Raw genomic sequence first — 144,179 nt, forward strand, 5'->3', positions numbered from 1 at the left:
TGCTCTCCTAGTTGTTGTCGCGTGATTCTCTTCTCACATAATCGTTAAAATCTGCAAGGGATCATGGACGATATTCATAAATCCAGATTTCGAACCGGTGCCTGACGCTGGCATAACTGGAACTTCTGGCCTCTCAGGAATGCGGAGCCGAGCGCTTCGAGAAAGTGATGCGCAAGTCATCCTTATCCGTGAGCTCACAGAAAGGAAAACATGGAAACTGATAGCACTCCTGAGAACGGGAGTAAATTCGCTGAGTAATATGTTTTTCTTCTTGGCTATCGCTGATTGTTTTTGCAGAAGGGCCAACATTTTTTCAACGTGGCTGATGTTATTTATTTAGTTGGCTTTAGTTAAAATGAATAGGTGTTTTAAAAATAGTTGCACGTTGTGTTTGGCTTTCACTTGTTCTCAACAATAGTTTGTGTGGGGTAAACTTCATTTAATGCATGTTTAATCGTTCTTTATTATTGGAGCCGAAATCAACACTATCCCTGTTTTTCTCAGAAAAAAATCTGTAGCAGATATCTGCCATTACATCAATGTTTCACAAAGTAAACCTATAAAAATTGTCCTTGCCCTTTCAGTGGCTCCACTTTCACTCTTTCAACTATTTACTGATGGATTTTAAAGGTACAGTAGAATTTATAATGACTAAAACAGCACCATTTGCACACCATGGTCATCGATTCCAGATGAGATTGTTGACAGGCCGACAATAAAAATTTAAGGGAGGTGTTATTTTTGAGGTTTTATGTCATTGTGATACCAATAATGACCTGTCACGTCAAGCATTTATGGGTTGACCTTATTAAAATATTGCCTCATATACACATAAGAGAGAATTTATGAAGAATAAATGATGGTTAGCCTAATTTACAGAATATGGAAAGAAGCTGAATTGCACTGAAAAAAGGAGAATGACTTTATTTAAATACTCGTCGTGTAACTACTTTAGTACAATCACTCCATAGTGTTTCAATGTTACCTGTTTGTAGATGAGTTTTGAAAAACAAGATCAACCAGATTGTGAATATCACCCAGAAATGAAAATTCCTTTGACTACCATTTCAGTTTTCCTGCTATGGTACTCAATGATGTCACAGAACTGAAAATTGCAAAATATTTTCCTTTATGTTCAGCGGAACAAAGTAATTTATACAGATTTGAAAAAACTTTAGGATGAGTAATTGATGACAAAATTTTAGTTTTGGGGTTAACTATCCCTTTAACACGAGATGTAAATATGTATAAAAACAGACAAAAGGTTGTTTTTTCACAGCTCAGGAATCTTTATTTAGTTCTCAGTTGCTTCTTTTAAACTTCATTAGAACAAAGTGTGAAAATACATAAACAGACAAAAAAGTCAATTGTTTATACACATAAGCATATGAAACACAGCCCTGACAATTTGGTCTGGGAAGAATTTGATGAGAATTGTTAATGGAGTTAATATTGATAGTGTTATGAGTCTCAAAGTGTTGTGACATTATTGAGATCCCAAAATAGTAAAAATATAAGAACAGCCAAAGTCAAAAGTGTCTCTCTCAGACATTGCCTATTTGTCTGGTATGTTGATCAGACTCATAATGAGAACATCTATATTTGGTCAAGAGAGATAAAATTACAAAACTAAGTTTAAAATGTTACAAGATTAAGAAATACAGAGTACCACGTTTTCCAAAAAAAGTAGGAAATGGTCACCGTGATTCATCTGTCCTTTGTCCCCTGACTGATTGATTGCAGCATTCTGGGACTGACGTCAGATTTGGCAGCTTTGCACTGTCTGGGTTTCATTCACATTTACTACTATCTAGGGTGACACTGGGCGACCTGCTCCGAATAAATAACACAGCGTAGGTTTAGTGGAGACGAGTAAACTTCACTTAAGGCCTAAAATTATACGCCACATAAACTGCACACACGCACTGCCTGTCTGCTTTTCAGGAAATAATACCCAGCCCAGTGTTTACCTGACCTGAAAAGTCACTCACTGATTGATTGACTTACTAACATAATAACTGCCTTCAGTTTCTGTAATTACAATCAATAGGGTGAAAGTGCTATGTGGCACATTTCAGAGGAAAAAAACATTGTTATTTCTCTATGCAAATGATAAATGCTTTTATAATCACTTTTTTTAGCCTCTTTATGAGAGGTTTGTGAGAATAAAGGAGGTATTGGTCTTTCATTCTAACCTCTCCATACCTGTCCATTTCAAACCTCTCCTCTGCAACCTCTTTAATAATAATAATTTAATTGATGTTTTGACAAACACAGTCCTTTTCACTGTGTTCACACAAAAACGGTTAATATAAACATTGATGTATTGCTGTGCCAATACTGTACATCTCTATAATGAAGAGGGCATGTGCAGCTGTTGGCCTTTTTTCCACAACTGGGAAAAAATGTGGTGAAGTCATAAGCACATTACTTTTCCAGAAAGTGTGACATCACTAAACATTTCAGTGACTGTAGCTTTTCAAGCTGCATGACTTTTCTGTAGATATCTCACAAAAAATATTTAAAAGTTGTCTGTGTACAAAATCAAAGAATTTAAAGCTGCAATCTGTAACTTTTAGTTTTTGAATAAGTATATCATATAGTACATGGCTGCTGTCCTTCACTGTTAAAAGAAATCCATAAAAAAAATCTGTCAGCTGGAAAGACATACATATTCTGTAAAATAACAGTTGTTTTCTTGTAAAATTACAGGATATAAGGATAATACTTATTTTTGATGTCTTTTTCTGTAATTTTATTAGTGAAGCTTTAAAAAGAAATTGACAGTTTTTGGAGAACGGCATAGTGGAGGAAATGTGTACTCCAAAAAGTGCCCAGTCAGCCAGCATGAATTCAACCAATCAGATTTTTGTTTTGATGGACGGTCACAATGGCAGCATTGAATGTCTTCTACCAATCTTCTCAAATGCTCCCATACAACAGTGTTGTTTATGTCTGCCGATGGGTGTGTGTCTAGTTTGTGTAAAATCTAGTTTTGGTTAGTTTTGTGTGTATGAATTGGGTGCGTGCACATGCAAATAGTGGAAATGGAATTATTTGACATTTCAGTTTTGAACAACTTAAAAAAATACTCTGACAGCTGCAGCGGTCTGCAAACATCAGAGTTAAAAAACAACCAGGCAGTTCCCTCAAACTGCACAGCACTGAATTTCAAATTCCATTATGGATTTTCCATACCATAATGCCATAAATCTTGAAATGGTTAATAAAATATATTAAACGTCAAGAGACCTAGGCAGAACCTGGAACAGAAGAAAACCACAGTCACAGTTTTGTTCAAGCGACGTGTGAGGTATTTCAAGTTTTCAGTTTAATATTAGTAATGACTCACCCAGTGACCACATCAGTTTGAGTCTGAACATTTAAAGAGGACTAAAACATTTTAAAATACCATTTTACAACTCTATGATGTCAAAGTTGAAGACACCGCCATAATCATTTATTGTGCTGTTTTCATGAATGTTCTTCCTGAAAAAAGCCTTAAAAGATTTTACATAAAGAGTTGACAAAGTAATGAGAAAAATGTCTGCAATGATTTTGATTGTGAAGAGAGACAGTCGATAAGCAGTCGCTTGGCGTATTACTGACCTTTATCAGAGTTTTGGCAATTCTAATACCTGCAAAATTTAAACTAACGGATAAAAAACAAATTGAAAGCATCTGGATACTCTGCGGTCCTGTAGCATGATAACACTTAGACTACCTTACATTGTTTTGTTAACTTAATGAGAAGGTTTCTTGCCAACTGACTAAGAACTGATATTGTAGCCTTCATTGTGGTACCCTCCACCAAACAAGAGGCATGTGATATTCAATCCATTTCAATCTAGATTAGTTTAGAATTTGTGAAATCAAACCAGGGACATAACAGCAGCTGGCAGGTGCTTTGATAGCAAGCTAACTCATCAGTTCCACAGGAAAAACAAAAAAGACCAATACAATCTGAATAATACCTTATTTGTTTCTCCAAGAAAGCAATGAGAGTACCTACGGATCAGAGAAATCTCATTGCTAAATGTCTTTCCTATAATTGATTAGAGACTCAAGGAAAATCCTTAAGTGATGTCATTCATTTATTTTTATTCTATAAAATATGCTATGTTTATTAAATGACATCCTAAAAACCACCTAGTTACACCTCAGTTACCGCATAGCTGTTATCTTAGCATCAGCATAGCATTGTAGCGGCGACTTTTAAACAGGCATCAGTCGCTTTCTCATCAGTGTTAAAATGTTAAAACATTTGTTTTTAGCCATTAGAGCACAATGGTACAATCCCAGTTAACACAGTTACGTTGTGACGACGTATCGAGGGTAGCAAAATTCTATGGGTAGCATAAATTGACAGAACACCACCGTCGTTGCATCGACATACCAAATAACGTTCCAGCTGCATTACTTTGTTATTCCCATATTCGTCGTGACGACGTAACATTGGACATTGCTGGGGTGGTGATTACCTCCTGAAGACATACCTGGAACGTACCATATTCGTTGCAACGACGTTTCTGGGACGTGATTAGCAGCACGTCCTAACGACCAAACAGGCACATGGTTAAAATCATTTTTCTAATGTAATTTAAACACGTATCACCCCTCACATGGAGGATTAAACTAATTTGTGATTTAATCTGTGCGTTAAAGATTCAATTTTATGCATAATTGGAGTAATTCTCTATTCAAATATGTATAAAATACAGTATAAAGATTAATAAAACTCAACATCAATTTAATAAATTAATGTACATTAATAAAACTGTACATCAGATATTTTATTTAGATACTTAAGTAAATTACATAAATAACCAAAGACTTCAACTCAGTATAGAGGATTGAAAGATATTTATTGACAGATATGAATAAACATGATCTTTAAGCTTAACATTAACGTTATATTCTTGTCTTACCACATAAATTTAGCAGGATGTCCGTTTTTTAGATACAACAATCAAAAGCCTCTTCAGTTACACTCACAACATAAGGGTCCATTCATTTAAACGCGCCAAATCGATCGAAAATCATTAAAATATTTGTAACTCTCACAACCCAGCTAACACAGTTACGTTGTGACGATGTACCTGGACCGGACCATATTCGTTGCCACGACGTACCATAATAACGTTCCAGCGACGTAACTTTGTGATTCCCATATTCGTCCTGACCACGTAACATTGGACGTTACCGCCTAGCCGATTCGTCCTGACCACGTAACATTGGACGTAACCCTAAAGTGTCGTAGCAAACGCCACTAGTAATTGCATTCTAAGTGAACACTTTGTTCCCAGCGTTTTTATTAACCATCATGAACCTATTATATCCTTTACAAGGCCATGACCCAATAATCCCAAACCCCCCCCCCCCATAGGGCTCTCACTAAATCCTTGGTGTTTCGAGTCTGACGTCATCACCCAAACGTGTTTTTTCGTCAATTTTAACAATCATAGGTAGTTTAGATGGTTAGAGTAAGGTTAGGGTTAGGGTAAAGGTTTCGAAAGACTTGAAACACCAAAGATTTAGTCAAAACCAACAAGCCACGCCCACGGATCTGACTCAAAACACCAAGGATTTAGTGAGAGCCCATAGGCTGGAACGTACCATATTCGTTGCAGCGACGTACCAAATAACGTTTCTGGGATGTGATGAGCACGTCCTAACGACCAAACAGTCACGTTGTTAAAATCTTTTTATTTTATTTAATTTAAACAATTATCACCCCTCAAATGGATTATTAAATTAATTTGTGATTTAATGCGTGCCTTAAAGATTAAATGTTATGCATAATTGGAGTAATTCTCTATTCAAATATGTATAAAGCACAGTATAACGATTATAAAACTCAACACATCACAATCAGATATTTTATTTATACTGTATAGCCTACATGACATAAATAATCAAAGACTTCAACACAATATAGAGGATTTAAAGCATATATTTATTGACAGAGATGAATAAACAATATGTTTAGGCTTAACATTATATTCTTGTCTTACCACATAAGTTTAGCAGGTTGTCCGTTTTTAATCAAAAGCTTCTTTAGTCACACTCACAAACATCAGGGTCCGTTCATTTAAACGCGCCAAATCGATCGAAAATCACTAAAATAGCTGTTTACTCTCACATCTGTAAGGTATAAAGTAAAGAAAGAATATTAATAAACCGCTAAAGTAAAATCAGGCTGTGAGGTAAAAAGAAATGACCGTTAACGTTTAAATGATGAGAGCGCGCGGATCTTTGCAGAACGAAGAAGGCGCGTGCGTGCCGTAGACAGGAAGGCACAAAATAAATAGTTGTAATTGTGGTATCGAATTAAACTCCAGTTTAATAGCTGTCAGAAGTCAGATTAATAGCATTCGTCTTGACATTATAACAGATTTTACTCTGATCATAAATTTTCCATACAATAACATAATAAACAGAAATGACCAGATTCGTTCATCTGAAGACGAGTACATCACATCGCTACAACGTTCTCAACGGGATCAATTCACGACGTTATTTGAGGACGTGGCTCAGACGTTTCTGGAACGTAAGCAAAAGTGACCGTGTCCAGGTTATCTGAAGACCAGTACATCACGTCGCTACAACGTTCTCCGTGGGATTAATTCACGACGTTATTTGAGGACGTGGCTAGGACGTTTCTGGTACGTTAGCAAAAATGACCAGATTCATTAATCAAATGACCAGTGTCCCTGTTATCTGAGGACCAGTACATCAGGTCGCTACAACGTTATCCATGGGATTAATTCATGACGTTATTTGAGGACGTGGCTAGGACGTTTCTGGAACGTAAGCAAAACTTATAAGAAATGGAACGTTGCCAAGACGTCCTCAGAACGTGGTCACAACCCAGATAGCACAATCCATCTGGTTTACGTCTATTTGACGTCTGCATTTACATCTGCAAGACATCTGCAATACATAGTTTGCTCATCTGCAATACGTCTCGGAGACGTCTGAACGTCTGTAATACATCTGCTAAAGATCTGGAGATCTGCTGCTTAAAAACATCTGCTAAACATCTTAGAAAGAGCTGTTGTACATCCATTCTAAATCATAAACATCTTACAGACATCTTCTAGATGTCTATATGACATCTGACAGCAGACATCTCCGAGACGTATTGCAGATGAGCAAACTATGTATTGTAGATGTCTTGCAGATGTAAATGCAGACGTCAAATAGACGTAAACCAGATGTATGTGTGCTATCAGGGAAAGTAATGTCACGGTGACCAAATGAAGACGAACTGGCGACGTTGTCAGAACGTACTGTGTTAGCTGGGAATATATCAGGCAGTGAGGTAAAATTCAATTACCGTTAATGTTTAAATGATGCGAGCCCGCGGCTCTTTGCAGAACAGAGAACGCGCCTGCACGCACATACAGTATCAGATGCCCGCACTGAATAAATACAAATTGTTTTAATTGTTGTATCTAATTAAACTCATGTTTATTAGTTGTGAGAAGTCGGATTCCTAGCATTCCCTAGCGGACCCTGCGCCATGGGATTCATTCACAACGTTATTTGAGTTATATGAACGTCCTCAGAACATCGTCAAAACGTGCTGTGTTTGCTGTGATGTTAAAAATAACTGTTATTTTTTATGAGAGGGCAATGTTTCCTTTTGTGCTAAATGTAAGAAATTAGATGCAACCAACCACATAATCATGAACAGTTAGGCTAGCAAAAAGTTTCGAAGGGTTGGTAAAAACAACCTCTTCTTATCACAACATCTCTAGCAAACCCATCACCAATCAAGACCAATCAATTTGTAGGTAACGCCAGCTCAGCATGTTCCTTCTGGCTGCACCTCACAGCACATTTAGACTTAAAACTGCTGATTATGTTACTAGCAGTGTTCCACACCTGTTTATCACAGGTGCACACTGGTAAAGTACCTGTGAAAGTGACATGTCCCCAAAGTGGCCAAAAGTTTCAGTTGTTCACAAAAGTTGGAAAGTTGCCTTTTTGCACAAAGAGGCTGGAACACTTCTCTGTATGAAAAAACAAACCGTAACAACAGAACCGGCTGCTAATAAATACATGCGGGCGGCCTTGCCGCTCACAATTCCTGTCAGCTCGAAGCCAGGGCACAGACGCTCTGATAAGACTTGGCCAAAGTGCACAAGCTACTTGTGGTTGGTCGGAGGCACGGGATGTGTTGGAGTCCCAGCCAACTATTGAAAGTGGATTGGCAGCGGTCGACAGGTTTTGGCCTGACCGTAGAGGCTAACAGCAGTTTTCTTGGGTCGAGCGTGGCCAGGCATTTCTCAAGTTCCTATAATTGCTCCGGGCTCAAAAGAACCAAAAGGGGGTCATTTTGGAGGCTAGCCTTGAACCCAGCAAACTCCCCGAATGGACATGTTTTTATGTTATTCGGCTTTGATTGAAGATTAAAACTAGCTAAATTTCGCTTTACTTTTCTTGTTTCAAAGGGCCTGATTTCATAATGAAATCAGTTTCACTCCACATCTCAGCCAATGCTGTGTTTGTTATAGCAGGACCACCGCATAAAGGCGAGATTGTATTTCTTCACTGCTCCACAAGTGATTCAATTGTCAGTTCTTAATCAACTGGTATTGCAGGGAAGGCTTTCTAATTATGTAACCATAGTTTCTGACTTGTAAACAATAGATGCACATTTTGTTATGGGGTGGAATTATGTTTGAGAGCTATAGGGGGTGACATATACTGAGCAGCCCTTATGATTATTGGGTCATGGCCTTGTAAAGGATATAATAGGTTCATGATGGTTAATAAAAACGCTGGGAACAAAGTGTTCACTTAGAATGCAATTACTAGTGGCGTTTGCTACGACACTTTAGGGTTATGGAATTGAATAAAGCCACCCTGTTGAAAAAAACAGCATATGCTGGGTTAGGTATGTTTTGATGCTGGTTTGCTGGTTTGTGCTGGTTTAAGCTGGTCATGTGCTGGTTCCTCGCCAGCTTAAACCAGCTAAGGACCAGCACAAACCAGCAAACCAGCATCAAAATATACCTATCCCAGCATATGCTGTTTTTTTCAACAGGGGCATAACCCTAAATAAACATATCCCACTACAAATTAAACACCATAGCAACCGCCTAGTAATGCCTTAACAACCTATACAATAACACATTACAAATCATTACATAAATCTGCTCAGAGACTTTCTGTTTACTGCTTACATCCTAAACCATCTAGTTACACCTCTGTTACCGCCTAGCCGCTAGCTTGGCATTAGCATAGCATTGTGGTGGCAGCTTGTATACAGGCACAGCTCACTTTCTCCTCAGTGTTAAAATGTTAACAGATACAGGAACTCTTTTCTTCTTTTCTAAATAATCTTTCGGTTAAAGCTTCATAAAAGAACAATTTCACAGAAATACAGCATAACTATATTATGGGGACATTTCAAATGATATTGAATCATACAAAAATGAATCATACAAAAACGTACAATTATTCAAAAATAAGGCTCCAATTTAACCCTACACTGTAAAAAAACAGTAATTTTATTGTTTTACTTTACAGAATTTTCCCCATAAACTTAACTGTCAGTGGGGCGAAAGCAGATCGTACTGAACTGTAAGAATGAGATTATATGAATTCGTACGAATAACTACTTTGTAAAATTACAAATTGCCACAAGATTGTGTTGTTCTTTCTTACCTTTTTATAGTATGAAAAACCTTTTTCATTACAAAGAACCTTTTTTCAACAGAAAAGTTCTCTGGATGTTAAAGGTTATTTATAACCATACTTCCCAACAAAGTAGCAACCTTTTTTTAAGTGTGTAGGTCATCTATTTTCTCCTCAGGGAAAATGTCAGTTAGTACACGGTTAGGTGAACGACAATTTACATAATGAAATATGTATCTGTGTTGTAAAGAAACTGTTCCCTGTTTGAAATCTGTCGCTGGGAAATTTAATTTTAAAGAAGCGGCTGTTAATATTTAAACCGTCGCAATGCAGGGCAACATCTTTCCACATGTAAGGTTTTCTCTCGCCTTGTAATGCTATTCACGTGGAGTTTTCAGAGACGGCGTCTCGTGCTTCATCATTATAGTGTTACAGACACATGTGCTCGCTCACACACACACACACGCACGCACACACGCACACACACGCACACACACACACACACAAACAAACACACAGGTTGCCTGCAGTGTGGCTCTGATAGCTAAAAGGAGTCTAAACGGCTTCAAGGAAGCGGTCATAGTCCTTAGTCATCTGTTCTAGACAGTAAAAGGCAAACTGCCGTGGGTCTCAAACAGACTGCTGAATTACAGGGACAAAAGCTGATTCATCTTAAAGGAATAATGTTTACTCGCCTAAAACTCCACATGACAATTTTTTTCAAATGATGCATTAACTATGGCTTTCCTAGGGCTCAGTGGTTAGAGCATGGCAGTAGCAATGCCAAGGTCATGGGTTCGATCCCAGGGGATTGCGCATAGTCAGAAACAAATGTATAATGTAAGTCGCTTTAAGCGTCTGATCAATGTAAATGTAAGTACATTCTTAAAATTATATATACGTACATTCAAAAACATTGACTGATGATTGATGTCTGGATTGCTAGCAACCCTCATTATGTCACAAGACTTCAGTCTTGTGTTGCTATACCTCTATCCTACTTTTAACTCGAAATATGATTTAAAATCTGTATGACTTTCTTCCTTGTGTGGAACACAAAAGAAGATATTTTTAAGAATGTTAATAACCAAACAACCATTGACTTCCATTGCATGAACACAACACACTGAGACATTTGTGTTACACAGCGTGAAGAGTCATTTACAGGTTTTAAACCACATGAGTGCGAATAAATGATGACCACATTTCCATTTTTGTTTGAACCAACTATGCTCCTGAAATTAACAGTGTTTTATAAATCCCAATGTTAAAATGTGTTTGACTTAATCTGGATGATTTTTTAGCTGAACCCTAGCATGCACAGCTGTCGAGCATTCGCTCCCATGTCAGTCACTCAATGTTTGGTCACATTTTTAGTACTTCCACGTACTGTAGTTGGAACACATTCACCCAGTGCAGAAAACATGCTAAAAGCATCAAGGAATTTCATCTACTAAATTATTTACAGAGCACGTCAGCAAAAAACACAAGCACGCTTACACATGACTGAAACGTTTGATAAAATGGTTTTTATTGATATTAAAAATGAATGTACATGAATTGTGCATTTCGGACTTTCTAGCGTGCAGAGGTTAAATCAATTAAAACACACACAGGCTGCGTGAGCTACTGATATCAAACTGTTGCAGATGAAAAGGATCCCTTCATTTTTGCGCAAAAGGTCATATTCCCTCGTGCCGTTCACACTGGAAGTAACCGGTTCGAAAGGAAACGACAGAGAATGCAGTCCTTGCAGTTATAATGTGATAACAAAATGTCTCCAGAAATATGGGATGTACGAGTAATAACAACAATGATAATGATAACTACAATAATTGCACTGCTTTTCACGACCAATATGAAAAATTGGATAAATATTCGATTATCAAGGCAGACGGGTAGACTGCAGGCACTGCATAGCAATGCTATGGGTTCATTGTCATCATCTTGTAATGGGGCACATACAACACATCGGCTTGTTGCTGAGAATCTACAAAAACGGCCTTGTTTTAGTTTGCAATGGTCCCAGACCCGCAATACGTGAAGCAACTGTTGAAGCAAACGCTTTATCCGCTTATATTTCCTGAGTATTGGGGTAACAATTTGAAGTATGGTTTACTACGGTAGCCCTTCATCAGTTGTGATGGAGATACATTGAGGACTTGAAAAGACACCCACTGAACGGAAATAAGAGGATTTCGAGCATTGTAAGATGGTGGGTCATAAAGAAAGTATAGAGATATTTCCTCTTTGATAAACAGTTTTCTTTGACAACAGTCCTTCATGACATCATAGTGGATTGTTTCTCAATCTGCAGTATGGATGCAGTTTAATTTCTCAGTGACAAGAGGAAAAGTTGAACCAGGGACAACACCTCCTGCAGGCTCCTCATCTCCTCTTAACCCCCAAAAGCCCAGTGCTATACTTCAGAGAAGCAACATTTATGATATAAAACAAATAAGTGGCTTTAAACTGTAGTGGCTTGTGTATAACCGTCGTATATAAGACCACGTGTATGCGAATACTTGCGATAAAATAAAACCTCAAAAAGTCAAATCCATTTGGCAGATTAAAAAGCCATGCTGGAGGGAGAAAAAACCTTCCGAGAATGTGCCTATTTTTGTGTTACGACATGCCTAAGCGATCCAGGCTACAGCTGCTGTTAAAATATTGATTTGAAAATAGCCCCGTGGTGAACCAAAAAAAGCAAATATTTTTTGGTACAAAGCATCTACAAAAGCATTAACATGTAAAATGGGTATAAAGAGAGAGCGTACAACAGTCAGTTGAGCATCAGTGCTAAGTGTATTACTGTATTTGGACCGATTTTAATATATAATTTTATAACAAAATAAATAATGCCTTTATACAGTGCCCATATTTGTACTTAAACAAATAAAAGAGAAGCTTGGCGGCTCATTATGCAAGATACAGCTCAGACTAAAAGAATATTACATGATGTCCCTGGAAACTAATTATAATATATTCATATTTATTATATATATATATACATATATATTTATATATATATTCAAGTATTTGTTTTCAGGCAAAAGCATGTGAATACTACTGTACGGATAAACGTTAAAAATATATGTTAGTTGACATTATTGCGTTTTTTCCCTTTGAATTGATATTTGTGCCTTTCTTCAGAACTGTAAATAACGTTACAAAAACACAAAGCCTATTTTGCAACAACGAGAATTTCACGTTACCAGACACCCAAGGCCGGCCTTTTTTCATTTTTCCTCGAAGCGAAAAAGAACATAGAAAATACAAACATCCCACTTTTTCAGAATCATAATGTCCCGCTTCCTGCAGTGCAACGCAGGGGTTCTGTGCAGCCACGCTAGAGAGGAGAGAACGTCTCCGTGCGTTTCAACATGTTCTCGTTAAAGTCCCTATGCCGCTCCTTCCTTCAATTGCGACAGCAGCGATGGGACCAAAGGCCATACCTCATGTCATGTCTTCTGTAACAACAGACACAGCTGCATGCAGCGATATCCTCTGCAGCCAAAATGTTCTTGTGTTCACCTTCAAAAGTCACACTTTCCTTAAAACGGAAAGTTGAATAATTTTTTAAAGAAAAGAAAACGTGCTTTTCCCCCCTTCTCCTCTGAGTCCGTTCCCAAAGCTAGCACCATGACATTTTTTTAAGCTACACGTTCATAGTCCATAAAAAAATAGTGCCTTTTTTATTTACTTATCAAGAACTTTGACGTAATCCGTGGCGATGTGCAATTCGCAGACTCTCCTCTGCATTTCATCTGTGATTACAAGGTGCTGGAACAGGAATCTAATTTAACAACAATTCCTTACAGTGTGGATGTCCCTTTATAGTTAGAGGTGCAAACTAATGTGTAAAATGACTAAAAGAGAGATACTTTCATCTCAGGGGAATGCAGTGGAATGGGTTCTTTCATGCTAGCTGTTCCTCAAGTTCCGATGTCCTCCGAACTGTCGGCAACGGCAAAACGTCCGCGTCTTTCTTTCGCTTCTTCGCCTGAATAGCATTCAGCATTTTTCCTCTGCTTTTCGACGTGTCTTTTCGTTGGTGAATGAAACAGCAAGAATAGAAACTGGAAGAGCATGTGAGCATGTCTGGTTGGGAAGGAAGGTGGGTTGTAGAGGACTGCCACAGAAATGACGTCAGAGACAAAAAGCTTTGATCCCCTAGTCTTTTTTTATCAACTCTGTGCAAAAGCTCCTGGTTTCACTTGTGGCTGACATAGTTTTCTGTGGGAAGCAGGATGGGTGGCAGCTTGCTGGGAAGCGTGATGAGAGGCCTGTGGTGGTGGAGTTGCTCCTGGGCCCTGATCCTCTCCGCTTGTCGCCTGAACTTCTTGGCTCGCAGGATGGCCGGGATGCCCCGCCGTAGCCTCTGGGCGGCCTTCCGTTGCCATACATCGTATTTGGAATATTTGACGGTCACATGCTTTCTTGGGACCTCCTGTTGAAAGAAAACGAACAACAAGGTTAGAAAATATCTCAAGACTGTGAACTCTCAAAGATACATCTTCAAATAGACTGGCACTTGCTCATCTTGCTCACCTTCCTTGGAAGTTGCAAGTTCAACAAGGCTCAATGTGATCCAACAATTCCAATAATTAAGTAGCTATGCAAGGTCATATATTTGAAAAGAAAAGACTTCAAAATAGAGAACAACCAAACAGAAGATAAAGACCCAAGTGTCCAATTACATAATCAACATCCAGGTCTTTCTGGAAGACCTTTCTGATTTTGTAACCCAACCGCATGCTGTAAACCTACAGTAAAACTTGAAACCAACAGATGACCTGATAATTTTCCACTTGATCAGCAGTTTTGGAGCGATACTTGCTTACTACATCCAACATCTTTACGTCTGTTTTCGTTAAACCCGCATACTGGGATGCGTGTGTTCAGCAGAAACTGTACAAGATGTTCAAGATGGTGAGCTTGATACAGTTTTTTTGTTTCTCACAGCCGACATACCTGTTTTAATGCCGGCATCACTGAGATGACCTGTGGAGATGATGCTGAAACGTCCCTCTCCGACTTGGCGGGTTTGGCGCAGTACTGTTGTAGCAGAGCAAGGTTGCAGCTGCTAAAACAACACTCCTCCACAATCCCACGACGTGGTGCATGGCGGTTGTTCGACCTGCTTGGTTGACCTGCAGGCACAATAATGAATGTCATGAGTAGTCTATGGGCGACATGGCTTTAATTACCTTCCGGATAATGGGGCACTCTGTTGTAATACAACAAACACTGCTTATTTGACATGTTAAACAAACCAAGACGTACGGGTTAAAGATGTTTGTGCTCTAGCTTGTGTGTTTATCCCACTTGTATACTAAACGTGGTGTTGTAAACTTGGTTTATTAATGGCTTGTACAACTTGTACGAATAGCAGGTGATATTTTCTTGTTTGTAAATCGTTTTGGATGTAAACTTAAAGAGATTTTGCATTTTCATGCAGACCTGCTAGGAAATCTACCCAAAGCTGAAACCTGGTAGCTGATTGTTGGTGGTCCAAGTTGGCAGACCATCATGGACCAACAACAAACCAAGTGGTCGACCAGCAACTGACCAGCTTTGAGTATCTAATAACTCCTTTAGACAAGCCAGAAATCATCTAGAATGCTATATCCTAAACTGGGTTTTCCAGCAGGGAGTTGCCATCGACCAAGCAAACCTATTTAACAAAACCAACAAACAAGTCAATGTAAATCAAGCTACACTGCCTTGATTCCATTGTCAAAGCGAGATTTGATTATCAATTCATTGTTTTTGGACCGGAGTACATCTGCAGAGTGAAATTATGCCAAAATCGGTGGCACCAAATGGAGTCTGTTTATTTGATTTCTCATCTAAGCTGACATTGTTATGCCGTCTAATAGAGCCGTCCGTAAGTTAGTTTCGAAGAATTCACCAGGAACTCGGGGGAACAGAAGATCAGAATAGAACTGAGGGCTAAACTCTTTGCGTTTGTTTGTTTGTTTGTTTGTTTGTTTGTTTGTTTGTTTGTTTGTTTGTTTGTTTGTTTGTTTGGATGAGTGAGTGATAAAACGGTGCATATCCTTTGACCTTGTCCTTTGCCAGCTCAGCAAAGATGGGATGGAAGATATCGGACACACACTGAAAAAAGGAAGGAACGATTGATTTTCAGTCAAATATTATGTGGGCGGTTCAAACTTTTCACAGCTGTGTTGATCTGAAAAGAAGGTTCCTGATTGTAGGATGGTTAACATTAAACCGGAGTAGATCTTGTGGATGGAGGGAGGAAAATCTGTGTTGGCCCAAATTGGATAATGATAGTTCTGGGCAGTTAGGCTTCTGCGGCCAAAAGAGCACAAAGGACCTGTCTGTTTGTCCGTGCTGGCTTGACGAAGACCACAAATATTTTAAAACTTGTGTTTTTGACCCCTCAATGCATCCAGTAGGTTCACATCCAACAGTCGTATCTAGTGCAATACTACAATCAAGCATACACAACCTCTGCATTGAAATATTGGTTACGCTTAACTGGTAATGAAGCTGTCTCAATCCATCCAGTCGTGTAAACAACTTTTTTCAATTGAGTATAGCCTGGGAACATTTCTGGGGAGGTGAATGGAATGCCACTTGGGTACTATTAATTTCACTGGAGGAATGTGCAAGTAAACAACCAGGCCATTGTGGCTCGGCTAGCATCCTTTTCAAATGCAATCGCAGATATAGCGACTGGATGCGCACAGTCAGCACAATTTGCCGAGACGTGGTAATGTGTGACCTCACCACGCACATCAACATCCTCAAAGCAATACGTAGCTGAACAGGTGGGCATGCCAAAGCAAATAAAATACAGAGATATGGAAATGTACATACTGAAATAGAAGCCTCTGTCTTCGCAGACAAACTGTAAGGCATCCACCAGCTCTCCACCACATAATGTTTCGGCTGAAGCCACATCGAAGGCAGACAGGGTTAAAAACAAGATGCATATGGGCATCCGTATGGACCAGTACATCTTTATGACCTGAGGAGATGAGAACGTGCATTTTAGCGCATAATAGATAGCATACGATAAGGCTGTTTAAATTATTATTTTCAAATTATGCTTTATGCTCTTAAGAGATATTGATCAATAAGCCCATGAGTGACACACCTTCGGTTTAAACGTATATTGTAAATGTACTGCAAATTGCTTTCGATCAAAAGATCTGCCAAAGTCAAACATGTACATCTAAACTTTTTACTTTGGAAGTATTAAACCTTACTTTCTAAAATGTATTAAATTCACAGTATCTAGAACACAAGTGCATTATAGGCAGCCACATATATCTGTTTAATAACATGTCAAACTATATAGTATGTACAGTACATCGTTACTGGCGAGAACGTACATTTTAAATAAATGTATTAATTAAATAATACTTTTCGGGTCTTCAAATGACCAATGCCAAAATAAAAATGAAAACATATTTTGTTTACGCATTTTGTTTTTGCAAGACATCATTACTAAATCTAAATATCTGTTTAACAACAATACATTTCAAAAGCTGTGCATTCACCAGTGAAGTATCTGTTATTGTGTTGCATGCATCGACTTTTTAATTATACGCTTAAAGTAAGGCGGACTTGCTTATCCATGACGAAAAAAGCTTTTATCTGCTGTGTCCCACTCTTACACAACGTTCAACAAGTTGCAAGACTCCGCTATCTCATTTCTCTTAACTCAGCATATAATTTTCCTTAAATCCCACTCGTTTAAAGTGCTGTCGCCCCCTTGCGCAAATTCTCTCCTGTGCGCTTCAACCAAAAGCGAAATGTCAAAAAACATCTCACTTGCGTTATCACAACTGGACGTGCAAGACCGCATGATGTGTTATCTAAAAATCTCTATCCATTTTCCATCCGCGTCTAATTTTCCTAGTCTACATTGGTAAAACATTTCCCCATGCATGCCTTAACAAATGCATTCTGTTCAAGTCTGACAAAAAAACATCCCAGAAAGCATTTTACCTTATTCATGAAACTGTCTGTTCTCAAGCAGGTGTGGCAAAAAGATTGTTTTAGTTTGTCCTCCATGACAGTTGCTGTAATGTTTAGAAAATAATACTGTGCTGTTGTATTTGGTTGAGAATTTGTAGCTTGGATTAGTTTCTCTAGTCGGTGTTAGGATGTTGTGTGGAGCTGTCCCAAAAATCAGGCGACAGGCAAAAGTTCTCTGAGAGAAGTATTATATACCCAAACCCGCCCCTTGACACCCCCCACCCCCACCCCCCTCAGCCACCCCCCTGCTGGCCCCTAGTGCGCATGTCTGTGTGGAGAGGTAACTCGACCTGTGCTACATTTATTCTAAACACAGCAGAATTGCAGAGCAAACACATCAAAATGACAGTTTACGTCACATTTAAGTTTTTATATGCAACATTCGAGATGTCTGAAATACATTTTGGGAAAAAATCTTGGAGGATTTTTTTAATGAATACACTACTAATAATAATAAATCTAAAAAAATCAAATGTGCATCAGATTTGTACAAAAATATTTCTTAATATTTTTCTAATATATAGGCTAACAATGTCCTTTAAATAACAATAACAGTAAAAATTATACATTGTATTATTTGCTTATTAAATAATTATTATTTATTAACGATTGTTTTATTATAGATTAGTATATTATTTTAATATCAAACCAGACAATAAATGAATGCATGCATGCATACATGCATGAACCGGTGTTTATCGTTACAGAAAAGGCTGACGTCATCAATATCACAATATTTCGCTACTGGGGTCCACAGGAGGATAGGCAATGTGTAAAAGTTTACGATGGAAAGTGCCCGGGTGACGAGGGGTGAACATGAAACGCTTTATGGCGGCATTTCCTCCTCTATGCACCTGCCTTATCGATCCTCACGCGCATAGTGGCTGTAATGATGATAATTCACTTTGCAGGCTGAGCCATTCAGAGCACTGAGAGGATATTGAACAATTAGCTGCACTTGAATTGAACTTAAATTGGTTTGATTGAATTACTTGGAAATGTCATCCATCACCTGGCAAGCAATACGGGCCATTATTTGATGCAGATGTTATTTTTCACGGGCACCAGTCTCCACCACATCTGACATACAGGGCCAAAAAGTCTGCTCGTCTCTTATTAAAACACCTTTTAAAATGCTTCGATAACAATTTAGAATAAGGAACACGCACGTGCATCTCTATATGACAAATAATTCTGGTTTTCCTTACAATTACATAAATTTTTTTAATTGACATTAAAATGATGTAGGGAAATCTTCAAAGAAAATCAAGTTACTAGGTTTTATTTTTAAGGTATTGTACGTTACCTTAACTTTCCCAAACTGGATGAAAAAAGTCCTTGTTTTATACCGCTGTGAAATGGCGCCCCTGCTGATGTAAAAAGGAATGACGCTAAATGAAAAAAGGGCCTACTGGCATGAATTATCAATGCACTCTGTTACTGGAAGCACCATTATAAAGACATTAAACCTCTCTTCCTCTGTCTCCTATTATCCATCAGATGAGGGAAGCAGGAAACCCAAAAGATCTGTTGGGCGCTGCAATAAATCACTCCTCCATGCAGTAAGGACCATTTTCATCCAGTCACAGCCATGCAGAATAATGGACAGAACTGTTTGTGATATAGGACCAGCCTGTCCAGCACAAATCATTATCCACTTCCAGAGGCACCGTGCAGGTCAGTCTCTGCCTGTGGCATCATAAAGGGGTCAGGTGAGGTTAATATGCCAAGATAAGTGTTAGGTCGATACGGACAATCAACAATATCTTGCTCCACTAAAACGTTGTCCAATCAACTACAAATGCAATAAGCAAATACACCGATAGCTTTTGCTTTGCATTTAAACACCTGAATTTGTTATTATTGTGGTTTAAATGCGTCACTACAATGATATTTTAGACACCTACTGATTTAGTGTATGATAGAGTCTATCCTTGTGGGATTAAATCTCCACTTTTGTCAGATCTGTTTCGTGGTTTCTTGAGTATTCAGATGGAAGTTTTTTTCTTCTAAAAATTCTAACCACATGACATCATCACAGCAAAAGACCAGTCATTGTGCTGTCTATGGCTATTATATTATATGTGCTTACTCAATAAACGTTTGTGCATTTAACTTGCATACAGTATACTACTGTATGCTTATACTACCATCTGGTGGTCAATTTATTAAAGGCTCATTTCAGACGACTTGGTCTGGTCAAGAGTCCAGCTATTCATTTAACACTTCCAGATTTGTTTTATTTTTTTCTTCTTACAGAAAGAGTCAAACTCGTAGATCTTGATGTCTTTATAATAACATATAATATGCAGTGTCCAATACACAGTCTTCTCTCTTTGAGCTTTATTTAGGATTATAGAAATGATATTTCCACAATTATGTCACTGTTTGCTAAGATTTGGCCTATTCAGACATTCATATTTTATATTTCATGTTTTCTAAAGAAACATGAATGTAAACAGGCACCGATCAGTAAGGCCTGTGTTTACAAATGATGCAACGACGTTCAGAAGTAATAAATTATAATAAAATATTTCAAATCTGTAGGAGAATATTATTTATCACATTATATCACCATATTTTACGAATATATTTGAGATTCTAATACATTCTGAATTTGTACTGATTATATATTCAATGATATTCCGTACATATACAGGGTATATGTAATTCAGTGAACTACTTCATCTGGCTATATCTCATTCATAACTTTTGGCTTTAATAACTTGAATCACTTTACACTATCGTAAAAATTGTATATTGACAGACTTTCTGGTGAGTGATTCATTATGGTTTTGCAGTTACGATCCATCGTGAGGTTTTGAGGTTGGCACATGACTTCTGTAGCAGCAGATGCAAACACAGAGGCACAGCATGAGACCGTCACATACGTAGCACAGAGAAACAGAAGAAAGTTGACTGGTTCATCGTGACTGAATCAAGCCAACACATTCAGGGCGTCCGTGAGGACCTTCAGCTCATCTTTGATGGTCTCCAGCCCCAGCTTGACCTTCAGGGGGTTATCCAGCACCTCTATACTGTTGGTGTACGGGTCAAACCGCACAGAAAACGGCCTCTTGATGCGAGTCACATATGTTCTGTTTAACACACAAGTGTTATTTTCGTTTAGAATTATTGTAATACAAATGAAGGTTTTTATAGTTTACTAAAACTATTAAAATATGTGTGTTAACTGAAATCACATAAAATATCAGCCTAAATATTATTTGAAAAACAACCTGAATGAAAAGTATTTATTAGTATATAAAGTAAAATAGTATTTAAAACAACCTAAATTAAAATTTAAAATAACTTTAATGAATAAGTTTAAATTATGCTAAATTATTTATTAAAATCATTTACTCAATAATACAATTATTATTTGTTTCAAAATTATTAACTAATTAACTAACTATTAAATAAATAAAAACTAAACTAAAATTGAAATAAATATACATAGCAAACAACAAAGATATAATAAAGACAAAATTAATAAAATAATAAAATTAATAAGAATAAAATGATAAAAATTAAACAAAAACTATACATAAAAAAAGCTAATTCAAAATAGTAATTACTAATTAGTACTTAGCTACAATAAAACTACAATAGCTCTTATTATTTAACAGAAAACAGTTTACATTGACATTTTAGTTTAAATAAACTTTATTTAAATAAACTTTAAATATATATATATTTTTACGTATTGATTTCGTCATTTGTTTGTTTGTTTACTTAACTATTATATTTACTTACACATAACCATTGGTCAAACCTACTAGCAACTAACCTCAGTTTCTCTGTGGCGTCAGAGAAGCTCTCAGACACAAAATATATGGGTTGGTAATTTTGGTCTTGGTATGGCTGAACAGCTACAATGTCCGGATCGAACTCTCGTCTCTCTGGCTCGTCTGAGAGGGAATGCTAGGGCAACAGATCGCATTAAAATCATTTTCATAATCAAAACTTTATTACAGACTCGAGGTCAAATTTAAAGCAGCGGATATAGGCTGAAATCCACTTAAATAAACAACAGGCACCTACCACCAGCTCCCCGTAAGAAGAGAGCAAGCCTGCTCCGTACGCTTTGATTGTTCCTCCCTGCTTACACAGTCCAAACTCCACCGTGAACCAATACATCTTAAAAAAACACACAGAGAGAAAGACTTTCAGTGTTATTTAGCTCGGCTGCAGAATTAGTATGAAAAGCATGAGATGCTTGTACTTACTGTTGACAGTTTTTCAATATCTTCATCAGAGGCTCCAAGTGATGCCAGACCAATATTCTGAGACGCAACAGGAAGATTTCAAGACTTAAAGTGTGGAATAAAATATGGAGGAAATATGCTAAATAAACACACAGTATCTTTTACCTGGGAAAACTGTGCAAATGTTTTATTAGCCAGTATGGGTACATGGCCAAGAAGTTCATGGACACAATCTCTGTTAAGAGAAACATTATGAATCATAATAAAATGTGATGTGTTATTTGTTTGCAACAATGGTTTCTGCTGGTCTAAAGGATTGCACATGATAATGAATAAATGTAACTTTTGCACAACATTACATTTACTGTAGTATTTTTAATAAGCTAAAAAAGGCAACAATTAAACCTGGTTTTGAATACTATAAAAATGTCTCTACAGACTGACAGAAGTCACTGAAATAGGTGTCTCGACATCACACATTTGTTTGTGATAGTGTAAACAGCAATAAAGGAGGAGTGGTTTGCTCTATTTCTGCCAATCGAGTTAGAAGTTTCTTACGGTTCAGGCGAGTGCATGGGCGAGGAGGCGTGCCGTATGTACTGCGTACACTGAAACACACGGAAGGCCAGACTAGCCAGAAAGTCTCGTGCAGAGAGAAGACCTGCCACCGGTCTCAGCTGAAATCCAGTGCGCTCTGCATGAATGAGAGAGAGAGAGAGAGTAAAAGTGATGTATATAAGACACCGTTCAGCTTTATTAGAGAGTTTTTGTACTGTAATATGTGACTCGGATGGTCAGTCGTGGCATTCAGCGATCAAATGTGTCTAAATAATGACCCTTGTCGATGTCAATGCTGTATAACTGACCGCTTATTTGGGACACCTGTTTTATTTCCTCATATGTGCTTAATGAATTTATCTCTATTGATTGATTGATTCATTTGATTGATTGAGTAGACATGCTGTACACAGGATAATGCAACAGCAGATACAATTTTACATGTCCTAAAAATGTCTTCTTATTGGATTTGTAAACTGCCCTCCAGTGGATTACACTGAAACTTCAAAATAATCATCCAGCTGTGTCAGGTTGCTCAGGACAGAATTTTTCGTCTGTTGTTTTATAATAATAAATGTATATAATTTATATATATAATATAATTTTACTTTACTTTGTGTCGTTTGCCAGTGCTAGTTGCTAATGGGTTCTAAATGATTGTTAGCATTCTAACAACGCTGGTCCTGTCATGGATCTTTGTTTAAATAAATATCCCGTTTGTTAACCCCTTCATCACTCCCTGCCTGCAACTGGGTTCTTCAGCCACACATTCGTGACAGAATGAACGAGCCAGCCCGAACCCAGCAGGCAGCTCCAAAGGACGGTACAGGCGTCGTCCTCACGGGCCGCCCAAGCCCACTTGCTGCTAGGGTTCCGGCAGGGGAGTTACGGGAACCGGGAGTTCGCCGGGGCATTCTCGACGGTGGCGAGGTCGTCTGAGTTTGGCGAGGCGGAGTTGAAGGCGATCTTCAACTGCTGCCTCACTCAGTGCCTCGCCCCGTCGGAAAAGAGGCTGCTGGCTCCCCTTGGGTTTGCGGACATGGACATGGTTCGTGGCCAACCGGGACGGTCCCGAGGGTGAGGTTCCACTCGGAGCTTTCACCCCACGGTCGACCGCTCCAGAGGGCCTTGTCCTGGCTGCCGCTGCCCGAGGGGACTCGTGGCTTGAGCTCCATGGTCCCCGGTTCTCCTGGCGGCGCCTGTGGCGAGTGGGGGACGACGTCTGCGAACTTCTCTGACCCAGAACTCCCTCTGTCCTCCACGGACCCGACTAACTCGGCCACAGGTCCGATGAACGGGAGGAAGAGGGAGAAGCATCGCGGTGGAGCGTCCACTCCGGTGCAGCCGGTTTCCAGTCCGGTGCATCCGGTGATCCAGCCGGCGTTGCAGCCGGCGTCCAGTCCGGTGATCCAGCCGGCGTTGCAGCCGGCGTCCAGTCCGGTGATCCAGCCGGCATCCCAGCCGGTGCAGCCAGCATCCCAGCCGGTGCAGCCGGCGTCCCAGCCGGTGCAGCCGGTGTCCCAGCCAGTGATCAAGCCGGCGTCCAGTCCGGTGCAGCCGGAATCCAGTCCGGTGCAGCCGGCGTCCCAGCCGGTGATCCAGCCGGCATCCAGTCCGGTGCAGCCGGCGTCCAGTCCAGTTTCCAGCCCGGTGCAGCCGGCGTCCAGTCCGGCGTCCAGTCTGGCATCCAGTCCGGTGCAGCCGGCATTCCAGCCGGCGTTCCAGCCGGCCGTTCAGCCGGCCTCCCTGCCGGCCTTCCAGCCGGCATTCCAGCCGGCGCCCAGCCTTGTCCCCTCCTTGTCCCCTCCAGGGACTAAGACTGTTCCCCCTAGGGCTTCCCCCATCAAGCCCCCTGGGGCTTCGCACTTTCAAGCGCCACCCCGGACTAAGACTGTTCCCCCTTCTCCCTACCCTCATGGACTGCCCCCCATGAGCCCTTGTTTGGCCCCTCCCCCCCTCCCATGTTTGTTATTTTTATTGTCCCATCCCAATCCTGTTATTATTTTGTCACGTCTGCCCTTGATTTTGTTTTCTTTGTTTTGCCTTGTTTTGTCTGTCACCCAGTCTGTCTTGTCTCGTCCGTCTACCCCTTGGTGAGCACCTGGAGGTGCTCATTAAAGGGGGGGCTTCTGTCATGGCTCTGCCTCACTTAGTCATGTTTTTCTTGGTCCTGAGGCAGAGTCATGGCAAAGCCTTTGGTTATGTGTGGAGAGAAACATATTATTGTCCTTTTGACAATAATATGCGTTCTCTCCAGTGTCTCGTCATTAGCCCCGCCCCTCTCATTTCCTGTATTGTTTCCCGGCCGTGTCTAATGTCTTCCACCTGCCCTGTGTTGTTATCCCTCGTTTGTGTTTCCCTTTAAATGCCCTCGTATTTCATTGTCCTCTGCTCGTTCATTGTGTATTCACTGTTTGCTTGTCTGCAGTCATGCGCTATGTCTTTGAAAACACCACGTCTTGTTCCTGTATGTGAGTTACCCCAGTTTAAGTCTAGTGTAGTTCTTGTCTAGTTTTGTTCTAGTTTAGTTTAATTAGTCTATGTCCTGTTTCGCCAATTGTCCTGTTATATGGTTTATACCCCATCATGGGTCTTTGTTTTTGTTTCTTTGTTTAAATAAATATCCCGTTTGTTAACCCCTTCATCACTGCCTGCCTGCAACTGGGTTCTTCAGCCACACGTTCGTGACAGGTCCCGAACAACTTCCTGTTCATTTTTTTAACTACACAAACATTTGAACAAAATACAACCATCAGAACATTTATAACCGAATCGAAATGTTCAACGAATATCTTTAAAATTGTAATATATGTGACCCTGGACCACAAAACCAGTTTTAAGAGAGATTTAGATTTTTACATCATCTGAAAGCCGAATAAATAAGCTTTACATTGATGTATGGTTTGTTAGTACAGCATTGTATTTGGACATATGTGTAAGATGGTTCTGGACCAGTGGTCTATAAGTAGTCTCATGCAGAAGGTCTGGATTCCACAGTCGCTTTCATTGGCCAAGGACAGCCCTAGAGGCCATCGGACTGACGTAAAAAGCAACCAATCACAGTTCGCCTTTATTTCCAGGCAGACCGTTAAAGAAATCACATGTTGAATAAGATACATTTACTGTACACAGTACATCTATTCATCTAGCCATCCAAAGTGATTTACAACATCTTCAATCTATACATTTTATCTGCATATGTGTTCCCTGAATCAACACCATCATCTTTTGCACTCCTCGCATAATGTTCTATCAGTATCAGCTACACGTTTAAGGTTCTGCTGATGATATAATCTGATTCATACCTTTTAAGAAGCGGGACACATCCTCAAGCTGAGGGATGTTTTCGGGGCTGTAGCCACAGTGTTTCTCTAGTAAATGGAAAGCCTCTAAATGTTCACTACATGCGTGGGTCGTGTACAGATCTCTGAGGGTAAAGTAAACCTCACGCCTGTATGGACACACATTTCGGCACAGTTGAGGACTGATAACATTATAGTAATGTATACGTTATATATATTAGAACTAAACTCACCATGTCCCGATTTCTTCTTCTGTGTATTCAACTCTAGGAATCGGCTCTCGGCTGGGAAGAGACAGGTGTCAATCAAAAATCTACAGGATATCCAATGTCCATGAAAAGCAAAGGCAAATTGTACGGTTGTAAACATACTGTTTGTATTTGAAGGCAATGTCTCCAATCATCTTCCGCCGCTTTCTGTAAACGGGGTCAGTGAACCCCTGCAAAAAAATATTTGAAAGAATTATAAACCTTGTTGATCCTTTGCTAGTATAATATTATTTTGATTGCATGTTTGGTATCTTAAACGAGATCTGAGCCTCTGAGTCTATACGTTTTTTTGGTTTGGGACTAAATAATAAGTACTGTACATGCCTTTACGACAGAATGCAATTTTAGCAAGAATAATTAAGATATTTTTGTATTCTTACAAGGAGCAGCTGATCCGCTTACCGGATGATCCTGATCCAAATCAGGGTCAAATTTGGTGACAAGGTGATGGCATCTATCCAGTTCAGCAATTTTTCTGGGAAACCAGTGAACTGAAGAAAGAAAAAGATATGAAACACAGCACACTGTAAGTTACTCTTAAAACAGAATAGGATACTTATATAGTAGTCCAATGGTTCCACGGATGTACATTTAACTTCTTTGGTGGTTTTGACGTCCTCTGCGCTTCTCTTTAGGGAGCTGACCAGCGTACTGACATCTGACAGATGGACTTCACATTGAACATAATATTCCAGCTCTTCTATTCCATCCTTTGGCTTTCGACTGGGTCTTGTCTCAAGATGGTGGATCTTGGCTTCAAAGGTCTGTGGTGAACAAAAATAAAATCTTAAAAAGTCTGGTTGAAAAAAATGAAATATTATGTATGTTTAATATATTATGTTGTTATAGTAATATATTGTTGTTCATTGTTCATTCTTATTAGTTCATTGTGCGTAAATTAATGTTAACAGATACAACATTAGATTTTAAATTGAAAATTACCATGAACTAATAAATCGTGTAGATGTATTGTTATCTGTTAGTTCATTTTAGTTCGAACTACTTTATTGCAAGAGTTGATATGTGTCACGATCACGTTGGTGAACTTTTCTGTTACTTCCTGTTCTGTGCCATGTTTTGTAGTCCTTTGTAGTTTTTAGTGTTAATTAGTTCCTCCAGGTGTGTCTTGTTATCTTGTTAGTTTCTATGTATTTAAACCCCAGTGTTTCCTTTGTCTGGTGGGGGTCCATGTATTGGGTTAATCTGGTTCAATCTGGTTCTTGTCCTGTTAGAGGTTTTGTTATGGTTCTTGTTCTTAGTTTGCCATGTGGATTACGAGTTTCTTTGTTTTGATCTTTATGTTGTCATCATTTAATAAACTTCATCATTTACTGCAAATGGAGGGCAACCCTTAATTGGATAATCTGTCAAACCCTCCACGTTACAGATTTAAATACATAGAAACTAACAAGATAACAAGACACACCTGAAGGAACTAATTAACACTAAAATCTACAAAGGACTACAAAACATGGCACAGAACAGGAAGTGACAGAAAAGTTCACCAACACAGGGGAAACACGGACTGGGATCGTGACAATATGATATGTAAAGTAAAAGTAAGTGCTTCTATCATATTTTTTGTGAACGTTCATATAAACGTTCATTTAACTTTCAGCTACATAAATAATTCAAAACATAAGTATTTTAAATTAAATGCATAGCATACAAATTAAAACGATGTGTAACTCATTCAACAACTTGCAATGCTTTTTTACTTCAAAAAAAGAATGAAAACAGTATATGAATATAATTGTTAATGCATGACATATTGGAGTAATATGTAACAATTCTAAAAGAAATAAAGTGTATTTTTTCATGAAAAAACCCATCTGGCTTACCTCAAAAACCTTCAGAGTGCGGGACAGCGCTGGACTCTTTGAGCCCCTCAAAGAAAAGAAGAGACTGAGCAAAGCCTTTCCATCGCTCTCTTCAAACACGATCTGCTCGCTGAGTCCCGCCGTCTCCGCCGCTGCGGCCGCCGCCTCACGCTCTTTACGCGCATCCTCTATCAAACTCTGTCGCCTTCCCACAAACTTTAGTGACTGCAGAAGTATAAAACAAGAGCACACGTAGATTGACTAGGTGTGCTGTCTTCTATTGTACGATGTAATAACTTAGCCCTGCTTACCTTTTGGACATCGGATGGATGTGATTTACATCTCCAAAGGCGCATAAGAACGTCAATGCATTCTATGTAAACCTGTCGTATAACTTAGACTCAATCATATGAACTGTTGTGCAGCCGTTTTCTAAGTGCTTTTTATTGCGTTTGGATTCTAAGCAGTGCGCAATGCTGTGCGTAAAACGGGGACTACGTGTTCTGCGGCTTGCTGGCGACATAATATGCTAAACAATTCTGGTATAAATATTTAATTAGAAACATTATTCCCTCAAATTACACTGAGGATGATATACTATATGGATTAATACATTTGTAATGGTGTCGTGCATGCGCCTATCCATTAATCGTTTCCTGTTTCCTGTATTTTTCCCTCGCCCAAACTTGTGACTTCAAGGGCTATTATCTTAAATGAATACATGTGTATATTATTTATGTTTCTCACATCAAGTGGCATCAGCAAAGAAGTTAAGGACCTTAGAACTAACTTTTGACTGTTTCAAGGTGATTTGAGTTGAGGGTTTAAGTTACCCTTGAGTTTAAGATCTCCTGTACATGTATTATTTATCAAATCACTATATGGATCTTTAAGATTGACAAAGTGTCCAATGTTTAGTAGTAGTAGCCTACGTATCAATTGCATTAATGTTTTAAACCTAACTAAGCTTATGTCTATTAAACTGCTCTTAGTGTCTTTTATAAAACAAATCCAATGCATTCAATTATTTTAAAATATTCAATATAAAAAATAAAGAGTCGGCGAAGTTTCCAAAAACAATATCTGACCACTGTTTTTGCGCATTTGTATGGATTAGTTGATGGTATCCAAGCTCCAAATTAAGCTCAATGCGAACAAAATCATTAAATCATTTCTTATCATAACATGTTTTCAAATTGCCACGGATGCTATTTTAAATGATTTTCTCTTCTCATAGACATGAGAAGAAAAATCTTACCGTGATGGAGTCGGAGCGCTCGAGTTCAGACGCGGCTCTTCTGATGCTCTTTGTGGATGATGTGGAGCTGCTTGAGTTCTGCATATTCAGATGATAATCGCAGTCTAAAATCTCTTGTGGTCTCTTGGGATTCCGAGCCAATTTCTTACATCTCCTTCTTTCTCTGTTATTTATACAGACACTTTCTCTTTACTGACGTCAAACCGATCCCCTCCTTTTCCACCGTCAAACGTCTTGAAGCCGCTCGCGCCGCATTCGTTCATAATTTGATTCGTTTCTTGCCGCGTAACTGTCTGTTCACATTTAAAATGCGTGCGTCTCGCCACTTACCTCCTGTTTGTTTATGAATTTTACACAGTTTGCTTCAGCCACACAATTGATTTGCTTTAGCACAAATGACACGTCCCTGGCAAAAATAACTTTTAAAAAGTAGGCCTAATAAAGAAATAAAAGGTTCATTGTTGTTAGTGTAATGCTTCGTTAGATTTCTTTATCTAAAAAAGAGGAAATCTCAAGGATACCCAAAAATAAAACATTTTGCAGATTTTTGCAGTTAACTATAGTAAAAGTGATAGATAGTTGTGTTACCATAGTTGTAATATCATAGGTAGATTACATTGAGAAAATGTGTGATTTAAGTAGTAAAACCATAGTTAATTTATAATATGCCCTTATGAGATTGTTGCTTCATTTTCCTTTTTCAGGAGAATGTCGCTCTAACATTCAGTCGAAGTTGTTTAATCCAAAGTGATTTATAGTACAGTAACCAAACGTGTCTCTATTGTGCCCTGTGGTCATGATGAAAGAGCAGAATTATGAGTCATCCCATTTGAACCTCTGACTTTTGTTTTAGCAACCCCCTAAACATCACCTGACCACCCTGAGGGTCTTACATGTTATGTGACAGCAACCAGAGGTGAGTTGGAGATAGTTCACCCAAAAAGGAAATCTCTAGTTGTTCCAAACCTGTATAAATTTCTTTGTTTGGTTGAGCACAGAGAAAGATATTTGGACGAATAGTTCTTCGACCCCATTGACGACCATAGTAGGAAAAATTACAATGGCATTCAAAGTGTCCTGCAGAACTGTTTGCTGTCCTACATTCTTCAAAATATCTTCTTTTGTGTTCAACAGAAAAAAAAACTAGTCAATGGGGTCCAAGAACTGTCTGGTTATAAGCGTTCTTCCAAATATCGTTCATTAGAACAAAGAAATTTAGGCTATAGGGATTTGGAACAACTCGAAGGTAAATGATGACAGAATTTTTATTTTGGGGTGAACCTTTAAAGTTGGATACAATTTATTTGGCAATGAATACAGTTGTGTGAGTTGACTTCATGAATGTCTATCAAAAATAAACTCACAATCCAAACATTAATTCCTTCTCAAAGATTCTCAATATTTCTCTAACATTTGATCAATTTTATATGTTTTTGAACACCTAACCTGTTTTTTTTTTAAATAATTATCACATTATAAGTACAGATCAGGTTCCTAAATGTTCTTTCATTGCTTATTGATTTCTTCATTGAGATCATTGATTTTTTTAGTTGTTAAACTGACAGGCAAGGACACAGATGGCCTCTATGAGTAGTGATATATACAGTAGGTGGGTGAACAGCTGTTTCACATCATAGCTTTTTCCATTGATCATTTTGAATGCTGTATTGACCAATCAGCATTTAGAACTGGTACTATTCATCCTCGTAACACTGCAAACAACATTATGAGCATTTCACATTTCCACATCATTATTAGTTTATTAATTCATATTAATTTGAATAAAAGATTAATTATTAAATGCAGTCCAATTTTTCAATTCTATATGTCTCGTAATACACAGATATAAATCACAACATTGGCATAAGACTGCGCGGTTGGTCTATTATGACGCCAAAATTTCCATCCGAACTGAAGACATTTCAAAAGGTAACATCTGCATGGCCAAAATGATGCAATATGCTCAGAGCTTAATAAAATGTGTTTATTTCAAACAACAGAAAACAAAAGTCAGCTGTGAAAAATCTCTTCATCGGCTTGCACAGGAACCCCTTATCATTTTGTTTAGAACTGAATTGCTGTCAAATCCCTACCTGAGCATCAAATGTTCCCTCCAGCCGTAAACAGTTTGATGTTTAAGACAATTCAAGTCATAATGCAAGATGCCTGAGGGGTCATGAATGTTAAAAAAAAGATTACCAGCAATCTTGGCGTGTACAACTGGTCGGGCACAGAGGGGTTGCGTCTCCAGTAGGCTTGGTGGAAATGCTAAAGAGTGCTTGCGTACCCTCAGGGCTGTGCACTGAAATAGTGTCTGTGACAGGGAGGGGCAGACGACAGCAAAAGATAAAACAAACTGACAATAAAGAAAAGCTTTTTTTTAGAATGCAGATGAAATCTGACTGAACCTGTGATCTCTAATGGTTTCTCCATGGCACTTGTAAGTGGATTACACATTTTACATGCGTTTAAAGGGATAATTCACCCAAAAATGATTTTTGTTTTCATTATTTATTCACCCTCATGTCTTTCAAAACGTGTATGACTTTCTTACTTCTGCAAGACACAAAAGATGATATTTTAAAGAACGATGGTAACCAACCAACATTGACCCCCATTGACCTTGTAACACCACTGACACTTTTCTCAAAATGGGTTTTAAAACCAATTGTATGTTTTTTTTCTTTTCAAGTTAAGGTGATTCAATGATTCGGATATATTCTAAAACAGTTTTTAGTGCTGAGGTACAATCAAAGCAGAGGTTTATAGGTTGTGGACTGCTAAATACACCTCAAAGAACACAATTGGACATGAATGATAATTATTTCCATGTAATATCAAGCTAAAATGTCAGAATCAACGGTTGCTCATGAACCACCTGATGCTCTGACTCATCATGCACCGCCTGTTTCTCCACGTTCTCCACACCACAAATTGATCTTTTTGTTTTAAATGTCGTCCCGAACTAGATGGCATTGTTCGGTTATTCATTGCACTCTGTTTGTACGTTTCTCTCCCTTTTCTGTAAGTTACCGAGAAACCCACACCGGTACGAGGACAACAATTATCACAATTACGTATTGATTGGACGGTAGCCTCCTCCCGTATGGACCCGTGGCATAATTGTTAGACTTCAGACAGAGTAATTGCGGCACGCTCACAGCTGGCCGATTATTCTTCGTCCCCCACAATTCTTTATTCTTTCCTGCTTTCGCTCGTTTTCTTCATTGAATATTACCTTTCATCTCGACGGGGGTCATTAGATGCACAAATTGAGAGCAACAGCAAATAAATATTGCATTAAATGTAATCAACTATATTGCTTAATAACCATGACAATGAATGTTTTTAATCTAATGCTGAGACAATGGTGTACGAATGTGACACGTTTAGGGTAGTATATCAGCTCGGTGAGACCCAGAGGCGACATATGGTGTGGTGGTTTTGTCTTGTTCACTGAGGAAGCAGAAATGTACAAATGTGAAAACTATCAATTTGATGGTTGTTGTTGGTATTCATTCGTTCTTCTATACTCTGCAGATGAAGATGTCTTTTGCAAACTGATCCGTCGTACAGTATCATTCATTTTGCCTTTACTGATTTATGGTAAAGCTGAACCTAAAACCAGGAATATGCAAATGTCAACCTTAAAATGAAAAATTCTCCGTTTTTTGTATGCTGATAGGTCAGATTTCTATATTAGGTGGATTAAATACCCATGTGAAGTTTTTGTTTGTTTGTTGTTTTTGTTTTAAAGCAAAGTTTTCCATGTTCAGGTATAAGTGAATTGTCACATCCATACAGAATTGTCACATCTATAACCATCCATATTCCTCTTAAATAAGCACATTAAATTAAAATATATATTTAGTGGTATGTGAAAAGCAATCCCTTCTCCATTTGTTGGATTTTTTTGCTGCTGGATTGCACATTTTAATTCACTGAAATCCTAAATGTCGTCTCTCAAAAACGTGCATCCTTTTTGTCACCTCCGTAACGCATTTTTCTCTATCTTTTAAAATAGAAAACTCGTGCAAAGACTGATATCTTATGACACCTGGACTCTATCATTAGGGGTTTATTGAAATATAATCTGATTATTCAATATACTGGTAATAAATACATTCTGTGAGAATTTATATTTTTAATGTTGACTGAAAATGTCACATCCATAACTCTGGAGTTGCCCAGAAGCCGCACCGTAGAAACTGGGATCATTAAGTCATGGCAACATATATTTTTCTCATCAAAAAAATAGTTAATAAATTGAATATTATTATTATAAATTACAGCAACTTGTTGTATATTTTTGTTGTATATTTTAAGTTGAAATCACTTGTACAGCCAATGATTATACTACAAATTTTAATCAACCAAGAATAACAAAAAAATATATGTTCAAGAATGTTATTGAGCATGTACAGTTTGGCTATTGTACTGTATATTATAAATATTAAGAGATGAATACAGAGAGTGGCTTTTACACTTTGATCGAAAGTCTCACAATGAGAAAAAAGTGAAGATGTAATTCCCAGATCCCAGTAACTCTATACAACATGTATGGGTGATGTTGTTGCATATTTCAGCATATTTGGTGTGTGCATATTAATATAAATATCAATTTGTAAAATACTTTCCATTTGATTTACTAGTAGTATGACACTCTTAAAACAATGGCATCTCTTGTTTCCCACATCTGATGACAAAAGCCGTATCTGTACCTTGTGTTCCGCTAATCCCTATTGCCCGTTGTAGTGTGCATGTAATTACGCGTTGGCATAATTGCGCTTTGGTGTGTCAAAATACAGCTGGCAAGCAAAATGGCAAATCATTTAAAGTGCACCTCCGTCGCTTTTTGCACGTGTCATTTCTCAAAGATAGTTTGAGCCGTGAATGTGCTTGTGTCGTGACCATCTAAATCTGCAGAGGGACCTTGAGGTCCACATTTGCTGCTCATATCTCGTGACATCGAATGCTCTGTTTATACTGTTGAGTTCATTGAGTAATGAATCACTCCTCATGCTGTGGCAAACATGTAAGACATTCTTATAGTTTGTGGAACACAAAAGGAAAAGGTTTCTGCTTCCAGTTTTATACAAGCAATTGGTCTGAATGTTTTGGTCACAAAATGATTGGGTCTGGATTGATTCGGTTTTGAGATTCAGTTCATTGTTTCACAAATCAATAAAGGTCAATGAAGTTTCAGCAGTTGCCAGCTCACTAAAGCTGCAGGTTATCAGTAAATGACAACTTTAATTTAAGAAAAAAGCAACAAGTGTCATGGAGGAAAGAAATTAGTTTTGTACAGTTTTGTTATAAAGTTTTTATCACCAAATCGAAGTAGAAACTCAATCATTCTAAAAACGTGGTATATAGTAATCTGTATTGTGTAATTCTCCGAAACCTATCAATTTAAACCTCAGTTACAGTTGTACATGTTTCTATTTTTGTGAGTCAATTGCTGCCCATTTTGTTCACAGACAGTTTAGAAGATTATATTTGAGAAGACTTGAGAAGGGGGGGTTAAAACATTTGAAAATAAATGTACCATCCACCAGTTGAGATTCATAGGTCTACCAGAAAAGTAACAGCATGTCCATAGCCTCATTAAAGAGATAGTTCACGCATATATGAAAATTGGGTCATGAATTGCTTACACTGTAGTTGTTCCAAGCCTGTATACATTTCTTTGTTCGGTTAAACACAAAGAAGGATATTTGTATGAATGTTAGCAACTGACAGTTCTGAGGCACCAATGACTAGTAGGAAAAAATGAAATGGTAGTCCGAGGTGTCCCAGAACTGTTTGCTTTCCTAAATTCGACAAAATATATTTTTTTGTGTTCAACAAAACAAAACAATTACACAACGATTTTTCCTTCTATGATAGTCAAAGGTGGCCTCAGAACAGTCAGTTGCTAACATTCGTCCAAATATCTTTCTTTGTGTTCATCCGAACAAAAGAATTTATACAGATTTGCAACAACTAGGTGGTGAGTAATTCATGACAGATTTTCATTTTTGGGTGAACTATACCTTAAACACATTAAAATATGCTAAGTCAAACTAATAGAAATATGAAACCAATTCGATTGGTTACCTTTCAGAGATCATGTTTTTGATTGTCACCACATGCTTTTAGTAAACAAAACAAAAAACATTTGTACATCATGTGTGATGTAAATTTCTTTTGAAGGATGTACGGTGCATGTGTCCTGAAAAGATACAGCAATATGTGTTCCTGATCACATATGACATTGGGCTTCCAAACACGCAGCCATGAAGACACCAGACAGATCAGCAGTGACAAATACAGAAAACACTGCAGGCAAAAAGGAAATCCCTTTAAATAAATCTCATGATATAAAAAGATAAACTGAACAATATACTCCCTTCTGTCTATAAGGAAAACAATAGAGAGGTTATTTATTGAGCAAAATACACCTACTATTTTTATAACTTTGTACAATGATGGAGGGATGTTATTGAAAAAAAAATGTTATCTTAATATTTTCTAATGGTTTGACATCACTCCATGAAATCATTTAACCTTTTTGAAGAACAAAAAAAAAATTAGTTTTCATTACTCAATCAAAGCTGTGACTTGCCTAAACTCATTCAGTGTATAAACCTTGTTTTGCTCTTAGTAGTAGTCTAGTACATTCATGTTGTAACCAAAGCTCTCACCTGAGGGCATTTTTTGGTACAGCAGCTCTATCCCCCCATCAGTCCAGAACCTTCTCAGAGTTTGAGCCTATTATTGAATTTACCTTTCGTAATGGCACCATGTGTAGCCCCTGCTGCAGGCTACGACAAAACTAGATGTGATAATTACGAAAGCTCTAACAGACGCACCTCCTAATTAAACTCTGACATTTGCTTGCCAGCGTTTTCCTGTGCTTTATCTCCATCCTTTTGCTCCTGGTACTCGAAATCGTAATACCCTTTCTACATTTTCACGAGCCGTATTAATGTTTGATCATTCACAGACACAAGACAGAATCAATTTTACGGTCGAGTTTCACCCTCGAGTCATGAATTGACAGGCATTAGCTGAAACTACACATTTTTACCCTTCAAACAATGTTTGTTTTCCAGCTGAAGATTAAGGGACTGCGAAAACCTAATTTTGTAGTATGTGCACATCTGAGACACCACAAAATAGATCGTCAGGTGTGCATCTCTTCACAACAAACAATCAATGATAATGCAAGTGTTTGCTAGAATATGGACGTGAGTTATAGTTAAATGAAATACTACATGACTAAATCAAGTCTCACACCAGAATGACTGATCTTATAATTGAACTGTCCTGTCTGTAATCAGTTAGTGGTCTAAAGTCATGCATTGTGTACAAAACACATGCTGAAATCAATTAGCATGAGTTGGTGGTTGCTACGGTGTTGCCAGAGCTTTCCATGTTGCTAGGTCACTGCATATTTGCTCACACTGTAAAAAACTGTAATTTACATAGTTTTACTATTTCATTTTAGAATGAATGTCAAATAACAGAAACAGACAGAAATTTTGCAAGTCGGATGTAAAATAATGTGAAAAAACGTGTAATTTTACTTTACGAAAATAAATTGCGTTGTTTTTCTGGCGCCCCAGCTGGCAGAATATTACCCTTTTTTAAAAATGAGTTGATCTGTTATGATTTAGCTGGTAATGTCTGTTTTGATGAGAACCAACCTGTAAAAAAATATTTGCAGCCTAAAATTTTACAGTTTTTACTGTAGGTCAGTTAAGCCCACCCTCATATACAGTATAGTTATGATAAGCATTAAAGTTGCATTGGATACGTTTTGCGTCTATATCACCATCCCTGTTTAAACATGAAATTACATGTTACTTTCGTATTTTTTTACTGTAAAAATTATTTTCTGCCTTAAATTTTCAAGCATAATACATTTGCCTTTGCAAGTCATCTCTACTTACTTGCTTTTGGTCAGTGGTGAGTTGCTATAACTTAATAGTTGAATAGTTGAAATGAATGTAATTTGAGAACTTAATTTGATGAGTTAAGGTAATGTAGGAACAGTAAAAAAATTGTTAGGACAAGTTGACTGTAAAAAATTCAGTTGGCAAAGAATTGTTTACGGTTTTTAACACCAAAACGGACATTATCAGCAAAATCATGACAGTTGAAGTGAAAGCTTATCTTTGCGAATGAGTATCAGGTGAGAGTTTTGAAAAACTATTTTTATGTAGCCTACTTCCTAAAAAACTATTTTTGTTCGTTTTTAACCCAAAAAGTTATGAACCGCAAAAAGAGTCTTCAGCATGAATCACTAACAAGTTACATATCAGAAATGTTGATCAGACTTCAGCTCATACCTACTAAAAGGACACTAGGTCTTCAGGGTAACATGGGCTCTGCCCTTTTTTGCATTCGTGCATTTTTGAGTGATTGAGAAATTGTGAGAAATGACAAGGTAAGAGAGATCAATTCCACGGCTGAGGGCAGAGTGGTGTTTACATGTGCTGATAAAAGGCTTTTCTGTCATGGAATGTGTGAAACAAAGCAACACAAATAAGACGTTATGTCTGAAATTGCTTAGCGGAGCAGATGCGAGTAAATTGCCTTTGAAACGTTGCGTGACCGGGGAGCTGACGGCATCATAAGGCCGGATCGATCCCATTTCGGTAAACATAGGAGGCCGCGGCTGTGACGCGGGAGCGATGTGCGTCGTCGCGCTCATTGGCGACGTCCACTTCCTCTTGATAATGAGCGCAGCTGTGGCACAAGTCAACGACAGCCCCTCAAACTCACACAAGTGGCTTGGCCGCTCATCAAGTCTCCTGGGCAAGCCATTACGGCAGAGTTAGGGTAAAGAGGACCTAATGGAGACCAGGGGATGCGCGGACAGACGGTCTGTGTGTGTCAATAATACGGCCTCTCATGTTGGACCACTTCAGTCCGACTCAATTCCACCATTAGATGTACAAACAGTGAATTTACAGGGCAGGGGACAATTGTCAGACTGCTTCGATTTTCACATCCATCAATTTCAGTTGAGTAAACATAAATTGAGCAGACAGTCACTGCCCCCCTCCCATTTGTTTATGCACAGAGAATTGGAGGATAGTGGGTATGTTAGGACATACGTGTGCCCGGCGCTATCTCAGTCTCATCTCTGACCAATGAAGTGGAGGGTCACGCAGACATCAGTGCTGCAGGGCGTTTGCAGCCTTTATCACATCAAGGAGTCAATGGAGCCAAATGTATTTATGTGATCTGAGAGCCGTTCTTACTGCGAACCTGACCTGACCCTTGTAACTTGCCATTTCAAAGAACGTCCTGCATGTTATACACTCTTAATTGTACCCACGTGAATTAACATACAGACTAGTTTTGTTTCACGTGTACAGTTTTATAAATGGTTAGATACATGGCGATAGACTATCCGTTAGCGTTAAACTGAGTAATAGTTGCTTCTTTGGTTCAGGAAGCCTTTACCATGCTGGTTTAGTGTGCATGAATTTTAACAAGAATTACTTTGAATTACTACATTGGGTGTAGTTGGTTGGTTAATTATTCTTCCCAATAAACACAATAACCAGCTAACGAGTTGAGTTGACGTGTTTTATATAAGGAGACAACTAAAACAGTGGTTCTCAACAGGGGACCGTGGCCCACAAGGGGTCCCAGCTGACTTCCAGGGTGGTGTCAGGATGACTAATAATTTAAAATGAGACAAAATGAGCTTTGAAATACATTTAAAAATTATTATTATTTTATTTTTGAGTTTTTGTGAGCAGGGTGGTCATTGAATATTGTTGAATACAGTGAGGGGCCTCACACAATGAATTTAAGAACATAATGAATGTTTCTGTTACATTAGAATGAGCTATTTCTATCTACATACACTGCGGGTCCCCTTACATGGAAGTCACCATGTTGTTTCTACAGTAGCCCTAAACGGACAAACTGCTCTACGGAACGCGTTTCGTAAATACATGATCTCCTTTGGCAAAGAAGCGAAAACACGACAACATCTTTGTCCTTTGCAGCCACCGTAGTGATTCGAAAGGGAGGGGGGGAGTGAGCCGTTGGTTACAATTCGCAACCTCACCCCTAGATGCTGCTAAAAATGAACAAATAGGCATGTTATATTTAGTTTCGTAACTTACTAGTTCAGTGGTGGAGTGATACAAACCGTGAAGCGGTTTTCATGGTGATAATACTGCATGGCTCTTAGCCAATCAGATTTGAGAACCAGAGAGAACTGTTGTTTAATTGAATTAAGCACTTGGTTTGGTTTCTGTTTAATGCTCAAAATACTGTATGAACTGCTTTCTCACACACACACATGCACAGACACACACACCTATCGCTTCAGAAGAAATTTATCATCACTGGAGTAGTTTGGATTAGATGGATGTTGTGAGCTTTAACATTTTTGAAACAATATGCATATTTATTTAAAAAAATGTATTTGCATTCAGCTGAAGTAAGAAGTCATGGACATCTGATACGACATGAGGGTTAGTAAATTATGAGAAAAATTATGAGAACTATTTCTTTAAATTGTCTGAATGTTTATCATCAAAACATGACCGATAACAACAGCACTGTCGTAATATTTACGTACCGCATTGTAATTGGTCTCTCTTGCATTTATTTGTTCTGCAACCAGTCAAAGGCTTAACCGTAAAAGCTGATACCGGCTGCTCAACCTCCTGCTGGGGGACAAATTAAGATGCTAAGTGCTGTTATCAACCATCGCCACATGTTTCGGGCAAAAATCTAAAATGTGTCTTTTCACACAAATGATGCGTTTTGCTAATGTCTGATCAAGCAGATGTTTGCGACATGGCATGCTCGTGTGATGCACGGGGCACAGGAAAGACACACAGAGTGATGTGGGCTCCGCCACCGCCTGCCTTACTAAAGGGCCCATTGCCTGTTGCAGGTGTCTTCTATTGTATGACTGCCAAACACCCCGCAAATCATGCCATCTTGCTTGGAAATTACAGCCTTCGGAGCAAACAGGCTTGTTTCTGTGGGAATGGATCCTCTGTCAGCGATGAGCTGCTAGGAGGACATGTACCACTGGAGCTTTTATAGATCGTCATGTCAAAAAAGAGTTTGAAATGTGACATTATCGTTTGAATCATCTGCGTTTTAATGCAATAGTTCTTGATGTAAATGGTAGCTCTTTTATTGTGACGTTGATGAGGCAAAAATGATAACGGTGATGGCTCATGTGTGCCATTCTGTAGGAAATGCAGTTTATCACTTCAGACACACACACAACATGCAAATGAAATGATGCTGCTATAGAAAACTGGAAAAACACAAAACATGGAAAACAACAAATATTAGTATATACATTTCTATTACTTTACTTTATATACCTGTATATATAACATTTGATTTCAGACACAGACTTTTTCAATCACATTCTATGATTTGCTTTGTATTCTAACACAGGTCCTGTGTTAGAAAATGGGGAAAATTGAAAAGCTGAGAATTAAGTCATCTAGAAAATGTATTGTTTGTTGTATACTAAATCAACGGACATCACCAAATTATCAAAAACGTTGTTTTAATATAACAATAACTGTATATAAGCTTATGTGTAGATGTAGATGTTTATCAACAAAACACTGGTTATCATTTCTTCTATAAAAAATGTTCTATATTATGTAAACCCCAAACACCAAAACATGTCACAGTTGTCCCACAGGTAAGAAAAATTACAAATGGTGGCTGTCAGGATTGGAACAGAACAGAATAGAATCTTTACTGTCACTGTTGAGAAAAAAACTATGAAAAAAGTTTAGCAGCTCTTCAGCAGGTATTCAAAAATAAAAATGTAAAGTGTTTAATTGAACAACTGAAAATGCGAATAATTCTCTTGCATAAAAGAGAAACCTCTGTCTTGTGGGTGATAAACATTACTTATACACAATCATGTTTGATTTAACATGTAACCACACTGTAAAAAATCCAACTTGCAGAATGTTCTCCCTACAAAGATAAATAAGTAACTTGAAAATAGCATTTTTAGTTAAAGGAGTCAAATGATTGTTTTGCAAATACTGAACAAAATTAGCCTAAACAAAGATTATTTTGTTGACTGGACGTAGATTCTCAGGTTTTTGGCCCAAAATGCGTAAGAAAGTTTGCCCAACTTACACAACAGTGTATTCTGAACAAGCAATATTGCAAGAGTTTGAAAGTTCCCAAGATGTATTGCAGCATGTTCAATTCTGTGTTTCTTATTTGTTTTTCTTTTAAAGATGAGTGTTTTAGTTAATTTATGCTTTAATATCGTTGTTACTGTTAGTTATCTGTTGAGTTTGGAGTTCTTTTAATGAATGATGGTATCTCTTAAAAAAATAATAATAAAATTGATTGATTGATTCTTGATTCTCTTAAAATAATAAATATTTGATTGTTACCATGGTTGAGATTTGTGTGTTCAATTTTGAGGTGTAAGTGCATGACACAATGGCAAAGCTTGTATGTAAACACTCAACACAAACTGTTTAAACAGTTATTTGATCAAAGTTTGGGTCTGTTTGAGGCAGAAAACATTTACAATTGTAGTAAAAGACAAATATATTTGTTTATTTTTAAATAACCAATTTATATTCTCTATTTATTTTCAGCCAACAAAAAATATTTTGTTCCGTTATTTGTTAGGTAAACATGAATATTTATGTTTTGACTTGTTCTATTAACAAAATATTTTGAGTTGTGGGGACTTAAGACCACATTAGTTGAGAAAACTCATAAATTTGCTTGTGGTCGGTTGCCTTATTATTTTAAGTTTTGTCAACTTTTTTTTACAGTTCATGTAAATGTCACTGTGTGGCTGATACCAGCAGCCAGAGATGCCACATTCTACCCATCAGACTATAGAGCGTGTCACTTCCTGTCCACGGCTGGGCGGAGCTTCTGTCTGACCAGCAACAGAAAGAAAGACCACAACAGCTTAGTTTTACTGTACATTCATAATCATCATCATCATTCTGAACAGAACGGAACAAAATTTTTATTGTCATTGTTGAGAAAAAAATTCATGAAAAACGTTTAGCAGCTCTTCAGCAGGTATTCAAAAATAAAAATGATATATAGAATTATAGGAAGGCAATATTAAGAGATTTTAGAAATTATATACAATATATAAATACATACAGTATATATATAAATACTGTTTACTGTATATTCAAGACATAAATACAATATTTAACACATTGTAAGAACAGGTTTTCTGCTCCTCAGATTTTTCTCGTCTACACTGTATTTTTTATTTTCTGCCAGTACATTATCCGTTACGGACATTTCTGTTCATGCTAAAACACAACTCAATGCAGTGCAAAAGGCAAAATACAGGTGAAACAGCTTTACAGAAATAATATATTTATATATTACTGTTTTTCTCGATTGCTTAAACACATTTCTTGGAATTATGCCTCGTATTCTCAAAACAGTAAACACAAATCTCACCTAATTCCCCAAACATCATATTTTCAGGTCAAAATGAAGCTCTCTTCTCAAAACCATTCAAACTTGCTGAAAAACCAAGCTTTTCCCCCAGATATGACACACGAGCCCTCAAAAACACCCACACTACAACATAGTTTTACACATGGTGAGAACAATTCAAAACACTTACTAAAACCTCTTATTGGGATTCAAGAATAATTTGACAGCTTAGTGTTTATTAGAATATATAACATAAAAGAGTGCAGATAGAGCAAAGTGCAAGAATGAGCTTTAGGAAAAAATAAAAATAAAACATTACACTGTAAAGTAGATGAAGATGATCTTACAAGACAAGGAAAGTTCAAAAACCAAAGAACAATATAAACTGGTCATGCAACACAATACAGTACACAACTGCACAAATAACATTTACATTCAGACATTTAGCAGATGCTTTTATCCAAAGCGACTTAAAGAGAAGTCAATAGGAGGCCATGTAAAAAAAATTCAGCCTCTGCACCTTTGGCCCAATTTCGTAAAGTATACTATTTTCTGCAAAAATATAGAACAGGTAAAAAAGGCTATAAATACACATTTGTAAACTTGACAATCACAAATTTGAGGGTGTACACGTGCTACAGTTTACTGGATATAGAATAGAGAAATTTCTCTCATATAAAGTGTGTAGCGTAAGTAAGCCCAGTAGATGATTCTAGAATGCACAATTACCTGTGGTCCTATTGATATTATCCTGAGATTCTGATTGGTGTGTCATCAGTTTTGCTACTGAATGTTTACTGATGGATAAATGTGTGCGATGTGAGTTTACATCTTGACACTTCAGTTCATTATATTATGTGTTTGTGTTTTCTGAATGAGAAACCTTTGCAAAATGAGGACGTTTTTGTGAGGGGTTTGTGTTTATTGTTCCGAAATTGTGTTTATAGTTGTCAGCAAATGGTGAATTGTTTCATGAATTGTGTTAGCAATCGAGAAACACTGTAATACAGTATGTTGTTCCTATAGTTTTACAGATAAAATATTTGAGATACAATTGGAATTCACATGTTTATCTAAGATCTCATTTCCAGTGTCAGTTTATGATTATTGAAGCTAAAATAATTGTATTGTTCTTTACACATTACATTGTCTATTTAAAAAAAAACAAAAAAAATATTGGTGTTTAGTTAAACAACTGAAAATGCGAATAATTTTCTTGCATAAAAGAGAAACCTCTGAGAACTAAAACGGTCATGGGGTTGGATAAACATTACTTTTACACAATCATGTTTGATTTAACATGTAACCAGTAAATGTCACTGTGTGGCTGATACCAGCAGCCAGAGATGCCACATTCTACCCCTCAGGCTATAGAGCGTGTCACTTCCTGTCCACGGCTGGGCGGAGCCTTAGTCTTACTGTACATTCATAATCATCATCATCATTCTGAAGTGTAATATTGAGTTGCTTTGGAATACTGATGATCTTATAAGTTGTCTATATAAGCTTTTTTATTTTTATGATATTTTCTCCAAGCAAAATAAACTACAAGTGTGTGTTTAAGCAATTTTTTTATTTAAGTTATTACCTTTTTGAACAGTATAACTGTGTTTATACAAAGTAGATGCATGCAGGGGTGTTTTGAAATAAAGATCCACATTTGTCAGAAATAGAAAGCTACACTATAAAATGAAAAATCTCCTGAAAAATAATTAAAATTGACCTTTCAGGCAGTGGTTTAGTCAACAATACTCGACAACAGTTGTATTATATTATGACATATTATATATCTGTTATATTATATATAAACATTTACCAGATAAACGGATTCTCGTTGGCATTTATAGACCTCTTGTCACACTGGTCCACAAGCACTTCAATTTTCATTTGAATTTATTTTATTTTTAAATCTATATATAATTAATATATATTCGTTTAACATTTTGATTCGGTTATATTCTGTATATTCATGTTCTGTTGTGTGGTTGTATTTTTCTCAAACGTTTGGTGTTAAAAAATTGAAACAAAAGTTATTTTAGCCCAGTGATGGATCAGCATTGTTTTTGTCTTCTGGGGTAGTCTTTAAAAGAAAAATAATCTACAACCATTATAAATTGAAAGACAGGCTCAATTATCAAGAAACAAGGGATTAGTAAAATAAACACACAGCTGTGTTTAGATAGCCAGATGTTTGTTATTTTCGATTATTGTTTTATTTATTTATTGTTTGATGTACACATTTGTTTGTGCCATTGGTTCAGTGTGAATAACCCCAGCATCAACTAACTCAGACCTACGTTGAGGAAAGTCACAATGAATTCTCACTTGCTGTTGTCTGCATATGTGTTTATAAGTGAACTAAACCCTCCTGTGGTGCAACATGGAAGAGCAATACATGCATCATCATTCCCACACTACATAGTCATTTTTTCTCTCCTTAAAATTAGCTATTTGTTAACAATATTTATGTGTTTTTTTATTATTATATTATTAAACCCATATAAATCTCAAACTAAAATCAGATATCTGATTTACAGAATCAGATATGTAAACATGCTCTTAAACGGGAAGAGGCGCGGGCATGACCACTAGAGTGCACAATACGACCATTCACTCATCGCCTTATGAACATTGACGTTTACATCGGAAATTATAATACATGTAAATGGTTAGATGTGAAACCAAGTGGCTGAAAAAACGGTTGTTTTGTTTTGTTGTGACAACAACGTTATTATGATTTCCAAGAGAGAGGCGTCATAAATTTGCTTTAAGATTTTAAATAAAATCTTCTGAATCTGTAGCTGATTGTATAAATCTCGCGATTCATACATAAAACGTATTTAGTTGTAAAAGACGGACATTTACATTAAAAGAAATGCGTATTTTGCTTTTATTTAAAAAAAACTCATTCAACTCACTCTGAACCGCAGCTGCACGTCAAACATACCCAAGCATGCGCGCTCTCGTGCATAGGTTTGATCAGTCAGCGCGAGCTTGAGCTGGAGTCCTGTTTGTCAATAAGCGGCAAACTATGAACACAGAGATTATTTATTAACAGCCCGTGCAGCGCAAAGCGTCCGTGTGGACAGGTGAGATCTTTTTATCTTGTTTTAATGCTGTTTTACTGTTGTTTTGTTTATTAGTGTCGTGTTTGGCCGCTCGTTGATGTTACTGTGGCGCGCGTGCTTGAAAACAACTTTCATGTCTCGGAAGATGAAGTGATCTTTCTTAAATAACAAAGTCACTGTTTAAGTGAAATAACTTGCTTTAAAGAGCAAGTTTTGAATTTATATGTAACCGGATAGTAGTTGAGACGTAAAGGTTGATATCGAACAAACTTCATCTGACTTTGTGAAGTTGTAAAACGTGATGGCACTAAAACTTAAAATAGGCTGCTTATAGTTAAACAGCAGATGTTGTGTAAGATTATGTCTTTGTACACTGGATTGATATTAATGTTATTTTTATAGTTAAGATTCATGCTGGAAGAATATATAGTATATTCCATAGTGTTTGTAAACCGTACTAAAGAATAGTGTTTCTAAACTTTAGTATAGCAAATGTATATAGTATAGTATTACAGTATACTAGACCCTAACACATTACCAGTAGAGACCATTATACTGTAGTTTCCATTAAAACCAATACAATATTAGCATAGCTGATGGTTTCTGGCCACATTAATGCTCATATCAAATATGCTAGACTCAAGTTTGAACTTTAAATGTTATAAATGACTGTCCGTTCTCATGCTTTCGTGTTAAAACCTTGAACTTGAGAAGTATCTACAGGATGCAGTGTGGTGACCCATCGACTTCCTCACCTTGTTTCAGAGAGCGGGGTGTGGCCCACACTGCTTTCCACTTCAGCTGCTTGTGTTTTTGTGTTATATCAAACACTACGCCTCTCAAAGGCTCATATCTGATGTGTGGTGATGCCAGAAGTCGGTGGATTATATTTCATTTTAGAGAATTGTTTTTAAATGCATTTAACTGGGGAAGTGGACCAGTGGAATGCATGTGCTGTGTGAAACCCTTCAGATGAACCACAATCGCACCAGCTGCTACACACGTGTTCTCAGTCAACGCAGACACGTTGATAGACTTGAAGTCTATACGGCCAAAATATATGTCTGCAGGTTATTTGTACATTATTTGTTTTTAATGCCCTGTTTGATTCGATTATGAGCTGTATGAGGCAAAATAGACAAAGAATTACACGTTTAAGGTACTTAAAGGCATAGAAAAATAAAAAGCATACAGAAAAGTGAGTATTGACTACAGTTTTGTCTGTTATTAATATTTCTTGATAATCTTTTGTGATATTCGGTAGCCAATCTCTTGGGCCTCGACTCAATGTGTTGTATGTACATTTTTGCCAAGCCTCCTTAAATTCTTCCTAAAGCTGAGGTTCATTTTACACTTCAACTACAGTTACACAGCTGTGCAACATTATTGCAAAGTTTTAAATAAATCTTGAATAATATATTTAGATAAAATATAAATATATTGATAGAGGATTGGATGTGTCTGATATTTGCAGTATGTGCCATACTCTGTTTAATCATCCATGGAGAAACGGACATGTTGTAGCCTGTCATCTAATCATCTAATAATAGGTTGACAGTTTCAGATGGGTTTTTTTGGTGTTGTTGTATCTAGAGCTGTGTGGTTGTGGTGTTAGTCTCTTTTTTACTTTTTGTTTTTGCCTTATCAGATCTTTTGTTAAGAGATTTTTATCTCCAAAAATTCCTGACTGATTCAAGTTAACGCCTTCATTCTTCTGAATGTACTCAGATATCTGCTATAGTTTAATGTTAAGGCGATGTTTTACCCTAAAACGAAAATGTAATTTTTTTACTCGCACGTACGTCAATGTCGATGTATATTGTAATTAGGGCTGTGCAAAAATATCGATACATTTTTTTTTTCAATAGTGTATCGATAGTGATACCTCTACTATCGATATTTTCTTTTTAAATCATGTCAAATACATACGGCCAAAAGTAAGTGGAAGCAAGCATGGCGAAAAATATAAGAACGCTTCGAGCTCTCAGAGCTGATGTGTGGGTGTGCTTTGGTTCAAGTCATGGAGTAATGAGTTATATAAAATAATGCTGTGTAGGCTTCGCAAGTCATGACACAAGTCACTTGGCTACTGCAGTGCATTAGACAAAAAGTTTATTAAGAAAAGTAACAATGACATTTAGTGTGCTTTCACGGATGTGACACCAGCACATTTACAGCACGGATGAACCAGGGGTTTTATACTGCCCATGTTCAGTGTTTTAACTGTAATGCACCACAACAGCCAAGTGACTTGTGTGAGCCACCTTATTCCCCTGTGCTACCCACTTGAGGGGCGCAATCCACAGTTTGAGAATCCAAACCTCTGATCTAAAGGTCCATGCATCGCACATCATGGCCACTCTGCAGAGGTAAGGGATGTTTTTACACTTATCCTTACAGAAAATCCCAGGTGGTGCACAGCATGTTGTATTTCTAGCTCTACTTTTTACATTTTCTATTTAAAGTATTGCAATATATCGCAAATGTGTATCGTATCGAAATACATAGCAATATAATGTATCGTGACCCATCTATCGTGATATGTATCGTATCGGGAAGCACTTGCCAATACACAGCCCTAATTGTAATGGACCAACAAAAGTGACTTGAAGCATTATCTCATCTCTCTTTTCTATTCAGCCATGTCTGTTGTGTTATGGACAAAAACACAGTATTAATTGTGTTACATAAAAACATGTATTGACATCAGAAGCAAAAACGTTATTTTCCGTCCAAGATTATTCCCATCTCAAAAACAAAACTGGTTTGTTCAGTCCATTTTTTGAACTCACTTGAGCGTCATCGTAAATGAATCATTTTAGTTGGTTCAAGTTAACAGCTCATCAGCAAATAATAACAATGATGACTGATGATTCTAAATGTCTGTTTAGTTTTTTAAAGTCAAAGTAATATTATAGGTTTTCAATAACGCAAGTATTACAACAAGATCGTCTTTTTTGGGTCAATTGTTCCTTCCATATTTCTAAAACATCCTTGCAAGTTTGATGGAAAACATTCTGGAAAGCTGCCAGTTGGTGATCTGCCAGTTTTCATTTAAGTGGAGATGATGATAACGTTGTAAAAGGGTTGTGACAGTAAGAGCCTTTAAAGCCTGTAAAAACACCTCCGTCCTCTCCGTTAGTATCCAGAGTAAAAAAGTGCATTTGAGTTTTCCCCAGGGAATTGTCCAGAAGAACATTGGGTTCATGGGAAATGGGCTGTGCTAATTTAAGGCAATATTACTATTGTTGTTGATTTGCTTGAATTAGGCAAGAAACAATGAGCAGGTTTCTCATTGTTTTTACCGCCCAGTTGACATATAGTTGAGTCACAAAAATATACCTTTTTGTGTAGATTTTTTGTAAAGGCTTTACTGTACGTAGGGCTGGGATGATATATCGTGCAATTGTTATGCTCAGTTTCTCAATGAATTACGGTTAAATGCCGCCACATCGGAATTCTGATTCTGAGATTTTCTCTTGCAGTATTGCCCGGTTGGCGTTACAGACGTCAATGATGCCTTGTGTTAGTAGTAGTTTATTCACCCCTTAGAAAATTGGGTTTACACAGATGCCGCACATCACATTAATACAGTCACACACATGTGCAGTACATTCAATAAACATACATTCAATTATCAGCAAATTACCCATGCCTACCGATGATTTAACACAGAAACAGCAGTTGGTATGAATTGATTCTTAAACCTTCTGGTTCTTCCTCCAATTGATCTATATGTACCGCCCATTGGGAGAACAACAAACTCCCCATGATGAGATGCACAATTGATAATCGCATACTCTTTTTTTCAATTACTCTTTCTTTAAAAATGTCTTGAAGCGAATAGCGATATCAGTTGAACTCCAATCACCTTGGAAGCAGTCTTAATCAGCTTAGTCATTCTGTTTCTGCCAGACAAGCTAATGCAACCAAACCATACAATGACACAATAAGAAATAACAGATTCAATAAAACTCCTATAAAACTGTGCCATTTACATTGGTCATACCTTAAAATAATTCATTTTCCTTAGGAAAAACAAACGTTGTTGGACCATTTTACAAATGGAATCGGTATTGGCATCAAAATTTAATTTCTTATCATTTACTGTTCCCAGGTATTTATACTCATCCACAAGCTCAATATCCCTTCCATGGATAACAGTAGGAGAGCATAGAAATGCCAGATTTTCCGAAGTCTATAATCATGTCTTTGTTCTTAGCTATGTTCAAATTTAGATTACACTTTGCACACCAGGAGACAAAATCTTCCACCACAGGTCCATGAGATGTCTCTTCATTGACTAGTAGGCTCACAATAACAGTGTCATCAGCAAACTTCAGTATACCTATCATCAAATGTACTCTTACAAATAAAAAGCAGGGGGCAAGAACACACCCCTGAGGAGAACCCGTAGAAGAACATAACTTGTAGGATAACAAGCCATTAACACACTGGGTCCTATTCGATAGAAAATCTACTATCCATCTCACCAAATTAAAATCCAAGTTAAACAATTTAATAAGCTTTTCTGCCAGCACATGTGGCCTAATTGTATTAAACGCAGATGAGAAATCAATTAAAGCCAGCTGTGCCCTTGCTTTAGGAGTCTCCACATGTTGGGGCTACTAGATGCACAAGAGTAGTTACAGCATCTTCCCCAGCCCTCCCTGCTCTATACGCAAACTGGAAGGGATCTAGTTTTTCTTCTACATGTTTTAAGATCTCCACTCTTACAATTTTCTCAAATGTTTTCATCACCAAAGAGGTGAGGGCTACTGGTCTAAAATCATTTAAAACCTTTGGGGCCCTGTGTTTTGCCAGAGGAACAGCTGTGGCATGTTTCCAAATTTGTGGGACAGTCTGCAGTTTAAGAGACATATTAAAAATATGTTTAAATATACCACGTAACTGTAGACTACATTCTTTCAAGTTCAACATCTTGCCACTGATGTTATCTGGTGCTTTTATTTTCTTTTGACATTTAAAAAAACCTAGCCACTTTTGGAGCATCAATATTAAATAGGGATGCACGATATTATCGGCACGCCGATATTATCAGCAGATAATGGCTTATAAATTAATTATCGGCATCGGCCCGATAAAGAAAATAACGCCGATATGCCTTGCCGATAGGAAGCTGTAATTAAATCATGCTTGTAAAAGCAGCACATTCTTACTAGGGCTGGGCGGAATGGCGGAATATTCCGTTACCTGCAGTCAACCGTAAGAGATTTTCTATTCCATGTATTCCGCGGAATGTAAATAAGTAGGCGTGGTTAATGCGGCGCTCTGAAAATTAGGCGCTATTCTGAAAAAAACGAATGAATTAATCCACCCGTAACAAATGAACGTATCAAACATTGTTTTGACCTTCTTTCAGTCTGTAGTTAGTGATGCGCTCCAGTCCGCTTCTCTCACCCGCAGTGCTCGTGCAGGGATCTCCGCCAGCCAGTGGCGGAGCCAGACAATTTTCATAGGGGTGGCCAGACTGAGACCATAGCTCACACAGGGGTAGCACAGAAACTGATATCATCTTTTTTTTCCCTATGTGGCAAGTCACTGTGGATCTAGTAGTGTTTCTTAGTCACTCATTTACTTAAACAGGCAGTGATTGCCATGTAGAATTACATCATGAAGATCCACATAAGATTTTTAATGTATTACTAAACTGATTTAAAAAAAGATCTGAAACAGTGTGGCATTGCAGAAGGTGGTGTCTTTTTAATTTGGATATACAGCTCACACCATAATGACAATTTACACGACATAAGAATATACCAGAATGCACTTTTATCAAACAAACATTACAATATCACAGAAAAACCAAAATAGAGTAACCTTAACATTATGGGCAAGCATTTCAAAAATATTCCTTTGCAATACTTTGCATATTATCATTTGGCTGCCAACTGCCAACAAAACATTTTAATTCCCTTTCAAGGATATGACACAGACAGACCACCACCATTAAGCTAAATCAGCACTGAAAGTTGACTTTACTTTTAATGGCCTTCTACAATGCTCTTTTAAATGACACCGACACAGTGAAACTGTTTATAGCTTGCGACTTTCATACTGCTAAGTTAACAGCCTAAATTAATTTAGCAAACTTTACCATGTCTGTTTCAGCTTCAGCACGCCAGCCATAATATACATAAATTAAGACAAGAAACATTTCAAACATAGTGAATAAACTTAATTCTTCTTGTTAACTTACCTGTGACCTTTTCTCTCGCGGCGGTAAACAGACAGTCCTCCTACTGCACGCGCAAAGTCCGTTGGAGCACACGCGAACAACAACAACACTACTACTTCTTCTTCTGTAATTGTGTTGGTGGCAGTGTTGCCAACTCTTTTCAATGGAAAGTAGCTAAAGCCTGCCCGAAAAGTCGCTAAATGTCGCCAAATGACGTCACGCGCATATCAGTGACGTCATCACGTAGTATCTGACAGCTAAGTGCTTCAGGTCTGCTTCACATCTCTACTCTCTGAGCGGTTGTATACAGTATTATATTAAAACAATACACCCAAATGCACAATAAATAGGTTCTTAATGACTTCTGTTTCTGTTGGCAGACAACAAAAACGCATGTAATAGTGAGTGAACTCAACCAATTAAAACTACACATCAGCGGTCACTTTTGTTGAACAGCTAAAATCCGTCTGTGTTCTTGTTTATGCGTCCATACAGTCATCGCGTTTTAAATCATAAATGCTCAAACAAGGTCAATAAGTGATTAGTTCTTCGAAACACTGTTTGTACATGCCTCTCTCATTCACGCATCAGTGCGGTCTGAACTGAATGTGCTGCTTCTCCTGCCGCGCACTGAACAGAGTAGACACAGAGAGGCGGTGCTGCGCTGGGAAGGCAAAAGCTCGCTCTCGCGGGGCAATAGACGTGAAGCAGAATGTTTCGCTAAGCCGCCAAGGCTTATTCAGAAAGTATACAGCTAGATTTGTCGTTAGTCGCTTTTTGAAAAATAAGTCGCTAACGGGGTCTGAAAAGTTGCTAAATCTAGCGACAAAGTCGCCAAGTTGGCAACACTGGTTGGTGGTTGAAATTCAAGTTGAGTGTATTACAGCCACCTTCAGTTTGGGTGGAGAAGTACTTGTTTGAGGTGCGCTGTTGAAATGCGTCCATATGGGAACAACTGTGTACAAAAATGGTTCCGCAAAAAAGTTGCTGGCAAAGCGGTGATGGGGGGTCTGGGGGGTGGCCAAAGATTAATTTATGGTGGCCTTGGTCACCATTGGCCACCCCCTGGCTCCGCCCCTGGCGCAAGCATTTAAAAAAGCTCATTCTCAACACGTATTTCAGAAGTCATGTTGTTTTGAAAAGCTGTTAATAGTTTTATAAAGTGAGCCAAGGTGAAACTTGCGTTGAAATGCGCGATGATGCTCGCGAGCGCGTGCACGAGCGCATTGACGTGACGCGCTTCTACCTTCAGTTTTAGGAGACGCGTGAGGAGTCACCAGAGACTTGCAGTGCAAAAAACAAGCCCGAGAATAAACGAACCTAAAGACAGAGAGTCGCAACACACTAAAATTGCTCATCTACTGTAATAGAGAGCGCGCCCGTCAGCGGCGCACTGCCTATTTATTGATTAACGTTTTTAACTAAAACACTCAACAACTTGAATCCTGCTCATCGTCCATCGGGAGTAGACTTTGAACTTGAGCTCAAGCATGCATAATATGCAACGCGCCGCCCTGTGACTTTCGTCTCTGCACACTGCCGTTTTGTAGTCTCCATTTCAAAGACACCTATGCTCTTGTTGCTTCTTTAATTAATATTCACCAAATTCATTTTCCAAATGTTTTAAAATTATTTCTTTTATATCATAATTTTAAAATGTGAAAAGCAGGGCTCGACATTAACGCTTGTCCGGGACAAGTGAATGTTTTGTATGGGCAAATGAGAGATAACTTTACTTGCCCGACTGGACAAGTAACTTGAAAAAACAACAACAGTGGGACATATATGTAGAATAATAAGAATACGTGCATTAGACAGAGCTGCGTGTTTGTGTGTAGTGCGTTTGTCGTGGTGGTGCTTGTTGTGTGTGACAATAATCAATGGCGCATCGCACCGACTCCATGTAACTACATGCGGAGCTGAATCCTGTTATTTAAATGTCATCTGGCTGTTCTTCGTGTCTGAGTGAATTACGTGCACAGTTTAACATACAACACGAGTGATGGTCGAGTATTTATCTGCGTCTGCACTGTATGAGGTGAACACATGAACTTCATCTCCAGTCAGAGTTGCTCTGAGAGTTCATTTTACGAGCGTTTTACTGTTTGAGTGAAGCTATCTGCAAACAAGCGTCTTCCGGAAGACCCGTCAAAATAAAAGTCCCGTTAAATTGAACACTCAGACAAAAAATACTGTGGTGTACTATAGTATTTGCGTTTGAAAATTGTAGTGCCCTTGTAGTGAATTGATAAACACTGTATACTATAGTAAAGTTCAAAAACACTATAGTATCTAAGAATTTTACTGCAGTTTACTATAGTATACTACAGTAATTTATGTGGACAAATATACCACTGTTGTATAGTTAAAAAGGAAAAATACACAACTGAGAAATATTCAAACAAATTTAGGTAATCTAAAAATGATACGGCCCTAATTTATTCATCTGTATGTAACATTAATGTTTTTTATCAGTTACCTGTCTATTCATGATGAACTGCACTTGCATATTTTTTTTAATGATGACAACAGACGATTTATACTCCTACAGTTTGGCCTGTGCTACCAAACTTTAAACCTTTCTAGCACCAGTGCTATGTGCAAAAAAAGTTAACCTACAGCCTTAACACTAATAATAATTACGGCTTGCTTTTGTTTTATAGCAGTCACGGAGAGTAGGCCTATAACCAAATTCAGGCGGCCAAAGCGGAAACTAGTTAAAATGCTTAGAAGCAAACTTTACCAATCTAGATCCGGAACAATTATATTGAGAATTCAAATGAAATATCATTTTTTTACCGTTGGACAAGTAATTTTTGTACTCGGACAAGTGAATGACAAGTTTACTTGTCCGAAGGACAACCACATGACAATGCTTAATGTCAAGCCCTGTGAAAAGGCACAGTCACTGAAGTGACCGGGCTATGCCCCCTTGTTTTTTTCCACGGGCTCAGTGCTGGCGCTTATTTTTTTCCCATGCAGCTTATAATTGCGACCAAAGCACCTCGGTTGAAAAAACGCTGTCCAGCGCCTGGCGCTTTTAGCTGCGTAAAAACGCCGGTCGATAGACAGCATATATCGGTATCGGCATCGGCTTAATTGAGGTGGAAATTATCGGCACATCGGATATCGGCAAAAATCCAATATCGTGCATCACTAATATTAAATACTGTGTTACTATGTGAAGAATCATAGTCTCCAATCCATTATCATCATCCACATTAAATCTCAGGTAAAAAAAAAGTTAGCTAGACAGGGAGTGTACCCATTTAAAGATACCATAGTATTGTTACTTTCCTGTAGACCTGTCATTAGTCTCATCATGCTATCCCACACCGCCCTATTTTGTCCTTGTCATTATGCTTTTCCTTTGCAAAAGTTACTTCTTAATAATAGAAGTAACTTTATGACCGCATTTAAAAACTACCCTTTTTCCTTAAGAAAGTTTTTCAGTTCCACATTAAACCAAGGCTTATTGTTTGAATGGCAAGTAACCACTTTAGTATCAATCACATTATCAACACAGAATGTAATATAACTGCACACCACATCAGTCAACTCTGATTCTTGAAAAACAGACCAGTCCGTACACTCAAAGCATCCCTGAAGAGCCAAAATACCATCCTCATTCCACAATTGTACCTTCCGTGTCTCTGTGACTCTCCTCTGCAGCACAGTCTTATATGTTGGGACCAGGTGCACCAAACTGTGGTCAGAAGAACCTAGTTGAGGCTCAGGAATGGATCTATACGCCCCCTGTATGGATCCATAACACAATAACACTAAACCGTATGAAACCAGAACGTTGTAGAGAATATAGGGTGGGCTTTTGACTTGACCGTTTACAAGTTAGCAATGCCCTAATAGCAATGTAGCAACCACTCAGAATCAGAAAGCCTTTGCAACTGCCCTTGTAACCATATGAGCATCACTCATGTTTTCTTTTGTATATGTGTAGGGATGTGTACATTTTGGCCGATAACCAATAATTCTTGAACATTGGAAGCCGATAACCGATATATTGGCCGATATACAGTACCTAAATAAATATAACATTTTCTGAGACTGAAAATTATTTTTTCCCCCTGAAAATCAGGTGCCAAGCTTTTTTTCTTTATCAGCCGGGATAACATTAAAAATGATAATTTATCGGCCGATATGGCCGAAAATTTATCGTGCATCCTTATATATGTGTTTCTAGTATTATGTTTGTTTGATGCATCAGATTTCTTCTTTTATCAGTTGTGTTTCAACTTGAAGGTGAGATTTCCGGTTTGGCTTCCTTTTTTTTACAACATGGTCAGCGTTCTGTTCGTCCAACAGGAAGTACATGCCCGATGTGAAACTTTGAGACTTCTGTCATTTATTTTCTTCACACCAGCTTTTAATCGGTAGCAAACTGGCTATTGAATTATTGTATATAAGACACGTGATTACTGATCATTTCAATGCTCTGAACTCAAAACTGAATTTACATCGAAGGAAACCTTTAGGTGATTTTACTGAACCCAAAGCTGAAGTCAATATTTGCTTTTCCATCTTCTCAGCTGTGTGTATTGCCCAAGTCAGAGGCCGCTGTTCTGGTTATCGGCTACTGCCAGAGATAACAGTTGAACTGACCACAGATCAGTGTTTAAAGGTCTCTTTCCATCAGCACCTTTTCATTGCCCGGCTGCTGCTGACCTGTGATTATTAGAGGAAGCACCCTGCAAACAACAGCCTGTGGTGTATGGCACACCTGTATTCCTCTGACTCAACATCACAGGGCATGTTCTGCCGGATTCATGGCTGTAGCATAGGCAGTTACTTGTATTATGGTTTTGATGTTGTTGAAGTATTTGGGCTGTAAATGTGTTTTTTTTTGTGCACAATATATCAGTATTATCTAAATATTGCATGTCACAATGGTTTGCGATAATTGAATGATTTTAATGCTTTAACTTTATACTGTAAATAGTGAAAGTTGTAGGTCGATTCAGCGTTCGTAATACAGCAACACATTGTCGAGAAAGGGCAAGCAGCAAATAGCCGCTCTTTAATGTAGATGTACTGTATTGTGATTTTGTCCGATGATGTTGCGTTTATAAATCAGAATTTTAGCAGCGGTTAAAGTGACTGCTGGTGGCATCCCGTTGTAAAATACAGCCATGTTCAGACTTGACTTCTTTTTTGAAGCTGCTAGCGTCTGTTTTACATTATAATCCTATGGAGTAAACCGTGTTATCTTTTTCTGCAGCTCAGAGCGTCTTTTGAGGTTGAAAAAAGTTCAACTTTTCTGAAAAAAACGCCCTACGTCAAGCTCCTTTTTCACAGCTAACCAATGACAGAGACCTGTTGTTTCCATAACAACATGCGAGGAACGTGCAAGGCTCAAGCTCAAAAAAATATAATGGTGGCCGAAACGTCCGTTGGAGGATAGTTTTGTGTAAATGTAAGTTTAATTTTCACTTTCAACAATTTCTGATTGCATTTCTATCGAGAAATTAGTATTGTTGTGTTTAAATATGTGATTAGTTATTGCAAAGACGCTCTCTGTTTATAATTGAAATAGACTTCAGGGTTTTTCCTGCATAGAGAATTTGGAGGCGGCCGCCTCCGTCAAATGTCGTGCCGCCTCAGGCTCTCGCGAAAACTATGTCGGGTGTCTTCACAAGAAATGCTGCGTGCATTTAACAGACTGTCATTTGTAACTGCAGTTGCGGCATTACGCCACAGTGGAGGCGCTGTTTCGTTATCAGCACACTGAGGCGCTAAAAAGAGTTGCCAAACAAGAGCCAGCCTGTGTTTCACGGCTGTTTGTTTTGCATCCAAGTACGTTTAATTTCTTGAAATGTCTTAAATTAACATGACGTACATCATTGTATTGTCTTTAGCTGTGCAGTTGGATCGTTGAATCAGCGTATACTGTACACAGCGAGTTTGCCGGTATGAACGCACGTCGCGTTCAGAACGACTCGCACACGAATGACTCATTTGAACTGATTCATTTAAACTATTGAACTTTTCAGTCACTAGCAAATATAAGAGATCATTGAATCATTTAAAGTGAACCACAGAGAATGCAAGATGTGAATGAGCTTTGCTCATTTAGAAAGACTGGTTAATTCAGTTGGCTATAGTGGGCTGAAAAGTTAGTTGAAATGATAAAAAGCTTTATTTGATTAAAAAACATTTCTGTTTGGTTGAATAAAAGTAATGTTTTATATAACTTAATAATTGTCATCTAATTTTATTAGAACTTTTAATATGTCAAACTCAAAGTCACTTTGGTTAAGCCACTTAAAGGTACGGTATGCCTATGTGTGTGTACAAGATCAGGATGGCAGCACTTCCACCTCATTTTGAGCCAGGAAAAACCCTGGACTTCCGTTACGCTGCCTATGTTCCTATGGGCTGCCTTCGCGCGCGAAGTCATGGCGTTCGGCTGCTATTTTTAAACAAACGCTGCGAGCATTTTTTTTTTACTAAAAAAGCACTTTTGTCAACTTTTTCTTGTCAAAAAATGTGCTAACACTAACACGACGTGATGACGTCACAAATATGCAAATTAGTTTGTGGCGTCACTAGCGTCACAAGTGTTGTCAAAATCCTATGGGAAACACTGAGAGAGAATAGGCACTTGAATGTTAGTTTCGGTGTGCACAAGTGCATGCGTGTGCTGTGACATGTGGAAGATCAACAACCGAAAGTATTTAAAACATTATGTTGGTTGTATAATTTTAAATGATTTTATAGTTTAATTTGAATTCACAAACTAAAAGCATATTTTGAAGCCTTGTATCTACTTATGTAAAGCAAAACTAAGTAGTTTTATTTCGATTGGACGTGGAGCGTCTCAGGTTGGTTTGCTGAAAATTGCATCACAGGTCTTGTGTAAAACCTCAGAGACGAATGGCCATATTGCACTTTAGTTTAGATCTGTGGTTGACCAATGGGTTTATTGTTTCGTGAGAAAATTATAAGCCAGCCTTTATTTGTACAGTGATGAGGCATTAATATCATAATACATTGTCCTTGCAGAAGGACAGTGTTGTTTGGATTTTAGCCGTAACCTTTTATTTCTGAGGTTACTTTTGCAAGCAAGCAATGTGTCTTATACTGTGTGAGCAAAATTAATGATATTGCAATACAAAAAATACGAAAACAAATTGTGGGTCCAGATATTTTGCCTTCTTTGGTTTGGTTTTAAGTCAAAGTTTTGTTTCAGGTTATAAAGTTTTGCTTGCATATTAAGCTAATTTTTGTGGTTGGAAACTACACACCAGAAAGAAAACCTGTTTCTGTTGGTCACCCTCAATTTGGAGCAACAATCGGAAATGACCACAGTTTAGAGACTAAAACTTCACAGACATCTAGTCACAGTGGAAAGGATGTAATCATCAGTTACTTTTTCCATTTTTAAACCACTTTAAGACATTTTATTTCAATAATTTTGTTTTTAGTTTCAATTTGTTTTACCTCAACCACCAGCCCACGTATTAAACTTTGAAAGGGAGTTTGAAAGGGAAACTTTGGCTCTAGTGTTTTGAGTTGGACAGGTGGGTAAACAGTGGACATGTTTCTCAGCTGACCATTTGTCTGCTGAACTGTCGACTCTTGTGTTCTGCACCTGTCGACAGTGAATGTAAACGACAGACATCCTAACACATGCCAACAGCATTAACTGCAGCAGTCCTGCAAAGACTATTTCTGGTATCACCCCAAATGTTGTTGTCAAGTGTGATGATGATGTTATTCACATGGCTGTGTGATATTTTATGAACTGTTTGCAATAGTCAGCTAAGTTTCTCTAGGTTTTTCCAGTTTAAAATGGCCCAATTCCCAACACTACAGGGAGGGTCTTGATCTTTACTTGGTATTACTTCAGTCCTGCTTTGTTTCTCGAGCCAGACAAAATGTTTGATTGACAAAGAACTGATGTATTAGCTGACATAACAGCACGCATGGTTGTGACTATGACGAAAGAGCAACCTCACTTCAGCCTCCAACCTACTCCAACCAGACTGGAAGTCTGTAGTAAAGCTCAGACAGAATGGATGAATGTTGAGAAGTAAATGCCACAAATCATTTTTGTGTGTTTTGACCAGGCAGAACAGCAGCTTTTTTGTTTCTTTTGCAGATTTTGAAATGAAGAAGGACTTTGATACGCTTATAGCCGAAGAACGGACTGAGATCATCTCTAAATATGAGAAGGCAAGTTGCATCCTTTCAAATTCACTTTGGTACCATCTACTTTTTTTAAAGCTATTGATCTAAATTGTGAACTTTGGTTTAGTCAATGCTCAGACAAGAGGAAACTGGATAAGAAAAGATTGATAACCCATGACATGCTGTTGCAGTGTCCAAATCAATTTTAGACCACTACAGCAGTGATTCCCGACCCTGTTACTGTAGGACCCCCAATAGTTTGGATATCCCTCAAGCCAAACACACTTGACTGGGATTATAAGAAGACCCCAAGATGTAAAATAGTAGTTTTAGATAAGGTAAAATGTGTACTGTTTGAGATCTTCCAGTAACACTGCTGGAAACCATTGCCCCAAAGTGACGTATTGTTGTGTACAGAAGAACAATAGTGATAGCTCGTGGTTTGACCTGTTTAGGGTTGAAACCAACAACCTTTTGAACATAGTCCCAGATATTTAACCACTAGGCCACACTACCCAAAAACAGGGGTGTAAATTTTTGGCGTGAAACGGCTTTCCGGATAGATCTAGAAAAGAGTGTGTTATGGAAGTGCTGCTGCTTCAGCATGATTCAGAAAAATACGCCTGTCGTGGTTCAGTAAAGTGTTTAGACGGACCACAGCTGAACGTCTCGCACATATTGCTGCTAAACGGACATTGACTGCATGATAGGAATTCTCAATGCTCTTCAAATATCTTGAGATTAGTTTGTTGAGCGTTTAGAGATAAGGTGTTTAGAATAGACAATGACATATATCTGACTGAGGAAAGAGTGGATTGGCGACTTCTAATGCTGTGTTCACACCAAACGCGAAGCATCGCGTTCCTCGCTCTCTATTACTCATGGAAATAGTTCTTTATTTGTGTACGAGTGACACAAAAACATTGTGCGACGGGGAGTATCTTCACCTGTCCGTACGTGTCAAAAGTAGTTGTCAATGAGCTCTTCATGCAAATTTCTCGCTTGAGTTTAATTTTTTACTCCAACTGTTTTGCATAGCCCAGCATGAATTTACATTTATTTTGTATGTAATTTAATCATGCAAATTGCTTAATTCGCGTTTGGTGTGAACGCAGCAAACACAGCGTAGTACCACTCTAATGTTTCTAACGTTTGTTTTGGAGATCAAGATTGTTCTCCTTGATGTTTTCTTTGATAGTTTCTCCTTTAAATTTTACCCCAAAAACAATTTTGTCAAGATTGACAAATAATAACTTTTTATGAACTGTTTAAGTACACATCCCCTCTCGGGTTGATTGGGTCCGTTGCCTTTGCTCCAGTTGCTCAGTTTGTTTGTTGGGCCGCTTACAGGGCAGGCAGGAGGGAGTTCACATCAACTCCTGGGAGGATGCCGAATACAGCATCTACAAGGTCACGGACCGCTTCGGTTTCCTGCAGTAAGTCATGCAAGTGTTTTCTCCTGTCCCGTAACCTCTGCAGGGCTATTTTACCACATGGTATTTAGTGTTTACCATAGCAGGATAATGACCTCTGACCCTTGTTGAGGAAGTTGCTTGGGCTAACTTTGTCATCTGAGCCCTGAAGAACGTAAATTTTCACGTTTGTGTTGCACAATACACACAGCACTAACTGTCACCTTTGACTTTTTTGGTTACTGTCTTTGCAGTGAAGAGGAGCTGCCAACACCAACTGCAGTGGAGGAGAAGGTGATATTACAGTATCCCTGTAAAATCTTTCATACAACTATAAAATTAAACATGTTTTTGTTGCTCATTCAGTGTTTGTGGGTCTATTGTAGCCACAGCATTATTTGGTTTTTAAAACAACATGTAAATAAATAAATCTATAATGTGTTGAAAAACGTTTTTATCTTGAATAAATATAAATGGCTGATGTTAAAAAAAACAGTAACACTTTCATTGATAATTAGTTAATTTATTATCTGACATGAACTAACAATGAACAATACTTCAACAGCATTTATTAATCTTTAGTTTAGTTTATTTTTGTGTACTTTCATTTCAGAATTACTAATACATTATTAAAGTGGCCATAACTCGGACAGTTTCTGCATATATCTCATGGTAATCTTTAGTCCTTACAGAATAGTATCGCGCCCATTTATAATCATTTATAAAAGACGGATACAGCTGTATGATTATTTCCGACAACATACGAGATGGGGGGGTGGAACTAAAGCACGTGCGCACACATTGCCAACAAAACACAGACATATGACTCAGTTTCACTTACCGTGTGCAGTTCATGTCTGGCATCTTTTAGCGATCTCCAAATCCAGCATTATATCCAAGTTAATATAACATCTATCACTGAAACGCAGTGAAAAAAAAACAAATACACACCTCTCACTGTCGCAAGAGTAACGAGCTGCAGCTGCAGGTCCACAGCGCAGCCAGTCTTGACGCAGCGCAGCCAATCTTGTTTGTAAGCAGGTCTCGCTTGTCAGTTGACGCATGGGCGGGCTATTTCTTTCGCCTTGCCGAGGGCATGCTTTTCCGGGAGAATTCCAATAAGGGACTAAGAAAAGCTGTTACGAAACGGATTTTCATGTTCGAAAAAACTTTCCGAAACCAATACGAACGCTGGGGGAGTGTATCGAGCACAGAAATACTACGTTATACGTCGTTTTTTGACAAGTTGAACATGTCAAGCATAAGAAGACGTTTAACATTGTAAATAACTCCGAATGCATGAAACACCGTTGCATTCCCCCTTTAAAATAATTACAATAACATTAACAAAGATTAATAAATGCTGAAAAACTATATTGACTATGGATAGTTAATGTTAGTTAATGCATTTACTAATACGACCGTATTGATTGTAACAAAAAAATCACATTGAATTTAGGGCTGTACCGAATACCATTTTTTGAGCTTCGAAGCTTCGGTAGTAATCAACATCGAATATTCAAAGCTTTGAAGGGAGGGGGCTGAACATATTCTTCTCTCTAATAAAGAAAGGAATCTCTGTGTCTCTGTCTGTTTGCATTTTTATTATGTTGAGAACCGTTCATCCAATCGTCTTCATGCGTGGCGAGTGTGTTGCTGCGGACCCAAGGGAGTGGCTTGTCACATTTTGGTGCAATATGGACACGCGACACGTTCAGAATGAATAAACTACAGAACAGCGCGAGACGGAAGCGGCGCGCCTCACATTAAAATAGGTCCGTTTTGTTTTTAATGGCAAATTATATTTTGTTTAGTTTCTGTATTAAGTAAATTTAGAAAAATGTTTGGAGTATTTTTTGTGTGTGGTTCAGGTGCTAGCATAATTTGATTGCCAACTACGCTGGAGTGCGGATTTAAATGCATAACATGGAAACTGTTTAAACTGTTGCAGCCATTAAAATAGTTTAGTTTTGTTTTCAATGGTAAATTAGATCTATTTAGTTTCCTTTCTTACGTTAGTTTAGAAAAATGTTTTGTGTATTCCTTGTTTGTTGCTCAGGCACAGAACGCAGTTTGATTGCCAACTGCGCCAGAGACGGGGATATAAACGCATGACGGTCATGAGACTGTTTAAATTCCTCATTCTGTCACCGTAAGAAAAAAAACTTTGGATACGTGCGACATAGTGACATGTCCTCCTTACCGGGTCCCAAACTGCTACAAATATTAGGTGTTTATATCACGCAGCGCTGCACAGACCCAACGGCACAAAGCATCTTTCATTAATTGCTCTCGTGTTGTTTTGATAACACAACAAAGTTGAACACATAATAAATCACAAACTAGCATTTATATAGGCGTACTACTTACAGAACTCATGTGATTTTTCAAACTTGATGTGCAGTTGTGGTAGGCCAGTTTCAAACCGCTTTGTCTTCTTCAGATTAACTAAATCATGACGTTCACTTATGGGCGATTCATATTCAAGCACAAATGAGGGATGCCAGGTGTTAAGAAAAAAATTATATTTGAATCTCAAAATTGAAAATCGAATGCCAACCCACCGAACGAATATTCAAATATTCTGGTACAGCCCTAATTGAATTTTGTTTGTGTCTGTGGCACTCGTTAAATATAAAATGTATAACACTTTACATTTTTATTACTAACCAAAGCATGAAAAAAGTTTTATTACAGACCAAAATCTCAATCTGCTCTTTCTTTAGTTTAAACTCCAGGAGCTTGAAAGAGTGCAGAAATGGGTGAAGATGGTGAAAAAGTGGGATAAGTACCACAGCAGCGAAAAGGTAGTTGCAACATCAAATATTTGTATGACTCATGTTTGCACATTTGTTAAATTCTGTATTAAAGGTGCCATAAACTGATTCTGAAATCTGCTGTACAACCACGCCATGGAAACACGCAAGACTGAGAGTCTTGCAGATCCTAGCAAATGTCACAAAATTGTTGGTTTAAATTTCCAACAGCATTTCTCAGAAAACACTTACTGCACCTTTAAAGCTGCAATCCAAATGTGGTTATAAATAAACAAAATTCAGTAATTGACCAAGTACAGTAAAAGTTCAAAACTGTCTCCTTATGTTAACCTAATTCTCAACAGTAAGCTTATAATAATGATTTATAATTTGATCTGTCAGTTGCGATTACACAGGAAATATCAGTTTGACATAATTTCACTTGAAGCCATGTAAAGATGAAAGTAACCTGCAATTCTAGAGGGGTGAAAGTTATAGATTCCAGCTTTAAAACCTTAAGTTTTATCATGATGTCTAGTGGACCTACTGTTATGCTAATAAACTTACATGGTGTCAATACTTTACATGTTGTCAATAAATTATTGATTATGGAACATTAAATTATCTTTAATCATACTGCTGTTGACACTTTTGTAGAAAAGCAATAAGCCACTTTAAACATGGTGTTACAGTCACAGTGCTAAAATCTATGTATGGACTAAATTGACTCATTGCTTTCGTAAACAGAAGCTGTCGAACAGTCTCCACACATCCACACAAATAATTCCCTTGTCCGTTTGTTTCCTCTTCCTGTGCGTGTTTTGCAGATGACGAAGCGCGTGTACAAGGGGATTCCCTTGCAGCTGCGTGGTCAAGCCTGGGCTCTTATGCTGGAGGTGGACCAGGTGAAACAGGCCAACTACAAGAAGTATGAGGTAGGAGCTTATAGTCTTTGTGAGCTGTGTTTGGGTTTCAGGAGGTCCTTGTGATTAAATAGTCACTGATTGATGTGGAGCCATTCAAAGGCTTTTTTGTTTGGGTTTTGGTTTGTCCTGTGTGATTAGCCAGACGTGTTTTGTCTCCGATCTGCCCTTTTGCTTGTAAACGTGTTTTATTGCATAACAAAGTTTGTTAGGCTATATAAGTATATGTTGGTATACAAACAGATGCTATCATATAAATGCCGTATGGTAATAGTGTTTTTTTAACTCTCAACGCCTTTCATTTTTGTTTGCTTGTTGTGTTTGTACAGACAATGAAGGAACAAGCCAAAAAGTACTCAACAGAAATCAAGCAGATAGATCTTGATGTCAACCGGACGTTTAGGAACCATATCATGTTTATGGAACGTTTTGGCGTCAAGTAAGCATCATACGCACACGCACAACAGCATGCTCGGGAATTTGCTAGGTTGCTTTGTCTAAATTTTAATCTGTAGCTTCTCATATCTTCTTTTATCTAAGTTGTACTTATTTGGAGTTTTTTTTCAACATTAAAGGGATAGCTCATCCAAAAATGAAAAATATGTCATCATTTACTCATTGGTTTCAAACCTGTATACATTTCTTTGTTCCGATGAACACAGAGAAAGATATTTGGACGAATGTTAGCAGTTTTCAGTTCTGTGACATCATCCACTACCATAGTAGGTTTTTTTTGTTCTGTTGAACACATAATGAGATATTTCGAAGAATTTTCAAAAACAAAGAGTTCTCGGACACCTTTGACTACCGTTAATTCTTCCTACTATAATAGTCAATGATGTCCCGGAACTGAAAGTGACTAACATTCTTCCAAATATCTTTCTTTGTGTTCATTGGAACAAAGTAATATATACAGGTTTGAAATTACATGAGTGTGAGTAAATGATGACAGAATTTTCATTTTTGGATGAACTATCCCTTTAAGTAAACACTTGTTGCGATAGATCTGGACTGATACGCACAGACCTTGCAAGGCCAAAACAAGTTACTTCCCCTTTGTCATTTTTGTTTAACATCCTGTTGCTGTGCGTGGCCTCACAGGAAATGACAGAGCCGGTGACTCATTACAATTATGCCCAGAATAAGAATATACTTTGATGTTATGCACAACAGCTGAAGCTCTGCCACAGTGAACGTTTCCTTTTATGCCGGACAATTGTTAAGACCCACTTGGGATCGTATATCCTCTTAAGAATGGACAACTGTCAAAAACAATTTTTTCTTGCTTTTTTTGGTCAGACAGGAATCTGTCATGGCACTTTGCAGAAGCCAAGCGCAGGTTCACTTCTAGTTTTTAGAAATACTCATCGTTCCACTTTAGCAGATGATTCAAACTGAAATGGTCTCCAGACTTCACCATCGTACATGAAAGTGGACCAGAGTGCACAGAGAGGCATCATGCTCATGCGGTTTACATTGCATGCACACCCCCAATCGACGATGTAGATCAGGCACCTATGCCAGCTCTCTGTTCAGGGTTACCCAGTGGATGGAATTTCTGGGTTATGACATTTTTATTAGCGCTGATCGACCAATAAGAGGATGTGGGGCAGAAGTGTTTTTTTTTTTTAGCACATCTGCTGTTTGTTTGTTACTTGTAAGCGTTTCTACAACACACGCTATTCACAACGTGACTTTCCTCTGGACAATACCCAGCAGACTCACAGTGCTGCGTGACGCTAAATCCTTCCAAATCTGCAGACACTTTGAATTATTAACGTACATCTCCTCTGGATGTGATTGCTAATGCATAAGTAGTCAGATTTTTAGTCTTTTGAGTTGGATGAATGCTGTATTTCTTATTACAAGCTCAAAATATAGTTGGGCCAATCCAATAAGGTTATATAGAAGATGCTTTTGTATTTGTGTTGGTTTCATACTGTACATTTTTAAGGAACCTTAGGATTTTTTTATTTGTGTGATTAGGACTATTTTAATAAGAGTTTATAAAGAGTTAATTTGCAAAAATAGATCATATTTGTTTTTTTGTGCATTCCAAGTAATATCAAACAAACTGCAGTTGGGTTGTTTTGATTAAGTTAAGTAACTCATTTTTTTATTTTTAAAGGGGTCATATGACACGGCTAAAACGAATATTATCGTTTGTTTTAGATGTAATGCAACGTGTCTACACGATTTAAGGTTCAAAAACGCTGTATTTTCCACATACTGTGCATGTTTGTATCTCCTCTTTGCCCCGCCTCTCTGAAAGCACAGATTTTTTACAAAGCTCATGGCTCTGAAAAGCGAGGTGTGCTATGATTGGCCAGTTCACCAGTGCGTAGTGATTGGTTGAATACTGCAAGCGTGTGACGGAAATGTAACGCCTCTTACCATTTGGAAAATCAGGTTCCAACGCAATTGTACTGACAGGTTACTTACGTATACATTTGGGTGGTCTTAGTCAAATCATACCACGAACTGACGTAGATTTGTGGGGGTGTGGTTACACGAGGGGTTTCAGGCAGGTCTGGGTGAGCATTCGCTTTTAGATAGAATGCATCTTTTGTTCCCACACTTTAATTTTTGCAATTTTACGTGTCTAATACATGCATGGGCATCTTATAACACACCAAAGACACAGAAAAATACGTATTCGCGTCATATGACCCCTTTAAATAACTGTTTTTAAAAATATCTGTTTTTGCAAATAAACTCTTTAGTTATGGACTTATTAAATATTAAATGATGTGTTCATAAGGTAAAAATGCAATAAGATGGTACACATCTTAATCTAGGTAATCATTGCATATACTGTATATGCTTCACAAACAAATCATTACTTTTGAAAAGATCCAAACATATTTTCAGAGTTAAGCTTATTTTTGTACAAAATTAATTTGGAAATCATCTTTTCCAGCTGAACTAACATACTAGTGTATCTATAAAATGATCAAAGCATCACATTTTTTACACAAGAGATACTCACATTGACACACAGTCTGGAAGGTCATCTGATGTTATCTTTGTGGTATCTCTTCCCGTTATGTATTTGACATGTGACATGACATGATGACAAAATGGTTGCCTTCCTGTTGGTTAAACCACAACGACAGTTTACGAAATTCAGCCTTTCAATGAAACGTTTTTGTAACTTTTTTAACTTTATTATGGTTTTGATTTTAGCACCAAAAAAAATTAACATAATCAAGATTCCAAATATTAAAGCTCACTATAACAGAGGCAATAAAAAATCACATTTGTCATTGACGTCCCATTTTGGTATCTTTCTGACGTTGAAATCTGTAAGCCAGCTGTTTTTGACCTCTGTTTATTTCACTTTACAGACAGCAGGCCCTGTTCCATGTGCTGGCCGCTTATTCCGTCTACAACACGGTGAGTGAGCGACAGACTCTCAACGTTATGTGAACGTGTTATATAACTCAGTACAGCATGTGCTGGATGAATCAGGATGGGGGGGAAGATGTCAGACGGTGTCCCACCCTCTTAACACAGTCTACAGACACAAACAAGCATGAATGTAGCGCTATCTAAATGGAGACTTCCTATTGACTTCTATTGTTGTTTAGTGAAGCTAAATATAATGACTTCTGTATAGATTAAGTCAGATGCAAAACTGGCATTTGTTCAAATGAATGAGGACATGGCTTCGTGCCAATTCGTATACGGCCTGCATTAGGGGTGTCACAATATAAGGTAGCCGTATTGAAAATAACCGTGATGAAAAGGACCAGGATTGTAATTGTAGTGTTAATACTTCATTTTGAGGGATGTTTTTTCCTCAAAGTGTATAGTTCGGTCAGAAACGCATAAGGTATCTAACCATATTGTTCACAAAGACTAGATTGAAATGAGACCAGAATGTGCTTTGGAGACACACAGGTCCAGAAACAGTGATTCTGTGGTTCTGCCCACCGGCTATGAGTGACCGGGGTCTTACGACAATAACAGGCTGTTTGATGGCTGTAAATTAGATGACATGCTCTTTAAATGAGTCATTAGATGCTTTGCCAGATATCCTTTATATTTAATATCAAACCCATGTAGAGAAAGGTCAGCGAGGAGTGTTTTTATGCATACGTTTTTGACGGGTTTGAACATAAATGCACAAGTCCCATTGGTTGTTCAAAAGAGGAGCATGTCAGTTTCACCGAGATTGGAAATGGAGCCATTGTTTCCTTCCTGTCGTGCCCAGCAGAAAGTGGGTCAACTGGATGACATGCGAGGAAGAGGAAGGAAGGAGAGAAAAAAATAGAGTTGCAAACCGACGTGAGTTTTACCATATGCACTATATTTAAAGTTCCAGTGTGTAGTTTTTTGGAGGATCTACTGACAGAAATGCAATATAATGTCTTCAGAGGTGTATAAAGACCTTACATAATGAAGCGTTATGTTTTTATTACCTTAGAATGAGCTATTTCTATCTACATACACCGCGGGTCCCCAAACATGGAATTCACCATGTTGTTTCTACAGTAGCCCTGAACGGACAAACTGCTCTACAGAGCGCGTTTTGTAAATACGTTACCTCCTTCGGCAAAGAAGTGAAAACATGACGACATCTTAGTCCTGTGTCCGCCACCGTAATGATTCAAAAGGAAGGAGGGGTGGAGCGAGCCGTTGGTTGCAGTTTGCACCCCTTACCTCTAGATGCCGCTAAAATCTCCACATCGCTCCTTTAATCAGAAACTGTATTTGTAGTATTACTAACAGTCATTTTTACAGAAAAGTTTTAAGGACAGATGACACATCAGCCAGTTTTAGTTTTTTTTGTCTGAATTGCATGGTGACTAATGTTAATCAAACACTCACTTTGAGCTTCTGGTTTATGTGGTTTGTGTAGGAAGTGAGCTACTGTCAGGGCATGAGCCAGATCGCCGCTATTCTGCTCATGTACATGAATGAGGAAGATGCATTCTGGGCATTATCACAGCTGTTAACCAATCGGAAACACGCCATGCACGGTATGCGTCATAACGTGTATGATTTTTGACATGCTTGTAAGTTTATGAAATGTCTATGATATGTCCCTCATTTTGGTCTGGAACAGGGTTCTTCATCTCTGGGTTACCCAAACTGCACCGTTTTCAGAATCATCATGACCAAATACTTTCCAAGCTCCTTCCAAAACTAAAGAAACACATGGTGAGTTTGTGTTTTTAGCTGGTTTTATAGTAATGTAAAGTAAGCACATATTTTCTCAGTTTGAAATGTCTTCCTCCCCACAGGATAAAGAGCAGATGTCCACTCCTTTCTACTCAACCAAATGGTTCCTCCAGTGTTTTATTGACAGGGTGAGTTTTCAAAAGACTCATCTTTTCTACGAACAATAAATCATGTTATGACCAACTTTTTTTCCGACTGACCAAGTTTTTTTGAGAAATGTCTTAGTGGTTTTGTGTTCATACAATAGAAGTCAATGGGGGTCAATGTTTTTTGGTTACCAATGTTCTTCAAAATATCTTCTTTTGTGTCCTGGAGAAGAAAGTCCTACAGGTTTGGAATGACATGAAGGTAAAATAATGATGTCAGAATTTTTATTTTAGGCTGAACTATCCCTTACCTTCTTGCTAAATGTAAATGTGAAAATCCAGTATTCAGGGCAGAGGATTACATCATTCCCCTCTAGCACATTTTCTTTCCTTGAAAATGTAGTATGTCTGGGCTGAACTCCATGGAGAATGTCATAGTGATGTTTTATTGATGTCAGTGCCCTCCTTGAGCTGCTTGCATTTGATGTCTGCAATATGTTTAAGTCTGTTGTATTTCTACTACATAGACACCCTTCACGCTTACCCTGCGTCTATGGGACATCTACATATTAGAGGGAGAGAAAATGCTCACTGCCATGGCCTATACTATCCTCAAACTGCACAAAAGTAAGTCATATTTCCATTGTGATGTGCTGTAGTTGGTAACTGAGCATTTGAGCGTTCAGTTCCTACAAGGGTCAATCCAAGGGCTTGAGTAAGATATTCATATGAGTAATGTTCCATTGTACCCCTATCAGAGCATATTCTCAAGATGTCTTTGGAGGACCTGAGGGAGCTTCTTCAGGAGAAGATTTCTTCATCCTTCAACATGAGCGATGATATGGTCATAGAGCACCTACAGTCATCCATGTCAGAACTCCGCAGAATGAAGCTCGACCTTCCTCCTCCAGGTACAGTAGATATCATATGTGATGTAATATACTGTTGTTATTCACATTCACACTTGGGGTGCTTTTGTTGTTGTTGAGTGTACTCTGTGCACATTTAGACATTCAGAGACACGAGTACACTCTTAAAAATAAAGTTTCTAATTAAAAGCTTTTACAGCCTTATGCCATGAGAGATCTTAAAGCTGCAATCTATAACTTTTTTGTTAAAAATAAGAACCAGTTATTAAAGAAGCAATGTGGAGATTGTAGTGGCATCTAGAGGTGAGGTTGCAAATTGCACTAGAGTTGAGGTTGCAAAACTCGACCACTCACCCCTCCCTATCGATGCACTACTGTGGCTGACACAGGACAAAGATGTCATCATGTTTTGCCAAAGGAGATAACGTGTTTACAAAACTGCAGTTTGTCCGTCTAGGGCTACTGTAGAAACAACATGGCAAATTCCATGCAAGGGGGCTCGTGGTGTATGTAGATAGAAATAGCTCATTCTAAGGATATAAAAACATAATGCTTCATCATGTAAGGTCTTTATACACCTCTGAAGACAGTTATGCATTTCTGTCAATAGATCCTCCAAAAATTACAGACTGGACCTTTAAGCAAGTACATGATACATTTTTCTGTATCCTACGCCAAATCTTAAATGTCAATATGACATAATTTGACTTGAACACACGTAAAGAACAGTACATAAAATAATCTGTAATGTTATGCTTCAAACAGAGATGGCGATGAAGAGGCAAAAGTTATGTGTATCACAGCTTTAACCCTCTTGTTATGTTTGGGGTGTCAAATTGACTTCAAAGAACTTTGATATCTTCTGAAAAGTATCCTGGTTGTATTTTTAAACGTTAAGTCTTAAAATCACTAACAATGTTAACTATTATTTTTATATATTTATGTTCCCATGCCTTCGGGAACTGGAGCTTGAAAGATGTGAAGTTTTCTTCAAGAATTTAAAGAACTGTATAAGTGAAATGTATACAAATCAAAACGTTTGTCCTAATCTTTTTTTATTTAATATATTTGGTAGGTAAAGTGTGAGTCAGTGTAACAGGAGGGTTAAGAGCTCATGATATGTTTCTTTAGAAAAGCAATCTATGTATCTAGTCTAAAAACCCTAAATGGTTCGACACACTTGTCTAAAATGCCCTACACAAAATGCATAAACCATGGTGTTTGCCATGAACTGTTGATAAAAACTATTTTTGGAGTGTCTTCTGTGTTAAGCTAGAGAATAACATCAATGTCTGTTATCCTAGCCAAAGGAGATGAGTTCCCAAAGATTACACTGGGTGAGGAGCGTCCCATAATCCTGTGTCCAGTGATCCATACGGAGTGTGTGTCCATACCAGCAGCCACACACTACAACCAAACCTCAACCAAACCACACACAGAGGACACCTCCTCTTTCAACCAAAGCAATGATGAACACATTCCCTCCATTACCTCACCATCTTCTGTACCAGTGCACACACAATCCTCTTCCAACCCTTCACCCTCTCAAGCTACACCTGAGGACTCAGTGGACAACATGAAGAACCAAGACAACGTCCCTGAACGAAGAGCAAATCTTCAGCTCCCAGAACCAGCACCTTCAAGGGACGCTCTCTTATTGGAGAATGTATGTGTCAGAAGGCCTCTGTCGGCAGTGTCTGATGAGTGGCCACCTCCGTATCAGCCCCTGATGACAGACTCTTCAAGTGTCCACTCCCTGAACCTTCCGGACTTGCCTCCTCCACCTCTTCCCTGTGCTGAAGAAGCGCTCAGGTTTTTACCTCTAGATGAAGAAATCCCAGTCTGCCTTCCCCCACCGCCGCCAATCGGCCAACCTCTAAATCTCATTTTGGAAGATCCATCGGCGTCACCCTCATCGTACAGATCCCACCGGCAGCTTAGCAAGTTTCCAGTGAACCTCTACGTTCCTCCACCCTCGGGTGACCGGCGACCCTCCAACACCTCACATTACGACAACATCTGGGATGATGAGGATCATTCTGTGGAGAGGATGTTGGAGACGGTCACTCCATTGCCACAAGACTTGGGTCTTAAGAACCCTACCCTTCTCCGTTCTCCAGAAGACGCTTCGTCTCTTCCTCTACCGCCTCCGTCGATGTTCTTCTACACCCCAGACTCTTCTCCCATACAACCTCCTCCTCCGTACATTGAAGATTCAGACAACTGGGTCACTCCAGATTGTGTTGTCCCAAAGCCACCGGCCAGCTTTGCAGATAGGCCCTTTCTCATACCTTCAATTCAATCCAATCAGGTTGAAAGCGGACATTCACGCCCCCCGAGACTACCACCAAAAACATTACCCACAATGCTTTCCCAAGGACGCCCTGATTCAGATTTTTACAGAATACACGTCCCAAGTCACTAGCTGACGGATAGACTCTTTTGAAGGACACATTTCTTTTTATGGACATTTGTAAAGTAAGTCATTCTGTACATTTTGCACATAAGAATGGTCGAGCTTGTGGGATATGTTTTTGAACCTTTAGGTCATATATTGCAGTGGAGCTTGAATGTGTTTGAGTGCGTCTCAGGCAAATTTGTTGCATTTACATTTTTTCAACGCAAGTCTTCACATGCTGTGAAGATTGTTGCCATTTTAAATGTTGCTAAAGGGACTGAATGTTGGTTAATGGTTATGGTTCCTCACTGTCACACATTTCAGAGGACCAACATGAACCTATGATTGTTTTAAATGTAGAGCAAAGGCAACTGGCATTGACTTCAAAGTAGATTCAAGTTTGCTAGTCAGGTGTTGTCAATGTTATTTTTAAACTTGAAGTGAATGGACATCATTTGTAAAATACGCAGCGTGAAAGAGATGCTTTGTTGTACCACATTTGGGAACTCGAGCATAGACAAGCTGACCCAAGTCTTACTTTTCAGGGGTCCCAGTGTTGCACCAGAAGAAACTCCCTCATCTTGTGGTACATTTTGTGCTCTAGTGCCACCTTGTGGAAAATGTAAAGCACAGCATAGTCAACAATTTTCCTGGAAAGGTGACTTGCCACATACCAGTGAATTTTAAAAAATGAAGAAAATGTATATTGAAAGTGATGTTACAGCTTTATAGTGTGATTGTAAATAGGGCTGTTTTGCACTGCTGTTTGTATTAAGAGACTATATTATTTAATTGCTTTCCTAGGGTGTGGTTTATACCTAGTTTTTAACTTTGATGCTTATTTGAGAATTGATTTTATTTCAATAACACCTGCTTAAAGAAAACATGTTTCCTCATCATTGCACAGTCACAAGACGCTACACGCAAAGTGGCATGTTCAGTTTAATATTTACATTATTGCCATTTCTTGCACATAAAATATGTCATGGTGAGGTATTGCTTTAGAAATCACAATGTACATTCAATTGGCAAAACAGCAGGCATGTCCTTTAGGTGTTCATTCAATATTAATATTAATCAGGCAAATCTGTCATGTGGATTTGATCTTGAAGCGGTCAATAAATTATATTAGAGACATAAGTGCATTTGCATAGTTTATAAACAATATCGATTAAGCGCTGTATAACAATCAATTGCATATTGCTTGAGGATGCATAGAACAGCATATAATATACAAACATATGTGCCAGGACAGGTCACATGATATCAGAGTACACATACAGAAAGTGCTATTGCTGTCAGGTGGAAGAATTTCACTTCACAGATGAAGGGTCAGTGCAAGAATGATGACATTTACCTTCTTAAATACACCACCCCTCTAAATGTAACAAAAAAGGGTATATCCCAGAGCTGCAAGCCTGCAAACAACATGGGTAAGCACTTGTGGAGGTGAATTTCCTGTCTTATCTGGTCCTGAACCTACAATCTGAGCTGCATAAAGAGGTTGATCTGAGACGCCACACTCTCCCTCAGCCTCAATTCGTCCTCTGAACCCACAGGCACGCCTGCTAATCTGGTTGAGCCGTTTTCTCCGAGGATGCATGGCAAGCTGAGGAACACCTTGGACCCGATTCCACCCCATCCCTGAATTAATGCAGATTGATTTAAGACAAGGAAACATGCTACTGTGAAGATGTTTGCAATAAAATGGTTTCAGAAATTGTTTTTAAAGTTACTAAGTAGACAATCTAAGCAGCAAACCTCGGCCAGTGTCGTGACGGAGTGTATTTTCTTCTGGTCTGTTATGATGCTGTGAGTGATGTCAGCAATGGACAATCCAACTGACCATGACCTCTGACCTCGGCCCTTCAACATCTCTAACGCCCTGTGAACATAAATTAAACATACTTCATCATTATAAACTAAATGTAACAGTATTGGATTAACGGTGCAGCATCATAAATACAGTATGTATGCATATTAATACTAAAATGAATACCTGTCCATCAAGGGTTTGGTGGAGTTGGGCACTGGGGTTAATGATTGCAGCTGGTCAGTCCCTGGACCCACATTACCCCACACGGCCACTGATATACAACAGACAATAATCAACGTATTATTGAAAACCAAATGGTAAGTAATGATTACAGAATCCAGTCAACTTGAATTTTCTTCATGCGCTGCATTAGGGAATAGATCAAATGAACAGCTTGAATGCACTTAAGTGGCTTTGGATAAAACTGTCGGCTAAATTCATGAATATGCATTTGATAAAATACCAAAAATGGCATAAACGCAGAATTCAATGAATGTATATATGCCAATTATTAACTAGTTACGGTCAATTACGATTACTACCCATTTAATCCACAGACCTATGAATTGTAAATGTAAATGATGTCAGGCATGTGTTGATCGACACACCTTTGTTCTCTGAAAGCTCTCCGATGACCCAGGCCTGCTTGCCTGTGTTGTTGGCCAACAGTGAAATGTTGATGATTTGAGACAGACGTACCGAGTCGAGATTACAGCCCACCCCGATGACTTGAGTTGGCAGCAGATGACTCTGTCTCCATGCCACATGTGTCATAATGTCCACTGTTTTAACAGACATCAAACAAACGGGAAGCAAAATACACGACCATTATCACCATATGGTCAAAAAAGCTCAAATACAAAATATATTGATCGTTTTGACCCCCATTTATTTTCATTGTATGAACACGAAACCTCATTTCTCAAAATATCTTCTTTTGTGTCGCGGAGAAGAAAGTGTCCTTTACAGGTTTTGAACCGCATGATGGAGAATAAATGATGACTTTTTTATTTTTGTGTGAACTATCCCTTTGCTTTTATTAGAGCAGCGCAGAACTTCAACAAAAACTATGGTACAGAAAACACACTTCACCTTAAAGCCCTAGTCACCGGTCACTGCTACCTTTTATTTGCTAACCTGGTTGAGAGGCGATAAGCAGCACAGCTTTTGGACTCAGCTGGGCAAGCCGAGCGATCATCCCACGATACAAATCCACATTAGTCTGAACCACACTCGCATACGACTGCTCATCACTCCAGGCGTTCGCTGTGACGATCACCACCTTTGAACCCGCCGAGGCCGACAGGTCTGTGAAAGAGGAACCACACGCACACAGTCAGCATCTGAGGTATCATTTATTGAAGTGTTAATGAATGTAATCATGAAAAGCACCTTTTGAAACCTCAACCTTTGGTAAACTGAAAATCTCTAAATCAGTCGCGCCACCTTTGGTAGAACTCTCAGGGACGTCAATCAAAACCAGTTTGTCCACACTGCTCTATCATGGAAAGTATGACATGACAGCTTAGTTTAATAATGTGGTCGCTTAAAAGCTATTTTTGCTATTCGAACGAACAAATAGTTACTTTTGCCATAATACTCAACACGGCGGCTACTCCTAAATCTCCCCCACCAATCACAGAGACTTTAACCGCTTGATCAGATCGATGCCCACCTATAAGAATAGGTCATAAGTTACAATAAAATAATAAAAAAATGTATTTGTTTTGATTTTAAACAACTGAGGACAGCATCCCAGACAAACCTTCATTAACTGTGAGATTCGACACATGGGTCAGTAGATCATTGGGATTTTCAACGTGTCCAGAGGATTTGGAGGCCAATGGAGGTTCCTCTTCGAATTTAGCGATCATCTCCGCTAGAAGCCCATTTACAGATGACTTGGGCTACAGTGACATTAATTTTGATCATTATAGATCGGCTGTTTATCTCAGTGATGTCACAAAAACTTTGCAGCTTAGCATCAAAACGTATGTTCTTTGAAACTAATCCATTGACTAAATTTGAAGTTCTCTTACATGATCCCAGTTATGCAGACCCGGCAGGTGAATTCTTCCCTTTGAATCGACATGTTTACCCTCCCGTATGACCATGCTGGAGGTTGGTCGCAGGAAGCAGATGGGCGGCGTGAAGGGAAAAGAATCCACCAGCCAAAGCAGGATGGGCAGGTTATATAAGCGCCCTGTAAATACAATATCATCAACATATTGACACATTGTTTAAATCAACATGTAGTATGGACTGGCAAGTAAAACAGTACTGTATTCTTCTCACCTTGGTATCTGACTGGGATGTTTCCAACAACCTTGAGCAGATCCTTCTGTGAACTGTCACTAAATGCTGAAACAGAAGATGCAGTGATGAATCAGAAGATTCAAATGTATATCATTTGATTGGATCAAATATACTGAATAAAGTATTATTTTAAATATGGAAAATACGAAATACATTAAAATGAATGATAAGAATGACTCACTGTATGTCCCATATTTCACTTTTATATCAGGGTGAAGGCGAGACACTTTCTGCAGCTCTTCAATGGCGACATCGCGAAATTTATACTAGACAAGTAACATGGTAAAATAAAAGAAGATGTTTAAAGTTAAAGTTGATCAGTGTCATAATTTCTCAAACAATGACTGAAGCATTCAAACAGGTTTAGCCAGTGTCTACGCCTGACCATTTTAACGATATAAGACTGAATCAATTGTTAAAACGTGATCAAAAATCGGAAACCAACCTTGGAGAGGATTTTCTTAACGGATTCGGAGAAGTCCATGATCTGTGTTTAAAAACAGCGTGACAGCGGTAAGAAAACACCGATGTCTTCAATCTCACCTAAGCAATAACGACACAAAACTTCCGCACATATGGTGAAAGTCCCTTTACGGCAAGTCATTCCACTCGGTGGCCATATTTGTAACGTCTCCCGGCACCTATTTTAGTTATACAGGAGCTGAAGTCTTTACTTGAATATGGGAAGAATGATATCGCTACAATTTTGCTAAATTGACAAAAACAACATATTTTAACGTAACATGAAACCTGATATCAAGTGTTACATACTTTTGTTTCTTAAATTCAGCTACAAAACGCCTTTTCCACGTTGCTGCTGCTACTGCGCATGCGTAAAGGTTCGCGTCTTAGTCTTTGGCGATTTTTAATTGGCTCCTTTGATTTGAAGGCGGGACTTCTTTCGCTGTCTTTCCCAATTCATAGTAACATAAGTGCGGCGTCTTGTTAGTCTCTATAATCTTTGATATATTTCAGGTGATTAGCCGGTAGGAAGCGTTTATTAAAAGTGTATGTCCAAAAATAGATTCTCTTTTATTTAATATATACAAAGAAAATTGTCTACAGTTATTACTTTGTAAAGCTTTCAAATATGCAGATGGCCTTTTTATGCAAAAACTGTCAAAGGACTGCTTGTTGTGGCTTTTATTAAAGGTATAATACATTTATTGTCAAAAATATATAATACTATTAATTAAATAAAACTTTTTCCTCATCTGAATTAATTTATCAACTAAAAATGGCATTTCTTTTTTTAATCAAATTTTTATTAACGTTTTAGCATTGTTTATATATGCAGAATGACGCAGACAGTCAGCTTAACAATAGTCCATTTATATCGAAAATGATAATAATAATACATCAAATAAATAAATATATATAATATTAATATTAACACAAATAATAATAAAAAGTAATACTGAAGAGTGAATGACAGAAATGTGCAAAGCCTAAACATTGCATTTTCTATGTAAAAGATATTCAGTTAAAGTAACATTTTTAATTATTTTGTTTTTACTATTTTATAATTAATGGGAGTTCTGTATGGGTTATGTATGGGTGAATATATGGTTCTTATTATTATTTAATTTTCTTCCATGATCCACATTTGCAATCATTTATTTTTACAGAATAATTTAATAAAAATGTATAGAATTCCAACATAATACAAAACTGAACATAGTTCCCAATAGGACTAGGATCAAATATATCATTTTAAAGAATCTCTCTCTCTCGCTCGCTCGCTCTATAATAATTTTAACTTTTTAAATTTTTATTTATCGTACTGTCAAGCAGCATGACATTTCAAATATCCAGAAGGATTGATTCTCAAATAAGATTCCGTTGAATAAAATCATTTTTACAGAATTTTTTTCTTCTTTCCTACACACGAGGGCGCAGTTGATCCACATATATGGCTACAAAATATCAGCGCAAGCTCGTAACAGAGTTTGTGTTTCCTGCTTCCTAAAATCCACTAAAGTTAGTTTAAGCTTCATTATTTAAGTCAAATAATGAGATCAATCGGAATAGAGTTTAGTTTGAAACTATATTTAATGTGTGAATGGTCAGTCAGTGGTTTAGTTTGTTTAACTACACGCTTACAGTCGAGTGCATGAGGTGAAATATTGTTGTCTCTATTAACTATAATGTTTTCAACTAAATTTGCTTTTCGTTGAGCTCTGATACACACACATACGAGATTATTGTAAACAGGCAGTGCTTGGGACTGTGTGTGTGCGCGTGCTGACGTGTGTTTCAGTATAACCCGCCCTCTCCTTGTCTGTAAAAAAGTTTTATCACAACCTTTCTTTATTAAACCGCACTGGTAATATCAGCTGGAAAATGGCTTTAAACGTAAGAAAATATGTGCTGGAAAATACAAGCACAAATGGGAAACAGGTGTTGGTCACGTATGCCTTATGAATAAGTGAACATCAGAGACGATGAAGAGGACAGGTGAGTCATTTTTATGTTTTTTAAAGAAGACACAATAATCTAGCACAACCTACAACCTTTCAGTATCTGTAACTAATATAAACTGGTGTTTATTTCAATTGTGATTTTAATGAAATCGTGGCAATTTGTGTTAATGATATCACAAAAATCTACCTTATTTTGTTATCTGTTGTCATTGTCTTTTGAAGCTCAGTGTGATGCCTGTGTGATATGCAAATAAGTCTTTTAATCATAACAGACATATTGGATTAGTTTTGGTTTAGTGATGTGTTTTGTTCAATTTGGGGACTTTCAGTGCAATTTTTATTTACATTTAAATATTGAAACTGAAAATGGCAGACTAGTGCTCTTTGAAGTCTTTAATGAAGAGAAAACTTTTTTTTCGCTTGTTTTTTGTATTTATTTAAAAATGTGTTTTTCTGGGGTTCATATTCATCCCAAACAGCAACAACATTACTTTCAGCAAAGATAAAATACAACAACTACAAATGAAAAGTACTTTTATGAAAAGCATTTATCATGGTTAAATCTTTAATAATATCTATATACTTCCCACAGTAAAGGGAAGTTGACACAATGTTGTAATTTTTACATTATTTGAATATAAATGTTCCTATGGTCAGCTTCCTATTTTTCTTCTTATCTCTCGATGTGCTTTTTGTCTCCTAGCAAGCGATCAGAAACCACCTCTGGCCCCAAAGCCGAGTGTGAAGCCAGCAGCGGTGCAAACAGATCTTGCTTCAAGATTGTTCGTTTATCAGCGTTCCTCACCGGCTGTCGAGAATAAAGTGAAACCTGCTGTGGCACCCAAGCCGCGCCTCTTCAAAATTCCCCCTCTTGCTATTAACTCCGAATCCAAGCTTGAGCCCCAAGCTCACTTTCAACAAAACCCCGACCGGAACGTTGGACTTCTGAATTTCAGGAATGGAGCGCACGCGGAGAACAACAAGCTGGAGTGGGATTACGTCATTCCTATTTATGTTTGCAATCATGAGAATTGTGCGGATTGCGTAGCGCCAAAGGACGGAAACCAAAAAGTTCTTCAACGCGAAAGATCGTCTGATACATATAAGCAAGGAATGAATGAAAGTTTGTCCAAGTGCATCTCTGGAAAGGTCTCATCCAATAAACCTCAGGAAATAAACCAGATTCAGAACGCAAATCCTTTAAAGACCAATCAGAGCATTATTCTCCATGAAAAAAGTGGCTCTGAGGCGCAAACGCCCTTGATACATCAGAAAAACATTATTTCTAGTATTATTTCATCTGTTGATAGTATGCCAGAACACAACGAATGTCAGCAAATCTCAAGTAATGTTGTACACCACAGTCAATTTCCAGACAAAATCCATGCCGTCTCCAAGCCTCCAAGGAAAAACTCGCCTGTAGCTATGCAGCGTAAAGTTAAGAACGAAAACCCCAACGTTGTCCTTCAGGAGTCAACGGGACTTACCAGAACTGAGCTTACTGTCCTACCTGTCGATGTTAACAATTCAGATCTGTTTACAGGACATTCTAGGGCCATCAACGGTACCCAAAACGACATCCAGGTGGCCCCTGTACCCACCCCACGAAAGAAGATCCCTCGGATACATCAAAATAAAAACCAGGACACGTGCCAAAGCGTAGATGCACGGGAGACTGAAATAAAATCACAAAATCTGGATTCATGTGTCGATGCTTCTGCGAACTCAACATACGATCAATATCCCGTATGGAGGAGGGTAGTCCTAAAACCCAGACCTGAAAACTCTAGACAAGGTGGAACTACGGAAGTTTCAGTAGATGTACTTCTTAAAAAGACTAAGATGTTTAGATCTCCTTTGTGTGAAATCAAAAATGAAGATTGCGTTGACATAACAGATCCAGAGGAAAAACCCCAACTTGCTTCTGAAGAAAACAGCGAGTTGGCCAAACAGAGTCAACCGAACAGGAAGGCCGTCTTGAATCTCAAACCCAAATCCAAGTCTTTATCCTCGGTTGACATGCGTAGACCTGACGGTCTGAAGAAACCCTCCTTGCTACGGATCATGGACCTTGACATTAGTGTTAAAAAAGTGCCCAGGTTAGTCCAAAATGGGCACCTTGATACTGGAGTTAAGAACGAACAGTCGGTGGACACTGAGTGTTGTTTGGAAGAAACTCAAAATCAGCCCTGCACTGAAGGACTGACATCACAACACATTGACCGACTGAATATGAAAGGAGTAGGAAATTTGAAAAACATTGGAATTGAGCAAAGTGTTGACGGAGACGACCTTGAGATTGATGCTGAACATGTTTATGATCATGTATATGAAGATATCGTAGAATATGAAAACCTGCCTCCTCTCTGCACTTCAAACGTAGAGGTTGCCAATAATTTTCAAAACCAGCCGTTCATTTATGAGGACAACGGGCTTTATGAATATATAGACGTGTACACCGAAAACCCCACAAACGCTAAAGAGCACCAGGAGATTCATCAAAGGTACTTCAACTTTATAGTTTAAGTCAAGAAAGTAAACAAGTGTTTAAGGTAGACTTAAAATTTGGTAATAGATTTGGATTTGAGCGTTTTACAAGTATAATTTTGGTGATAGGTCATTATTTATTCCCCCTCATGTCATTCAAAACTTGTATATGCTCTTCAGTGGAACACAAAAGAAGATATTTTGAGAAATGTCTCAGTGGTTTTGTGTTCATACAATGGAAGTCAATGGGGGTCAATGTTGTTTGGTTACCGACATTCTTCGAAATGTATTTCTTGTGTTCTGCAGAAGAAAGTCATACAGGTTTAGAATGACATGAGGGTGAATAAAAATAAAATCATTTTCATTTTTAAGTGAAAAATCCCTTATTTTGAAAACGAAACATTTTGGACACTTTCTACTTGACAAACGTTATGGGACCTCTAAACAATACCTAAACGTTATATTTTGTTCTCAAATGCGATGAAATGATTAGTAAATATAACTTAAATAAGCAAATAAAAAGTAACTTAAATAAGCAAATAGTGTTTTAAGCTGAGACTGTACTGATTTTACTGAAATATGTTGTATGGCTGTTGTTTTATTCACTTTGTTGGTGTAACCGCACTTGTTATAAACGTCCAGGTTTATTATTAGAAGCGCAGAGAAAACACTGGATCAGAGGCTAAGTCAAAAATATATTTTACTTCACGACACACCCGTTTGACAAAGAATTGAAAGCATTCTGAACGTCTGGATCATTGGAGTTATTGAGTTTGGAATATGGTGTCAAACGCTCACGACACCCTTTCATTTTGCATGAGATGCCTATGTGTCATTTCAGAAATATGCTTGAAGAAATACAGGGCGACACACATTCAGATGAAGATGAAAGCAGCTCGGAGGAAGATGAAGAGAACACCAACAATACAGAGAGACGGGTATTGTGTTTATATTTAATATTGTTCAGTAGTGGGCAAAAAGGGATGGCCAGAGGAAATATTTGGACAATATTTGCTTCTGATATCCACGTTTTTAGAGATGAGTGCCAATGTTGCATTATTTGTGAGATTTTTATGCGAGATGATGCTTAACCTTAGCTAAAATGCTAACTCGCTTACGGGTTCTGCATACAAAAATATTGTTATCCATGCAAAACTCTTTAAAATATTAAAATATACAAAGAAATGTGTAGAAACAAATAAGCGCACAATAAATATAGCATATATTGACTAAAAATATACATTTTATTAGTATTGTCTTTACTTTTTGTAACCATTCTACTGGACCTTGACATAGTATGCTTTGTACATGTGTATTTCTTTTGCCAAGCCTCCTTAAAATTTTCACAAGCTCAGCTTTAGTTTACACTCTGAATAGGGGAGAGTGGGTACAGTTGCAACAAGGCTTATTCCTCCACTCAGGAGTCAAGAATGAGCTAGAGGGATGATGCTCATATTGCACATGCTCAGTTAGCCCCTCTCTCCTTCTGGAAAACATTATCCATGTGTGACCATTCCTTCTGGCACAAGCAAATTTCATGGTAAAAAGTATTTTTAATGATCAGAATTTTTCTCGTACTGTCTAAACAGTTTGTGTGAAGCATTATACATTCATATAATTAAAATCAGTGTTTTCGTAGCTTATAAAAGGCATAGCTAAAAGGTGTAGCTTATCTTCCAAAAGGCATGTTGTTGCAACTGTCCCCTATCGCAACATTTATGTAAAAACCTGTCATATTAGCATAATACAATTGTAATTTTATGGATTAAAGGAGATTCGCTTCAAAATTTGCCCCATTCACTTTCCATTGTCATTTTTATTTCTACTATATGGAAAGTCAGTGGGGGCAAATTTTGAAGTGAACTACCCCTTTAAAGAACTCTATCAATAGCCAGGTATTCCTCCTTTAAAATTTTAAAAGAGTCCCTACATTAAAACATAGTAAACAATATAATTATTATTAGGGGTCAAGCCCCTTTTGTATTTGTTAGTTTTCTTATTATTATTCTTCCACCATGGAAGTCTATGGCAGCCCATAGAACTGTACGCAGGGAAGTTATGAAATTTTGCACACAAATAGAGAACAGTCTCAACATTATCCAAAACAAATTTGGAGTCTCTAACTCAAACCCTCTAGCGCCACCACCAGTCCAAAGTTTCACACACATTTTCACTCATAACTTTTATACCCTAAAGCGTAGAAACTAATTTTTTCCCCTCTGAATCCTATTACGTCCACCCTATGATGTAATTTTCCGTCATGAAAATTTTCCCGCCATTTTGAATTGTTCAAAAAACATACTTTATCGAACCTAGAGCTTTTGACCGAATTGTACGAAATTTGGTATATAGCATCTAGAGACAGTGCTGACAAAAAGCTATCAAAGGATTTTCGATTGGTCCATGTGTTCTTTAACTTGGTTTTCAAAATGTGATAATTTGACTAGTCCAAAGTATTTCCTCGGTCTGCCATTGTGGGCGTCGTAAAATGCAGTATTTTAGAAACGCAATGGCAAATCGCTGTGAAACTTGGTATGGTTCATCGAGGCCATGTTCTGAGAGGACCTGTAAAGTTAAAGGCCAGCGCGCCCTAGTGGTCAAGAGATATAACGAAATGTATTTAAATGTTAAATGCTTGTAACATATGAGGAAATTGACATAAAGTTATTCGATTCACATTAGTATATTTGTTGGCTCAAGCCGAATTCATTGATATCAAAGTTGTCATATTCAACCATCCTCCTACAAAAGCTGTCTGGTTTGCACTGAATTTTGTATATAGCTTCTAGAGACACCCCTAAATAAAAGTTAATAAAAGCTTTTTGATTGATCAAATGGTTCTCATATAGCCTACAGCCTCACACTTTTGTGTGTTGATATGAAACTTGGTATGCATCATCACTGGCATTTATTGTTCCCCTCACACAAATTTGGTGACCGCACCACCTAGTGGTCAAATGTTAAAAGCAATTATATTAAGCTCTTTATGCTTTTTAACATAAAGAGCAGATGCGCCCAGTCTTTTCTCTTGCAAATTCCGCCATGTAAGTAGAGAATCTGCCATGGCGCGAACGCAACTGGCTCTTAAAGGGAATGGGAGATGAGACTCTGATAGGTTTACTGCACGTTTTGCCCAAAACACACCCATGACTCGTTTTAGACCATGCGCCTGCCGCGCTGACCATTTTTCCAGTCCTTAAACTAGCAAAAGTGGATTGAAACACGCCTTAAGTGCACTTGAGCCTTGCGCTTTAGAACATGCGCTTAGATCGTTCATAAAGTGCCCTCTGTCTGTTCACATTAGAAAAAAATCAAAATTACGTTATAGAATGTTTTTAATTACATTTTAATGAATGTTGCAACTGTCCCCTGTTATGGAGTCAGTTAAAACATTTTACTTTGTTTGTTCAAGTATAAATTAGATTTTTTTTTTTTTTTTTTTTTTTTAGATTTTTTGTGATTTTTTTAAATTGTGCGTATACTATCATACATATGCATGTTACAGCAATGTGGGGTAGTCGACAGAAGTGGGTTTAACATATTACAATTTTTGCTTTCCACTAAAAACCGAAAGTGTTGCAACCATCCCCACTCACCCCTGCAATAATGCAGCATGAATACAAAGTTATTAAAACAACTTTTGATTTGAATAGATTTGAATAAAATACAAAGGCTTACCACTTGGACACCACTTTTAACCATGACTGTGTATCCTATGAAATCTTTTTCAAAATTGTTACACCTTCAATGTTTTGTTAAAAACAAAGAAATATATGTTAATGTTTAAATCTCTTTAGATTGAGTCTGAGAAGACCAAGGCTGCGCACATTGTCAATGAAATATTGTCTTCAGAGAAAATGTAAGTAACAGTTCACACAAAATATTCTCATCAGTCATTCCAAACATGTATGCTTTCTTCTTTCTGTAAAACACAAAAGGAGAGTTTTGAAGAATCTTTGATCAAATTTTATAAAATTAGTCTGTATGACTTGTGCATTATAAAATAAATTATTATGTCAATGATGCCATATTTGGGGTTGTAAAGGTAGCAGCATATGGGTTTGGTTTGATTGATGAATTACAACAGCAGTAAATAATGACAGAATTTGTTGGTTTTGACTATTTCTGTAATATGTATTCTCTGTGTTTGGTCTGTATATTTGTTTGCAGATTTGTGAATGTCCTGAAGCTGCTGCATATTGTAAGTGTTCCGCATATTTTGTTTAACTGATTTACCTTCAGTCACTTTAAGTAGATGTTACATAATGTCCTACATAAAGCCCGGCTTAAGTGCCTGTTTACTGAAATATGAGTAAATCACAGTCACACGGGCTCTTTCTAAATCTGCTCCTTATGCTTCACTTGCTTCACATGCAGCACAAAAATAATTTACTGCCATTCATAATTTCTTTCTGACGCTCTTCATTCTTTCTGACGCTTCTCTTCAAGTGTAAAAATGGAATCACCGCAGGTGACAAAGCGATTTGTTTAGCTACATTTTCTTTAAAGCTACAATCCGTAACTTTTTATAATTTTCCAGTTAAGTATGAAAAATCTGTGGTTATAACTATGTTACCCCAATTCATAACTCTAAGCTTATAGCAGTTGAATACAATTTCACGAGAAATGTCAGTTTGACGCCAATTGTAATGATAAGTACGTAAAGCAATCTGCAATGTTATGTTTCAAACGCAGATGGCGATGTTGAAGCAAAAGTTAAGAATTGCAGCTATAAATAAAGTTTAGTAGCAATGTAGTAAGATATCACAAGCTACGAGGAAAGAGTATAATGTAGTAGTCTAGTTTAAGAGTTCATATAGCTGAACAGAGTCTGACAAACTTTTTAGACCAGGTTCAAGATGACAAAGTTTCAAAGTGACAAGAAATCAGAATAAAACCTCTTTAAAATATGTAATACAGCTTTGTGTAAGGACAAGACTGAAATTTGCGTTATTGTGCGTCAGCGATGTTGAAATCAACTACATGTCTCACACGTTTTAGGGAAGATTTTCAGTCTGTTTCTTGCACAGCACTACTGTATAGCTTTAGAAGACTTGCAGACCACGTTTATGGTGGTTTGTCATAATTTTGGAGCTTGACAGGCATAGCTTGCATTCGCTTTTTTATTATATTAAAAATGTGACATTGGAATTCATCGGAATGTAAAAAGTCAAGCAGGGTGAATAAATGATGACAGAATTTCCTCTTTAAGATCTTGTAATATCTGCAACAATTATGGCTTCATGGTTTTGTGTTGCTTGCTCATAGTTTTCTTAACCTGTACTTCGCAGGACTTTCGTGAAGCAGTCATGAAAGCATCCTGTCAGGCGGGTAAAGTCGTGATTGACGAGCGAGTTGTGAAGCAAATCTTGTGTTCTTTGCCGCAGCTTTACGAGCTTAATCGTGACTTGTTGAAAGAGCTGGAAGAACGAGTCGCTCACTGGTAAAGCAACTACAACCTCCATACCTTCATATTCACATGTAACAATGGAAAGTCAGTCTCGCAGAACTTTGAATTTGTAGGTCAGTCTTGATTTGATGAACAAAATCGTGCTTAACACGTACAATGGCCCCAAATGTATGTAGACAATTAGGCCACACATAACAATATTGAAATGTCATTTTTAGTTTAGAAACTTTCTTCTAGAAACATAGGGATGAAATCTGACCAATCACCTTTAATTTTTTTAGAAATCACGATTATGTTTTCTTGTCCAAACAGGGACGAGCATCGTGCCGTAGCGGACATCTTTGTGAAAAAAGGACCTTATCTCAAAATGTACTCTACTTATATCCGCGAGTTCGACAAGAATGTGGCAATTCTGGAAGAGCACTGCCGGAAGAATGCAGCGTTTGCCAAAGTCGTCCGGGAATTCGAGGTAGCCTTATAAAACCACTCCGACCTGTTTTTTCGGTTTTGTTTCTAATAGTAGCCTAGTTTCTCTACTTTGTGTGGATGATCACCATTGTACAGATATGAATAGTTTCTCTGCTAGTTTTCTTTTTGCATTCTTTAAGTGCTGACAAAAATTCCCCTCGGGCATCTTTTTGACTTTCTGATACAGAGCGACCCGCGCTGTGCGAATCTGGCAGTGAAGCATTACATGCTAAAACCCATTCAGAGAATACCACAGTATCAGCTTCTTTTGACCGGTGAGCGTTTTTACACTTGAATTACATTTTTATATTTCTAAAGAGTGTGGGTAGTGCTGTGGATGGATGCCAGGGCATTTCAACTAAATTGGTGATGGGATGTTCTGTGTCCCTCCTTTAATTGAAATCTGTCAGATTGGGTCTTAGTCATTTTATTGTCAGCAGGATTCAACTTTTCCAAAAGAAAATTGACATAATAACACAAATCTCCCCAATGGTCCAAATTTTTTAATTTTTAAAATCATTTATGTCCACAAAAGCAAGTGCCTAGAGATGTGTTTGCATTTATGCATTTGCACATTAGCACAGGTACCATATAAACAGACATACGAAACGAGAGACGAAATCTGATTTGTGGTCCGCATGTTGAGTTACAGACAGTGTAAGCTTTATGGTACAACTATGTGAAAAATGTATGAAATAATGTCGGTGCATCGATTATCGTTTAAACTAAGGATTATTTTGGTTTACTGTTTTTGTGGTTATGTTAAAATGTTTATCAAACATGCAAATTGTTGTCTTTTCAAATACTTGTTTTCTCTCCAGCTTATCTAAACAATATTGATGAAAGTTCTCCAGACTACAAAGATGCTGAAGGTAAAAGGAATAATTCCACATGAACTGTATTATATTTGTGTAAATATATACAACAGATACTTAATCTAAATTGTTTATATAAAAAATATCTTTTCATCTTAACAGCTGCTTTGGTGATAGTAAAAGAGGTGGCTAATCATGCAAATGAAATCGTAAGACAAAAGGTAATAAGGAATCAACAACTAAATTGTTCATTCTGCACTATTAATGTCTTCTATGGATTGAAATGCGAAATGTTATTTTTGAACAGGATAACTTCCAGAAGCTCTATGAGGTTCAGTGTCGTCTCATTGGACAACATGTGATTATCCAGCCTGGAAGAGTACGTTCATAATAATTCACACGAAATGTCACGTAATCTTAAAGATTCAAGATTCACTTCATTTTACAATTCACGGATGTGTCATAATGTCAACGGAAACTCACAAATCAGACATTCTACAAGCATGTTTAGGTTTATATGCAAGTTCAGTGATTTCCCACAGTAAGTACCCTGAAGTAATCCTGATGTATTTGTGTTTAGATTTTGTTCAAAGAAGGAATCCTGATGAAGTCCTCTAGGAAAGTGATGCAGCCTCGAATGTTCTTTTTAGTAAGTGATAATCAATCCACTTCTCATAAGTTTTCATTTAAAACAACGTAAACCGACATGTTTAATTATGAGGGGCCGTACAAGCCAAAATTCATTCTAGCTCTCTCACACACTCACATTCTCCTTTCGCACACATACATTTTTCCTCTCACACACTCACATTCTCCTTTTGCACACATACATTTTTCCTCTCACACACTCACATTCTCCTTTCGCACGCATACATTTTTCCTTTCACACACTCACATTCTCCTCTCACACACTCACATTCTCCTTTCGCGAACATACATATCTATTCTCACACATTTTAACGCTCACATTCATACATTTTTTCTCTTGTGCTCACATATTTTAACGCGCACATTCTAACGGTTTTCTCTTATATTCATATATTTTTACGCACACATTTATACATTTTGCTCTTATGTAAACGTATTCAAAGTATACATTTAGTTTTAAAAATTATAAATGTATGTTAGAAGAAAATATATGTATGTCTGAAAAAAATATGTGTATGTAAGAGAAGAATGTATGTATGTGTGAGAGAGTATAGTGAAAACGGAAGGTGTATGATGGAAACGGAAGGCAGGTCACGCAGACGGCGCTTCCGTGTATCAAAGACGCCGTAAAAATGTGGCGTGTTCTATAATATTAAAATCAGCCCCGCCTTTTCTACACAGTCCAGCCCCTCCAATGAACAGAAAGACCTGTGTTGTAGAATTTCAATCTGAATAACGTTTCCTGTTTTTGACTTTATTGCGAATCATGTTTAGACTTTATTTATGTGATATTTTTCCATTGAGCACGTTTTTCCTCCTTTTCGTTTATCATAGGTACACAAACGGCATCTTTTTGAGAGTGTGTACGTTCATGATTCTGTGTACGTTCACGTTTGTAAGATGTCAGCCTCGGTAGCACAGTGGACCGCGTGCGCAGCAGCATCACAGTCTTGCTTTTAACAACAGGAGTTCGACTCCGCGGTCCGACCATATTCTTCGTTCCTTTTGAATTGTATTATTGGGTCATGTTTTTAAATGTCGGAACACTACCCTCTTGCTGACAACTGATTAAATGACAAGAAACGCTTATTAACAAGCCAACCGGTGTAAGGCGTTAATGCATGTAACAGCTGCGGGCTAAATAAATGCCTTTACGATCTGATGTGTGATGGGAAAAAGAGGCAAAGGGGAGGTTCGAACTCACTTACGCTTAAACAAAATCACTTACATAATGCTGTTATGCATAAGTCCCAAACTAAAACTGAGATAAGTGAATACGGCCTCGCCCGCCTCGTCAAAATTACCATCCCAAAATACAAAACGTTTTTAACAAACGTGGTCGCTTAGCAACCTCTATAAAAAGAAGGCAGTATTTGGTGTAGGCTATTAAAGCAGCGCGCCTCGGAGGAGAGCGTTTCTCCTCAGCCGGCCTCAACAGACTGAGAAAGAAACTTTCATTTCGATATGATTTATTTTACTCGACAAAGCATGTGTTTTTTCTATAAAGAAACTCAGCTCGAGGTGGATGGAGCGTATTATAACCTAAATATCCAGTGCTTTTGTGTTGCATATACCGTATACGCTCTGCACAGTTAGCCGACTGTGTGTGAACAATGTTTTTATTTCATTTCGAGTTTCGATGTAATTGAGAATCCGTAAATGTGCATTAAACAGCCTAATCAATTGGCTTTTATTTTCGTTTGACAATTAAGATGGCTGTACGTATATGCTATAGGCTAGTCTTTTATCATGAAGGGGAAAACGTTTCGTTCTAATTGCACCTTTGCTGCTTGTTGTTCTGTATTTACCAATAAATAAGTTATAAAAACAGGCCTATATTTTCCTTTAAAATGCCGTTTTTGTCATCTAAAAAAAATCTATATAATAATAACAACGTAACAACAGTTTTTTTTTTGTCAGCATTTCCCTTATTGTTTCTGTATGTGAACAGTCTCCATAATTTTTAGATTTTTGATCGTCAAACGCTTATAGCGTTTTATACTGAATGCATCCAGCATGTACAGTCTATATGTAAATAGAAAAACAAACACGTTCGTATGGGAAATAATTTTTAATCAATAAAAACATACTCACAACAGCCACTGTACAGTTAGCAGACTTAGCCCGCAGCTGTTACATGCATTAAGGCCTTACACCGGTTGGCTTGTTAATAAGCGTTTCTTGTCATTTAATCAGTTGTCAGCAGCAAGGTAGTGTTCCGACATTTAAAAACATGACCCAATAATACAATTCAAAAGGAAAGAAGAATATGGTCAGACCGCGGAGTCGAACTCCTGTAGTTAAAAGCAAGACTGTGATGCTGCCGCGCACGCGGTCCACTGCGCTACCAAGGCTGACAGCTTACAAAAACGTGAACGTACACAGAATCATGAACGTACACACTCTCAAAAAGATGCCGTTTGTGTACCTATGATAAACGAAAAGGAGGAAAAACATGCTCAATGGAAAAATATCACATAAATAAAGTCTAAACATGATTCGCAATAAAGTCAAAAACAGGAAACGTTATTCAGATACTTTCTGTTAATTGGAGGGGCTGGACTGTGTAGAAAAGGCGGGGCTGATTTTAATATTATAGAACGCGCTCGCATTTTACGGCGTCTTTGATACACAGAAGCGCCGTCTGCGTGACCTGCCTTCCGTTTCCATCATACACCTTCCGTTTTCACTATACTCTCTCACACATACATACATTCTTCTCTTACATACATATATTTTTTTCAGACATACATATATTTTCTTCTTACATACATTTATAATTTTTAAAACTAAATGTATACTTTGAATACGTTTACATAAGAGCAAAATGTATAAATGTGTGAGTAAAAATATATGAATATAAGAGAAAAACGTTAGAATGTGCGCGTTAAAATATGTGAGCACAAGAGGAAAAATGTATGAATGTGAGCGTTAAAATGTGTGAGTGTGAGAGTATTAGTATGTGCGCGAAAGGAAAATGTGAGTGTGTGAGAGGAAAAATGTGTGAATGTGAGAATAGATATGTATGTGCATGAAAGGAAAATGTGAGTGTGTGAGAGGAAAAATGTATAAATGTGAGCGTTAAAATGTGTGAATGTGAGAATAGATATGTATGTGCGCGTGAGAGGAAAAATGTATGTGTGCGCGAAAGGAGAATGTAAGTGTGTGAGAGGAAAAATGTATGTGTGCGAAAAGAGAATGTGAGTGTGTGAGAGAGCTAGAATGAATTTTGGCTTATACGGCCCCTCATATTTAATACTTTGTCCTACATTATTACGTTTTCATGTAAACTCCTTCATCTTTGAGAGCTGCAATCTCCTCTATGATTTTTATAAAGCTTTGTTTCATTAAAACTTTAAAATCATAAGTACATTCCTCTAAAATGCTACATTTTTATTTATCAACAGTTTAATGACAGTCTTCTGTATAGCACGCCATTACCATCAGGAAATTTCAGAGTGAACAACGTGCTCTCATTGGCAGGGATGAAGGTAAAAGGTTATATTGCTTAAAGACTGAAATTGCTTTTTTAACAACCAACAGGCTTTAATTTCATCACAGCGATGAATTGCTATTTGTCAGTTGGTTTCAAGTTTAGAAAGATCTAACGATTTTTTATCGTGATTATTCTTGAGTACATCCACAATCTACTTTTAAAGCGAATCATAGCGATTGTGATCTCTTCTGAAGTACAAAACAAAAGGACTGCGCTTCACGCAGACCAAAAGTAAAACTGAAGCAGAGAACGGCGCAGTATATAGGAGACTAATACACACTTTAGATTCGTGTATGACTGTCGTCATAAAAAATGTTCATGTTTAGGAATTGTAACATGCCTGGATCAAATGTTTTATTTGTGATGGCATAGTAAAGTTATTTCAGCATTCAAAATGAAATTTACTGATATTTGACATTATATTTTAATTCCACGCTTATTTCTACTTCATTTGACTGTCATCGTCAAATCTAGTAGCTCTGTTTCAGTTATATTATATTTTCTGATGCTATCAAAATCTGTTAAAGTGTAAATAAAACAATTGGCAAAATTTCATATTAAGCAAATTTTTGTAGGCCTGTTTGAGTTCGAAGTACTTAAAAGTCAATGTTTTATAGTATATTATATTATATAATAGTCTAGAATTTCAGGATAAAGTATAAATAAGTTCAACTTGACAACTGATTCTTTAATGCAATATATATTGTTTGGGCAAATAGAAAAGTTTATAGAGCGCGGACGTGTGTGCACGCCTGACCCCCAGTTAACTTCCGGTCTGTGTTTGGCTAGTGTCTAAAAATGTTTTTTAATTTATGTTTGTATTAATTTGTATTGTTATTTTACTGTATAATAATTGTATTAAATAAACGATTTTTTGAATGGGTCATGTAGTTCGGTCGCATTTAAACAAACCGTATGGTACATTGACATCTAGCGGTTGAGCTTGGTATCGCAGTCTAAATTCATCATAAATAATCTACAGGCTCTCTATTGTTTCTGAGTGTGTACCGGAAGTTCAGTTGGGGGGTCACAAAAGTGCTTATGCGCAGTAACGTTTGTATATGTTGTTAAGATGAAACCGTCTATAGGCAGGATTGTTTTGAAGATCATGAAAAAGGGAAGAGGGCCCGCCCCTAAGTGCAAGATGAGTCATTTTTTCATAGTTTTGATTTTTATGGGGTCTTTAACCAGCTGAATAGTTTTTTGAAGATTAATTATTTTCATAAAAATATATTTGATTTTTCTTATATTTGTTATCATCAGAATCACATGTACTGTTTGGTGAAATATTTGGTGTAATATTTTTTACATTATCTGTGTTTTCTTCAGGTCAGTAAACGTTATCAGGAGGGCTATCACGAGCTGAACATTGAGAGTACCGAACGATCTTTCATTCTGTCTGCCAGGTAAGAATTCATTCATTATTTAACATTATTAAGCATTTTCCAAATATTTTAATTTATTTAGCAGAAGATGTAAAGTATAAAGCCGACGCTGCTAAGATATAAAAGACTTGTATCATGGCTGCATCCAAACTCCTGATAAACTCACATATTAGTCAACAATGATGTATTTTATATTACTGTTCATTTTCAAGTGCCTTGGAACTGAATCTAAACATCTCGTAACAAAAATATAATACCCAAACTCTTTTTCCTCAAAGTTCTGCCACATGTCGAGATGAGTGGCTGCTGGCGATTTCAACAGCTATTGAAGATTACAACAAGACTTCAATTAGAAACCCTGAGACGGTAAAACAACTGATTCAAAGACCATTAATATAGTTTAAATCATAAAGGAGAAATTACGTTTCAGGAACTTGCTGTTTATGTAGAGAATAATTTTCAGTATGTAAAACAATATGTTAATGATCATTCTTAAACATTGCAAGCATTTAGCATTAATCTGATAGAATTGCTTTATGTGCCTATAGACATCATACGATCATACTTTTAAACGTATGAGTTTGTAATGTATCCGTTTACTCCGCAAAGCATTTTATTTAGGAAGCAAACTTTATTTTGTTGGTAAAATATTACATTCATTCCCGTAAAAAAGAACATTTCAAACAAGTTTGTCTGTGATTATAAACAGCATGCCACAGATGATCTTAAAGGTTGTCCTTAACAAATGATAATGTTTTAAGGTGTGACAACTTTTATCAAAACCAAAAAATTACTCGCCATCGTGCTATCCCAAATGTATTCAGCTGAACACGTTTTTTTATGATATAAATTTGTCATGTTATTGACGTATATAGGTCCCAAAATGACTAGTTGTCATATGATATTTCAATATGAGAAAATATTTAATATAATAAAATATTTAAATTCAGCACTTGCATGTAGTTGTTTTAATATAATTTGTGCACACAATATTGTATTATTTTATTCATTCTTTATTCTTTTATTATAATAAAAAACGTTGTGTTCCGTTTACAAAAGTCTGATACATCTGGGATGGCATGAGGGTGAATAAAATATTCAAGATTCTTTTTCTTTTTGGGTGAACGCTTTTTTAATGACACATTTTTAGCAGGTAACTCAAGATGTAACCGATAATGGCGCTCAGCTGGGAACCAAAGCCCCAATATGGATCCCAGACCAGAGGGCCACTATGTGTATGATCTGCACCTGTGAGTTCACGCTCACCTGGAGACGTCACCACTGCAGAGCCTGTGGAAAGGTGAGAACATCTTGTGGCATTTAGTCATTTACGCTTACTAAATTGACAGAAATTTTCGGCAATCCATTTTTTCAGTTATACAGTAGGGGGCGCTGCTATGTATCTACTGAAAGAGAGCAGCATCTACAGCATGTTTTGATCATCATTCTAAAAATGGCAAATGAAGATGGAATAAAATTGTTTGTTCATTTATTCACAGAACAAAATATTCTGAGGTTATTAAAGTTTTGTAAAAAAAATGTTCGAAAATGACAGCGCTGACTGGCAATTCTTTTTAAAGAGTACATAACATGAGATCATGAAAATGACATTTCATGCAGTGTGTAATGTTGCCGTGTTTGAAAGTAAGCAGTCTGCCAAGTTGTAAATCCGAAGGTGAATGAATAACAAATTGGCTTGGAAAAAAGGGAGTCGACTCTGAATCACGCAAACGAGTCGTCCCTAGTCCGATTCGCAAACCGCCGTAGATTTACATCACTACATAGTATGTAGTGACGTAAATCCGCGGCTCGTTTGCGTGATTCAGAGTCGACTCCCTTTTTTCCAAGCCAATTGGTTATTCATTTTGCTAGGACTGCCCGCGAAAACTTCACTCTTCTCCCCCCAACACTGTAGCTGTGAGCCTCATTCGCGGTGGACCAATCACAGCAGACTAGACCATCTGACCAATCACATCAGATTAGGCTAGCGGAAAGGAGGGGATTAGATAGATCGAATCATTTGAGAGTCAGTCAAGAAGTTAGGTAAGAATAACGGCCTATTATTACAAAATAATAGTGTTTTTAAACCTTCTATGTACATAAACTTTGTTTGTTGGACACTCCATAAACCAAAGTAGGACCTTAAAAATCCCTAGTTATGTACTCTTTAAACACTGGCAGGGAAAGAATTACACCTTGTATTACTCCATCCTTGTTAATGTGATCACAAATGCACGGTGCTAAAAACAGCTGTAAAGCATTCAAGAGTGTCTTGTGCATTGGTTGAATGCACAGAGAATGGCAAGACTTTGAATGAATACAGACTTTTGGTGCTTAACAGCCTCCTAGTCTCTATTAACTATCTTTGTAACAAATTGGTCAGTAAATAAGGCAGATTTCTATTTTGTCATGAAATATATATTTAATACCAGGTGTTAATCATAATTATTTTGCATAATAATTGTTTACCACATGGTTTGGGTGTGCTTTGTACACGTATCCATGATTTTCTCTTGCCGTCCAGGTTGTGTGTCAGGCTTGCTCAAATAACAAATATCCACTAAAATATCTGAAGAATCAGCTGGCACGAGTGTGTGGTCAGTGTTTTGATGTCCTGCAGGAGAGCTGTTCAGGTTCATAACTCACTCACACACACATACTGTATATACTCTCATTTGTGCCTATTTAGTACAAAGTAACACAAACCTATAGGATTAAAGCAGACAGACAGATCAATAACAGATATATGTGTGTTCTTCTTTCGCTGTCTGAAATCATATTGTGGGAAGAAGCCAGCGGTCCCCATGAGGGATTGTGATATACTAAATGATGCTTATTAAAAATTTAAATATGCACTAAGCTTTCTGTGAGTTAGGTTTGGGGAGTGGTTGGGTAGGGAACAAAAAGGTCAGTATAAAAGCAATATACGTCTAAGGCAAGTCCTCACAAAGATACTGAACAAACATGTGTTTCTTTAATAATAATAGGTGAACATGGAAACAGTAATACACCTCTGTCACCTACCGGCAAATCTTCTGTTGCTTCACATAAAAGAGCCAAGAAAATACCATCAGCACTCAAAGAGGTGACAATACAACAACTTTTATTCACGGGAAGAACATCTTGGCTTTAAGTCAAATGTTTTTTGCATATCTGACTCAAATTCATATGGGGTTTGAAATCTAAAGATTGTTTGAGTTTTCTGTCCTTTCTTTCTACTTGCAGTTGTGATATGAGAAAGTCTGTTGATGGTCTCTTGACACGTACACATGGTTACTATAGCAACTATTACATATCTAGTTTCATCACTTAAAGAAAAACAAAGTGGACAGTCAGGACAATGAGTTTGGGGTAGATGTTAGGATCAGGGTTATGTCTGTCCAAAAGTATTGATTAGTTCACAAACAAAAAATAAGCAGAATATACGATTCTGCTTATGAATACCGTATCTACTTTGCTTTAACTCTATGCTCTGTGGTTTCAAGGAGTAGTTCACTGAAATATAAAAATTCTCTCAGAATTTACTCACCTCATGCCGTCTGATATGTATGACTTTGTTTCTTCAGTTGAACACCAACAAATCATTTTATATTAAAATGCCGTCACGTTATCTTACTATACAGGAGTCAACATCGCGAAGCACCAAAATGCACAAACATCCATAATTAAAAGTACTGAGACGTAGCGATCATTATAAGTTAAAGTCTGAGTGAAATTAAAAATTACAACGCCTTTTTTTCCATGAAATATTGCAGCATTTATTGTATATAGTTTATCAATGTGGATCATTCTCTTTTTTTAAATCCTGTGCCCTCATAATTTTCAGTTAAAATCTGAAAATCCAACTAAGGCTGCGTTTAGATTTGTCATTAACATGCGATCTCTGTGATCCAAACAAGCTGATCGGATCTTCAGACAATCAGGACACAGCGCGTTTACACTTGTCAACATCAAGTGGCTTCCACATCTGGATATCTGATCCGATCTCTATAGTTTCCCATCCATTATTTGAAAAAGCCTCCAATTTTAAAACAGCCCCAGTGCGGGGAGATTTCACAGAACACCTATAACGGGAGGATGGGCATGTTACAGATTTGATACACTGGAAAATCTCCGCTGCAGCCATGTTGAAATCGAGGCGGCAGTGGGAAGTACACCGCGGTCAGATACAGGCAGGGGCGGACTGACCATCTGGCGTACCGAGCGTTTTCCCCCTAACGTATGGGGCCGTAACGGACGCGTTTGCCGCTAACATATGGGGCCGTAACGGAGGCGTTGGCCGCTTAGACAGATGTATTATAAATGCGAATGCGCGCAACATGAATGCAAAAGACATGGGGCCGATGCCAGGGCCGATTTTTCTTCCCAGTCCAGCCCTGGATACAAGCAACAATTGTTTGGACTACCAAGCTGGAGATATTAAAACAATGAATAATCTTATATGTGAAAGTATAAGCAGAGGATGTTTGTCAAATTACACAAGCTTTTGTACTTGACCACTTAAGCCGTACCACCATCATATATTCAAACTGCGGCGCGTTTCACTCGCGCACACACACACACAGACTCTTAACGGTGTCATCATTTGTTTATTCATGTCACAGACACATAAAATCATCACATAAGTAGGCCTAAGTTACTATGATCAAAAGTGACCACTTACATCGTTTCTTTGGTTTGAACATCCAGATACAGGTCGCATGTAAATGCAGCCTTAGATGACGTATGTTAGACGGCTTGGGTGGAGCATCCGTTAACTCCTCCCCTTTAACTGTCAGTCTGCTGACAGTTCCATTTCAAAATGCAACGTCTGTTTTTATACATCCAATCAAATCGCAGAGGAAGACGAAAGCCACGCCCACTACTTTTCTCTTTCAAAATTTCATTTCAATCGCAACTTCCGGTTCACAGGCACTTTAAATATAAATCATTTTCTCTCACAAACACATCATTTTGCAGCAGAAAAAAACGAAGACATATATATTTGGGATGGCGTGAGGGTGACAGAATTTTCATATTTCTGAGAACTATTCCTTTAATACAACATCCAGGCAATAAGATTGGAGCTTTTTATTAGTGCCTGACAGTTTTGTACACGGTATGAATCAGACATTTAAAACAGAGTGGGCGGGGCCATCTGAGGCTTGATCTGAGTGCATTACTCATTCTGTGTCAGTCACTGTAGTCTGCTTATTGTTTTTTTTTAGGTTTCGGCTAACACAGGCGCATCCTCGATGAGCGGCTACCTAGAGAAGACGAAAGGCAATAAGAAACAATGGAGAAGATTCTGGTTTGTCATCTTGAACAAGGTTTTGTACACATATGCTGCCAGTGAGGTAATAGTTTATAAATGCAGCAATTTAAAGAAGTCTTAACATTTTTGTTTACCAGAGAGATTCACTTTTAGGGCCCAAAACAGATCCTAATACTGTATATTTTTCAATGCATAAACCAAATTGAAATTGCTTGACGCTTCACACTGTTCAAAGTCACCTTCAAAGTGTTCTCAACCCACTTTACTTAATAATCTGGTTTATTCCTAAAAGATATCTGTAAGGAATTAGATAAAAATGGTCTGTGTTTGACAGGATTTTGTATGGGAGGGGTTAAAACGTTAGAATAACGTTCACCCGTGCACAGATTTGCATTAGGAATACATGAGATCAATTTAAATGTTAAGTTTAGCTTCAGGTCAGACTGAAACACTTTGGCACTTATGGCTGGAGTAGTTGTGGTATTAAGAAACATTCGGTTTGTCAGGTATCCCATTTTTTCCACATTACCTTAGTGTGACTGGGCGGGCCGAGTTTCTGAACACTGAAGGTGATTGACATGTAAATGCCACCAGTCACGTGTAAATGTTTTTCATGATTTCAGAATGAGTTGTTTTCTATAGGGTTTCAGTAGTATTTTATTAAGCAGGGAGCTTTGAGTTTCAAAGTATAATAATCTTTTGTTTTTAAATTGAGTTTTTATGATACAACTCTTGAATTATATGTCTGTCACATACCAAATTCAGAATGTTTTGTGAATGTTCACTGAATAATTTTATGAGGCGTTATGACGTTTGTCTTGTATAATATTTGTATGTTTGAGATTTTTTTGTTTTGAACAAATTGCAAATCTACACATACCGGAAAATTACCGGAAAATGTACTGGTAATTTTCTGTCAGTACTTTATCCGTTTATTTTATGGACATTTCCGTTAATGTTACAATGCAGTGCATTTTTTTAAATACAGGTAAATCAACTGTAAGACTTAATACACCCAATTCCTTGATATATAGTTGTTACTGATTTTTTTACAGTGTAGCAATTTACCCTGGCTTTTCCCCTCATTTTTCTCCAGGATGTAGCTGCTTTGGAAAGTCAGCCGCTTCTGGGATTCTCTCTCAAGCCAGAGAATTCAGAGTCTTCACTGCAATTTCAAGTTTACCACAAACAAACTCTTTGCTACATGTTCAGGGCGAATGACAGACAGACCTTTCAAAAGTACATTTCTGCATATTAAAATATATTGTAGAGAGATGATAAATACTCAAACTGTTGGTTAACCCAAAAATACCTATTCATCATTATCAAACATTCATGTGCAATAAACATAATTTCATATGCTTTTTGTCCTCATAGGTGGATTGAAGCTTTCCAGGAAGCCACTGTGCTGTAAATTTCCTGAAAAGTGACGTGTCCACAAGCATCAGACCGAAGCCCCCAAGCCCCTTATTAAAGTTATCTCATGACTGTCATGCTTTCATATGTCACACTGAATTTGTTGTTGCTTTTGCAATGATTGTTGGGGTTAAAATAATTTTACAAGTGTTTTTATAGTTATTTAATATTTTACTACTCTTAAACATATTGCTGATTTCTTTATAGCCACAGATTTAGTATTTAAAAATCAAATAATGCATTCGGTGTCGATTCTTCATTACACTAAATAAATGTATTTTCATAAAACAATTGTCAGCTTAGTATTTTACAGCTATATTGACAAATATATAACATTTTAATTTAATTGAAGTATATTCAAACAAACAATTCTTATTTATAAAAAAAACATGCATATGTGTGGATAAAAACACTTTTTTGGAGCATTATGACGCCTTATATGTGTTTCTCTGAGAGGGTAAAACCATGGTAATACCTCGAGCAGGACAGGTAAGGGGGGGTGAGACCGGTCTCAACTGGGTCAGGGGTCATGCTGGCTACGTCACAGGCTCCTAAGATGGCGTTTTGATGACGACGGGAGAAGTGAGGACCCCTGCCCTTGTTTAAAAGGTATTTCCAACGTGCATACACGTTTGTTTTCCCATATATACGATTTAAACATCAGAATTATGTTAAATACATTAAATGGTCGTCATTGGGACGTATTAGTGTAACAGCACTGGCATTAAATGCGTTGCACGATCAGTTCGTTTCTGCCCAGTTTACCTAACCATACCAGCCTGGCAAGGTATCATTTCCTGTTGTTTCCTTAAACGATCTTTAAATCGTTAAAAGCTCGCGTCTTCCAAATGATCGAAGTCATCACGTTGAAATGCCAAAAGACGGAAAAATGGTTTATTTGATGTATATACAGGCAACTGTTCATCGCTTTGTGTGTCCGCAGTTCCGCATTTATTGAGACGCGGATACGTGTGCTTTACCCCCGAGTGTTTTCACAAGCCCGGGCTTGTGGTTTAGTCTTGACGAGCATATTTTGGTGTTTATCTTAACAAACCAAACGAAACCTCGCGGTTGACCGTACTGTTTGTGTCGTTCGTATCACGGTTTATGCGGTTAATCGGGGAGCTGTCGTAATTAATTCGCACATGCGCAGTTTTTTGCATTTCACCGTGTATGGTTTATAATCAATAAGCCGTGATCATTAACACTTCACACGAATGTTTCTGTTGTTAGCATTAGTGAACTATATTAGTTAGCATGAACTAACCATGAGCAGTCACAGCATTTATTCTTTTTAGGAAAATTAACCATGGTTTTATTATAGTAAAAGTAATACCATGTTTTTTGGTAGATTGATTGTGTAACCAGGGTTTTACTACAATGATAGTTAAACAGTGGTTGCTGTTGTTAGACTATGGTTAATCTTTGGTTACTATGATTTTTACTATGAATGCGCCATATTTAAACTATTGTTTTCAAAATTAAAATATTAGTTGACATTATTTAATGAACTTACTGGTATTGGTATTAACTAACACAAGGGCTAATACATGCTGTAAAATGATGTTGCTCATGCTAGTTTGTGTTAGCTAATGCATAACACAACACATTGCATTGACTAATGTTTATAAATGAAACCTTACTGTAATGTGTTACCGCATGATCTTCAGTTCTTTAAATGTATATTTAATGTATTTTAAACCTGAGCGATACAGGAAAACTTTAGATTCTAAAGCCCATTCCACATTGAGTCCAAAATTTGCGTCCGAAATTTCCGCACGTTAAAAAATAAATACGACCTCACGTTGTGTCAATCACATTTACATTTACACACTGCCTCCGATATTTTCGTTCGTCATAAAAAAAATTGGACCGGGTTCGATTTTATGCGTTTTTCGCATCCGTCAAGCATTTTGAGTGGCCTTTTTTAACAATTCAGAGGCACCGTACAAACGAGAGGCAAATACGAAAAAACGCATACGAAAATTTCGGACTGTATGTGCAAAGACCTTAACTGGGGTCATGTTAATGTATTGCCTAATTTGCCTAAAATCACTTTAAAATATGATGGTGATTTCTGCAAAAATAAAAATGTAGTTACTGTAATTATCGATACAATCATGTTTTAAAATATACAAAATAAAAAGTGTTTCATAATCTGGGCAATTCCAGCATTATGGATGTGACATATAAACGCTCAAAGAATGTATTTGTTACCAATATACTGAACCATTTGTTCATATTTTACTAAATCCTTGTTAATAGAGTTTAACCATCAGAAAATTTTCAGTCTATGCACAAGGGTTTCTATTTTTTTTTTTAAAGAGTAATAAACATGCATTATGGCTGTGACAAAAAATGGACACGGTTTTTAGGAGACAAAAAATGGACAGGGTCTTTAGGAGACAAACGTTGTTGGATTTCTGTGAATTAAAATGCTCAAACCAGAAGCAATAATACCCAACAAATAGAGAAGGGATGCCTCTTCATTGAACAAAAAATAGTTCGTTTATTTTAATTTTCATGTGTCCATTTAGGAGGAATATGTACCGTTATAAATGTAACAATACTGAAAATTGCACTTACCTGACTATGAAAAATCATGCACTAAAAATAAAACGAATGCTTCACATGGGTATTTGAACCACCAAATGATAATAGGCTATATGTGCTGTTAGTGTAGTAAAAACCTTTGGTAAAAACTTATTTTTTTCATGGTAAAGTTGACATTTTCACGGAATTGCTCATCTCTAACTTAATTTTGTATTGGTGCTAAAACATTATCATCATACTTTTTAATGTGGTAGCAATTACTGTAGTGACCATGTTATTTTGGTGAAAACTATGGGTGTCATGGTGATTTTGTTTTGGTCGTGACATGACCAGCTTTAAGGTTTATTCACATCAAGACTGATAGGTATTAAATTTTAAAAGATTGTTTGAAATTTAAGAGAATTGATGAGTCCACACCACAATTATAACACTAGGTTCACACCAAACGCGAATTAAGCATTTTGCGTGAGTAAATTACATACAAAATCAATGCAAAGACGCGAGCTTGCGGCAGGTGGTGCGAATGACGTGAATTGGGCGGAGCGATTGCCGTGAATGTGCGTAAGTCTCGTCTTCCGCGAAGTTTGAAAATATCTGTCAGATTGCGTCGCCCACGTGAAAATAACGAACTTTTCCCGTGAGCAATAAAGAGCGTGGAACGCGATTGTTCACGTTTGGTGTGAACCCAGCATAACAATAAAGATACAGAGGAGCGATGATGTTGTAATCATTGTTTTTTTTTTTCAGCGGGTAAACAATAAAACATTGACCTCCATTGATCAAAATACATTTGAATTTAAAGAACCAAACAAGCTAACAATAAACTTTATTTTATCTTCTGTTGCTGTGTATACTTAGTTGTATTTAGTTATCGATTTTGGTGTAAACATGGTTTTATTTTCTTATGTCTTCAGATCTTAGACTACAGTAACACTTATGTTAAACTTTTGTTTGACATATTTTTTAATTCGCAATACATGTTGACTCAAACCATCTGTGTTAAGCCAAAATAACCGTGTCTTCCTGCTTTACAGTGACACCAATGCAAGACATCAAGGGTAGGCGATGGAGCTCCCCAACTACGCCAGTCAACTGCTTCTCCAGCTCAACCAACAGCGTTCCAAGGGCTTCCTGTGCGACGTCATCATCATGGTGGAAAACACACTCTTCCGCGCCCACAAAAGCGTCCTTGCCGCCACCAGCCACTACTTCAAATCCCTCGTTCTTCACGACAACCTCATCCACCTTGATCCCGATATGGTGGACCCTGTTGTTTTTCAACAGATACTGGACTTCATTTACACTGGCCATTTCTCAGACGAGACCCTTGAGGGTCTGGATTTGAGTTCTCTGCTCACCACAGCTAACTATCTCCAGCTCAATGACCTCGCCAACCTGTGCTCCGCTAAGATCAACCAAAACGGCTCCCTCTGTAACCTAGCTCGTGGGGGTTCCTTGCGTGTGCCGCGGTATTCTTCTCCTACCTCGAAGAAATTGCACGACAGGGGGATTGAGGAGCACTCGTCGGACACTGAAACGTACACGTGCATGACACCTCCCAAAAAGAGGAATCATGCCGAAAGCAGGTACATTTCAAGGAAAAAACAAGAATTGGGCTTGGATTTGTCCAAGAAGACGTCTAATTTCGAGACCAACGTGAATGAGGTTTTTGTACCCAGAACGGTCTCCAACAACATCCAGCTAGGAATAAATGGAAAGTGTATTCCAAAAGAAGAAAAGTGGATAATTCCTTTAGACGGAGCTCAAGAAAGAAAACGGGAGGGATCCCGCCGGAAATCCAAGGTCAATGGTTACATTCCTATTAGCAGAGGAAATCAACCAAGTCAGAATCAAACGTTCACTGTCCAGCTGTCTGTAAAGAAAGAAAAAATGCAAGACGAAAGCCAAAAGCCAAACAACGGCAGCGCTCATTTCGTTTATCAAAAGGAGACGTTTATCAAAGAAGCCGAGGGGGAAAACCCTTACGTTTGCATACCGTGTGAAAAGGGCTTCCCATCTTCCGAAAGCCTCAAATCCCACGTGGAGACCCATATGGATGAAGACATGGATGTGAAGGTTGAGGAGGAGGACGAAGGTGACGGAGACCCTGGAGTCACCAGAGCCTCGCAAAAAACTCCTGAGAACGTGGAACAATGTCCACCAAAGTCCCTAAAAGATGTCGACACCTTGCGCCCATTCCCCTGCAACATCTGCGGCAAGATGTTCACACAGCGCGGGACGATGACGCGCCACATGCGCAGCCACCTCGGCCTCAAGCCGTTCGCGTGCGAAGAGTGCGGCATGCGCTTCACCAGGCAGTACCGGCTCACCGAGCACATGCGGGTCCATTCGGGGGAGAAACCGTACAAGTGCCAGGTGTGCGGGGGCAAGTTTACGCAACAGAGAAACCTCATCAGTCACATGCGGATGCATACATCGCCGTCTTAGAAACTTCAACGATACCTCAAGTCATATCTTTATATTGCGTTGGTGTGGGTGGAGCGAATCTCCATTTCACCCTCAAATGAATGCTGTGAAGATTCCTCCAGATCTTTGGAGAAGAATGGCGATGCCATTCTCCAAAATACCAACTCCTGCTGTTATACCTCCTGTCTTTATTACATTCTTTAATATTCTTGTGCATGAATTATCGTTATTGTTAGTGTGTAGTTAAAACATAACGTTTATCCACTTAGAGATGTAGTTACCTCGGCGTGTAATCCTCTCAGAATTGAACGAATGTTCCTGGCAGTACAGGCTTTTTATTTGAGATTTTTACAGCAGTGACTTGCGATACCTCTCGAATGTAATGAACAATGAATTTAGTTTATGCTTCAGAAACAGACCTCTATAATAATAAAAGCTATTTGGATTGTTTACTTGAATACACAAACTTGCTACCTCAGATTAAACCAAACCCTCTGACTAGCCTGTATGAGATTATGTAAGACTACATGTTAGATAAGAACTGCTCGCTGTCTTCCGGCGTTTCAGTCAGGATTTTGATATCGCAAGCTTAACCTGACATACAGGACAGAGGAAACACACTGCCTGTTTTAACATACACTTTTCAGGGGGAAAGCTTCTACTTCACTGTAGAGTTGCGATTCGAGCTAGTGATGCGTTATCGCTCGAGCATTAAGGGTGTTTTCATGTACAGTTCCAAAGAGATATTGAATGTTGAAATGCTAAAGAAATACTGTAAAACTATAACCAAATCTATATTCTTGCTAAATATTTAAGTCTAATTTATGTTTCTTTCGATTCAGGTTTATATTTGAGTCTTCTTTCTTTCTTTCGGGAGTTTTTCATTTGAATTTCTTTTCAATGCTTCAACCAATGGCTTTATTTATATAGCATGTTGTTCGTATTTGCTTTACCAATGTGGCATGTGCATTGTCCTTATAAAATGAAAATGTTCGATTTAGCATTTATGCATTTAGTGTTGATGTGAGACCAAAAGCGTTAAAGCGAAACCTGCTGTAAATATTTTTAATGTAACTGATATCGGTTGATATATTGCTGATACTTTCACTTGTTTAGATATGGAAATCATTTTCTTAGCGTGTTTTAATTTCTCTACGAGATGTTTATTTTAAACTACCTCTGGCTGGGTCTTTTGTACGTTGTACCCACGTTTTGCATGCTGGAGGGGTCTCTAAACAATATGTACATTTGAGGCTGTATGAACAGTTTTTTAGCTTTTGCCTATTATGGTAACTATCAAAAGGATACATTTAATAATAGATCAACTATCTTGAGATTTTTTTAATTTGTGTGGTTTCTTTACATCTTTTGTTTTTATCTTTTTTTACACTGTCTGTAAATCATTAAATTCTAGAATATTCAGGAACTTTTTAATACTTAATGGGACTTGAAACTGAACTTCAAAACTGTGACAACACTTACATTTGCATCCTTACAAAACTCAGGGAACATGTTAGGGACCCACGTCTTACCCAATAAACGTTTTGAACCATAAAGCGCCATTAATCGATGTTTGTTGCAGCTGTATTTGTCTGTGTTTGTTTAAATGTGTTTCAATATTCTCGACAACAAACCCAACAAGCCTTCAGAAGCTTTCGGCAGCTCCTTCTACCACTTGCAGTTTGTGTGTATGTTTATGGTTTGATGTGGTTTTCAGGTGCTTTCGAGAAATGTCAAGTACTTGTTCTGAAATACAGATACTAAAGTATTTGCAAGCTGTTTGTTAAAACCAAAGCACACTCTTTGAAGAATTTAAGGTCCTGTGTATTGTACACAACGTTGTTCTCGGTTATGACATGAAAATAAAATTATTGCTGATCAATAATTCTTATTGTATTATTTATACTATTTGAACTCTACAATGTTACTATAATAACAGAAACTCAAGTAGGCAAGAAGCCATGGCTTATAGTGAACTTTAAACAGTATATGACGCAGGGCTATTTTTTTACAAAATGTGTATAGGTTTCATAAATTGAACACAGCAGACCGAAACATTTAATGATATTGATACAGAATTTTATTCTACCGCCAGGCAATATAGTTTTTCAGAAGTTTTTTGTATTTATTATTTTTTTATTTAAAAAAAATAAGGAACAGTATTGCATTACAGAATATAAAGAACAAGAATCGAAGAGAACAGAGGTTGATAATTACAAATTAACCAACCATCTTAATATGCAATGTAAAAATTAAAACAGCAAAGAATATACTTTATTAAATTCTGTGAGGAATGTATTGATATGCATTTGTATGTGCTCTGTATGCACACAGTGGATCTCTGCATACAATAAGACTTAAAGTTAGAAATAACACTAAAGAATAAGCAGTTGGATATTAATCCATCATAAATAGACACTTGTAAGTATATGGTGCACGTACACGTGAGCACTTCGACGCATGCGCAATCGGTGGGAGCAGACGCCCTTCTGAATGACAACCCGGAAGCGCAACTCTTGTTTACAAGCAGACGCACGCTCCCCCCTCGGATAATTGTTTTTCAAGAGGAGTTTTCTTTAAATGTTAATTGTTTAAAAGATGTGAATAGTACAAAAGCTAAATATTTATATTATTTGTTGATCGATTTCTGGTTTCACAGTGTGATTTTTACAGCGTTTCTTTCCTTCTTTTTTATTCTTTGATTTTTTTGTTGTTGTTTGTTTGTTTGTTTATGTAATATATGTGGGTTGGTACAATTCACTACACATTGTGGAGGATTAATGTTGTTATTGTCGTTTTGTTGTTAATCATAAATCAAAATAAAGGATTTTTTTTAAAGCAGTACGCTGTACTATATAAACTGATCTTCGCAAAATGTCTGATGTTTTGGGTTTTGGCCCGACCGAATGCGCATGCGTCGAAGTGCTCTCGTGAACGCGCACCATTGACTGACAAGCCAGATGAGAATATATCGATTATAGTCGTTTTTTTGGTTTGATTTTCGAACATGAAGTATTCTCGTCGCTTCAAAAAAAAATCAATTGAGCCACTATGAGCGGATGGATCAATTTCACGATATCTTTTGTACTTTTCTGGACCTTGACAACAACTATAACCATGATGTCTCTGAGGAGGCCTGGAAATCTCTCGGATGTCACCTAAAATATCTTTATTGGTGTTCCGAAGATGCCGGGAGGTCTTAAAACATGTTGAACGTCATGTGGGTGAGTAAAAAAACACACAATATTGATTTCAGTACATCCAGCACATGTACCATCAGCACCGGAGATCCTCAAGGATGTGTTCTTTCTCCACTGCTATTTTCACGCTACACAAACGAATGCACCTCTACAGACCCTTCTGTCAAACTCCTGAAGTTTGCAGATGACACCACAGTCATTGGCCTTATTCAAGACGGTGATGAATCTGCTTACAGAAAGGAGGTTGCTCAGCTGGCTGCCTGGTGTAGTCAAAACAACCTAGAGCTGAATGCATTCAAGACAGTGGAGATGATAGTGGATTTCAGAAGGAACCCTCCATCACTTCCTCCCCTCACCATCCTGGACAGCACTGTGGATACTGTGGAGTCATTCAGGTTCCTGGGCTCCACCATCTCTCAGGACCTGAAGTGGGAGTCCCACATAGACTCCATTGTAAAGAAGGCCCAGCAGAGGTTATACTTCCTCCGTCAATTGAGGAAGTTCAACCTACCACAGGAGCTACTGACCCAGTTCTACTCAGTGGTCATCGAATCTGTTCTGTGCACTTCAATTACTGTTTGGTATGGCTCGGCCACCAAATCAGACCTACGAAGACTACAACGGACAGTTCGTAGTGCTGAGAAAATTATTGGTGCTCCTCTGCCCACACTTCAGGACCTGTACGATTCCAGAGTGAAAAACAGGGCAAGAAAAACCATCATTGACTCCACACACCCAGCACACAAACTTTTTTAACTGTTACCCTCTGACCGGCGCTTCAGAGCACCTAACACCAAGACTTCCAGACACAAAAGCAGCTTCTTCCCCCAGGCAATCTCCCTCCTAAACAGATAACTGCTACCTAAGAGCAATATTCCACTTTCACTACTGCTATAGTGTGCACTATAGTGCCGTATTATATGTATGTTTTATTTCTAAATGTATATAACACATTTGCACAAGTGTACATACAATCTGTTAATATGTATATTCTACTACAGTATATACTACCCTGTACAATGTCTCTTATATGTTATTATCCCACATTTCCTGTACAATAGTCGTTTATTTTATATTTGCATATTTTAGAATCTTTTAGACTGTAAATCTTATTATTGTATTGTCATTGTGTTGAATGTCTGTACTAGAAGCTTCCAGCACCAAAGAAAATTCCTTGTGTGTGCAAGCACACTTGGCTGGCAATAAAGCTCTTCTGATTGTGATAATCTGCAGCGCCGCTTGAAGTAGAACAAACCTACTCACTGTCTGGTTCACTACCAATTATGTTCCGTATATTTACAACACCATTGGATTAAAGTGCTGTCAATTTCACAACCAATGCTCAACGCCATTGGATACACTGACTATACGCGGTGACGCGGAATACACAGCTTAAACAGGAGAAGCGCGATTTCGCAGACTGCAGACCACGTCTATGTTCCTGTAAGTATTAAATTAAGTATGAAATACGTTAATGTATGTTGAAAGCTTGGTTGTGTTATTCAGCCGCGACGCATCACCACCGCTTAAAATAGAAATCGTTATGTTACGTTTCTTCCTGTTGTTTCAAAGATTAAAGGCACAATCACTGCAGTAACGTGGTAAAGGCTAAAATCCTTTAGGGTTTTAATGCTGCGTTCCTACCAAACGCGAATGATTTACATGTTAAGTCCATGCAAATACGCGCGAATTGAGCGTTTCGGGCGTTTGACGCGTGATTCGCGCGAGTTGAAAAATCTGAATTTTGGCGATAATTCGCGTCGGAGCGAGCGGAGGCAGAAATCCGAAACAACAATGGAGGACGAAATCATCGTCGCTGTAATGTGGATACCCGGAGCTGTACGATACATCTTACTTTTATCGAAACGGGAATAAAAAGCATCTTGCTTGGAAGAAAGTGAGTGAGGAGGTCGGACAATCTGATAAATTGTAAAAAACGATCTTTACTCAATTTGAGGGCTGTCACGATAAACCGATGATTAATATCACGTGATTTATGCACAGCTTTTGAGTGAAGTACAGGGAAAATGCTGCTGCATCCGAAAGCCAGAGGGTGTTCTCGTGCGGAAACTCCAAATACGCACTGCAGAAGAACACCATAACACATTCTAGAATCTAGGAAATGCCTGTGGACATCTTTTTATCACTGTTACTCAAGTCTCATCAGGTATTTTTATGATAATAACGTATATTTATATCATGTTTGACGGGTGTTGCTTTTTCAAAAGTACATTATAAGCGACTCAAACTCGCACTGCTTTTAGATCGAGCAGCATTTCCTACTGATCCCAGAGCTGTGCTTCACGGACAAGCTACGCATTAAAAAAAATCGACACATTGCATATCGCAGCCAGCTCGATTACAATAAGATTTGGTGATATCGCGATAAATTATCGTGCAGCCCAGGCTGGAGCCGCCTGGCAGAAACCCTTACAATAACGCGAATTCGCGTCTGTTGTGAAGTGAATTACACGCGCGAATGAAGCGAGTAAACTCAAAATGTTCAAGCGTCATGTGGGAATGCCCTGTTTCTGACACTTGGAATTTTAAGATGTAGAATAGTAAATTTGAATAAACAAACGTTATTACGTAGTAGAGTCTTATATATTTTTTCGTTTGCAATGTCCAAGAACAGCTTCACGTTTAAATGATTTTGTCTTTAATCAGATGAAAATATGCTATTAAATATACTATTTGAGTAGTATTGATGTTTACGTTTTTAGACAGAATTTTGTAGAAAAAATGAAACGGACACAAAGTCAGGCACAGCAGAAGGACATTCAAGGTGTCTTCAAGAAACTTCATAAACATAAATTAACCATAGAATCGCCCTGGTCTCAACTAGGCACTTAATCAAAAATCAGTTTAATTACTCACTTTCTGCTGTGTCTGACAGTCCCTCTGACGCAAAAGAAGCCATTTAATTATTCACTAACTCCAACTGAACTGAAGTTCAAAACAAAACGGGAATTTCTTGCATTATTAATCAGAATCAGAAGAGCTTTATTGCCAAGTGTGCTTGCACACACAAGGAATTTCCATTGGTGTTGGAAGCTTCTAGTACAGACATTCAACACAATGACAATACAATATAATAAGATTTACAGTCTAAAAGATTCTAAAATATGCATATATAAAATAAAGACTATTTTACTATTTTTTTACTATTTAAAGCTAGACTTGTTATTACCACTGGTGGGAAAATCGAAGTTCGCTGAAATTCGAACCTTGAACTGTCACGAACATCAAAATACAGCTTTTCTTTACGTTAAACTATTTAACAAAATGTCATGTTTTCAGGTTATTTGAACTGTTTATAGGTGATATAGGCGATTAACCATGATTTTACTAAAGTTTACTATGATATTTGAAGTAAAACGCATATGTTTATCGCAAAATGCTTCGTTGTATTTAATTACAGAAGTTTTTTATGTTATGTAATTTGCTCATAGTATTACTAAAGTATAGTATTATTAAAGTTATTGTAAAGTTTCACTTTAATCCACAAATAATAGCTGTATATTTAAAGTTGTTTCTAGACCGCACAACAAAAAATGTATTTGGTTAATATTTACTGAGAATCAATGTCTTGAAAGGTTTGTTTCATTGGTGACAATAGCCTAACAGTGAAAACGCCCATTAGTGTTAATGGAGCTGTCAGGCTTCTGCTGATTTTCATGAAAGCTTTTTATTTCAGTACTAACAGGCACATCAGTGTTAACAGCTGTCATTATTCTAGGCTGATCTAGGTTCCCATTTTCACCTATTTCATTCAGTGTTGAAATGTCTTAAGCTTAAAATAGTGGTGATATCTCAAGCTCTCATGTAAATTTCCTTACAAAACAAATGTTTGTGTTTTGAATAGGCTGTGGTAAATGCCAAATTTGATATCCGTCATTTAAAGCAAGTCTTTTTTAGGGGTTTTGCTATAATCTGATTGGAAATAGGTTGGGGCCTAGTTGTAATTGGTCAAATCTACTGAATTTAGTTACTGAATTGAGCTGTTAAACTTAGTTGTTGAGTGCATCAAATTTAACAGAAATTATTTTGAATTAAATATATTTTTATTGTGAATCAAATAGAATTGAATCATTTTGATTCACAATCAGACAATACGATCTTCAATTTGCTGTCTACCCAAAGATTCACACCCCTACAGTCAATCTCTGCATACACTCTTAAAAATACCTCTTAAAATACACTCTTAAAAATCACCTTTCTATTTCGCAAAATGTTCTTTGTGGCGAAAAAATAGTTTTTTGGATTATAAAAAGTTAAGAAAGATATGGTTCTTTAAAGAACCTTTAACTGAATGGTTCTTTGTGGAACCAAAAATGGTGGTTCTATGGCATCGCTCTGAAGAACCTTTTAAGCACCTTTATTTGTAAGAGTGCATAATATGTGTTCACTGTAAAAAAACAACTAGTAGGATTTAGATATTTTTGGGGGGTTTATTTGCACAAGTTTTGCACCCAGTTTTTTAAGTACATTTTTCCTTACTATGTTTTTGTAAAGTTTTTTTTCACAGTTTCACACATTTTGTGAAAGGTTTTTTTAAGTAAACTTAAAAATAATGTAAATCCTGCTCGTCGTTTTGTACAGTGTTATTTTTGTAATTTGTTTGTGGTAAATGTTATTGGTATTTGATATAGTGTATAGCATCTTGGGCAACAATTGTTGTTTTTAGTGATGCTACACTCAAAAAAATAGTTCATGTGGCTTAGTAAATATCACAAAAATAAAGTTATATTAACTTAATAAAATCTTTTAAAATCATTTAACTGAAATTTCCAGTGGGACATATAAAAAATGATTCAAATTCCAACAGTTAATGTCCTCTAAAATTGACATATATTAAGTTTATTTAATAAAAAACAAGTATCAAATTAAATTATATTTTTAATATACACTTAATATTTTTGGTGAATTCTAATATAAATATTTGAGTTACTTCGATTTAATAAAGCTGAGTTGTGTTGAGTTACTGACAATGTCTCTCTAACATCTCCAGATCACAACTACAGTTCACCTCAGCAGTGATTCACGCCTTCAGTAAAGCTCCTCCTACAGCAATCCACCAATAAATGCCAGAAACCAAGGAGAAGAAAAATCACTCCAGGTGTACAACTGAGTTCTTCATACTGTTGTTGGAGTTGGTGGAAGAGAAGTTTGAGAACATGAGAGATCCAGAACTATCCAAAATGGAAATGGAAGTGACCAAAGAACAAATGAGGTTGGTTTCTGTATTTAAGTCTTTATTACTGATTTAAAAAAAAACTAATTTAATGAATTAAGTGGTTTTGGGTAAACTACGAATGCAGAAGATTAGCACTAGAAAAATGCAAATGTCACCAGTCTGTTGGTTTTTAATGGTCAGATTAGAAAAAGATTGGTTTATTCTCGCGAAACCACTGAAACATGATGGCAGCAATGATTTTAGTTCTAAAACATAATTCGGCATCACAAAAATGATTATAATAAACACAATATGTTGTTATATGGAAAACACTTTATGCAAAGCAATACCCAATGCATTGAATGACCGTGTTCCCTGGAAATTATCTTGGCTTGTGCTGTTGTTTTGTACAATTGTCAAACTGGTGGAGTTTTAACAGTTGGATTTGTTCATTTCAGATATGATGGAAGTGAATAGGGAGAGTAAAGCTAAGGTACAAGATGCTGATAAGAAACGCCAGCATGCACAAAAATCCCAGAATGTTTCACAAAAAGGAGCTCGGAGAACAGGAGACGTGGAAAGAGTGGAAAAGAGAGCATGTCGACAGTGTGGAAAGAGTTTTATCTCTACGAATGGCCTTAAAGAACACATGAAACTGCACACCGGAGAGAAACCATTCACATGTCATCAGTGTGGAAAGAGTTTAGCAAGTAAACGTAGCCTTAAGTCGCACATGAGAATTCACACTGGAGAGAAACCATTCACGTGTCATCAGTGTGGAAAGAGTTTAGCAAGTAAAGATAGCCTTAAGTCGCACATGAGAATTCACACTGGAGAGAAACCATTCACGTGCCGCGAGTGTGGAAAGAGTTTTACATTTGATACTAGCTATAAGCAGCACATGAGAGCTCACACTGGAGAGAAACCATTCGCATGTCAACAGTGTGGTACGAGTTTCGTAAATCAAAGTCACCTTAAGAGGCACATGAGAATTCACACTGGAGAGAAACCATTCACGTGCCGCGAGTGTGGAAAGAGTTTTACATTTGATACTAGCTATAAGCAGCACATGAGAGCTCACACTGGAGAGAAACCATTCGCATGTCAACAGTGTGGTACGAGTTTCGTAAATCAAAGTCACCTTAAGAGACACATGAGAATTCACACTGGAGAGAAACCATTCACGTGCCGCGAGTGTGGAAAGAGTTTTACATGTAACAATAACTATAAGGCACACATGAGAATTCACACCGGAGAGAGACCTTTTACATGCCAACAGTGTGGACAGAGTTTCGTACATTCAAGTTACCTTAATATTCACATGAGGTCTCACACCGGCGAGAAACCATTTGCTTGCCATCATTGTGAAAAGAGTTTTAAAAGTGCGGGAGAAATTAAGACGCACATGAGAATTCACACCGGAGAGAAACCGTTTGCATGCCTTCAGTGTGGAAAGTGTTTTGCACTCTCAGGTCACCTTAAGCTACACGTGAGAACTCACACGGGAGAGAAACCATTTGCATGTCAACAGTGTGAAAAGAGGTGTACGAGTACAAGTCACCTTTATAGACACATGAGAATTCACACCGGAGAGAAACCATTTTCATGCCATCTGTGTGGAAAGAGTTTAGCAAGTAAAGGTAGCCTTGAGGCACACATGAGAATTCACACCGGAGAGAAACCATTCCAATGCCAACAGTGCGGAAAGAGTTTTACATGTAAAAATACCCTGGAGTTACACGTACGAACTCACACTGGAGAGAAACCTTTCCAATGCCAACAGTGTGGACAGAGTTTTGCATCCCAATGCAACCTTAAGAGACACACGAGAACTCACACTGGACAGAATCAAGTGTTCACTTGCAACGAGTGTGGAAAGAGTTTCACAGTGAAATTGAGCCTTGAGTCGCACATGAGAAGACACGCTGGAATTAAACCTTTTGGATGTCATAGGTGTGGAAAGAGTTTCACTACTAAGGCTGACCTTAAAAGACACATGAGTACTCACCCTGAAGAGAATTCGTAAACGTGCTACGGGTGTGGAAAGAGTTTCTCACCTGTGTTTTCACTCTGGAGGAAAGCAGTTGAACTGATCAGTGCAGTTCAAAGTTGAATTCTGCGTCAACATGCAACTGGTGCACTGTTTTGTGGCCTGTTTCAAAGCTGATGATATGTAAAAAAGTTGATTTTGTTAAATTTCCTCTGTAATGAAAATTAATTTTTTTAAGTTGTTTATATGTCTGTGTGGTGTTTTTAAAGTCCTATTTTGAATTAGCCTATTTAAATTCCTATTTTTTCATGAAATATTGCTGTGTTTGTTGTAAATAGCATATCAGTGCGGCGGGTCAGTCTCTTTTGAAAATTTGTGCCCTCATCATTTTTTTTCAGCCTAGTATAATATGGAGTTTTTTTGTATCTTTTTTATTCAATCAAAGATTCTGTGTTCGAGAGTAAAATTAATTATTTTGTAATTAAAAAAATAAAACATCGCAAAAAAATGGATAACAAAAGGATTTGCATTGCGTGCAAATCTTTGAAATTTTTCTTGGTGCCCTTCAAAAACTTTTCATTACGAAAAAATCAAATGTTGCTCTTTTCTGCTGTCTTTTTTTTGCGGGTCGAAAAGTTTTGCTTGCGAATAAAGCTGTAGCTCAGTGGGCGGTCTCTACACACCAGGATGAAAGACCTCTCTATTGGTCACTTTCAATCGAAGTGCCACGCCCACTACCCTCCCCCGTCATGGCCGCCAGAGCAGGTATAGACAGAGCAGCAAGAGCGGGTTACTAGCGGTATGAAGAGCAACACGTCATTTGCAAGATACTTTGGCTCTTTTTAATACCTTTTTTAAGGTTATAAATCCTCTTAAGTTCATAAATGTGCATAGCTTGTGTGTAACCATTCATGTTTTAATCTAATTATGTAACGTTAGCTACTGTAGTAGTAAGTGATACCTCTGTATAGTTTTGATACCTAGTAGCTTGATAGCTTAGCCTTAGATAGTAGCTTTAGCTTCTAGAGTCTGTTAAACTAACTTAAGTTGTTTTATGATTGCTGTCTCAGTGCGATAAAGTTAGTTTTGAGTAAGATTAGCCTGCCCGCCCTGGTTTTATACAGGCAACAGTCTTACACAGATAGTATTACCATTACCATCGGTGGAGGGCCGATGCGGGCCTAAAAATGCCAGGGCCGATTTTTCTTCCCAGTCCAGCCCTGCCTACCAGCGAGCACTGCCCAGTTCTCCACTCCCAAAAACATGGGGAGGTGTTAACACCATCAAATAACAAATAAGTGCACACATGCATTAACATTAAACAAAGGGACTTTACACACAACATTTTGAACATTTTGTATTTGACCATTTGTTTTTGCATTTGTATTCTCTTTGTTTATGGTAACACAAAAAGCTAGCAAAGTGCAAGCTATATATATTTAATGACGTCATGTACACTGCTGTCTAGTTCAGAAATATGTCCGAAAGTGGTTATTAACTATTTTTCTGATCTTGCTGGTCCTCGTCTGCAAGTCCTGCTACATGCCATTATAGTTTGTGTAAATGGACCTTAATGACTGTAGTTGCTTAGCAGCATCTTTGCTCCCCCTGTTGGTGACCTTTGCAACTGTTCATAAAAAAACTTACCATAGCTCAAGGTTAAAAACACAGCCTTTTAAGATGTTCATTATTTCATTTTCCCAGTTTAAACAAAATATAGAAAAAGGGTTTTTATTTTTCCGTTATTGATCTTGAAAACAAATATCGAATGGACGGAAGATACCCTGATTACAAACATTGGGTTCCGTGTACCTTCTGGTCATTTCATTTTCGTTTTAGAAAGTCATTTAAAAAAAATGACCCTTGTTTTTATTTTCTACTAATAATCCAGAACCAAGCGGTGGAAAAACTAGTCCAACAAATCCATTGGAAACGAAAAAAAAGAATAACACCAAAAATTGCAGTATTTTTCTATTGGCTGGAAGCAATGCCACTCTTCACTCACATAGCGGCTTTAGTTTGTAACAGAGAAGCATGCTACATGCTATGGTGGAAGCAAAATACTGTGCAAAGGAATTTTAGGTGCACTGCACGCTTGCTTTGAGTTTATTATAAACAGCATGTAAAAGTAATTGTGCATTAAAGTCTGATTCATTTATTATAACGGGAGTTTTTGCAGTCTAATTTTGTGCTGTTAACAAACAGCTATTATTTGCTTGCAATAGGCTAGATTTTTACCTGTAAAATAATAATTTCAGTAATGACTGAAAGCTCCATCTTCTGAAGCTCCCGCTTCAGAAATAAATATGTCTCCCTCCATCTCAAACACCCCAATTCATGCTGCAGGTGGTAGTGAAACACTGTGCAAAATAGTTTAGTAGAGGCGCTGCGTGCTCACGGACCTCACAAACAAACAGCAAAAATGATGTAAAGTTCATTGTGCAGTGTAATTAGATTCATTAATTAAAACAGGAGTTTTTGCGAAATTAAACAGAAGTTGATCGTTCAGTGATGGGGATTGTTCTTAGCCCACTTTATAGGCTTCTATTTATGTCCAGTTTACATACCCGCTTTATTAATGCGTAATCAGTAAAATCAAACGCACACAATTACTGTCACAATCAGTGAATGCAAAGACAGAGCACCCAGGCGCAGACAGCAGGTAAGGGGTTAACAAAAAGGTTTTAATTTAAAAAAAAAACACAAGGGGGTAAAATAACAGAACAATGGTAAGAGACACAACGGGTGAACAGGAACATGGACTAATTAGACTAAATACCACATAAACTACAAATAACTAGACAAGATAAAACACAGCAATTCAAACCAGCTGTGGGGCATGAAATAATTAACAATAAATAATGAGGAAATGAGGGGGCGGGGACAAAAACGAGACCAGAGAGATGACATGTTTTCCTGTTTTAAGCTACTCTTCTTTAATCACTTTTACCAGGGACGAATTGCTTAACATTAAGCAATGCCCTTCTATCAATCTTTTCCCTAATTTTGAAAATTCAGACGTCTTACTGGACATTTTACTCGGAGGAGCGGCAGCTCTGTACAAACGCTCTAAAAGACGCAAGCGGGGAAAGCGAGCGGGTGCGCTCGTCAGACTCCGACGACGCGGATTTAGGACCCCGCTGCCGAGTATACACCTGGCGAATGTCCGCTCCCTTACCAACAAAACGGACGAAATACTCTTACTCACCAGGACAAACAAAGATTTTTCCAACTCCGCTGCGCTGTGTTTCACAGAAACATGGCTCAATGACACCATACCGGACAGCGCGTTACATCTGCCGGGTTTTCAGCTGTTCAGAGCGGATCGCATTGCCGAGTCAACAGGGAAGACACGTGGTGGTGGATTATGTTTTTATATAAACGAAGGTTGGTGCAGAGATATAACAACACTGAAGAAGATGTGCTTTTCGTACTTAGAAGCGTTCTCTATCAACTGCAAACCTTTTTATTCGCCACGCGAGTTTTCCTCATTTATTCTCGTGAATGTTTACATTCCTCCACATGCTTGTGCGAGCGCGGCGCTGCAACAGCTGGCGGATTACATCACTGACACGGAGCAGCAACACCCGGATTCTCTTATTATTATTATTGGGGACTTTAACAGAGCAAACCTCTCCCGTGAGCTGCCAAAATACAGGCAGCATATCACATGCCCCACCAGAGACAGCAACATTCTGGATCACTGTTACACCACAATACGGGATGCATACCACTCTGTTCCCAGAGCAGCTCTGGGTCTCTCTGATCATTGCCTGGTTCATCTTCTTCCGACCTACAGACAGAAGCTTAAATCTGCCAAGCCTGTAGCAAGAACAGCAAAGAGATGGAGCAGCGAAACAGAGCGGGCCTTACAAGCCTGTTTCGACTGCACGGATTGGAGTGTCTTTGAAGCTGCAGCCACTGATCTGGATGAGTTAACTGACACAGTGACATCCTACATCAGCTTCTGTGAGGACATGTGTATTCCCACCAGGACTCGCTTAACATACAACAATGACAAACCATGGTTTACAATGAAACTGAGACAGCTTCGTCAGGCCAAAGAAGATGCTTACAGAAGTGGGGACAAAGTCTTGTATAATCAGGCCAAAAACACACTGACAAAGGAGATAAGAGCAGCTAAGAGAAGCTACTCTGAAAAGCTGAAGAACCAGTTTTCAGCCAACGACCCTGCATCGGTGTGGAAAGGCCTGAAAGACATTACCAACTACAAGCCATCATCCCCTCAGTCTGTGGGTAATCAACGACTGGCTGACGACCTGAACGACTTCTATTGTCGTTTTGAAATGCAGAGTCTCACCCTTCACACCCGCCCTGACCCTATCTCTGCTATACCATTAACACCTCCTCTTGACATTCAACCTGCACTTAAGATCTGCGAAGAGGATGTTTGCCAGCTTTTCCGCAAACAAAAGATCAGAAAAGCACCAGGCCCAGACAATGTCTCACCCTCCTGCCTGAAAGTCTGTGCGGAGCAGCTGTCGCCCATCTTCACTAATATTTTTAACAGATCTTTGGAGCAGTGTGAAGTCCCTTCATGCTTCAAACGCTCCACCATCATCCCTGTACAGAAGAAACCCAAAATATCTGGACTTAATGACTACAGGCCTGTTGCTTTAACATCTGTGGTCATGAAGTCATTTGAGAGACTTGTACTGGCCCACCTGAAGGACATCACCAGACCACTTCTTGATCCCCTCCAGTTTGCTTACCGAGCAAACAGGTCTGTGGACGATGCAGTAAACATGGGACTGCATTACATCCTACAACACCTAGACAGACCAGGGACTTACGTCAGGATCCTGTTTGTAGACTTCAGCTCGGCCTTCAACACCATAATCCCAGACCTCCTCCTGCCCAAGCTTACCCAGCTCTCTGTGCCAACCTCTACCTGTCAGTGGATTATTAACTTCCTGTCGAACAGGCAGCAGCTAGTGAGGTTGGGAAAATTTAAATCCAGCACATGTACCATCAGCACCGGAGCTCCTCAAGGATGTGTTCTTTCTCCACTGCTATATTCACTCTACACAAACGAATGCACCTCTACAGACCCTTCTGTCAAACTCCTGAAGTTTGCAGATGACACCACAGTCATTGGCCTTATTCAAGACGGTGATGAATCTGCCTACAGAAAGGAGGTTGCTCAGCTGGCTGCCTGGTGTAGTCAAAACAACCTAGAGCTGAATGCATTCAAGACAGTGGAGATGATAGTGGATTTCAGAAGGAACCCTCCATCACTTCCTCCCCTCACCATCCTGGACAGCACTGTGGATACTGTGGAGTCATTCAGGTTCCTGGGCTCCACCATCTCTCAGGACCTGAAGTGGGAGTCCCACATAGACTCCATTGTAAAGAAGGCCCAGCAGAGGTTATACTTCCTCCGTCAATTGAGGAAGTTCAACCTACCACAGGAGCTACTGACCCAGTTCTACTCAGTGGTCATCGAATCTGTTCTGTGCACTTCAATTACTGTTTGGTATGGCTCGGCCACCAAATCAGACCTACGAAGACTACAACGGACAGTTCGTAGTGCTGAGAAAATTATTGGTGCTCCTCTGCCCACACTTCAGGACCTGTACGATTCCAGAGTGAAAAACAGGGCAAGAAAAATCATCATTGACTCCACACACCCAGCACACAAACTCTTTGATCTGCTGCCCTCTGGCCGGCGCTTTAGAGCACCAAACACCAGGACTTCCAGACACAGAAGCAGCTTCTTCCCCCAGGCAATCTCCCTCCTAAACAGATAACTGCTCCTTAAGAGCAATATTCCACTTCCACTACTCCTATAGTGTGCACTACTGTGCCTTATTATATCTACATCTTATGTATACATGTATATAACACTACCTCTACTTACTAAATTATCCATTTGCACAAGTGTACATACAATCTGTTAATATGTTTATTCTACTATATACTACCCGGTACAATGTCTCTTATATGTTATTATCCCCCATTTTCTGTAAAATAGTCTTTATTTTATATATGCACAATTTAGAATCTTTTAGACTGTAAATCGTATTATATTGTATTGTCATTGTGTTAAATGTCTGTACTAGAAGCTTCCAACACCAAAGAAAATTCCTTGTGTGTGCAAGCACACTTGGCAATAAAGCTCTTCTGATTCTGATTCTGATTCTGATGTCAAAACAAACAATGCCATGTTTCTCTCTACACTAAACATGAGGCTCTGTCATGATCCTGCCACTAGACCTAGAAAGAGATGACATGATGAGGTAGAATCACGACAATTACTATATAAAAGGCAATAATCAACAATAATTATTTTTGTTTTAATCTCTCAGTCTTCCGTAATGAATGCGTGTTTTTTATATTTATAACATCATAAATCGTTTAAATCCTGCATGTAGGCCCTATTGCAGTCATATATTGCAGTGTTTGCTGAATTCCAACAAAAACAAACCTTAAGAGTGACAATCAGCAATAAAAATGTTAAAAATCAGGGTTATTTCATAAAACATATATTTTTTTACTTTTTCTAACATTTACAAACATAAAAAACTAAATATGCACTTGTTTAGTTTTTCTTGCGATGTTTCTGTTTTAAAAACGCAGATCGTCTTTCCTGTTGTTTTGACCCGTTTTCTTCTCCAGTTCATTTTCTGCAAAAAAATACATTTTTATATGAAATTTGGGAGAAATGTTGTCAGAAGTTCACAGAAATGAACAAAAATTTTACCAAAACACATTCTTATCAGATTTTTTTTTTTTAATGGTCTCTTAATTTTTATAATCAATATACTGTGGTAAATGCCCACCCAGGATATCTGCTAGCCCACCCTTTTGCACCTGGCAGTATCCGGGCCTGCTGTATGGCCTACGTAAAACCACTTTTCCCGTTCAACAGAGCAAGATACATAGAAAAACCGAGCAGTATTGGGAGACTCTATGATTTAAATGTCTTAACATTAACATTAAATGAATACATTGCACAGTTTCGACTGTAGCACGCGACGTTCTCCCAAAACAAGTCCGTTATATCTTAAGGAAACTTTATAAAGGAAAATTTATAAACTTAGGCTATATGAAGCGTATAACGTGGCTCAAGGCAGCGATAAGCTACGAACACAACATTTTCTGTTATTATGTTTATGTGGTATGTATCAGTGGTAAAAAAAACAGTGTAGTAATTTGGTTATACATGCTCGTTGTTTCGGTACATTAAGCCACGAAGCTGTTTCCTTAATAGACTAGTCTATGGATGACAAAAGTATGTATAAGGGTAATTTTAATCAAATAACAGTTCAGTGTTGCAATTAAGAGCCATAAGCGTTAATATTTTACTTGGCCACTTCTACGACTTTCTTATGATTCATGATTAAAAACTACAAAACTAGCCCTATGAAAGAGCGTAAGATAATAATCAGTCACACAAACTATCCCAAACTGAGGGTACAATTGACCAAATCACTGAATGTATAAGGGTTTTCCACGTTAAGTGGGGAACGGGACAACACCGGTCTGTTATTTATCGCTGTATATAAAACTTCAGATCTGGGTATTTTTAATAACTTATTAAGAGATTCAGAACACCACACAGCAACTTTTCGACACCGCACCAAGCAAAAAACAATTGTAATCATTACAGGGGGCTAAGATCAAGCACCTAACAAGGTCTATACACGCGTTAAATCCAACGGAGTTTTGTGGGCGTTCCCAGTTATGCCGACCAAGTCTGTGACGTTTTTGTGGGCGTTCCCAGTTATGGCGTTTAGTAAATTGGAAAGTGACGCATTTTTCTGTTTTCGTTTTCAATGGATTTTCTTTTCTGTAAATGACAGAAGAACCGCAAAATTGCTTGGTTCTGGATTATTAGTAGAAAATAAAAACAAGGTCCTTTTTTGTTTTTTAAATTACCTTTCTAAAACGAAAATTAAATGACCAGAAGGTACACGCGCCCATTAGGCTTACTGAATTCAAACTTATTTCTATAGCACTTTTCACAATTTTGCATTGCTGCACATCGGATTAACAGTGATAGACATTTACAGACATGGGGGAAAGAAGTAATAGAAAAAACAGAATTAAAAGCGAAGGAAATTGTTAAATATATAGAATACGTGCGGTATATTGTTGCAATTTTATTGATAAAATGTACAAGATGTGCTGTAAAACTAATCGTGCTTTCATATTGCGGCCAGTGGGTGGCAGCATGATTCCACATTATAAACCATGAAGCATTCCCACAGTTATTTTTCCCTATATATATTTTGTAGCATTGTGTGATTTTTTCGTTTTAAATAAAATACTGACAGCCCTGCTGTAAAAGACAATAGACACCATCACAGAAATTCTATTGGATTTAACGGTTAAAATGGAAAATGTATTGGTTTAAATAGAAACTATAGTGTCTTTGGGTCTGTGTGGTCTTTTTGGGTCTATATTGATAATGGATCTGTTGGTCCCCGTATTATCCAACGGATTGGAACCAACAGAATACCATTAAATCTTGCGGGAATAAAACCCAAAACACTACATCAGTAATGGAATTTTGTAATGGCTTAAATGATAATCATGGTTCATAATGGAACAACAATGGAAACCATTAGAATTCCTATTGTTTTTTTTTCAGCAGGGAAAAAAAGTTTGTTCTTTTAAATGTTCCTAAAAGTTTTTTTGTCCCACAATATTTTTTAGTCACTTTAATACTGTCATGTGCGTTATTGAAAGCAAACAATGGTGACAAATTATGAGACCTTTAAGCTTAACTTTGTTGCATACATTCTTACAAAAATCAATTAACAAAAAATATATATATGTAATTTCAACATTAAAAAGTGTTTTGTTTTATTAACTAAATGTCACTTGCAGGTCTACCTGTTAAGCAGCACAAATAGCCACACACAAGCAAATTGAGTCCTTCTGTCTCAGCTTCAGTATGCTTAAGATAAGACGTTGTGTTGTTTTCACATGTAAATGTTGCCCAGGCAGTGGTGAGTGTGGTGTATTATTGCCACAGAGTGGCTCAGAGGGGTTCTGTGGACCATTCTTACAGTCTCCAGGATCTTATCTGATTCTGTGCAGGCCCTGTCAGACACAGGTCCAACAGAATAGAACAGCTGGCAGCGTCCCACGTGCGCACCCTAAACACAGAGAGCAGACACTCTGAGCAGGGTGGGAACTTGCGGACTAAGACATCTACAAACACAGAAATCCTCTTTTGTGGTATTATCAGAAAGCAGCCAGCTTGTGGTATGCACACACAGACAGTGAGTGCGCACAGAAAGAAACATTCAGACGAGGAGACTTTGAATAAGAAAACTTTGCTCTCTGCAGCCTTGCGTTATCTCACTTTTGCATAGTGTTTGCATTGGTAATGTTTTGGTCGACCCACGTTGTTTGGCGTCTTATTTTAAATAATGTCGTTGGGAAACTTATAATGTTGAATGGATACACTGCGGCTCAATAATTAGGGTTGATTATTTTTTCACATTTTTGAAAAATAGCAATTTGTCAAAACTATAAAATAACACAAATGTAATAATAGAAATAATGATGTGAAAGCAGAAAATTAAAAATAAATGGTTATATTTTACCATCTTCAGTGGAGTCACCCTTTGCCTAGAGTTTGCACAAATGAAAGTAATGAACTTTTTTGGAAAATACAGTATTGGGTTCACATCTATTCTGGGCTCCTATTGGCTGCTCTTTTTATTTGGCTATGGTTTTACTATCATTAATTTCAAAAATATATTTTTAAATACTTCAATTTTCCATCATTTCAATATTTAAATATTCAAAATAAAAGAAACTATATGTTTATATTATGTTATATATGTTATATGTCTACATGTTTAGATAAAAAGATTTCATTTCAGTCAAGTAACTCTACTTTTGCATTTATTCACCTATTCACATCTTTGGGTCATTCAGTGGTGTTGAAAACCAATAAAAATCAATAAAAATGTATATCCAAATAAGATCCTTTATCAAATCAGGAGAACTTCTCTTTTTCCATCTATGTGCTGCTGTTTTAATGATCCATCAACACATTTCTAGAAATAGTTCTTCTGACATCCTAAATCTACATTCACGTCATTCCTAACTTCTAACCTGATCAGTTATGAATGATTGAACTTTTTTTAACACACACAATGTCTAATTCCTTCTATAAATAAAGAATTTCTTTGTGCACTGACGTAATACAACCCACGTACCAAACAAAAAAGAAATCCCCCAAAACCCAATATACATTTCATTTTGCTGTCACGGTGCATCTGATTTTATGTGACTGATGCTGCTCGGTTCAAGTAATCCAAGATATCACACACCTCTCGGAAAGCAACCAAAGAGGAATGTGACTTTTGTCTTGTACATTCCAGCTCGCAAGGTGGAAACCAAGCGAAACAGACGAAAACGATGCTGTTGTCTGTGCTGGTACAATAGAGGGCAGTGTCAACGGGGGTTATTGTACAGCACAAAACCACAGCACATTACACTAGTAAAAATAACGCAGTGTATAGCTGTTGGCTGTAAAATCAGTATGTGTGTGGTCTCAAATGACCAGCGTTACTTTGTCAAGATACTGTTGTTGTCTGTTTATGATGTATGAGTTTCCCTATCAGCAACAAATGCGGAGTGCTGCGTGCGCACTCGCTGGGAACGCTCACACGCATTTATCAAAAACACTTCGCCTTATCAGCATATTACACGGTGGTTGTCTCTTATAAATATTCCTAAGGTCTCAGATGGACCAGCACATTATAAAGTCTAAAACAAGAACGGAAGCAAGTTGATTTCATAGATTTCTATTGTTTTTATACACTGCATGTTATAAACACTACGTAACCCACACTTGACCCCTAACCCTAAAAGAAAACATTTTGCATTTTTACAATTAAAAAAAAACTTTATTTATTATATTTTTATTGTGTTTCAAAGTAGGATGTCCCAAAGGGAGGTTTTGCACAGATTTGGGAACAAATTTGTCCCCAAAATATAGTTATAAATCGATTGTATACATAATAAAATATGTTGTGGGTACACACACAATTTTCATGTTGTATGTCTATTTAGCTTTTTTAATGATGATGATGGCAATTATTATTATTATTAGTAAGTGATGAACCATTGGTCTCAAAATTTCAGCAAATTGTCCTCGAAGAGTAAGCTAGGTTAGTGCACACATTTCTTTCATATGGGGATGTAACGTACTGTACATAAAACTAACGTAAAACTAAAACGAGAAGACAAAATTTGGCAAAACAATGAACTACACTCCCTACTAGACATCCTTCAGTTTTTGTGCACATTTTACTGCAAGTATGCCTAGTAAAAGTATATCTAGGTCAGAAACATACACACAAAGGAATATTGAGAATAAAGGGCAAATAGTAGCTGTTAAGAGTCGTGATGTGGTTTTGAGTTTGGCTTTTGTTCCCGGTTCAGGCCCGGCCTCTGCCCGGGACGGCCTCCCCTTCAGCAGGACAACAGCTCAGAATGGAGAGCTATTGAACGGTGGGCGTGGCTCTCCTTTACCTCCGTGAACACCCCCCACATCTCCACACCCTCCGAGTGCTCTGGTCACCAGCAACTCTCTGTGTTCGTGCCTGTCAAAGGGGCCGGAGGGACCCACCCCTGAACTCAGCCATCACCCCAACACTGTGTCTACACCGCGACTGACACTGCGTGACAAAACTAGAAGGCTCAAATTATCATGGACAAACCTGAAGAAATCCACCAGAATACAGCTCGGAATGTAATTAAAACAAATGCATATATAGAAACACTTTTTTAGTGTTTGTTGGTGTTTAAAATGTGTTTATAAATTCAACGGCAATTTCATTCTCAAGCAAGTAATGACAAAATGTAGCAATAATAATACAAATAAAACGTGCTAGTCATATTTCAGTTAATGCACTTATATTACTCATTCTTTACACAAATGTGTGGTATTTTATCTGCAAAATGTCAGAATTATTCTTTAAGTTATGTGACTGCTGTTCATGCCCGACAAAGCTCTGGATATTCATTACTGATACTGCACATCTCAATGGATTTGTATTTGTTTAGATGGCTTTATATGGCCGTGATAAGAGTTGAAATATAGGCCATAATATTGCACAGACAACATCAAAAATGAAATCATGCCGGTCTCACGTTAGGTCATGTGAAATAGCGTGTATTGTTTATACTGGTGCTGTGCTTTGCCCCATAGACTTCCCTTGTAAGTGCATTGCTGTAAACACAAATGATGTCTGAGTGTGTTCCCATTCGGCTTTTGTTTGCTAAATGTATCCTGATCTTTGATGTTAACAAATTAAAATCGCAGGAAAAAGGGGCAAAACGTATAACAGGATGTTGTGATGTCGGCCCTTTGATCAGTTTCTTAAGTATGAGCAAACCAACATGGTTCATTCTGTATGTCACAGGTAAAATCCATCACCTCACAACATTGCCACTATGAGAGGCCCTTCTGTGTTTGTGTTTTCTACATCTTTGATGAATGAGCTGATGGGGTGGAAGATGGGAACGATTCTAGGGGCCAACGGATCCAGGGGGGCCGCACCCAAAAAGGTCAAGGGTCAAGAATTACTAACTACAGATCGGAATATTTGTACTAACAAATACTTTTACATGTACTTTCGGTTAGTTATGAAAGTTAGCTATTAAAACCCATACCAAGGTTATTATAGTTTACTCAAATTTAAACTTTGAAAACGTTTCTGTTAACAAATAACAAAAAACTATTGATCTAAAAATGATTGGAAAATCTTAAGCTAAATGAAAAATTTAAATAATGCGTCAAAATAAACTGAAATAAGTTAAAAGCAGTAAAACTATAATAATAAACAAAAACTAAATAAACTAAAATAAATAGTCTAATTTAAAATATGAATAAAACTAAAATCCAAACTATAATTACTCTGAACCATACAACGTCAACTAATATGTAGCACGTATGATGACAATAAGAAATGTACATTTCTTATGTACAGGATATATTTATATTATCGAAAATGTATATGTTTACTTATTATTTATTATAATATTTATATAAGATTATACCATATTTATTAAGCATCGTTGATATTTAATCAATTCTTCAATATTATTTATGTGATCCGGTAAGAATATTACTGCAAATCTCACTTTTGCTCAAAAGCATACAACATATGTATAAATCAACATAAGAATTTGTGTCTTTTGATGGCATTTAAGAGATAAACTTGCCGGTTCGCACTAGAGCCTTACAACTTCAATGCTGACTGCCTAATTTCACATTTGTTGCTGAATCATGATATATTTTTAGCCCAAACTTTGCTCCGTTCTCCCCAAATGAGGTAGATACAGTACTCTTCCGTGGTTAATAAATCATCTATTCTGACTCCTCTTTCCCACAGGTATGAGGATGAATATGCACTCAGATGAGAAAGGGTAGAGAAAGGGGAACCAGGGTGGATATTTTTAGCCTATAGGCCTTATCTCTGGTTCATAACCACGGGAAGTAATCTTTTAATATCGCACTGGGCAAATTCATTCATTCATTCTGGAGCTGTGGTGTAGCGGGTACAACAAAGAGTGAAAAAATCTACGAGTCAAACCCTGAAATACCTTCTTTTCAAAAGTTAGTCCAGTTAGCCGGCATCTTTTGTGAAATATAAAGTTCAACAAACCTTTGTTGCCTTGCCCGACGGTTCTTTGTCACCCTGATTTCGGTTGCCTTCCTGTAACTGTACTTTAAGCACAGGTTGCTATAGAGATTCGTGCAGCTATTTCCTAGAGACAAAGGCAGAACAATGCATCACTTAACCAAGATGTCTTGCTCAAGCTTTGACCTGCCTTCTGCCCCTAAGAGGAAGAGACACTACTTACAGACACAAGGAAGAACACAATGAAGTCGTAAAATATCACAGGGTTATACACATGCACCCACACACACTCATATACAGACCAAAACAAAGCAGCAAGCCCAGACACAAAAGCATCGGTAAATATTGCCAGTCAGAGCGGCAGTACGTTGAACTTTTCACCTCACTGATAACCCCAGATGTCGCTATTACAGAACAATTTGGAGATTATCTGTGCATTACTGACGCGTTACGAAGACACACAGATTGTGTAGCAAATCACATACTATCTGTATGAAATAGCACACAAGTGTTAGTGGTAGTCATAATTCTTTGAAAATAAGTTGCCTATGTGAAATAAATAATATAATAAAATAAATTAAAATTGAATTGAATTCATTTCCTTATTTTGTCACCTTGGAATTATAAGGTTCTGACAAAATTGAGTTATTTGCATATTGTTATACTGTGACAACTTATTTACATTATGACAGGGGTGTCCAAAGTCAGTCCTGGAGGGCCAGTGTCCTGCAGAGTTTAGCTTCAACCCTAATCAAACACACCTGAACAGCTAATCAATGTCTCGCTAGACAGACTAGAAACTTCCAGACAGGTGTGTTGAGCCAAGCTGAAGATAAACTCTAGCCTTCCAGGACCGACTTTGGACACCATATATGAGATATGTAAATAAATGTTTCCTTACATTGTGTACAATTCAGGAATTGTTTCGAAAACAAAAAAAGGAATTATCTACAAAATCAAACACAACTTTGGAGCTGAATATCTCAAAACTGTTCTGAATGCGGATAGAACCTGCATGGATTCAGACAATAGAGACATAGATATTTGCTTGTCTTTGGATCTGTAGATGCTGTACCCTTTCAGAAGATGTGTAACAGCACCCTCTACAGTATAGCAGTGAAAACATGGATTTCCGTCAATGGTGAGGAAATGCTGAGTAACCGTTTAAGTTGAAGTTGAAGTAAACATGCAATCATTTTCTTATCTGGCCAAATGTTTCTGAGCACAAAAACTTACTCGGTCCTATTAGCTAACCTGGTGGAACACCTCTCAGATAGAAAAGATAATTGATTTAATGATGAGTTAATGTTGAACCAATATTGAAAATACAATTCATTAAATCATTTATATGACATGGCAACTCATGACCAGTCACTTGTCAGATTTGGCTTCAGTAACTGAGTTGTCTCAATAGATGGCTAAATGTGTAATTTTAAACCAACAGAAGAACTCAACAGGAAAAATATATAATGCTTTTGGGTATGTAGTGGCAACATTTATCCTTGCATTTTCATCCTGATAGTAGAAAATGATCTGTTTTTCGTAGATGTGTCTGTGGATCGCATTGTAACCCCACAGAGATAAGAAGTATTCGTAGCATCTGCTAGATCATCTAATACCGTTCTTCAGCACATCAAACGCGCTCAGAAAAGACAGAGGAGATAAGAGATTTGCTGAGAGCATTCTTATAACCCAGACAAAACAAATGCTACTTGTGTCTCTCTAAACCAGAGAGCCATGAGGTGGTGGGGGTTTACATAGCTCTGCCCGGCTCATCCTCTTAATTTGCAGGGCCAAGAAAGTTTATGAAAAGGAGGATATCTACATGCTGGGGGCTTAGGACAGCGGGCAACTCAATGGACCAGTTTAGTCATCACAGCAGGACTGTGGATTTGTCACGGATCCTCTTAATACTCATCCCTCAGTGATACTGAACCGCATGCAACCGTTTTTTCCGCTGACCACCGACGACATCTTACATCAACATAACCACCTTCCAGGCCTTTTTGTTTGCATACTGGTGCATTAATCTATGCCTCCAAAGTCTCTCGCCTCAAACGCTCGTAGACCACCACTCCTCTCGCTCTCCGCCCAAGGCAGCGGTGCAAACTGAGTCTCTTTCTCATGGTAATCACACACTTTGTCCCAGGGTGGATTATCCTGCCGTGGCTTTTGTTCCAGCCCCTAGCTGAGCCCCGCGAGGGCGACCTCTGCCTCCGCCTCAGACACAAAGATCCTTCGCGCACGCAGCCCAGCGCGGGGCACGTCCCTCCATGCACAAATTAGTCGGGCACAATTCCACCACTCCTGAAGAAGAGGCCCCTCGCTCATTTAAAATGACTGCACATGCTCCCCAACTGCCAGCGCCGGACGCCATCATAAGAGTTTGTTATGGCAACGCTTATAGCTGATGTTGCATCCCATAATGCATTGGGAAAGTTAGTTATACACATCCTGGCAAAAAAATCTAATTTTTAGATACATCTCAACGTCATTACACGAACATTACTGGAGCGACTCAATTTAAAGTCGTAGGTGTGTTACATTTAAATTCCAAAGTCTGAAACATTAACCTTTGAACTTTTAACAACTTTTGTAGCATGTGGCATCTTAATTATGGTTCTTAGCGTATGAGTGTCTGCACTGTTTTGTCACAATTTTCTTGTGAGTCTCTTTTTCTCTGTGTTTGTTGTCAGGGCATATCTAATCTTCTCCTCTCAACCCTGCGGTGCCCGAGAACTGCACAAGCCGTCACAGGTTTGTTAATTAGAGACAAGCCGAGCCCTCAGGTGGGACACCAAGAACAAAATTCACACTAGCCATAACCTTATTTGAACCAACCTGCATGGGCTAAGAATGAAGAAGCCGGGCAGCAACTTTTGAGTTGCATGTGTAAATAATAATTTATAGGCCTACTGAAAATTGTTCCAAAAATATAAAAACTAGACTTTCAGGGAAGTTGTGTGTAACATTACATAATGCTGACAGACAGCACTAAAGCGAAATGAAAATGAGAAGACAATAAAATGACTGCCTTTCACAGTGTTGATCTCTTAATGATGTAAAGGTATTTCTCCTAAAAATAATTGGCCACCCAGGATTTACCCAATTGGGGTGTTCTTTCTTTTTCGCACACGTGGATGTCTTTCTTTTGCCAACAGTAACCCTCCCGCATGTCTGGCCTTTATACTGACAGATACCAGAGTTACCATGGAGAGCTGCCAAAGACCCTAGAACAAAAACAAGGGTGCCAGAAAGATTTCTTTTGATTGGGTTTTAAATTGCCTTTTTTATTAGGGCTATGAATAAATAAATTGATCCAATGATGTCTTCGCAAATATGGCTTTTACATAATAGCATTTTCCAAATAATATATCAATAATGCATTATATTACCATTAAAATAACCCCAGTGCGGTAATTTGCCATGAGTTATATTTCAAAATATTTCTGTAATATATTTAAATCTAAATATAATTATAATACTGACTTAATATTTCCCTTATAAAATGATGGGTGAAGGAATCCCATATACTGTATTTTCAATGACAATGACAATGACAATTTATTTATATAGCACAATTAATTTCAACTTCTGTCGACCAATGTGCTTTCCAGTAAGACATTAAAAAAACAGAAAAACAAAACACAGCACAACATACAAACAGTAAAATAATGACATCATACAACTATGCCATCAGCCATATGCTTTAGAAAATAAAAATGTCTTTAGCCTAGACTTAAAAATATAAACCGAAGAAGCTTGTCTAATGGAGAGTGGCAAGGCATTCCAAAGTGTAGGGGCTGCAATACCGAAAGCACGATCTCCCCTGCACTTTAGCCGCGACCTAGGTTCAAACAATAGATCCTGGTTGGAAGACCGAAGGGATCTACTGGGTTGATATTCCGTCAATAACTCATGAAGATAGGTAGGAGCCAAACCATTTCGAGATTTATAAACAAGGAGTAAAACTTTAAAATCAACTCTAAAGCAAACAGGCAACCAATGTAACGAGCGTAAAATAGGAGTGATATGCTCCCTCTTCTTGACCCCGCTCAAAAGTCGAGCCGCAGCGTTTTGAACAAGCTGCAATCGGGATATAGCTGTCTGGCTAATTCCAAAATATAGTGAGTTGCAGTACTCCAGCCTAGATGAAATAAAAGCGTGAATTACTTTTTCCAAATCTTTAAAAGAAAGAAAAGGCTTTACTTTAGAAAGTAAACGCAGCTGAAAAAAGCAAGCTTTGACTACTGAGTTTATTTGACGGTCAAATTTTAAGCCTTCATCAAAAATGAATCCCAGGTTTTTTACCCATGGTTTCAGACATGGAGACATCTCACCCAAATCCAATTTTGGGGAAACTAAAGATTCAGACGGGCTAAAAACAATAATTTCTGTTTTCTTTTCATTAAAAATTAAAACATTTAATGAGAGCCAAGCCTTCACATCTGCCAAACATGCCATAAGAGACTCAGAACCCACAGAATTCCGTTTAACAGGCAAATAAACCTGAGTGTCATCCGCATAGCAGTGAAATGATAATCCATGTTTTCTAAAAATCGAGCCAAGAGGGAGCATATAAAGAGAAAAAAGAAGAGGAGCCAGAATGGAACCCTGGGGAACCCCACAAGGCAAAATAGCATCTTTCAAATAATGTTCACCCATCTTGACTGAGAAACTCCTATTTGCCAAATATGATTTAAACCAATCCAGAACTATACCTCTTAAACCAATGCAATGTTCCAATCGATGAATGAGAATAGCATGGTCAACTGTATCGAATGCGGCTGTCAAATCTAAGAGCACAAGAACTGCAAAATCCCCAGAATTACATGATTTTAAAATATCATTAAGAACCTTCAAAAGCGCACAGTGGAATGGCAACTGATGAGTCCAAAAAAGAAGGCATCAGAACCATACAGAGAGAGCAATAACTAATTGGTAAGTTCTTTATACTTTAGCCAGTATAAGTAACCAGCTAGCAACACCTTTAACAACACCTAGAAATGCCTTAGCAACCCTGGATAATCCTAGCAACCACCTAGAAAGGCCTTAGCAACTCCACAGATCACCCCAGCAAACACCACTAAAATGCCTTCGCAACCCCATAGATCACCCAAGAAACCTAGAAATGCCTTAGCAACCACCCAGAACCCCTTAGCAACCACACAGATCACCCTAGCAACCACCCAGAATACCCTAGCAACCACACAGCAGCATGTTAAAAGCACTCTGGTTACCTTAGCGAGTGCTAAGCAACACCATGGAAACCAGCACAGCATCTCTTATTTTTTTAAGCACAACATCTAGAACATAGATAACTGTAATGCAACAATCTTAGATGATTTTGCGTGGTTGGTGGTCTTAGATTTTCTTCTGTTAGGAAAAGTTTTCAATCTCATTTTTTTGTTCATTTGATTAAATTAAACCAGGAACAAAAGCTGCAAGAATCTTCCTTCTAAGTCTCAGACACCCCAACAGTGCAGCAGCAAGATGGATGAGGCAGAAGCCTGTCTCATAATTGCGTTAGTTAATTAGAGAAATTACATAATCCGGTCACCCCAAGAACCCTTAAAGTGCTAACTTTACCAGGTCACCGTTATTTCTTCAAGCTAACGTGTTTGGAGGAAATGAAGCAACAAAGTGGAGAGTAATTCGATTGGGCGACAGGTCCATATGGCATTTGGTTTGAATGCTGTGATGCTATTGGTCCATCTGAACACAACAAACCTTGTCTCAATGCCAAACAACCTCCCCCAAACCCATAAAAACATACATGACGAATCTGGTTAGGGAATAAAAGATGGCGAGAACAATACTGGGTGGAAAACTCGTGGATTGGCGTGGGGCGATAGAGGGGGTGTCAGGCGATCCACAAAAACCATAGTGTCCCGCTATGGGACGCACACAAAAAGCACAGGCACTTCTTTTCTGTTCTGCACAACTGAATGGGCAAGATAAGGGAATTCTCAACTACAGAGACGGGCAGCGATTGTTGGGTTTTTAGCATGCTGGCATTATGCATATGTGTTGGAGAGTTTAGGCTGATAATGCAGCACTTTGTTTGACAAGACTTACTCTTTTTGGGGAACACTCTGTCTTTTCTGTGGCGTGTATTGTGATGCAAGGCATTAGTCCGGCTTGCCTTTGCAAAGACATGGAGGTCAAGGTCTAACTGTCACAGCCTCAGAGATCTTACATGTAAACAAGCACAGCAACCGTTGGTTATTTAAAATACAGAGAGCATTGAATAAGGAAATATTTGTTTTAAATCTATTTTTAGTTAGATTTGTTTGCTTTGTTTCATTTTATTCATTACTAGTATTATTGAATTGTTGTGATGTTTATTGCGGTAAGGCGTGCTCTCTCTTTTTATACGTTTTAAATGTGTTTTTTACCTGATGGACAATAAAACAAAAATAAAAAGCCCATAGACTTACATTAAAGGAGAGACCCACGACATACTGTATCTAGAGACCAGAATTTCATAGAGATTTATAAACTTTTAAAATCTTTATTCATAGTTATCTGGATGAGTAACAACTTTTTATTACTGAACTCGGACAAAACAGAAGTGTTACTTATTGGACCGAAAACTGCTATAAGTAACAACCAAGAATACTGTTTAACTATTGACGGATGTTCCATAAAACCCTCGTCGTCAGCAAAGAATCTTGGCGTTCTATTCGATAGTAATCTGTCATTTGAGAGCCACGTCGCCAACACCTGTAAAATTGCGTTTTTCCATCTTAAGAATATATCTAAACTACGTCATATGCTGTCAATCTCAGATGCAGAGAAGTTAATTCATGCATTCATGACATCAAGACTAGATTACTGTAATGCACTGTTAGGTGGTTGCCCTGCAGGCTTATTACAAAAACTCCAATTGGTCCAAAACGCGGCAGCTCGAGTTCTTACACGTACAAAAAAGTATGAACATATTAGCCCGGTTCTGTCAACCTTGCACTGGTTACCTATAAAGCATCGCGTTAACTTTAAAATCTTGCTTATTACCTATAAAGCCTTACATGGTTTAGCTCCTCAGTACTTGAATGAACTCCTTTTGTATTACAGTCCTTCACGTGCATTACGCTCTCAGGCGTCCTGTCAGTTGGTAATACCTAGAATTTCAAAATCAAGTGCAGGTGGTAGATCCTTTTCCTATCTAGCGCCTAAACTTTGGAATAGTCTTCCCTGCACTGTCCGGGAGGCAGACACACTCTGTCAGTTTAAATCTAGACTAAAGACGCATCTTTTTAATCTTGCATACACTACTCTTCCATAATATAAATCTTCAGAGGGTTTAGGCTGCATTAGTTAGATCAACCGGAACCAAAAACACAACTGATGTACTTGTTGCATCAAAGAGTACAGAACAGTACTCTACTCTCAGCCAGTCTTGTCTCATTGTTCCAAGGTTACCACAGCGAGCAGGATGCAGTTCATGGCCTGACCTGATGGTAGAGCGGAGAATGGGAAGTGGGGACCTGACAAGAGCTGAGATGATAGAGCTGGATAAAGAAGGACGCGGTCTCTTGACATGTCTTCACCACAAAACTTCAAATGCTATTAGATTATTAATGATAATCTTAAACTATAATTTATTTTATTATTAAGTTTATTTATTTTATTTAGCCTTGTTGTGCAAGTTCTCTGGAGCTTGTGCAGAGGCAGCAGCTTTTGCCAGAGGGGAACTGGAATCCCCTGGTTGGGCCTGGGTTCTCCTGAGGTTTTTTTTCTCGATTAGAGTTTTGGGTTCCTCGCCACCGTTTGCATACTGTTTTTGCACTATCTGCCTGACCGGGGGGGCTGCTTTAGAATTTTAAAGTTTTACTTAATTAATATTGCATATAGGAATTTATAGTCTGTTATATTTGACCTGTGCTTCTCTCTCCTTTATCCTAAATGTGTGCTCTCACTGAGCGTGTGTGTGTGCGTACTTGTCTATGTACGTACGTGTGTGTGTGTGTGTTGTGTGTGTGTGTGCGTGCGCATCCGTGTGTGTGTGTGTCTCTGTGTCTGTGTGTGTTGGTGCGTGTGCGTGTTGTGTGTGTGGAGTGTTTTGTGTGTGGGTGTGTCTGTCTTCTGTGTTTTCAACCTTTTCTTGTTTTTGCAGGTACAACTTTGATTGTTTTGCTTGTAGTCAATGTGTCTCATGTGCAGCTGCTTTGTAACAATGAAAATTGTAAAAGCGCTATATAAATAAAGTTGAGTTGAGTTGAGTTATCGTCCTTGGTGTGAGTGGTGTGATTTTTCTCATCCTTAGAAAAATAAGAATACCTGTATAAAAATATGTACATAAGTATAAGTTCATTTTATGAAGTGTACCTAAGTAGTTCAAGTATATTTTTTAAGTATACTTTATTTAGTTAGTATACTAACATCAATGTACTAGTAGTAGGGTGACCATACGTGCTTTTTCCGCGACACGTCCTGGCCAGGATTTCAAGTGCGTCCTCAAGAGATCACATTTGTCCACCGCATACGTCACTGAGGTTCTCACATCTCAGTAAAAAAAAAAACTTAATTGAATTCAATTTTATTTATATAGCGCTTTTTATACAGATATACTAGTATGTATAACAGTATATAAATATACTTCAACTTTTGATTGCGATATACTTAAATGTATAAATGAGTACAAGTGCAAGCAAAAAATCCTGACTCTTTCGTCAGTATAAGTCAAATGTGTAATTTCAAGTATATTTCTGAGAAGTACATAAAAATAGACTAAAAGAATACTTTGTTGTTTGAAGTGTGAAAAAGTTATAATAACTTGAAAACTTAGCACACTTGAATGAACGCACTTTTAGTAAAGGCCCCTATAACATCAACCTGACAATGCCCAAGAACCATCCAGGACCCTCTAACAACCACCAAGAACACACAAATCATCAAGAACACACTAGCCTAGCCTAGCAATCGTACAGCGATGCCCTTTCAACCACACATTACATATAATAACACTTTAGCATCACAGCAATTAGCATTATGGAAACGTGCCACTTCAAAAACTTTAAGCTTATAGTTTACAATCCCCTTTTCATTACTAAACATTTAGTCGCAATATTGTTCCTGCACCATAATTGGGAGGGTACTGTGTTAGCAGCGTAAAGGTTGCGAGTTCAATTCCCAGGGAAAACACATATTGATAAAATATGTAGCTTGTAATGCACTTTAAATAGCTTTGGAGACAAAGCATTAATGTAAATGTTAACAGCAAGCATAGCATCTACTGAAACTAATTGCAGCTAATGTTGTATTCACCATTAGGTGTCTGTATAGCGTATCTGAAAAGGGGTGTATAGCGGTACTGACAATTACCGTGATATTAAAACCCATGATTAGTGATAGTGGGATTATAACACCTAGTCTTATTAAGCGAATCTGTGTTTATTTACGCACATCGTAATATTGTACACACAATTGGATTTTGAATGTGATTCATTGACCACATACAAGACAAAACAGAAAATAAACAACATTAAAGATGGATTCGGCTGATAGCATTATGCATTTATTTAAAAGGCAATTAAAATTGTCGTAGTGATTTCTTTAATATTGTCGCAGTCGCAGAAGTGAGAATTTGATATTGTGACAGCCCTAATCTGAAATTACTTTTATTTTTCTTATAAACACATGCAGTTTGTGACAGCGATGTAGGTAACATGTACCTTAAGGGATACAGCGGCCTCATTTCTGAGCTAATGAGCTTTCAGCTGCCAGTTATCTGTCACAAGCAGAAAAGTTTCTTCCTTTATATCTTCCATATTGTGCTTAAACATAATTACTCGACCCTAGGCTAGTCGTAGACGTCAAAGCGTAAACTGATATGAAGATATACCATTAGCTCCATAGATCCCACCTGATCCCCTTCAGCAAAACCTTTTTTATTTTATCCTGGATACTTTCCAACTGCAGTTTTATTGGTGCCTTTGTATAGAGTTATAACATAAATCATAAAAGACTCATTGCTTGGATATTTAAGGGCAAAGAGATTAATCAGTATGTGCTTTTCAAGGCTGCGTCTGTGTGTGCGTGTGTTTGGAAAATTCCAGCGTGAGGTGAACTCAAGGTAGCTTGGATGGGTGTTACTTGGGAAAATATGGGTTTAACTCTTTGCTTGTTGGCGATATGCATTTAATTTAGAGGGACATTGGAAATTCATAAGGATTTATGTGGACTATAAAAACTACAAATAGCATTTATAATATGTCGCTCTCTGGAACTTGATTCTGATTGGTCAATTTAAGCATTTTGCAGTCAGATATCTTTATGATCACTAAACTGTACACTGTACAATATAGCTGAAAATACTGTAAAAAAAAAAACATTTTTGTAAAGTAAAATGACATTGTCATGTTATTTTACACCTGACTTTGCAGGCTATTTTTGTCTTTTGTCATTTTTTGTACCATATTTCGAAAATATGTGAAAATTCTGTAAAGTAAAACAATAAAATTACAGTTTTTCTCCAATCTCCTGCATAGCTGTGGTTTAGCTTCATTCAACTCAAATCACTCTGTTGCCTCTTTTTTACTCATTGAAATTTCCAATGATTTATTTATTTAGTATGTAACAGCGTAATACTTGGAAAATTGTCCAGTCAAATGGACGGAAACATCAAAAACTCATGGCAATTCTTATGCAAACCCCAATGCACAAATTATAACTGTGCTATAACATGTGTACACTTCATATGTGCATTGCTTCTTATCAAAGTCCTTTTTTCACTGTAAAAGATGACAGGACGTGGTAGAGACAAACACAGGTCATTATTGATTTATGTAGACATTTATTATGAAAGCCGACAACTCAGGATGTTAAATCTTTGAGAGAGATTTTCTCTGTCCTGTATCACTATTAGCCTTATTGATGGCAGACAATATAAACTTAAGGTAAGTGTTAATGAAAACCTATAGGATGCCTTTAGGTTATCAAAAACTCCCAACTTTAATAAGGTGAAATATGAAAGTAGCATAGGTGCCGATTGTAAGTGATTTAACACACTAATAAAAAAGAAAAATGTTTTTTCTCCAAAACATATTTAGCATTATATAACTATTAATATGGGTTTATTTAAAGTAAAGTTTAATACAATATAAGCTATGCTGTAAATATAATTCCAAACAAGTCGACGGGTGATGTGATTATAAAAGACACTTTTGTCTAAAAGGGGATCAAAACAGCATAGAAAATGTTTTGCATCTGAAGTGGTTTGGTTTAAAGATTATGGATTTGTGGTGGAAGTACACACACATACTGTGAGCTTGCATACGCACACTCATTCTAATTTTCCAGATGTTTATGCAGTGAAGAAATTGGCCAAGCTGTTTTAAACTCTCAATAAAGCAAAGTTTACTGAATTAACAATTTGTGGATTCAAGCTGATTGTGCTTATTTTCACAGTCTGGGACTGTCGTCGAAACAGCATTCTCTGTTTGCTGAATAAATACTTCCTTAATTACGCAATTAAATATTGAGATTGAGGCTTTCTTGACATACTAATACAATGCCAAATCTCTTTTTATTTGACTTACAGATTACTGTATATTCATGACTGTCTTTAAGGTTTGCTGTAGCACACTTCTCATTGTTTTACCTTTCTAAGACTAGAACGATTTTCCTCTTTTCCTTGCAAACGCACACCAAGCTATTTAAATAAGCACTTCCTATTGCAACTACTATCCTGTTGACTTCCATTAAGCAAAATCGCTAAGAGAAACCCATATACGTCACAAAAAAACGCTTTAATTTTTTCCTTTCACAGCATCCCTAAAATAACTTCTTTCCAGATTTGGCTATCCTCTCATGACATTTCTCATTAATTGTAACGCATAGTCAGAAATGCACATTCAGATTTCTGCTTTCCAAAAAACTTCTTCATTTGGAGTGTGAGAGAAAGCGGTCTGCCGCCTTTGTGTGTGTGACATCCCACAGAGCCACAATATGGCCAGTCAGGGATCAATGGGGCCAAACAATTGATGTAACCCAAAGGGGTCCACTGGGAGGGCCCTCGGGGGCGATGCCTGGCCGGGTACCATCCCGACTGTCTCAATCTCTTGGCAGAAGAGCATGGGCCTGTGAAGGTCTCTTCCAGAGATCGGGGTTGGGGGGGCAACAAGCAAGGGTGGAGGAGCTGAATGCTTGTCCACATACTGAACTTGATTTTTTCACATCAGTTGGCACATGATGCGTGTACACACACACATACGCATATCTAGACTCTAGGCCATATGTAGCCAACAGATGGTTGAATGGGACACGGCTTAAAACTTATGGCTGTTTAGAACATAAGTAGTATAATAGACCAGAGAAAGTTTGTATTGCTGAGTTGTTCCTTTGTAGCTCAATAGAGAGTTCTCAGTTGTTTTCAAGTGATAAAACAAAAAAAATAAAGTATCAACATTATAAATAAACAATATACAATCGACACGAGATATACATGTATGCATTTTTACTTTGCTTTTTATGAACATTTCGGCTTAAAACTATACCGTGGAAACTTTTTTGCTGTATTAGTATTTCTAAGCACTTTTTTCCAACATTAAACTTACAAAGTGAATTATTACGAAATGTTCTTTTGTGTAACGCAAGGGATTGTGGGAAATATTCGTCTAAAAAAGAAAAACTAGCCTGTATAATTTTGGCTTTTGTATTTTCAGCACACTGTGATTTTGAAGACACCAATTCTTAACTCTCCATTTCTCTTCTCTTACTTCCCCTGAGCTTTGCTCTACATACACAACCCAAAGTCTCATTCTGACTGGAAATTATGCACCTCTACAAACTTGCAGTTGCCTCCAAAACATGAGTGAGAGATCTTGAGAGAAGTGATAATAAATTGGCTGATATTTGGTCATTTTAACCATGTACACTTTGGCCAATTAACAGAAGCGCAAATCTTGGTAATTATCATTCTTATAGTGTGTTTCAAAGATTTATTGTGCAAAAATATATAGATCAACCCAAAGCATACACTATGGGTCAAAAGATCACTCGATAAACATGTTTCTCATGATCTTAACAATATTTTATTCTCAATGTTTATGTTTCAATGTTTGAAATTTGTCTGTTTTCATTTGTAGAAAAACTATAATTGTGCCAACAAATGAATTTCTTTTTTCGAAAAACTATTTGTTTAATGTCTTGAAATGGATCGCTTGGATCTAATAATGAATAAAAGCAGCCAGTAAGAGTCCAGCATAGCATCTTTAAATACTGCACTGTAAAAAAATACAGTAATATTCCGAAAAAAAAACAATATAATTTTTGTACAGTAAAATTACATGTTTTCCATGTTATTTTACCTATGTTGTAAAAATGCAGTCTATGTTCGTAATTTTTACCATTTTTAATTATACCATTTTGACCGCATTTCAAAAATACATGAAATTTGTGTTTGATAAAAATCAAATTCTGTAACATTTCAGTTTTGCGTGTTATTTTACACCTAAGTTTTACATTTTACCACATTTTAAAAATAGCCTACATGAAATTTCTGTTAAATAAAAAATAAAATTAGGTACAATTACACTGTGTTTCAAAAGCTTCCTAGGTTGAGACCTCAAGAAGCTGGATGATAAATTGCCCAGAGAACAATTTTGCAAATTCTAGTCCAAGGGTGGCAACTTTGAACATGCTAAAATATAACACAGAGTTAATTTATTTTAAAAAATTTAACCGACAACAAG

At 37.8% G+C, this 144,179-nt stretch overlaps 7 protein-coding genes across 13 annotated transcripts; 4 read left to right on the top strand and 3 right to left on the bottom strand.

The window, feature by feature from the left end:
* Positions 1-11,162: 11,162 nt before the first annotated feature.
* On the bottom strand, positions 11,163-17,813 carry igf2b (insulin-like growth factor 2b). Its single transcript, XM_057329112.1, has 4 exons — positions 17,635-17,813; positions 16,498-16,648; positions 14,623-14,801; positions 11,163-14,098 (listed from the first exon to the last, which is right to left on the bottom strand). Exons 1-4 carry the CDS (start codon positions 17,698-17,700, stop codon positions 13,862-13,864), a joined length of 633 nt encoding a protein of 210 aa, XP_057185095.1. The 5' UTR covers positions 17,701-17,813; the 3' UTR covers positions 11,163-13,861.
* A 2,090-nt stretch (positions 17,814-19,903) lies between these two features.
* th (tyrosine hydroxylase) lies at positions 19,904-29,264 on the bottom strand. The gene is made up of 13 exons (XM_057329111.1): positions 29,080-29,264; positions 27,843-28,046; positions 26,591-26,765; positions 26,404-26,492; positions 26,104-26,171; positions 25,966-26,016; positions 25,736-25,881; positions 22,431-22,566; positions 22,038-22,107; positions 21,894-21,950; positions 21,709-21,804; positions 21,455-21,588; positions 19,904-20,762 (listed from the first exon to the last, which is right to left on the bottom strand). Exons 1-13 carry the CDS (start codon positions 29,161-29,163, stop codon positions 20,603-20,605), a joined length of 1,470 nt encoding a protein of 489 aa, XP_057185094.1. The 5' UTR covers positions 29,164-29,264; the 3' UTR covers positions 19,904-20,602.
* A 16,200-nt stretch (positions 29,265-45,464) lies between these two features.
* On the top strand, positions 45,465-74,449 carry si:dkeyp-19e1.3 (USP6 N-terminal-like protein). Of its 2 annotated transcripts, XM_057329951.1 has the most exons (14): positions 45,465-45,608; positions 59,906-59,979; positions 61,285-61,370; positions 61,601-61,640; positions 64,073-64,153; positions 64,930-65,037; positions 65,355-65,464; positions 68,373-68,421; positions 69,890-70,010; positions 70,097-70,191; positions 70,275-70,340; positions 70,826-70,925; positions 71,057-71,209; positions 72,472-74,449. In XM_057329951.1, the coding sequence occupies exons 2-14, from the start codon at positions 59,914-59,916 to the stop codon at positions 73,590-73,592; spliced, it is 2,196 nt and encodes a 731-aa protein (XP_057185934.1). In that variant the 5' UTR covers positions 45,465-45,608; positions 59,906-59,913; the 3' UTR covers positions 73,593-74,449. The 2 variants fall into 2 exon arrangements, with proteins under 2 accessions (XP_057185934.1, XP_057185935.1); XM_057329952.1 differs by lacking the exons at positions 45,465-45,608; positions 59,906-59,979; positions 61,285-61,370; positions 61,601-61,640 and adding an exon at positions 61,668-63,121.
* A 116-nt stretch (positions 74,450-74,565) lies between these two features.
* On the bottom strand, positions 74,566-78,330 carry uevld (UEV and lactate/malate dehyrogenase domains). The gene is made up of 12 exons (XM_057329954.1): positions 78,143-78,330; positions 77,879-77,963; positions 77,677-77,742; positions 77,421-77,584; positions 77,147-77,288; positions 76,968-77,056; positions 76,774-76,879; positions 76,519-76,689; positions 75,990-76,163; positions 75,565-75,652; positions 75,327-75,450; positions 74,566-75,209 (listed from the first exon to the last, which is right to left on the bottom strand). The coding sequence occupies exons 1-12, from the start codon at positions 78,179-78,181 to the stop codon at positions 75,045-75,047; spliced, it is 1,413 nt and encodes a 470-aa protein (XP_057185937.1). The 5' UTR covers positions 78,182-78,330; the 3' UTR covers positions 74,566-75,044.
* A 1,661-nt stretch (positions 78,331-79,991) lies between these two features.
* LOC130551896 (FYVE, RhoGEF and PH domain-containing protein 6-like) lies at positions 79,992-101,886 on the top strand. Of its 3 annotated transcripts, none has more exons than XM_057329909.1 (21): positions 79,992-80,154; positions 80,824-82,624; positions 83,449-83,545; positions 86,405-86,466; positions 86,778-86,808; positions 87,899-88,050; positions 88,330-88,486; positions 88,673-88,760; positions 89,307-89,357; positions 89,463-89,521; positions 89,608-89,679; positions 89,881-89,949; positions 93,356-93,439; positions 94,774-94,850; positions 95,108-95,195; positions 95,980-96,129; positions 97,354-97,462; positions 97,817-97,914; positions 100,037-100,165; positions 101,180-101,322; positions 101,461-101,886. In XM_057329909.1, exons 1-21 carry the CDS (start codon positions 80,142-80,144, stop codon positions 101,495-101,497), a joined length of 3,567 nt encoding a protein of 1,188 aa, XP_057185892.1. In that variant the 5' UTR covers positions 79,992-80,141; the 3' UTR covers positions 101,498-101,886. The 3 variants fall into 3 exon arrangements, with proteins under 3 accessions (XP_057185892.1, XP_057185894.1, XP_057185893.1); XM_057329911.1 differs by having other exon boundaries at positions 87,995-88,050; XM_057329910.1 differs by having other exon boundaries at positions 95,983-96,129; positions 101,461-101,883.
* Positions 101,887-101,978: 92 nt separating this feature from the next.
* On the top strand, positions 101,979-108,354 carry hic1l (hypermethylated in cancer 1 like). The gene is made up of 2 exons (XM_057329912.1): positions 101,979-102,108; positions 105,087-108,354. The coding sequence occupies exon 2, from the start codon at positions 105,118-105,120 to the stop codon at positions 106,498-106,500; it is 1,383 nt and encodes a 460-aa protein (XP_057185895.1). The 5' UTR covers positions 101,979-102,108; positions 105,087-105,117; the 3' UTR covers positions 106,501-108,354.
* Positions 108,355-108,987: 633 nt separating this feature from the next.
* On the top strand, positions 108,988-117,351 carry LOC130552196 (gastrula zinc finger protein XlCGF57.1-like). Of its 4 annotated transcripts, none has more exons than XM_057330373.1 (3): positions 108,988-111,122; positions 114,691-114,912; positions 115,314-117,351. In XM_057330373.1, the coding sequence occupies exon 3, from the start codon at positions 115,316-115,318 to the stop codon at positions 116,879-116,881; it is 1,566 nt and encodes a 521-aa protein (XP_057186356.1). In that variant the 5' UTR covers positions 108,988-111,122; positions 114,691-114,912; positions 115,314-115,315; the 3' UTR covers positions 116,882-117,351. The 4 variants fall into 4 exon arrangements, with proteins under 4 accessions (XP_057186356.1, XP_057186357.1, XP_057186358.1 ...); XM_057330374.1 differs by having other exon boundaries at positions 108,988-109,703; positions 109,834-114,912; XM_057330375.1 differs by having other exon boundaries at positions 108,988-109,703.
* The last annotated feature ends 26,828 nt before the right edge of the window (positions 117,352-144,179 follow it).

This window comes from Triplophysa rosa, linkage group LG3 (genome assembly GCF_024868665.1).
Source record: "Triplophysa rosa linkage group LG3, Trosa_1v2, whole genome shotgun sequence".
Lineage (NCBI taxonomy): Eukaryota > Metazoa > Chordata > Actinopteri > Cypriniformes > Nemacheilidae > Triplophysa > Triplophysa rosa.

Bases quoted from the DNA above. Each gene is read 5' to 3' on its own strand.
- igf2b (XM_057329112.1), bottom strand. From the start codon at position 17,700: ATGGAGGACAAACTAAAACAATCTTTTTGCCACACCTGCTTGAGAACA. The intron at 16,649-17,634 runs GTAAAATGCTTT...TCATCTCCTCAG, and splicing joins CAGACAGTTTCATGAATAAG to GTCATAAAGATGTACTGGTC. The intron at 14,802-16,497 runs GTATGTACATTT...TTGTGCCTGCAG, and splicing joins AGACAGAGGCTTCTATTTCA to GTCAACCAAGCAGGTCGAAC.
- th (XM_057329111.1), bottom strand. From the start codon at position 29,163: ATGCAGAACTCAAGCAGCTCCACATCATCCACAAAGAGCATCAGAAGA. The intron at 22,567-25,735 runs GTATGAATCAGA...TCATTCATGCAG, and splicing joins TGTGTCCCGCTTCTTAAAAG to AGCGCACTGGATTTCAGCTG. The intron at 21,951-22,037 runs GTAAAAGATACT...GTTGCGTCTCAG, and splicing joins CATTTGCACAGTTTTCCCAG to AATATTGGTCTGGCATCACT.
- uevld (XM_057329954.1), bottom strand. From the start codon at position 78,181: ATGGACTTCTCCGAATCCGTTAAGAAAATCCTCTCCAAG. The intron at 77,057-77,146 runs GTTTGTCTGGGA...CTATTCTTATAG, and splicing joins GAATCTCACAGTTAATGAAG to GTGGGCATCGATCTGATCAA. The intron at 76,880-76,967 runs GTAACTATTTGT...TTTCCATGATAG, and splicing joins TGTTGAGTATTATGGCAAAA to AGCAGTGTGGACAAACTGGT.
- LOC130552196 (XM_057330373.1), top strand. From the start codon at position 115,316: ATGATGGAAGTGAATAGGGAGAGTAAAGCTAAGGTACAAGATGCTGAT.
- si:dkeyp-19e1.3 (XM_057329951.1), top strand. From the start codon at position 59,914: ATGAAGAAGGACTTTGATACGCTTATAGCCGAAGAACGGACTGAGATC. The intron at 68,422-69,889 runs GTGAGTGAGCGA...TGGTTTGTGTAG, and splicing joins CTTATTCCGTCTACAACACG to GAAGTGAGCTACTGTCAGGG. The intron at 70,341-70,825 runs GTGAGTTTTCAA...TCTACTACATAG, and splicing joins TCCAGTGTTTTATTGACAGG to ACACCCTTCACGCTTACCCT.
- hic1l (XM_057329912.1), top strand. From the start codon at position 105,118: ATGGAGCTCCCCAACTACGCCAGTCAACTGCTTCTCCAGCTCAACCAA.
- LOC130551896 (XM_057329909.1), top strand. The intron at 82,625-83,448 runs GTACTTCAACTT...GTGTCATTTCAG, and splicing joins CACCAGGAGATTCATCAAAG to AAATATGCTTGAAGAAATAC. The intron at 89,522-89,607 runs GTAATAAGGAAT...ATTTTTGAACAG, and splicing joins ATGAAATCGTAAGACAAAAG to GATAACTTCCAGAAGCTCTA.